The 144,179-nt window shown below is 38.5% G+C and overlaps 4 protein-coding genes across 39 annotated transcripts; 3 read left to right on the forward strand and 1 right to left on the reverse strand.

Annotated features, from left to right (window-relative positions):
• The first annotated feature begins 966 nt into the window (after positions 1-966).
• STN7 (Serine/Threonine kinase domain protein) lies at positions 967-11,957 on the forward strand. 11 transcript variants are annotated; one of them, XR_016045178.1, is made up of 11 exons: positions 967-1,642; positions 1,797-1,883; positions 2,904-2,960; positions 3,755-3,874; positions 4,011-4,112; positions 6,743-6,911; positions 7,015-7,108; positions 9,839-9,995; positions 10,309-10,596; positions 10,702-11,115; positions 11,627-11,957. XR_016045178.1 is itself a non-coding variant. In XM_011624806.3 (11 exons), the coding sequence occupies exons 1-11, from the start codon at positions 1,214-1,216 to the stop codon at positions 11,786-11,788; spliced, it is 1,848 nt and encodes a 615-aa protein (XP_011623108.1). In that variant the 5' UTR covers positions 967-1,213; the 3' UTR covers positions 11,789-11,957. The 11 variants fall into 11 exon arrangements, 6 of the variants coding, with proteins under 6 accessions (XP_011623108.1, XP_011623110.1, XP_011623109.1 ...); XR_016045180.1 differs by having other exon boundaries at positions 9,839-9,932; XM_011624806.3 differs by having other exon boundaries at positions 10,309-10,365.
• A 5,366-nt stretch (positions 11,958-17,323) lies between these two features.
• On the forward strand, positions 17,324-47,300 carry LOC18433675 (uncharacterized). 2 transcript variants are annotated; one of them, XM_006843757.4, is made up of 8 exons: positions 17,324-17,451; positions 17,728-17,847; positions 27,206-27,272; positions 43,559-43,605; positions 45,831-45,918; positions 46,547-46,680; positions 46,844-46,942; positions 47,028-47,300. In XM_006843757.4, the coding sequence occupies exons 1-8, from the start codon at positions 17,350-17,352 to the stop codon at positions 47,109-47,111; spliced, it is 741 nt and encodes a 246-aa protein (XP_006843820.1). In that variant the 5' UTR covers positions 17,324-17,349; the 3' UTR covers positions 47,112-47,300. The 2 variants fall into 2 exon arrangements, with proteins under 2 accessions (XP_006843820.1, XP_088708845.1); XM_088852719.1 differs by having other exon boundaries at positions 27,206-27,268.
• Positions 47,301-49,642: 2,342 nt separating this feature from the next.
• LOC18433674 (PROTEIN TARGETING TO STARCH (PTST)) lies at positions 49,643-73,659 on the reverse strand. 8 transcript variants are annotated; one of them, XM_088852716.1, is made up of 10 exons: positions 73,482-73,659; positions 71,877-71,917; positions 71,419-71,677; positions 70,981-71,293; positions 59,073-59,162; positions 57,811-57,879; positions 51,527-51,632; positions 51,314-51,402; positions 51,007-51,119; positions 49,643-50,876 (listed from the first exon to the last, which is right to left on the reverse strand). In XM_088852716.1, exons 3-10 carry the CDS (start codon positions 71,445-71,447, stop codon positions 50,774-50,776), a joined length of 912 nt encoding a protein of 303 aa, XP_088708842.1. In that variant the 5' UTR covers positions 71,448-71,677; positions 71,877-71,917; positions 73,482-73,659; the 3' UTR covers positions 49,643-50,773. The 8 variants fall into 8 exon arrangements, with proteins under 8 accessions (XP_088708842.1, XP_088708841.1, XP_011623106.1 ...); XM_088852715.1 differs by having other exon boundaries at positions 71,877-71,955; XM_011624804.3 differs by lacking the exon at positions 71,419-71,677.
• A 4,760-nt stretch (positions 73,660-78,419) lies between these two features.
• LOC18433671 (uncharacterized) lies at positions 78,420-117,196 on the forward strand. 18 transcript variants are annotated; one of them, XM_020666926.2, is made up of 10 exons: positions 78,420-78,486; positions 78,811-78,945; positions 81,780-81,870; positions 83,183-84,587; positions 88,112-88,175; positions 89,202-89,311; positions 94,820-94,910; positions 98,722-98,787; positions 99,055-99,123; positions 116,700-117,196. In XM_020666926.2, exons 4-10 carry the CDS (start codon positions 83,206-83,208, stop codon positions 116,742-116,744), a joined length of 1,827 nt encoding a protein of 608 aa, XP_020522585.1. In that variant the 5' UTR covers positions 78,420-78,486; positions 78,811-78,945; positions 81,780-81,870; positions 83,183-83,205; the 3' UTR covers positions 116,745-117,196. The 18 variants fall into 18 exon arrangements, with proteins under 18 accessions (XP_020522585.1, XP_088708855.1, XP_088708847.1 ...); XM_020666928.2 differs by lacking the exon at positions 78,420-78,486 and adding an exon at positions 78,639-78,712; XM_088852723.1 differs by lacking the exon at positions 78,420-78,486 and adding an exon at positions 78,639-78,712 and having other exon boundaries at positions 98,722-98,769.
• The last annotated feature ends 26,983 nt before the right edge of the window (positions 117,197-144,179 follow it).

Genomic DNA, 144,179 nt, shown 5'->3' on the forward strand with positions numbered 1-144,179 from the left:
ATGTATTTGAGGCAAGGAACTAAATTATTAGGTTGCCTTCCTGATGTGCACCCATTGTCCATATAAACAGTAGATACATGATGTGCATTCCTTACTAAGGGTATGACCCTTAATAGAGTAGAATGACTGATCAGCATTCGTGTACCCGATCGTAATTAGTTGGGAAAAGACTTTGATGATGATGATATATGATGTGCATCCTCATCCAAATAAACCATAGATATATTCGGGAAGAGGACGCATCTCAACAATTTGAATAAAAGCCACTTGAAATGAATGGGGCAGGTAACAGGCTAAGCCTGGATCGGGCTAGCCATGGCCCGACCCTACTCCCCTTAGTGCCAGCCTATGCCCGACCATGCTTCTATCATGGCTAGGCTGAGGCACCCTACCTCAATTATAAATGAAAAGAGATGTGAGGTTAGAAAGAGAATGAAAATTAAAGAAAGGGAGAAACATACAATTTGTTTTGAATTCCCCATTTAAGAGGTAAATTACCATAATTTTTTTTTATAAGTGTGGTTTTGCATAAGGTTGTAACTTTAAACAATCAAATTAATGTGTACTTCCAGACTTTATTATGATATGCAAATTGGTGTAAAAAATTCATAAGATGGTGTAAGAATTTATTTTCATCATTATTATAATTTTTTTTTCAACTAATTAAAACTGATGACACGAATTTTGATCCATCATTCTACCCTATCAAGACATATCCCCATTTACGCTTATCTCAACCATATCTAAAGGAATACATCTTCCTTGTGCATTTTTAAGATGTGAACCTCATAATTTTTTTTTTTATATTAAAAACAGACGTTTGTCGCTCGATAAAATCCACGTGGCATCAAGAGAGCCTCACCAATTTCTCACCCCGATGGAAGATAATAAGAACTCGGCGTCAGGCACCCCACACATTCCTATCCACCAGGGGAGTTTAAATTCTCTACCACATATTAACATTTCAAATAATAAATTTAAAATATTAACCAAACTTCAGAGAGTGTGAGGAGAGAGAGAGAGAGACGTTCATTACTCATTCACTGAAATCCAAATTTCTAACTCAAAACCACAACCAGATCACAAAACTGAATGCAAACCGGCACTGGTTGTGCCTCACAGGCTTCTCTCGAAACTCAGAAGGTCTCTCTGTGTAATGAAGAGATGGGATTTCAGTAAGAAGTGGTGAATTTAGAGAGAGAAAATTGGCGTCATGGCCGCAGTTGCAGAGGGTCTTCTGTGCTTACCTAGGTTAAGAGCAGCAGGGGGTTCAAAGAAATATGGACCTTCAGAGAACCCGCGGCTTTTGGGGAGAAAGCCATGGTTAGAGAGAGAAAGAGAAGATTGTCGGGGGAGAAAAGGAAAAAGAAGACTTGGGGTCCGTGCAGGGTGGGGAGAGATGGTGCAAAACCTGGTTTTGGGTGTTGGGGTGGGGCTTCCTTGCACTGTAATGGAGTGTGGAGACATAATATACAGAAGCACTCTTCCTCGATCTAATGGCCTTAACGTTACAGCTCCTGGTGTTGCTCTGGCTCTTGGTGCCATCTCTTATCTTTGGGCGACTCCTGGTGTGGCCCCTGGCTTCTTCGACATGTTTGTTCTTGCATTCGTTGAAAGACTATTTCGCCCAACTTATAGAAAGGTTCTTCATCACTGCAACTGCTCTGCTTCTTCGTCAATTTTATTCCTCGGTGTTTGGTTTTAGTGATTTGAGATTGTCGTTTTTTTTAATTCCAGACGTGTAATGAGTTATTTTTAATTTTTCTATTTTGGTTGAATCTGGTGGTTTTTTGCAGGATGATTTTGTTCTGGGTAAGAAGCTGGGAGAGGGGGCATTTGGGGTGGTTTACAAAGTTTCCCCAGCTAAGAAGGGTCCTGGAATGGTATTCTGAACTCTCTCTCTCTGGATGTATTTTCAAACTCAATTTTTTCTTTTTCTTTTTTAATTTATTACGATATTTTTTTGTTGTCATATGCATTTTGGTTCGTCGATATCATAACGACTGATTTGCCTTTCTTCATTCCTCCGGTTTTGAATTGAAATAAACTCGGGCTACTGAGGTTGCAAAAGTTTTGTAACTTATCCAGATCACTCTGATTTCTCAATCAAGAGCATCCAATTTGGGCCGAGGATTTCATTGGGCTTAGAAAAATTTTATGCTAGTCCTTGCTTTGTGATGATTATTATAAGGGAAATTTATGTATATATCTGTTATAGTTTATGTTATTACCAAAATACCAAATAGTCTCCGTTATTACTTGAAAGTCCATTTATTTCACTTCATAACGAAAATTTAAAAAAAAGACTTTTTTACTCTTCGTTGGTTGTTGAACAACCGAAAATAGGACAGAAGCTTGGAATTTGCATCCTTCTTTTTGGTTGTTGAACAACCGAAAATAGAACATTCAACATTCTAAAATTGGACATTTTCGGTTGTTCAACATCCGAAAATGTCTTATTTTTTATTGTTGAGCAACTGAAATTAGGACTGCATATTCCATAAGCTTGTTGGAATAAGTCTTATTTTCAGTTGTTCAACAATCGAAGACATGACATTTTCGGTTGTTCAACATCCGAAAATGTCGAAAATAGGATTGCTGTTGATATTTATCTTGAATTCTTGATATAGTTAGGAAAGTTGAGATTGGTTTGACGTACTTATCTTTGGGGCTTTATTCTCGCTATAAAAAGATGCTTTTCTAGAGAGAGAAAGCATGTGTGGAAAAGTAAGCCATACATAGGTGCACATTTGGGTTTGTCCTCTCTTGTAGAAAGAGAAAGTGCATAGAAAAAAATAGAAGGAAAAATAAGCCATAGATAGGTGCACTTTTGGGTTTGTCCTCTCTTGTAGAGAGAGAAAGTGCATAAAGAAAAATAGAGATAACTTTGAGGGTTTTTGCAGCGAGAGAAAATTGTAGAGAAGAAGGCTTTGTGGGAGATTACGTCTCTATTCTCTCAAGTAAGTTGTCTTGTAATTTTCTTTCTTTGATTTGGTGAAAACCATCGATCGTTTTCGCCTATAGATGTAGCCACAATCGTGACGAACCACGTAAATCCTGGTGTTTCTGTTTCTGTTATTTATTTCCTGTTTTATTTGTGTTGCCTGTTTCTTTTTTGTCGATTCTTTTTCTCGTACTTTATTTGCCAAAAATCAACCCGTCGGGTTTAGAACTTCCGCACGCAAAAACTGTGTATTCCAAAAGCTTGCTGGAATACGCAGTCCTATTTTCGGTTTTCACCAACCAAAAATAGAACATTTTTTGTTGTTCAACATCCGAAAATGTCTTGTCTTCGGCAGTTGAACAATTAAACATAGGATAGAAGCTTGGAATTTGCATTCTTATTTTCTACGCTGATAAATAAACAAATATTTCAAATGTTTAAATGAGCCCCGCTATTTTCGGTTATTCAAGAACCGAAATGAGCTTATTTCCGGTTTTTGAACAACCGAAAATTTAGCGAATTCGGTTGTTCAAAAACTGAAAAAGGGTAAAAAAGTCTTTTTTTTTAAAAAAAATTTCGTTATGAAGTGAAAAAATGGACATTCTAATAATAACAGGAACTATTTGGTATTTTGGTAATAATGGTAACTAGTTGTTATTTTGGTAATAACGAAAACTATAACGGATATATACCTAATTTTCCCTCGTTATAATGGCCTCTCTAAGGTGGTCGTTTTTTGTGATTTATTCAAAAAAATGGGTTGCCAAGTCATTGTTGAGTATCTTAGTCTTTATCTATCTGTTTTTGAAGGATGGTGATTTGGTGTTAAAGAAGGCTACTGAGTATGGTGCTGTGGAGATCTGGATGAATGAACGTGTGAGGAGAGCTTGTGCGAATAGCTGTGCAGATTTTGTGTATGGTTTTCTTGAGGTGTTCTTCTTTGGGAACCTCACATTTTAACTGTTGTTTTCTTTAGATTGATGGTGCATTCTTGCTAGTATATTGATACCATATTACTGTGATATGAAAAAAGAGAGATAATTCTTTTCTCTCCTCATGATTACAGAGCTCCTCGAAAGGAAAAGGCGGTGCCTATTGGCTTATATGGCGCTATGAAGGGGAGGCTACCCTTGCAGACCTGATGCTGAGTAAAGAGTTTCCATACAATGTTGGTATTTTTTGCCCCTCTAAACTCTTGGTAGCACATAGCTCTAAAAACTAGAGATGTTTCATTTTCCAAATGGGTGAATGGTTTGTCCAAAGTTCACTTTACCCCACAAATTATGTAATATTCTCTATAATGTTTAAAAGAGGTACTTGTATTATCCAAATTCTTCTTTCCTATAACTGGTGGCTTAGTAGCGGGGCTGTGAAGGAAGAAGGGAAATAGTTCACCTGGACTTGTTCTCCGGTCTCAATCAGTGTAGCTCACTAGTCTAAGTCAGAGTCTTGGACTTGCCTGAGCTATTTGAACTAGGCTAGACGCCCAATTCCGAACCGAACCCATGGGAAATGGCAAAGTCTGGCTGGTTACCAATATTTTACTATGTTTTTTGTTGGAACCTAGAGATTTCCAACCTGGGTTCTTTTCTTCCCACACTGAACTCACTATCGAACATTATACCACTACCATGCAAGTGGACAATGGGTTGGATGATCATTATACCACTACCATGCAAGTGGACAATTAGTGAGTGACTAGCCACCATAGTGATCACTGACATAATCCTGCTCATGCTTCTCTAAATCAGGAGCATTATTTCAAATTACTTGTTTGGAAGTTACAAATCCTTATCTACCATTCTTCATGTTTTTGGTAACAACAAAGTCATCATAGTGTGATCCAATTTCTTATAGAATGCATAATCACAATTATGCATGGTTGACATCGGTGGATATGTCCTCACAGTAGTCCTGCATACAATTGCTGGGATTTCTCTTGGTTTATGTTTAGGACTTATTGTCCAGTGGACAACCTTGGACTGTCCGATTTCAATTACCAATGTTGTGCATGTGGTGTCCCTTAGGCTTCAGCTTAGTGGTAGGCATATCTGTTTGAGTAAGGGAGGCCAGGCATTCGAATCCTTGAAATTTGTTTCAAAAGCCCAAACAAGTTAACAAGCTAACCTAGCCCTTTTTCTTCTGTTGCATTGGGGGTAGATCCATATGATCAGTCGCAAACATAAATTCCTAAATGGGTTATGTTATGCAGTCCATCCAAACTTTAGTTCCTTAATGGTAACTTTAAACTTTAAAAAGTTTCGTAACTCACTGGTTGATTTGTACTGGTGTAAGAGATTGCTTGGAGATCATAACTTGTAGAACAAAAGCATGGATTATTCCATGAAAGCTAGTAAGATTCTCCAAATCATCCTCAGAATATTAGAATGTCTTTTGATGGTTGTGTTAATCAACCAATATTTTAAAATCTTCTACACGTCCTTTGGTTTGTGTAATTGTGTTGTCAATCAACTCCCTCTTATCCATGGCATTGATTTGATTGTGATTGACCACCATGAAAATCATGATTCATCAGTGTAAACTTTCTTCCAGAAGATGAGTTCACAGAAGGTTTCACTTGTTCTATTTGGACTTATCCATCACCAGACAGGGCATCCTAATGATTCATGCCACAATTGTTTGTTTGTTTACTCTTTTTGCTCTCTATTTTTGGTTTCTTTTTATGTTTTGATCACTAGAAAGTTAGTTGTTGTTAATTCCGAGTCTTATTTATGTAATGGTTAACATTAAAATACCCTCATTCCTTTGGTATAGTTAGTTACAATTAAAATCATGTCATAGCCGGACTAAGCTAGTTCTATAATATCTTGGAAGCTAAAATTGAGGAACATCTGTTATGCCAAAAAATTAAGGAACATTTCATCTAAATTGTTGTGTTCGATGGGTGTGACTTTTCCTCCGAGCCTTCTGCAGGATTTCGATTATTAAAGAAAAGGGAAAACTTTATATAGAGCCGAGGCTCTAAACAATCAAATTAGAGCCTGCTTCAAAAATTTCAGTAGAAGAGGTTGTTTTGATGCTCAAATATCCTCACATTGATAACATCAAGATGCATGGACATGAGAAAAAATGGATTTCAAGTTTTGAAAATAGTGTATTTTGTAACACATTTTTGGACCGTTAATTTTCAAGATTTTCAAAGCTTAAAAGTTTATAAATAAACATGAAAAAATATTTTTAGGCTATCACAAAGTATTGAAACCGCATTTCTTGACACTATTTGAAGGTAGGCTCTAATTTGATTGTTTAGAGCCTAGGCTCTATACAAACCGCACCCTTAAGAAAATTAGTGTTCTTTGGTAGTTTATAGGGATTTTTTCGTTAGTTTCAACTTGTGTTACACAAATAAAATGATAACCTGAAGTAAGTGGAATTTTGGGGGCACCTACTGTATGTTGTTTGAAAACACATTAGGTTGATTTCTTTTATTAAACGTGAACCAAGTAGGTGGTATTAGCTCCCACATCTAAGTGGATTTCACTCATTGATTAAATTGATCTGGTCATGGAGATGTTATCTTCTACTTCTTAATGTGGTATCATCATATTCATATGCATCTAGGAAGATATTTCACGGTTGCGAGAACAATTAAATGAAATTAATATCATCAAACAAAATTGCCTGTACCATGCCATCGGGTACATGCATTTCTTTTTTGATGCTATTTGATTGACAAATGGAACTATTTGAAGCCTATTTTTTGTCTTGGCAAAAGCAATTTTATGTTGGTTGGTTCTTTCAAGATATCAAGTTTCTAACCTTACCAACTCATCCTAGGTGGAGAGGATGATTCTTGGGGAGGATCAAGGCTTGGAGAAAGGATTGGAGAGGGAAAACAAGATCATTCAAACAATAATAGGACAAGTTTTATTTGCTTTGGATGGTCTCCATTCAACTGGAATTGTCCATAGGGACATTAAACCCCAAAATATTATTTTCTCAGAAGGTAATATCTAATTGATGGTTAAATATTTATGTGATTTAGATTCCTTTTCTTTCAATTCTTATCAATTCCTATAAATTTGACTCGCCATATTGAAATTCACCAGAGGATCGTATTTTCAAAATCATTGATCTTGGGGCTGCGGCTGATTTGCGAGTTGGCATTAATTACATTCCAAAGGAGTTTCTATTGGATCCAAGGTATGGAAAGTATATCACAATTCTTTGGATGGTAGGATCTCTATTAGAATGACATGGAAGGCATATTGATGATTCAGAAAGGGATATTGATATTATCTTTCCAGTTACTTCTTGTTTTGCTATTTATTGACTTAGATGATCCCGATATGATATAAAAGGAAAAATAATTTAGGGAAAATATTTCCTTATCCCTTATTTTAACTTCCATATATTATGAGACCCAAGAACTGAAAATATTACTTGTAAGCAAAAGGTCTCCATTTTTTCTTTCTTACAACCCCCTGGACTCCTTTGACCATAAATTGTTGACCCAAACAAATACTAAAATGACACCATATTCAAACTCCATCTCTCTCTCTCTAAAACTCCATCTCTCTCTCTCTAAAACTCCATCTCTCTCTCTTCGTTTCTCGGTGAGTTTACCAGCCAAGGGGTTTAGCTTGAGCTCAAACACGAGCACACCTTCTTATGTGTGTGAGAGAGATGGAGTTGGGTTTTAGAGAGAGAGAGAGATGGAGTTTGGGTTTTAGGGAGAGATGGAGTTTAGAGAGAGAGAGACGAGAGTGAGAGATGGAGTTTGGGTTTTAGAGAGAGTTTTGAGAGAGATAGACGATGATGTGAGAGAGAGATGGAGTTTTAGAGAGAGAGATAGTCATTTCATAAGTTGTTGAGGTCACCAATAAATGGTCAAAAGGGTTTAGGGGGTTGGAAGATAGAAAAGATGGAGTCCTTTTGCTTACAAGTAATATTTTCAATTCTTGGGTCTAATGAGATATAGAAGTTAAAAATAGGGGATAATAGGATATTTTCCCAATAATTTATTCACTCTTTAAAGTTGTCTACGAATATTACGTCAACTCAACTCATCACCAACGTGTCACTATTTCTCTGAGATGAGCACATCAAGCCCTTGAATTGTTTAATTTGTCCGAGTCAATTAACAATGGTGAGTTAGCAAAGTTTGTCTGCATTTGTGCACACTGTTTTTACCAAATTTTCCCTTTCTCCTGTCTATTTTTTAATTTGTTTAAATATGATATTCTAAATCATCTGACCTGTTAGGAGGTGCGAGTTAATACAGGTGGAAGGATTGAAAAGGCCAAGGGGTAGGTCCAAAAGGATGTGGTTGAAAGTAGTCCGAAAATATATGGGGATTTATGGCCTCATTGTGGGTATGGTCTTTAATAGAGAGCAGAATGACAGACCAGAATTCTTGTAGCTGAACCGAATTAATTGGGAAAAGGCAATGATGATATTCTAAATCATTGTATATATTTCTTGGAAATTGAGCACATTATTAATGTGCTACATAGACTGAGCTAGTCTACTGTGAGTCCAGATTCCTAAGCTGGTAATCTATTGAAAAGGACCATATCTTGCTCCATCCAGGGCTCTTTGCATTTAAATTGGATTGCTTGTTCATTATAGCTGTTCCCTTCTATAATTGCCAGCAATCAGACCTCTTGCCTATGAGGAACATCAATATCTATTAGAAGGCTGCCAAAATAGCTGTTTAATTGATTTGGAAATTTTAACCAAGTTTGGTTATGCTTGGGCTTGATTATTGGACTGTGGAACAATTCAGTTAAGCTTGGACGTTGGTGACATGTTGTAATTTTTCCCTAATTTACATAAATTTTGCAAAATAATCTTATGGGCATTTGTGCATGTAGGTTGCTAATCTTTTGTAGTGATACTTTGAAGAAGAAATCAAGTTGACTGGACTTCTTAACTGAGGCAGTAAAGCCCTTATAAATTTGGTTCCAAGTGCATATTTATATATTATATGCACATTTGCATCATGGATCCCTCAGATTTCTTGGACTTGTTGGAGCACCATAATAAGTTCGATCCACATCACATTTATAACTTGCATTTGTATTTTTTTTCTGGGTCAGTAAGTGGTTTCTCACTCCAACCATCGAGCCAGGAGGTCCATTCCTGACATTCATTTATTCAAATCGATGAATATAATTGTTGACATAGTATTTGAGCTGCCAGGGAGACCTAATGACTATGGATTCTTGGTTGTCATTGTCTTTTATAGAGCTTGTGCATCTTTGCCAGCTGTTACCCCTCGTAATGCTATATCCTCTTAAAAGATGCTTGTTTCTGCCTTTCAATTCTGTAAGTATTCAAATCATATACAGTTCTATATGGTTCTCAAGAAGGTCTGCATCTGAATATATCACCAACCATGATGAATTGGAAGGTAGATCTCCCTTAGAAAGTTCATATATCTGAAAAACATTTTTGTGTGTGATTTAGGTAAGCATAAATTGATACCTAATGCAATGTATCTCTAAGGTTCTCAAGAAGGTCTACATCTAAATATTTCACCAACCATGATGAATTGGAAGGTAGATCTCCCTTAGAAAGTTCATATATCTGAAAAACATGTTTGTGTGTGATTTAGGTAAGCATAATATGATACCTGATGCAATGTATGACTAATACCTGATCTAATGTATAACTAGAGGCTATTAGCAATTTTATAAAATATTTCTGCACAAATTTGTCCCAGATTTCAGATTTTATTTTTATTTCAACTGCATAGGTGATACCTCGGCCTAGTTTCGAAGTCTAGTTTCTGGTTTGGATGTGTTCTCATGTCATGCTATTGTAAGAATTTCCTAAGAATTTACCTTTCAGATTTTCTTTTCTTTTTTTTTTCCCCCAGTGATCACTGAGCTTCATATGGAAAAATTTACATGGTGCTTTTAACTGTAGGTATGCGGCACCAGAGCAGTATATCATGAGCACTCAGACACCGTCTGCACCCTCAGCTCCAGTGGCAACTGCCCTTTCTCCAGTTCTTTGGCAGGTCGACTCCTTAAAAACATTCACAAGCCTTCTGTTTACATGCAATATAAGTGGTAAATTAGAGGTTAGCCCTGCTTAGTCAACTTGCCTAAGTTTCCTCAACTCGCTACCTCATAAGCTATAAACACTAAACTCTAGACGACTCAAAAGTCACAGCATTTACGGCTGACTTACTCAAGTTCGTACTTAGTGGAAAGTAATGTCTAGACACACACACACAGATGGTTTGGGCTGGTCCATGTTTGAGTTTTAAGTTACCAGTGCATGAGAGAGAGAGAGAGAGAAAGAGAGAGAGAGTGAGAGAGGATTTTGGCTAGGTCTAAGTTTGAGCTTTAAATTACCAGTGCATGATCTGATTCTTTTGTTTCTTCTTACAGCTGAACTTACCGGATAGATTCGATATTTACAGCACAGGGCTCATATTCTTACAGATGGTAAGTCATGGGCCAATTATGCCTAGGGAAAGTATATTACAACCATCTGTTACAGTCAATAGGTACTGAAGATGAACCACAGATCTCCTTGATCAAGAATGGCCCATAATCACAAGACCTGCAGTTCATCTCCACTGCCTGCTTATTCAATATGAATGGTGTTTACCCAGCTGTGCATTCTAGAGCATAGACACTCTGTATGCTACATGTGCAAGAGCATAGAAACTCTACGTATGCTACAGCATGCACAACCTATATTCTTTACTTGCTCTTTATACTTATGTTGTGGTTTCTCTTGGGGTGTGTGCCTACGAGTTGGCTGTTTTTCTGAACCAGGCATTCCCATCATTACGAACAGACAGTAGCCTCATACAATTTAACCGTCAGCTTAAGCGGTGTGGATATGACTTGGTTGAGTGGAGAAAAACCATGGAGCCTCGAGCTAGCCCAGAGCTTCGTAGGGGCTTTGAATTGTTGGATTTAGATGGAGGAATAGGGTGGGAGCTCCTTTTATCTATGGTTCGATACAAAGCCCGACGGAGAACAAGTGCCAAAGCTGCTTTGGCCCATCCTTACTTTGATAGAGAGGGCCTTCAGCGTCTCTCCTTCATGCAGAACTTGAGATTGCAACTCTTCCGTGCTACTCAGCAGGATTACAGCGAGGCCGCTACATGGGTGATTGGGCTCATGGCAAAGTCTGGCACCAAGAAGGAAGGCGGCTTCACTGAAGCTCAACTTCTCGAGCTCAGGGTTAGTTCATTGAAACCTTGAAATAATCCATGATAATTACGTTTTCGATGAGCGCCATATTTTTGAGTTGGTAAATTATATTTAATAATGCAATGGATTATGGGAAACTATAATCCATTCGAGCCAATAACATCCAATGAAATGATGTAAGGTGATGAATAGGGGAGGACCTGTCATATTGATCATATCCTGCTGTAGTCGCCTCTCTCTCAGTCGACATCCATTCTGTCATTAGATGGTTTTCCACGGGCCTGTAGATTATGGGGGGATTTTTCTAATGAGCTTAGCAACTGATTTTCCAATGCTCAAGTTTGAGTAATGGTTTTCCATGGTGCATTTTAATTATCCTGTACCTTCCCTAATGAGCTTAGCATTTGATTTTCCAAAGTTCATGTTTGGACTATGTTTTTCCGTTGTCATTCAAGTACAGTGTAATTTCCTTTATGGATTTAAAATTGATTGTCCAAAGTTTCTTTCAGTTTGTTTGTTAACTATGATTTTGGTTGTGCAGGAATTGCAGCCCAAAAAGAAGGCGAACGTTCAACGCAATGTTTTGGCCTCTCTGTTGAAGCTCCAGAGGAAAATCGTGAGGACGATCAACGAGAGCATGGACGAGTTGAATCAAAGGAGAAAGAGCTTCTGGTGGAGCAGGTGGATTCCAAGGGAGGAGTAAGTGGTGGAGAGAATTTTGTTTATTTCTCATGTAGCATATGTCAAGCTATATTTGTAAATATCATCAAATGACCCCACACTATTGCATTTAACAAAGAACTGAAGGATGTAAAATTGTAAATTCTTTAATTTGGGCATCAAAATCATGTTACGTGATGTATTTTACCTGATGGATGTGTATTCTTTTTTGAGTTCATAATTTCAATTCAGGATTGAAACTCTGGCCTAATTGGTCCATTGTCTATTTGCCTATTTCAACCCGGCTTGTGTCGAACCAGTGTTAAGAACCTGCAACTCGAACTGAGTAAACGGTCTTAGCCCAAGCCAGTTACTCAAGCTGAGTCAAAAAATTATACAAAATATAAATAAAATTCAAGAAAATAAGACATATTTGTTTAAAGTAAGATTAAGTAAAATACTTCAAAATGATGTTAAAAAGTAGTAAAAAATAGATTTTAAAAATCAACTTGTGATGGGGTATTTTCAAAATAATCTAAAAATATAGGTAAATGTAAAAATAAATATTTATGGCCAAAACATCTTTCAATCTTTGTCAAAAAATGATAGAAAACAAAAAAAATATATTCTAAATAAATTCTTTATTTTTTAGGATTTTTTATGATTTTCTTTTGAATTTTTTTTTAATATCTTAGAGTTGGACACTCTACTCAACTCGGCGGCCCGAGCCCGAGTAGAAATTACTCGGTGGAGGATTTTTCAATCACTGTTATGAACTTGTATACTGGAGAGGACCATGTTTGTAAAGCTAGGTTGCCCTCCTCATTCGAGTCTTATATAGAGAATGCGCCTAACATGAGATACTAGTACGCTCTGCTTTTAAGGAAATTAATTCCAAATAATATGTGATGCAGTCCAGCCATGCGTTCAAGTCTGGAGGGAATTTTTCGGCCTACTTTGCATCATAAAAATTAACAGTTTCCGGGTATGAATTTGCATCAATATGTATATACACGAAATAAAGTCGTGACCGTCAGATCGGTTTAGATTCAATCTGGATCGTTGCACTCATATGAGCTAGTAAGTTAATCTCAATATTTTTCATATATATATATATATATATATTCGAAGTACGTTTGGGATGACGTTCGCAATGTGTAAGGCATGTTGTCATTTTTTATTGTCCCTTCGTCCTCTTTTTTTCTTTTTTTTGTGAAATGTTAGCCTTTACTATCTTTAAATAAAAGGTGAAAAGCTCTTAAAAGTGTACAATACAAGGAGGGAGAGGAAGAAATAGAGGGATACAAGCATGTCCTCCCCACTTTGAGGGTATCATCATCCATCACTTACAAATATGGTATTAACTTTATCCTTTAAAGGTCCTACACCAACGACTGCTAATGAAGAGACATCCTCCCCAACGATCTCTTTTGTCCTACCCAAGCGTCTCACAAAGACACCCCTATATAGCATCATCTCTTCTGCAATCTCCGCACGGATGGGGTTGAGGCAGCGTCACAACCTACTCAAAAACGGCAGCACCTATATGAAATATAGTAAAAGCTTGGGAGTGCACCAGAGGGTGGCAACACATATCAAGGACCCAGACTTAAAGATTGGGTAAAAGAGAAGTGGCAAACAAGAGCAGAAAATAGAGGGATAGGTGAAAGGGCTATAGTGGAAAGAAAGGGGAATAAAATAAGAGGAGCCGGAGGAAGCGGAGGGGGATCTAAGAACCACATACCAGCCCCCCTGGAAGCACATACCAGCTTTGACAACTCCCCCTATTTGGCCACACACAAGGTGTTCAGGCCCTCACAAGGAAACATGAAAAAGGGTGACCAGGCTTACTTGGCACACTAAAAAGCCAAACCCATCTTGGGCATTAATCTACCAAGAGAGAAGAGAGTTGAGGAAAACGGAATACGGCAAAAACAGAAAGATCCTGGGCAAAAGACGAAGGGATAGAAAACGGGGATGAGAGGTGGAAGGAGTGGAGTGAAGAGATGAAAAGGGGGAGGAGGGAGAGTCAGGGGAACAAGAAACTAAGAGCTAGAAAACGTGAGAGCGTTTGGGAGAGTGCAAAAGTATGACTGGATTATGGAGAGAAGAAGAGAAAAGGAAGGGTCTAAGGATACAAGAGCTAGACCAGATAGGGCTTGATCAGTTTACGATGAGTAGGTCTTGGGCAGTGGTTGGGTCTTATGCAGCTTAGGCGCCGCCGAGCAAGGTTTGGACAACAGCTGGGGCTTGTGCAACTTAGGCAGCAACGAGCAAGGTTTGGACAACAGCTGGGGCTTGTGCAACTTAGGCAGCAACGAGCACAGTTTGGACTGGGCTTGAATAGTGACAAGGCTCAAGCAACTAGAGAGCCAAGAAGTACTTGATTTGGGCTATAGCAGCAACGAACAAGGCCATGAGTAGCGGGCGAGCTAGGAATCAGTGGTTAGGGAGGTGGATGCCTCAACATAACATCCTACCCTCCATTCCCACAATTGACATATCAAAAAGAAAAATAAGAGTAGCAGCAAGCTGGGAACTTAGGGCTTGAGCAACGAACAAAATGATATGAGATGCAATGGTGAGCCGGTCTAAAGAGACGTGGTGAGCAGTGAGCAAATATGATGAGTAAACAACGGGTAGATTTGAGCAGCAGCAAGCAAGAGAAAGCCATATCTGAGCGGCAGTCCCTTCTAATTGTCATAACTAGTATATTCCAAGGTTCTTATCACCCCTAGAGCTTAAGCTTCTCCTATTTTAATGGAGACATGAGAGACCACGACCTGGATATCTCACCCGAAATAAAAGGGCAAATATACCATACTGTGGAAAGCATATTAGAGCAATGTATATTTCATGCAATCAAACACGCCTCATTTCTTTTCAAAGGGAACCGGTGCCCGGCCCATTTTAATATGGTGGGTAGTTGTGTTCACTTGCTGGGGCATGGGGTATGATACATGCAGACACGCCTCCCCTTGAAGGGAAAGTTTTATCCATGACTCCACCCACATATAAAGCATATGTATCCCTGCTTTCAGCTCTCAGATTTAAATAGATGACCAGTATGACTTGAATCTTAATGTCATAAGTTGGTTCTTTAGCGCCATACAGTGGCACATAATCTTTTATTTTTAATCTTTAATCTATAAATCATTTTTATTCTTCATTTTGCAAGGGCACACAAGATAAAAGTAATATCCTTTGATAAAAAATTACCTGAATACCCCTGAAACTTTTGGGGACATTTTGGTCTTTTGTTTTTTAAGAGAAATATTTTTTAAATTCCTTTTGCTAGGTGCTCCCCAATAAGAAGATGTGACAGACTCCCCAAATTTTACTTGAACAAGTTTTGTAAAAAAAAAAAAAAATTAAATTAAATAATATTTTTACATGACATTATGACATAAGTAATCCTAGCTCTTTAATTAAATCAAACGGATGAGAATTGGGGTCACATATAATTTATACGTAGGTGTTGTCACATAGAAGTTTTCCCTCCTTTGATTTGGGTGGGCCTGCAGCGGTAATATTGGACGCCACCAATATGGATCATAGTAACTCTTATAATATACTAAAAAAGAAACAGTTTTTGTTGGGATTAATTTTAAGGGTTTGAACCAAACTTGGGTAGGACCCAGTTGGGTCCTAGTTCTCAACTCACCTAGGCCAATTCGGGCGAGTCCGAGTTAGGATCTCGCCCAAGTTGGGATAGAAAAGTTTTAGTAAAAAATTTTATTGTCATAAAAAAAAAAGAAAAAAAAAAGAGACAATCCATCATTTTTAAGCTTTTCACTTTGGAATCACCTAGCTTTTAATAAGTTTGACACATGAGATTCGGATTCCTGAATCATACCGGGGAATTTTTAGTCTTTGGTTAGAGGCCCTTGTCCTCCACCCGAAAGTACGTCTTTTTGGAAATCAACGGTATAGAACTTTCCCGGACTTCAGCATCAAAAAACCGAAAGAGAAAAATAAAGAATCATGCTATCAAACACCACTTATGTAAAGTCCAAATTTTTATGGGAGCATGTACTATTATCCCTTGGGAGCTTACTATGTATTTACTCCCTAGGGCATATACTTATTTGGAATATTTTGTTTTTGAAATTTTGGAATTCAGCTAATTATGACTAGATGAATATTTCCATAAAAAACAAATTTGGATTTTGAGTTCTTGAACATCTAGATCATTCTCTCAAAAAATTAGAAAGTTCTAGTACGATCTTAAAGAGGTGTGGTTTCCATAAGGTTGCAATCTTAAACAATCCAACTAAGGTGCACCTTCAAATTTTATCATCATATAAAATTTTGATGTAAAATGTTCTTAGGATCATCTCAAAATCTATTTTTATATCTAATTATAAAATTTTAAATTCTAAAAATGGTTAAAATCAAGTAGATCTATAAACATATGAAAATCTTGAAAATTGACGGTGTAGATAATATGTTGTAAGATGCACTATTTTTGAGACTCAAAATCTTTTTATTTTTCATAGTTATAAATCTTGATGTCATGATGATCAATCAAAAGGTTTTTCAACATTAAAATAACCTTTTCCGATGGATTTCTGAGGTGCATCCATAGTTCTACATTTTAAGGTAGCAACCTTATATAAACTTTTTCCATTTTAAAATGACTTTTTTTTTAAAAAAGTGTTTTATATAAGGTTGCAACCTAGAATCAAAGTGCACCTAACCAATCCATCATAAAAAAATTGGTTTGATGTTGGAAAACTCTCTAATTGATCATCTTGACATCGAGATGTATGAATATAAAAAGAAAAAAAGATTTCGAGTCCTAAAAATAATATATCTTGCAAAATATTTTTGGACCATTAATTTTTAAGATTTTCTAATTGTTTATAGATCTACTTGATTTAAACTATTTTTGGAGTTTAACATTTTATAATTAGAGATGAAAATAGATTGTCAAACCATCCTACAAAATTTTTACAACAAAATTATATTTATAATAAAATTTGGAGGTGCACCTTAATTTGATTGTTCAAAATTACAACCTTATACAAACCACACCTTTTTTTAGGCACATAGAGGGAGAATTATTATTATTTTTTTATTTGAAGTTAGTTGTTGGGTTGTGCTCATAGTTAGCAAGTCGTCATTTTAAACTTGACTTTTTAAAAAAAAATCGATATTTTTTTGAAAAATATTTTCATCAACACCAATTTATTTTTAATTTTATGGTGAGCCAATATATTGATATTCCCATACTTACTAACCATGATTCTACTAAAGTTCCACATCTCAAATTTTGGGATCTAAAAGTTAATTCAATTGTATGTTCTAAAGATAATTCAAGTTAATGTTTTGGCCGAGACAGTATATGAATAGCACTCTAGCGGAGTAGAAAATCTTTTGGTAATTTTTATTTCTCGTGGTCATAAATAAAGATGGCAGGTTTTGTGCCATCCATTCAAAATAAAACTTATAAACAAATATAAATATAAACATATGAATTTTTGAGGTGTGCCTTAATTGGATTGTTTTGGGCCTCGACGGCTCAACTTTATATGAGCTTTTTCCAATATAATGTAAACAAATGAACTGAGTGGAAGAAGCAAAGGGAAGGGGAGGAAAAGGATGGCGGTTTCAGCAATGGAGAGCGCCGCTGTGACTGCGCTCCGCTCTGTGATTTCCCGCGTCCAAATTGCCGCCGAAAGGTCTGGCAGAAGCTCCGATCAAGTAAGCTTTAACCCCCCCCCCCTCTCTCTCTCTCTCTCTAACACTTGATCTCTGTCTCTCTTTTTCCTTTCTCCCTATTCTCTTACATCAGATGAATCCGTCAGTCTGAAAAACAAATTTATTCCATGCGAAGATGAACTCTTATCTTTCACAATCTCTCTTTCTCAAAATCTCTGCTGTATTTGTCTCCCACTACTTGTTCTTTGTTCTCTCGTTCTCTCTCTTCTTTCTGTACAAGCATGGATTGATTTGGTTTGTGGTGATTGATTTGGGCAGGTGAGGCTGGTTGCAGTGAGCAAGACGAAGCCAGTTGAGCTCATTCGCCAGGTCTACGATGCAGGGCACTGGTCCTTTGGTGAGAATTATGTTCAAGAGCTCGTTGACAAAGCACCTCAGGTCTCTCTCTCTCTCTCTCTCTCTTGCTATCCTCTGTATTGCTTATAAATTCCTATTCATCTTCTCACATTGGAGATGAGCCTCTCATTCTGGAATATGACTGGTGTTGAATCCATTGGAAACTGCTCCTGCTATTTCATAATGATCTTACTGCATTTACTGGAGCCTTTGTAAACTATCAATATCTCAACAGCAACAACGTAGTAGTAGAAGCTGCAACAGCAACAAAAAAAAACAACAAGAACAGCAACAACTACAACAACATGCCAATAAAAAGAATATTTCTTGTGGAATATAAGGACTTTTTGGATTGATGGTGAAAAATTTGTTAGCTTTGGTGTTTTGGGCTTTTATAATGCGGTGTTGATGCCTGTATGGGATGAATTTGTAAGGTGCAGAATTGGCTGTATTTTTCTTTCATCAGTCGTTTACATTAGCATGACTAATCTATCAAGACTTCTAGAATTTCAGAAGCTAAATCAGTAAATCACTAACATGGGATGAGTTTCGATCCAGATTAGAATCGAGATTCAAAGCAGTTTGGATTTGAATTTGGACCCATATGAAGCGGTATGTGCCTTTGATACTGCAGGTGTCGGCATGGAGTACTCAATTTTTAATCTTGCAAGGGCAAGTTTTCTTGTTTTAATACTCTAAGGCCTTGCAAAAGAAGTTATGCTTGCCATTGATACCAGCAAACGAATGAAACTTTCAAGAAGTTGACCTCAGACTTTGGTATTTGAATGTTGAATGGAACCAAAACTTCGGCAAGGCATTCATCAGATTATTGTTTGGAGCACACATGAACTATGGAAGATGATCGTCTCCAGTTCCAGTTTCCAAATAAATCAAATCAAAATTCATAAATCTTTCAGCCGATTTATAAGTTATATATATATGCATCTAAAATATTAGTATGTATAACTTAGTTGATTAGTTATAACTTAGTTTGATTAGTTCATTGTTTGTTGCATCTACGAAACACGTTGCTTGTTGTTTAAGAATCTAGATTAAAAAATAATCGAATTAACTATCGTTATATGTAGAAACCAGTTTCAACAAGTGTAGAATCGAGATTCACCAATTGCAGTATCAAGAATCAGTAAATCTTGGAAACGAGATTCTATAAGTGTTGGACTCAAGATTTCCTAAATAAGGAATCTATAATCCAGACTTTATAGAAACGGGTTCCATGAAGATTCCTAGCCAAAATCGCCGAGTTGGGGTTCTGAATCAGAATTGTGACCTTTGGTGAGAGATTCAAGTAACTATAGTATGGAGAACTTTAATACTTGCATTATATGGTGTTTTGACCATTTTATGATAAACTTAAAATTGTTGCAACTTCATCCGTATGTTTCATTAAATAAAGCGTGGTTAGTCTGGTACAATCATCCACAAAAGTAACAAAAACGAGCAAAAAAGGATACAATTGGGGAAGGCCTCAATACATCGGAATGTATAATAGAAAATGGAGAATCACTGCACTACTTTTATTACTTATAGGAAAAGATGTTCTACATTGTTTCACTAGTTGACAAACCTCACAATATAATTGAACGTGACCCCACAAAGGAAAACTTTGGGAACACGATATGCAAAACAGATGGAGGAGCATGGCCAAGATGGGTGTGCCGCAAATACACCAGTTCTTTATTGGCAGTGCTTGACACGGCAGTAGTTCGAGTAGCTGTATGAGCCGGTTGTGATGTCACTAGAAGGTAGAACCCTTTATCCTCACGACCACACCCAAATATCTTCCCTGTCACCAAGTCCTGAACGACACAATAACATCAGAAAAAGGTTATCAACAGTTCAATGTTTTTGTAACATCACTAACAGACAGGAGATTATCAGATAACTTGGGAACATGTAAAGTGGACACCAAGTCTATGGAGGAATTACTGGAACAATCCCTTTCCCAATAATGAGTACAAGGGATCCATCAACAATCTTTAAAGACTCATGGTTTTAACAGGTGGTATATGTTGAAAAAGGATTAGACATACCAATCATATATTCAGTAGCTCCTAAATCAATAAGCCAAGGATTCTAAGAAGTTATGGAAACATGGTTAGCAGATGCATATGTACCTGATTGGGCAAGATGGGAATTGGAGGAAGGTGAAAAGGGCTCCAGATCATGAGTGAAGGCATGCTGCTTGAGATCCAGAAGCTCTTGCTTGGACATGGTTACAAAATCTTCCTCGGGTAAAGAAGAAGTTCAGTCACAAGTTGAATAACTAGCACTATCTTGTTGTCGAGGCATTGTAGTTTCCTCGTCAGTCACTTTACCATAAGCATTAGATGTATTCTGTCTAGGCCGAGTAATAAGATTCCAACACGTTTTCTTAGTGTGTTGAGATTTCCCACAATGAATACATTTCAAGTTATCGTTCTCGTCAGCTGTAAAGCCCCTTTGGCCACCACTATGTCCTTCACCTCGACCACCACACTACGGCCACCACCATGATTATTGAAAGAGTTGGAAGTTAAAGCTCATTTTCTGGTTCACCAATAGGTACAACCATAATTTTACATCGAGTTTCTTCATGCTGAAGCAAGGCAAAACGCTTTCCACCCTCTAAAAGATCAAATATCTTATTTTGTTCAACCTTTCTCTATGCTCTTTCCCACCATGGGAGCAGTTTATGAGTTGGTAGTGGTTTAACTGATCCCATAAACTCTGTAATGCATCATAATAATCACCAACTGATAAGTCTTTTTTGTTTAGAATTTCTAATTTGTTGTTCCAAATTATATATTTTTGTATATTCTTTTTTTGAGAGTAGGTCGGTTACTGCATCTCGTAACTCCATTGAAGTGTTACAATTCATAAATGTGCAGCTCAAATTCGATTGTATGGAGTTTAAATGGATATGACCTTTAATAGAACAGAATGGAGAACCAGGATTCATGTAGCCAACCCCAATTAATTGGGAAAAGGCTACAATGATGATGATGAGAGTTCAAAGTCTAGTTCATAATAATCATCTCCTCAGCTTCCCAATCAGCATAAGTGGATTCCTACATCTGGTTTCACTACATGACCATAAATATAACCCAACTTCTTCTTGCCTTCAAGAAATAACCTCACAGTTCTGGCCCCATCCAAATAGTTATTGTCATCAAATTTTATTGTACTGATTTGGAGCCCAAAGTACTCCGGACTTGATGCTTGTTGTGACGTTGTTCCTTTTTAAGGCACAATAAAAACAAATTACGGTGTTGCTGAAATCTGGATGCACCCACAAATTTCTTTCCAAACACTCTTCATAAATACCAAAAGCACTAAACAGTGCATTGGCCAATCAATTATACAATTGTGGCTACCAATTTCAAATGTACCATGGCTGATGCGCTATTTAATTTGCATCAAACGGCTTTGGGTTGTTCCCAAAACATAAAATTTTGATATACACTTCAAGTTTCTCATAAGAAAACCAAAAGAAACATAAAAAAGACCTTAATCAATGGGTCACAAAACACTTAATATTTTCCTTTTAATCAATGGGTCACGAAAACCCTAATTTTCCTATCTTTTTAATGGGTCACGAAAAAACCTAATTTTTCCTTTCCTTGTTTTTCCTTGTGGGAGCAAACCCTAAAAATTTATACCTTTTGCCGGAAAAATCAAGTTCAAGAACGAACCATTAAAAATAACACTTCTTTCATAAAGAAAACTTTTTGTAACTCACAATCTTCAAAAGGTAGCCTTTTTAGGGTTTCTTCATTGCTCAATTTTCTTCCATCGAGTGGCCATACTGCTGAACCTAGTTGCTCTATGGCCAATATTTCACACCATCTGACTCTCAACCTTGCTCTGATACCAAGTTGAAAAATATTCAAGTTATATCTTCTATAATGGTCTAACTAGCAATTGCCTTATGGAGGAATAGAATTAAGGAGGTAGAATGGGTGCAAGAAGAGAGAAAGAGAAGAGAGATTGCATAATGTAGGGAGAGAAAAGAGAGAGTTGCGTGCAAGAGAGAAAGTGACGTGACCCCCTTTTGGGAAATTCATATATTTTATGTTATTATTAAAAGATAGAAAATTACAGCTATGCCCTTGTACAAATTTATAACCTTGTAGACTCCACAATTTCAATTATATCCCTAACTTTACTGCTGTATGCTCAACACACACACTCTCATATTTAGATGGATGACCTCAAATTCAAGAACGACATGTGGTATTCATAACGACGCATTTGCATCTGGCAAAACTTTTAAATTAGCCATGGGTTAGTGGGTACCCTGAATCATGACTTGGTTTCTCACTTAGCTCCATCTCAAGTCTCGTTAAACCTTACTTTTGAAATTCATCTTAAAGTCCTATATCCAATTAAGAAAGTATCACTTCTTTGCATCCTCAACTTTCATTTGCATCATATTCTGCACTTATCATACTTCTCTCTTTGATATTTTGATCATGAGCTCACTTCCTCGCCCGAGAAGGCAAAAGGTCACTTAGGATGTAATTCATGTTCTTGAAATAATCACTAAGGAACCAACCCAAATTGTGTACAAGGAAATGGTAGTTGGATTCAGATAGTATGCAAGATCAGGCAACTAGTTGACGAGTCTATCAGAATCAGAAAATACAGTTTGGTTGGTTGCCAAGCATATGTATAGAAATACACAAATGGCTATTAGGAGAACTTTGTACTCATGGTATAATTGATTCCAATAATTGTTGGGGTTTGTGGGCGTTAAAGGCCATGAGAGCATGTAATTAAAATTTATAGTGGATTATACATTTCAGGTGGGAGTGTGCCTGGGCAGTGTGGCACTACCGAAAAGGGTTTATAGAAGGTCATTCTTTGTTAAGGTCGAAGAGATGCCTAGGGATGGATTGTAGGTTGGGAGAGCTGTGTGGCTTTCTATGTATAAATGTAGGCTTGTGAGAGCGTGGGCTAAATCCTCAATAAACTTCCGCATGGCAGTGTACATATGACAACCACACTAATGAGAAGCAACCCTAAAAAGGGATACGTGTATAGGTAGAGTCGCCCTTACACTATAGCGACATGTGCTTGACTTGCTCTTAAGGCGGGGAATTGTAATCCACATTGGGATTGTGGTTCCACTGGTTATTGGCCTGCTTTGACGAGTCAATCATGAACTCTCTCAATGAGACTGTGGGTTATGGTTTTGTTGGATTGGTTTGAAAAGTTAGTAGTGGATCATGGTCAATGGGTTGGGTAAAGTGCCCTTACAATCACTTATTTTCACCCATTGATATCAGTCGACTTCTAGATATTTTTATTTTCAGCATTAGAAATATTGTTGTCAATTTTAGAAAATTTAAGAATTTTTTTAAAGCTAATTTCTGCTGTAAATTCCTTAATAAGGTATTTCTAAAATATCGTAGCGTGTAGGGCCACATTTGGGGCCCATGGGTCCAACCCCAGATGTGTACCACACCCCATGGGTGGGGTGTGGGGTCCATGGGGCCCACATGTCGCCCATAGGGTTCCACACCCTCTCCTTGCTTGTTTTAGATTTTTGTTTTTAATTAAAATGTGTTTTAAGTTAGTTAGATAATGTTTTAAAAAGAAAATATTATATGTGCTTATCTTGTGGGAGTTGGTTTTGACTTAAAAATATTATTTCGACTTCTTACAATTTTAAAGAGTTAAATAAGTTTTAGAAGGTTCTTTAGGTTGGTCTGGTCCTAATTAGACTTGAATTGGATATGGTCAAATATTGAGGGGATAAAGTTTCTAATATTCATCCTTAAATCATGATGGCTGATCTGATTTATATCATGGATGGCTCAGATTTAATTGTCTCACCTCACAGATTTCCGACATTCCTATTGGTCAAGGTGAGTCACAATTGGATAGGCATATCTTTTTTTTTTTTTTTTTTTGGGGTTGGGGAGGGGGGGGGGGGGTTGTTGAGGCCTATATAACGAAGGGAACCCCTCATTTTCTACACAACAACTTCCTTAGCCTGTCTCTCTTATTTTCTCTCTCTCTCCCCTTCACGCATCTATGCTCGACTCAACTCTTCTATCTATCTCTCTCCTCTCTCTCTTTAGGTGGCACGTCACCCCATAAGATAGAAGGGGTGGCATGCACCACCCTTGTGAGGGTTTGAAGAGAAAGGGTCATGCTCAGCCCTAGAAAAAGGATGTGCTTTTGTGGCATGCCCTAATTGTCCTAAAAGAGGTTCCAATAAACTCCAATCATGTTTTATGCTCTCTAAAATCCTAGTTTGAGAGGTATTGCCTAAGAAGCTTCCTTGCTCTGAAATTCAGCAAGACCAATAATAGGATTGAAGTGTGTCGTCCGTTAGGAAATCGGGTGTGGGATGTACTAAGTCCTATGGGGGTGTCTCTAGCCACACTTGAGTAAGTCTTACCACTTGTTGGCTTTTATTTTACAGTCATATTTGCATATTTATTATGTAATTCTAGGAACATTACTTGTGCTTAAATTTTTAGTGGAAGCTTGAATTTCATTCCTGGCTTGTCTATTCAATTTGGCAATAAATGGCAATAAAAGGAAAGGTCCTAGGTTGTATTTAGGGTTTTGTTTCTTATTCACAACAGTGTCTTTGTGGCACTTGTAAATGGAATTCAGATTGATTAATAAAAGAAAAGAGAAATTTCTTATTTTATTTGCCTTGAATTCCACATAGCCATTTCTTGCAATAATATGTACTATCTTTTGTTGCAATGTATATTTCCCTGTTCGTCATTTCATTGTCAATGGCTTTCTTCTTGGGCACCTAAGAGAAGTAGTTACATTTTCTACCTCCATGAGGGTTGTCAAAATAGTTTGCTAACAGATCCTATATATGATTTGAAACACTCGTGCTGAATTTGCAGTGTTCAACAATGCATATTAATTCTCTGGATCAAAAGACCTTTGTTAGATCACTTTTTTCTTTATGAAAGATCCAATTTAGTTAGTCTCCTCTTTGTTATATTGATGACAATTTTGTGACTCAAGATGGTGCAAAGTTATAGTTGGAATTTGCTAAGTTTCCTCCTACAAGGCCCTCAAACCTGGGCACCATAGCCCCTTGATTACCATCTGTGTTGTCAGTCCCTATACCTCCTAAAGTACAAGCCCGCAACTGGCTTTTGCTTTCCAAATTCCAGTAGAGCCCTTTCGGCTGATCAACTCCAATGGAGAGGTTTCCATCTTCCAAACCAGTTCAAAGAGGTCGAAAAGTCAAACAACCACCTCTTCATTGTGTGGTAGCGACCCATCTTTAGGCAAACTTACTACAAATTTGGCCTGGGAATGGTCAACGCGCACAATCCAACAATTGTTTCAAGCCTTATTTTCCCCTCCATACCCTGCAATGGACCTCTTTCTATATCGAGCCTTAGTGTTGGCCATCATCTGTCATCTAGCTGGGAAGGACTGACCGCATATTTAAAGGGAAAAGATTGAGCCAACTGGCTTTGCAAGACCACATCAAATCTACCACCATTTTTTTGAGCCAAGAGACCACATAGGACGCCAAAATTTCTCCACAAACGATTATGTTTCAAATTGGATGAATATCCTTTCCTTCAGCCTATTTAGACCATTGGAACACGGGTCCAATGGGCTTAACGTCGACGGTGCTCTCAATGCAACTTCCCATCTAGTAGGCATCCTTAGAGACAATCAAGGAAATAATATCTCCTATTATTCAGGGTACATAGGCATTGTCGCCTAATCAATGGCTGAAACCATCAGACGCCTCGAAGGCTTGAAAGAAGTCAGCCAAACCAAGGACGAAAGCAGCCCACTCATTGCTGAAGGAGACTAAAGAATGTCAATGTTTGGGCATCCAAAAGAGCTCAAAGCCCACGGGGATTAGTTCCTTTGTATATAGTATTCGGTGTTTTGAGTCGTGTGATTGAGGGAGTAATGTACCATATGCTCGTGCATGAGCACAATACATGTGCTCAATCGTTGATTACAAACTTAGTCAAAATGGGAAATCTAGCCAATCCTTGAATGTTAATAGTATAGATTTTCGAAGGGTAAATCTTGCCCAGCATCGAGTGCTAGTTTAGAGAAGGGTACTGTATAATTAAGGTATAGTGGTGCACTGTATACCACAATAATGTTGTTTACTGAATTCGGTATGAGATCTTGCTCCAAAGAGATCAAAAATTCAAAGGCTATCTCAATGCCATGAATTTTTATGACATTGATACCTTGGAACTGGATATGGACAGAGTTAAACATGCTATCTAATGGAACTCACTCCCAATTTACAATATAGGGAAATAGTGTTCTTCGGAAATTTTGATCCTAAGAACGGCACATCATGATCCCTTTTGGTAGGGAACTCGCTTCCGTCCAGATAGTAATGCGCTCTGTAGAAGTCATGGAACTCGCTTCCATCCCCAGGCCATGTACGGAGCTCACTCCACCACTAGGTAACTTCGAGCTAGACTCGCTTCGTGCTCCCGTTCCCATTCTCGAAACTACTCACGTTCCGTTCCCGGTAACTAAGATCTTATATATACTTGATAATGAGATTTTGTTTTTGATGTCATACTAATTTGTGGAAATCGAATTGCCAATTCTCTTTCACAAATAAGTGTCAAGCTCTCACACTAGGAGAAAAGCAAGTTGTGTAAGAATCCCTAAATTTTACAATATATTACTTAGTTGGCATGATATCTACGTCGACCCCATGTTGATCGAATCCCTTACGGTGCACCTATGAACCCTGACATTTGATGTTGTTGATTCTGGATTCCAAATAACTCAGATAGATATTCTTAAAATTGGCTAGATTCCATGTTGATCAAATTACTTATGAATCATGGTATTTGATGTAGTGGAAACTGGATCCCAAAAACACTGGATCGAGATGCTATAAAGGTGAAAGTGAGATTCCTAACTTTGCGGAATCAGGATTCCATGAAGAACTATTAATCGAATTGCCGAATCGAGATTCTGAAGCGGAATCACCACCTGGGGTGGAAGATTCTGGTAACTATGCTTCAAATCAGTTTAGCAAGTTAATCCTCATCCTCCATGGATAGAGGTGTCATTGAACTAATCATTGATTTAATCGCATTGATGTGACTTACTCTAGTCAGCAGGTAAGGTGGTGTAAATTGATTAATGAACTCTTCTGTAGTTTATTATGGTAGTAAGACTATTTTATGCTCTGATAACTATTATTCAGTTTTTATTTGTTGGATTTGTTACTTGTCATCGAAAATTTCTGTGCAAATTGTTCTCCTTTATTAGTGGATCATTCATCCGGATGCTTGATGATCCCTCCATGAGTCTCTTTAGCAAAGAACTATTGCATTGATGTGTTAAGAGATTTTTTCTCATGCAAGAATCAAGACAAAGCTACTTGTATAATATATGGTATCTTCTGCAGCTTCCAGGAGATATTGAGTGGCACTTCATTGGGCACTTGCAGAGCAATAAAGCAAAGACTCTTGTCAGTATGTCCTTAATTTCATATGATTATCATGGGCTGATGCGTATCATTCAAAAAGTGCATATAAGCTGATTCTGACTGCTAGTAAACTGTGATGAAAAGAATCCAAATCTATAAAACTGCAGATTATGGGAAAGATAAACTACAGCTATTTGCTTTATTATTATGTAATATTGATTGTTTTCATATTTTTTACTGTTTAACTTGTCTATTTTGTATTATCGCTCTTCTATTTATGTTTTTGGTGCTTATCTTTTGTTTGTTGAATCTATTCCTTGATTGGGGTCTCTGCAAGATAACTGCCCAAGAGAAGGAAAGGGAAAATAGAATGTAGCTTATGGGGGAAAAGATTAAGAAATCACCACTACGTGGTAGCTTGGTGTTGATTGCTCTTTTGTGTTCCAATGTTCTTGCATTAGTTCAATTTGTAAAGATTCTTGAAGAGGACCTCAATTTGTGCTCAAAAGTTCAACTCTGCCTTCTGCTACCCATACAACTCTAGGTGCTGGGAACTTTGATTTTATTGATCAAAAGAAAGATAATTCAAGGGGGTGCTTGCCATTTATTTCAGGGTTGTGCATGTAAAGGTCACAAACCCATCATAGTGCCTGTGGTTTGATTTCAGGAATAAATGCCCTTTACATTAGGAAGAGTGTGGACTGATGGCTTGAAGGTTCAGTGGGTTAAGGATTGAACATCTTTCACTTTAATTCCTAGTTCTCACATGACTGCAGTTGCATGACAGTTAAACAGGACAAACATGGAAACTTTAAAGATCATTTTTTTTATTTTTTTTTGAAGTGTAAAACTTTGAAGATCCTTCACACCCTGTTTCAGTATTTTTAAGACTCCGAAGTGTGACATAATAGTTCCAAGGGTAGAACACTCCAATTATTAATAAAAAGTACTTCGGGTAGGAAAGAAGCTATGCTAGCATGGGATGTGCCAGGAAGTAGGATTGTAGGTTTACTGACCCAGTTTGCTCACTTGATTTAGAAGCAGATGCCATCACAATAATTAAGCTCTATGAGAAATGGTTTCATGATTTTGGAAGTATATGTGTAGAGATTTTGGGATGTATATCATCATTGAATCAAAAGCCTAAACACAAAAATATATGCTCCTTTTTTTCTATGTGCTGATTGCTGAACGAATAACATGTGGCCCAGCCCTTGGGGACTACTGACCAAAATACTTTGGGCTTGTGTGTTTTCAGCAACTAGAAAGTGACTTCTCCGGGGTCATGAATGTCCCCTTTTCTTGTTTTTATTGCTTTTTTTCAACTTGAGATACACATCTCCTAGAGGAACAGAATATAGTAATCTTAGAAATATCCCCTTCTTTTGTTGTTGTTATCACATTTAGTACTGTCTATCTGTGTCTCTAGACCTCTCACTATTGGACAGTTTTGTTCTTCGCCCATGCAAATACTCAAGTTAATGCAGAGCCTAGAATATCTAGAGCAATGACGAACAGAGGCCAGAGGCCAATTCTGGGGAACTTGATGAAGTAGCATCCCTCCTCCAATCTACTTGGTGCTTGGGAGGTGATTTTAATGTCACCTGCTGGTCCTTTGAATGTAATGCTAGTTACAGAATTTCCCGAGGGATGATCGACTCCTCAGCTTTCATATCCAGAAACGATCTCTTTGATGTTCCCCTCCAGGTTGCTAAATACACTTGGTCGAACCAACGATCTCTCCAAACTGGATCGTTTCCTTTTTAGCCCTCAGTGGGATGCCGTTTTCCTTGGCTCCCATGCCTCTGCTCTTCCTAAACCCACCTACCACAGCCCTATCCTGCTGGATACCCAACCAGCAACTAGAGGTCCCAAAGCATTCCAATCTGAAATGGTGTGATTAGAGGAACCTCATCTTCTCTCCCTTATTCCAATCTAGTGGAACTCCTTTTCCCCCCTAGTCCTTGGAAGAGAGGGCTTCAGAATTTCACGCAAACTCCAGCTTCTCTAACTCTCTTTGAAGGAATGGAGTAGACACCTCCCAGAAACTTCCACACCCAAAAAGCCTCTTTGCTTCAGTCTATCCAGGGCATCGACCCCATGAGGAAGTCAGACCCCTGTGGTTCTGCCCCCCAGAGAGATTGCGGAGGTCCTAGCTCAAACATGACTATTAAATTCTCATAAAAAAAGAAATTTTTTGGCATCAAAGGTCTAGGGTGAAGTGGCTCCATCATGGGAATCTCAATTCTGCTTTCTTCCATAAAATTGCTAATTGTAGGAGACATGATAACATCATTACCAGTATCCAAATTGGAAACTCAACTTTTGACCAACCAGCCCAATTTGAGGGTGCCATGATTGATTAATTCAAACAACTATTTTTTGCCCCTTCTTGCCCCAAACCGAGGATGGCGGACGTTTCCTTCCTCACTCTTCCCTCGGACCAGGCTTCTTGGCTGGAACGCCCATTCTCGGAAGAGGAAATCTTCATAGCAATAAACAATCTTGGCTAGAACCGAGTCCTGGGCCCTGATGGATTCCCGGTGGCCCCTTTCAAAACCTTTTAGAACTCATTCAGGAACAACCTCCTCTCCTTCTTTGAGGAAGTCTTTGCCAGGGGCATTGTCCATAGGGCAATGAATGGCCCACTTTTATTGCCCTTGTTCCCAAACTTGAAAGAGCCGAAGAGCTGAAGGATATTTGCCCGATCAGTCTCATCAACACGTCCTACAAGATCCTCTCCAAGGCTCTAGCTACCTGACTCAGGGAGGTCCTTTGTCACCTCATCTACCGTTTCATGTCTTTTGTTAAAGATCGCCAAATTCTTGACGGAGCCTTAGTAGCCCATGAATGTATCCACTCAAGGCACCTTCTTATGGGGTAATTATTAAACTTAATTGGGAGAAGTCCTATGGCCATGTTGACTGGTCAATTCTGGATGAGACCCTCTCGAGAATGGGGTCCGGGGTGCTATGGTAGACCTGGATGAGAGGTTGCATTTCCATTCCTTACTTTTCCAATCTTATCAATGGCTCTTGTAAAGGTTTCTTCCCCTCCTCTAGGGATCTTTGGCAAGGGATCCCTTATCCCACTTCCTAATTACTATCGTTGTTGAGGTATTCAGCCAATCCAATACATTACTCGTATGTTCCATTCTGGTCTATTGAATGGCTTTAAGAGTGGACCTAAGGGCCCAGTCATCACCCACCTATAGTACGTAGATGACACCTTTGTGTTCTGTAGAGCATCCCATCAGGAATTAGATTGTCTTCTCGTTTTCCTCAAATGGTTCGAGTTTGCCACAGGCTTCAAGGTCAATCTTGCCAAGTCAAAGATGATTGGGGTGGCCTTGGATCTCCAAACCCCACAAGACCTTGCCACCAGCTGGGGATGTGATGTAGAGAAATTTAAGGGAACAGTAAAATCAACAAGAAACAAAGCTAAACACAAGCATAAATCGAAAAGACTACAGGTTTCTTTTCCACACCCAAGCTAGGGTTGCAAAAGCCTAAGCTTTTCTCTCTTTCAATTTCTAAAATCACGTGGATTTTTTTTAAAAATCATGTGGAATTTTACCCTCTCAAGGAATCACACATCTCTGATATAATATAATTCAATATTCAAAGACATTACATATTCATATAATGATTAAAATGACTTATATATCCTAACTTAAATTTCATAATGACAGCTTTACCCCTGTGAACAGTACTCATGAATAGTACTTACAAATGTTACTTATGAAGTAAATAAAAAAATAAAAACCCTATAATTCGTAAATACCCTAGAAATAAACCCTAAAACCAAAACTCTAATATACATCATTTGAAGTTGAATAAAAATAAAAAATAAGAACAATTTTTCCCTCCATCATTCTCCCTTGGTTGGAGAAAACTCATCCTCGAGTTTTGAAGTGTGCTAAGATGAAATTAGCATTAATCCGGCAACATTCTTCAACTCGAATATTGTTGATCCTGGGACTTGTGGGTTACATCACTGATCAAAACATAATGATTAGGCATTGGAATTAAGAAACCCTCGAGGAAAGGGTCACTGTATGTAAATCGAATATTTTTAATCACATAAACTTGTTGAAATTGCATCACTTCAGCCGTGTAACCTTGCTGAATTTGCCTTGACTCAGCTCTAGAACACACCACGGGTGCATCTTTGAGGTCAATCACTAAACCAACACCTTCACCTATTGTTAACAACTTCAAAAAAAAAAAGAAGAAGCACATTCACCTATTAATTCTCCTTTGAGTCCATCTTTTTCCTCGTCAAATGCCAATTCAACCACAAAATCTTGATTATCATCGTATATTAGATCTCCTACTAGATTTTGTTCTTCATCTAAGTATGCGTCAAAGATTGGTGGTAAATCCCAATCTACATCCAACTAATTTTTGATATGATATGCGTCAAAATCGTGAATCTCATCCTCCAAATCGAAAACCCTAGTGTGATGTTCCCAACATCTAGGTCTTTTGTCACTATCCTCATCACTCGACTCCCCATGTGGAGCGCGAAAGTTAAAAGGGCTTGTACTCGAGATCCTCTTGGGCTGAAAGATCTCCGTCTTGCCCGTTATTGAGGCTCACAAACTGCTGCGCCAATTGCTTAACTTGCATTTCAAGTTCCTCAATTCTGTTATCTATGGGATCACGGGGCGGATCTATGAAAATCCCCTTGTATGTCCCCTTGTCTCTGCCATGGGCTAACCATAATCGCAAAGCAAATAATCAATAAAACTGCTGAAATCAGCAAATCTAGGTTGTTTTGGTAAAACTTTGGCCAAAATTAGCAAACTCTAGACCCCATTGTGACTTCTCCTTTTTGTAGTTGACTTAGGGCACGAACAAAGTGGTGCGACAGTAACTCCGTGTACTGCTCTAGTAACTCCATACCGTACTACAATGACTTTGTACATTGGGATAATGGTTTCTTTGTAGATCGCGGGCTCTGATACCAATTTAATGCAGGGAAAATTAAGGCAACAGTAAAATCAACAAGAAACAAAGCGAAACACAAGCATAAGTCAAAAAATCCATGGGTTTCTTCTCCACACCCAAGCTAGGGTTGCAAAAGCCTAGGCTTTTCTCACTTTCAATTTCTAAAGGAAAATTGTTTCATGCTGGACCGCATTTCTACATATGCGGTCTAGAAGTATGAAGCATCCATCTTAAAGATGGATGCAAATATGTGGTCCATCTTAAAACAATTGAAACTAACGGTCCAAATGTTTTCTTAATAGAATTATTATTTCTATATATATATATATATATATATATATATATTCATGATCTCCATGTTAGAGATTACATATCCTTAAAAATTAAGTAAAAAAATCCATCTCAAAAATAGATTTATTTAGGGGCTCGCATTTCTGCTTGTGCGGGCTTGGCCCGCATGCTAACCGTGTCCATTTCTAAAAAATTATGTGGATTTGTTTTTGTAAAAATCATGTAGAATTTTACCCTCTCAAGGCCCCACACACCTCTTATATATTATAGTTCAATATTTAAAGACATTACATATCCATACAATGATTAAAATGACCTATATATCCTAACTTAAACTTAAATTCGTAATGACAGTTTTACCCCTTTGAACAGTACCCTTGAACAGTACTCGTGAATAGTACTTATAAAGTAATAAATAAAAAAAACCCTAGAATCCCTAAAAGAGTAAAATACCCTAGAAATAAACCCTAACATCAAAACTATAATATACATCTTTTGAAGTTGAATAAAAATAAAAAATAAAAACAATTTTGACCTCCATCAGGATGCCATACTGATGCCTTGCCATCTAGCTATTTGGGACTGCCCCTTTGCATTGGTAAAGTCGAAGAAAAGACGATGGGCTCATATCATAGACAAGGTCGGCGGAAGACTAACAGACTAGAAGTGCCGCCTCCTCCTGTCGGCCGGAAGGATTGCGCTCATTAAAGCTACCCTCTCTAACATCCAGGTCTACCAAATGTCTCTCTTCCACATTCCTGCAATAGTGTTCAACTGCCTTAAACAACTCATGGCAAACTTCCTATGGTCAGTAAAGGCCAATAGCAAAACGTTTCATCTCATTTCTTGAGACAAGGTATGCTTACCCAGGCGCCTTGGAGGCTTAGGAATCCGCAGCTTGAGAAAGCACAACACAACCGTGCTTGGTAAATGATCGTGGCGCGTGGCCATCACTCAAACTGACCAACTGTGGATGTAGGTTCTTTGCCAGAAATACCGTCTTGACCCCTTCGAATGGATACTTAATTGCAGGGCCAACAATAGGTCCTCTGGGGCCTGGAAATCCGTCCTCTTCTCCCTGAGTCTCTTTAAAAGCTTCATCCACTTCCATCCTAGGGAGGGTCTGAGAGTCATGTACTGGTCTGATCTATGACTTGGGCATCCTCCTCTCAAAGACCTTTCTCCTTCCCTTTTCCTGCTGGTTGACGATCGTCTCACCTCTGTGGCAAATGAAATGGTCACTTCAAGCATTTAGATCTTCGAAACCGACCTTTCGGAGACCCCTAATTGGCCATTACCATCATTTTTTCTTCCCTTCTCCATAACACTTCCCTTACCCCCCAGGGTTTGGACCTCATCATCTGGTGCCCATCTCCCTCAGGGGTTTTTCGGTCTCCTCCATTTATCATAGGGTCCTACAAATGCCCACCCTTTCCCTATCCCCCACCTCCATTGTTGCTAAGGCAGTATCCTCCATCGCATCCCCTAAAATTCATGTCTTCAACTGGATAGCCCTGTCTAAAAGAGCCCTCATGGTGGACCAGCTTCGAAGGAGGAGCTTTACCCATTCCCAAATAGATGTGTGATGTGTACAGCCGATGAAGAATACAATGCTCACCTCTTTATCCATTGCCCCCTGGCTCAGAAGCTTTGGGGTGCCATTCTCCTACTGTTCCGTTGGCAATGGGTAAACCCCAAATCGATCCCCCTCCTTTTCAGGTCCCTTCAACCCTTCCCTTGGTCCAAAGTCGGTATCCTTATGTGGAAGGCTTCGGTAGCGGCAACTCTTTGGGTCATCTGGACAGAGAGAAACAATAGGATCTTCTGTGGTGAAAGATCCACGTCAGCTGCCATGTTCGACAAAATTAGATCCTTGGTCATCTTTTGGGCAACCAACCACAAAAGCTTCAAGGGAGCCCCCACTCTGCTGTTGTTCAAGATTGGCAAGCTTTGCTTTTCTCAAGGCAGTACCTTATTCCTTGGGCCTCTCTGTGGAGACCACCAGAACCAGGCCAGACCAAATTGAACTTTGATGGCTGCTCCCTTGGCAACCCTAGTCCCATAGGCATTGGAGGTTTAATAAGGAATCATGAGGGTTAGATCCTCTTTGCCTTCGCCAAGCACATGGGCCACCCGGATTCCCAATTGGCCTAGGCTTTAGCCCTCCTTCAGGCCCCCAAAAGCTTCAATCCCTAGTGGAGCCCAATTTTAATAATTGAGTGTAACTTGAAGAATGTCATTCACTGGGCCTCGGGTTCCTCTCGCTGCCTCTGGACTCTTGCTCATTTTTTTGACGAGATTGCTCAGATTTGCAGGCTTATGGTTGTCTCATGGAGGCATATTTGGTGCGAGGCCAACACTGAAGGCGACACTCTCACTAAGGAAGGAGCATGTTGCATGCATCACCATAGCATGGGTTTTGTTGAACCCTCCCTTTAATTGTCTTTTTGTAAACTTTGTGGGAGGGCTTACCTTTTAGACCTACTTCTCATCTACTTACCTTCTCGGTGATTTTTGTACAGGGCCATCTCTTAGTGAAGTAGCATTTTCTCTTTTTTTATAGAGCTCCCGCTCTTTGGGAAGCTTATTTTTTGCATAGAGCTCCCCGTTTGTGGGAAGCCCATCTTTTGAAAGCTTGTATTCCATTACTTACTCAATAGAACAGTCAACTCAAAAAAAAAAAAAAAAAACATGACGAGCGGGGGAAGATTTTTTCATGGAAACCATGGGAAATTGCTCTCTAATTGTTTGGGAGGGAACATTGTCGCTGAGGGGTAGTTATTGATGTTATTCTTGGAACCTAACTTAATTGGTGATGGTATAATTTGATTGTGAGTTGGAAGGGATGGTTGAACATGGACTCTTTGTTTTCTTTGGTTTTAGGTTTTAGGTTTTAGGTTTTTGTTTGCATTTGTATTTGTATTTGTATTATAACTGGGGATCCTAGGGATATTTTAAAGAGTGCCAAGGGGTGACAACAAGGTATCCCTACATGGTCTTTCTTTTTGATGATTATGGTGGTGATCGCTTGTGGACAATTGTGCATGACGTATTGATAATAAGTTTTCCCATGGTGATGGTGTGATGAGAAGTCACATTTGTGGTGATCCAATGGAGAAATAGTGCACCGTATGTTGCTGCAGTGCTATTTTCTTGTAACACTTTCGTGCTCATTTATGGATGTTTGGTTAATGATATCATGTGCGAGTAATTATTGCTAGGAGTAGTATTGGTTAGCTTACATGAGATGAAACTTATGATGTTCGCTACCATTGTCATTGTTTAGCATTCTCAAATGTTTGGAAGTATCTTTTTTTGATAGGAAAAATGGATTTGGAAGGAACCATGCGATATCAGCATCATATGTATTATTCCCTGAGTAATTTGTAATGTGAATTTGACAATATTAGAGGTGATGAAATACTGTTAGCTGTGTAGGCCCATTGCAGATGATGTGAAGTGGTTGATTGGGATAGGCAGATGGCCATAGGGGCTTTTACCGCGAAAATTTAGGGGAGTTTTTAATTGAAACCAACCTTGAGTTCTGGATTCCTTTCAAAGGGAACTTGGCCCAGCAGATTCTGGAGGAGTTCTACTTAACTAAAATGGGGACACCAGTAGGTGTTCCACTCATGCTTTGGCAATTCAGGACTAATTGGTATTGGGGTTGATTTCCTTGTCCCATTTGAAATGCCCCTTGAAAGAAGGCTTCATGAGATTTTTTGTAGAAATATGGTTTAGCACAGCCATTTATGATGGTTGGATCGAGTTACGCTGAAATGGTAAAGTTATTAACCTTCGTGGATGTTATTTTTGTTATTCATTTTGGTAAGAATGGTTTATTTGCAAAGGTTCTGTGAATTTGGAATAGCTAGGGAAAGAATAGATAATATGTGGAAGTTTTGGTGTTTTATAAGATCTTTGTTTGTCTTTGCATTCTTTGTTACACTATGAATTTGTCACCTATTGGACCGAGGAACTTGTGCATGTGTCTTCTTGGGTTTACAGAAATGTTTGTACGGATTTCAACTTGGCATTTTGTATTGGTGCAGATTAGTGGTGCTGGTGGATAGGCTTTCTCTTTGTTGTTCTTAACTTTCCAATATTGTCATTTTTGGTCATCATTGTCAGCAATTTAAGATTGAGTTACTGAAAACACAGGTTAAGTTTTGTTAAGCTCGCTCACTTATGTTCTCCTGTTTTCTGTAGGTGCCAGATAGCATGTTCGTATTTATGTTAACCATATACTACTAATTTTTTAGTCTTTTAATACTGGTATGCTAAGTTTATGAGGTTGAAATTGAATGTCAAACCTTCCCCTCCTCTGTGTTCAAAGGTGCTTGCTGCAACCTTAGAGCTTGGTCTCCGTCTGAAGGGTCTTTTAGAAAGCAGAGAATTTGGCTCACTATTAACCACATCCCTCTCCATGCGTGGTCCCCCTCCACCTTCAGAAAAGTGGTGGACGTCTGTGGTGACCTCGTTTCGATCCATTGGAAATCTCTCGAGACCTTTCCCCTCGGTTCTATGCGACTTCTCCTGGAAGTGTTGGACCCTATCCTCATTCCTTCCAGAGTATGGCTAGAAATCGACAAAGGCTTCTTCCAGGCCTCCCTTCATGGTCGTCGGCTTCTCCCCTCTCCCCATTCCCCCTCCTTCTTCAATCAGCCGGTTCCTCTGCAGCCTTCTGCTCCCTCTTCCACCTCCTGAACCATTATTACCTGCAAGCACTGCCACCCATGGACGCGTTGTCGACAACAGCCCATGCGTCAACCTATGGATCGAGCTCAGGCCTCCAAACTCACTAGGCCCGTTGCCAGCTGGCAACCTCGCCCTGGTTTAGTTACCAAGCCCGGTGCCAAGGCGATTGAGCAACCTTCGGTCGCTCTCCCTCTCCTTGACCTAGTTGCTGATGGGCCGGAAGCTCCGTCACGACTTTCCTCAATCGGTGCTTCTTTTTCGAAGCGCAGACTCGGCAAGGAGCCGCGTGAGGACTTCGCCCAAGTCTCGTCGGGTCATCTCGCGCTACTCGCCCCACTCCCAACTGCACGCCAAGTCCTCTCGAGGGACTCTGGCGGCACATTTAATTCCCTTGTCCGCTCCCTCAGGAAGATGGACACGTCGCCACGGACGCCATCCTGTGCCGATGACATGCTGTCCTCGGGTACCTCCCCCGTATAGCTGGCGCCTTCCCCTTTCCCTCTTGAAACTCCCCTGTTGTTGCCTCTACCTACCCTCTCCCACCTGGTGCCCTCGGAGGTTGACCTTTGCCCTTCCTTCCTGCACGAGGAAGACACGTGCCCTGGCTCCCTGCCTCGTGTTTCTCCTTCGTCCCTTCTTTTTTTCTCTCCATTGCCTCTTGTTCTCCCTCCCCCTGTGGCAACCTTGGTCTCCTCTGCTTCTTCCCATTGTGCCTCCTTTCCGCTTCTCCCTCCCCTCCCACCCCAACTCTTCCTTCGGAGGCAAAGGTCGCTACTTTGGCCCTACTGTCTCCTCCTCCTCCCTCGCCCTTGCATATGGATGACTTTCGGCCCCCTTTGGTGTCACTTCCGTGCCTTCCCCTGATCCCAACCTCTCTGACCCTGTTCTTGTCCCCCGTATGCTGCTTTCCCCCCCGAACTGTTCGTTTCCATCCTTCCCCCCACTACCCCTTGCTTACTTGTACTTGGGTTCTCACCGAATCCCACCACTTCCTCTCCTACCTCCCTTCATACCCCTCCTTGGTTCCCTTTCTCTCAACTTATCGGTCTGGGTTTTCTTACCCATCCCCCCCCCTTCCTTTCCTCCCCTCAATCTCTCTCAGCACAAAGTTCACTGCCTCTTTCTCCTTCTCGCTCGGCACAAAGTTCACTGCCTCTTTCTCCTTCCCTCTCGGCACAAAGTTCACTGCCTCTTTCTCCTTCCCTCTCGGTGGAGCTGGATGCTTCTCGCTTAGCTTCCACTTTTATTTTTCCTCCAATAGTGCCCCCTGCCTCTCCCCCTCCCCCCCCCCAACCCTCACACCTCTTGCTTCTCTCTACCCGTCCCCATCCTCCATTCCTCCTTCTGTTGAACCCCTTCCTCCCTTGCCTCTTGATCTCTATCCCTTCGATTTGGTGCAGCTTTCGGATTCGCTTGAGGCTTGTGAAGTGTCCATCTCTCCCCTCTCAGTGGTCAGCGCAGAGAGGGTTGATGGGGATGGAATCTCCCAAGATCATAAGCCTCCTGAATAACAGGTTGCTCTTATCTCTTACCCTTCGGCTGGGGACATTGCTGAGGGGGTCGACGGGGATGGGAAGCTTTCGAAAGACAATGATTCTCCCATCTCTCCCCCCTTGGTCAGGGACAGAGCCAAGGGGGTCGACGGGATGGGAACGACAAGGAGTTAGCTAGAATGAAAGAGATCTATCGTATTATGGGTTTCCAATACGAAGGTCCTGAAGGTCCTGCGCACTGTTTCCTTCAATCGGAGGCTCAGAGTCGACTCAAGGTGAGCACTAAAGGACAAAGAGAACTCCTCAACTTGTTCTCCTCTATCTCTTATGACAACCCCCCCTAGCTCACCTCCCGCCCCCTGCCTCCTCGTCCTCCGTTAGGAGATCGCCTAGACTAGCCCCTCCTCCTCCTCCCTCTCCTAATTAATGAAGCTCACTTCTTAGAACATTAGAGGACTGGGTCACTCTTCAAAGAGGAATGCAGTCAAGGATGAGGCCTCGAAACCTCTCCTAGCTATCATGGCTCTTATTGAAACCAAGCTTCCTAAGCCCTCCCTATCTCAGATTCGTCAAGTCTAGGGTCGTAGGCCCTGTCAATGGGTGGTGTTACCTGTAGATGGGGTTTCAGGGGGTATCTGGGTGATCTGGAATCCCTCTGAACATTCCCTTGTCTCCTCCCATATAGGGGACTTCACTGTGTCTCTTCTTCTTTCTCGTGTTTTCGATGGGCTACTTCGAAAATTCTCAGCTGTCTACAGCCCCTGCTTAGCTGCTCTCCGTCCTCGTCTTTTTTCGGTGAACTGGGATGAAACCTTCCCGGGTTCCCATGCCATAGCCCTGGCCAAACCCAGCTCCGACCACTGCCCTATTCTTCTCAAGACTCATGCCTTTTGTCGAGGCCCAAAACCCTTTCGTTTTGAACTAGCCTGGCTAGAAGATAAGTCTCTTCCCACTCTCATTCTTGCCTGGTGGAACTCCTAGCCAGGTCTCGAGCAGAGCAAGTTTCCGCCTCCAAATCAAAATTCAACGACTTAAAGCTTCTTTGAAGAGTTGGAGTAAATCCATCCCTGGGAATTACAGCCAAACCAAGGCTTCCCTCCTTGACAGTGCAGAGGAGTCACAACCCTTGAAAGATACTGAATTCGATTTGAGGAGCCAATTGAAGTTGGACTACTTCTCCACTCTCAAAAAAGAAGAAATGTACTGGTTTCAGAGATCTAAAGTTAAATGGCTTAAAGCTGGTGACCTGAACACTCAGTTCTTTCACCAGATAGCAAATTGTCGTAGGGGAGAGAATACTATTTCCACCATCAAAGTGAATAATTCCTAACTGGTTCAGCCTAATGAAATTGAACTAGCTATTCTTAATTACTTCCAAGCTCTCTACTTTGCCCCTTTAGGCCCCAGACCTGTTATGGCTAACTTGGATTTCCACTCTCTTATGGATGCCCGTGCTCTATGGCTTGAGAGACCATTCCAAGAAGAGGAAATTCTTAAAGCCTTGGAAGACTTACCCAGTGACGAAGCCCCTGGTCCTGACGGTTTCCCCTTAGCCCCTTTCAAAATATTCTGGAAAACTTTATGCTCAGATTTTCTGAGTTTCTTCGAAGAGTTTTTCCACTGGGGTATCTTACATAAGGCTATCAATGCCACTTTCATAGCCCTAGTACCAAAGGTGGAAGGGGCCGAGGATCTTAAGGGCTTCCGGCTTATAAGCTTGCTAAATTCCTCTTACAAAATTGTGGCCAATTTTCTGGCCTTAAGGCTGCAACAGGTCCTCCCATCCCTCATCTCTCAATCCCAATCTGCTTTCATCAAAGACAGACAAATCCTAGATTGAGCTTTACTAGCCCACGAGAGCATTCATTCCAGGCACCTGTCCAAAACGCCGAGGCTCATCTTTAAAATTGACTGCGAGAAAGCCTATGCCCATGTAGATGGGTCCCTCCTGAATGAGGTTATGAGAAGAATGGGGTTCAACATGCGATGGAGAAATTGGATGAGAGGTTGCCTTTCTAACCCCTACTTCTCGATCCTTATTAATGGCTCCCCTAAAGGCTTTTCCCCCTCCTCGAGGGGATTACGCTAAGGGAACCCTCTGTCCCCATTTCTTTCTACTATTTCGGCAAAAGTCTTCAACGGTTCCATTTCTCACCTTTTCCAAGCAGGTCTCCTATCGGGCTTACAAACCTCTTCTTGAGGCCCTGTTTTGTCCCATCTACAATACGCAAATGACACACTGGTATTCTTAGATGCCTCCCCACAAGAAGTTAAGTATTTGAGATTGTATCTCAAATGCTTCCAAGAGGCCACGGGTTTCAAAGTCAATATGGAAAAATCTAAAATGATGAGGGTTCACATCTCCAATGCTGAAATTAGGAATCTGATTCCGTCATGGGATTGCAAAGTGGAGGATCTCCCCACAAGGTACCTAGGTTTGCCTTTAGGCCTTGGAAAACCTAAAAAGAGGCATTGGTCACACGTTATTGACAAAGTTGACTGGCGCTTGGCGGGTTGGAAAGGAAGATACCTCTCTCAGGCAGGTTGCACTACTCTTATTAAAGCAACTCTAGCCAACGCTCCGGTTTACCTTATGTCACTTTTCCAAATGCCAGTCTTTGTGGCAAACCGGCTGGAACAGCTAATGAGAAACTTTCTGTGGTCGGGCCAAGCAGAGAAATATAAGTTCCACTTGATTTCTTGGGATAAAGTTTGCCTACCAAAGCAACAGGGGGGCCTAGGGATTAGGATCCTTAGAAAACATAACCGAGCCCTCCTAAGTAAATGGTGGTGGCGTCTCGCAACCCAGACTGATTCCCTTTGGGTTTGAGTTCTGCACCATAAATATAAGATGGCCGAACTTGGGAGTCAGATTTGAGAAATCTCAACAAGGCCTCAGGAACGTGGAGATCTTTCACTTCTTCCCTTTCTTTCTTCAGGAATTTCATTCGTTTCTACTCAAGGGAGGGTACAAGAGTACGCTTCTGGTCGAATACTTGGCTCGGTCCTGTACCCTTCTCTACTCCATAGCCCTGAACAAAGAAGCTACAGTCGTAGAAGCAATGGCAGTGGTGGGAAACCGAAGGGTGTGGAACCCGTCTTTCAGAAGGAATCTATCAGATGAGGAAACGTCACACTTTCTTTCTCTATCCGCAACCCTTCATAACTCCTTCTTAGCAACACATGGGTGGGATTAGCTGATTTGGTCTCTCACTCCTCACTCCCTCCGGTACTTTCACTGTTGCATCTTTTTACAGAAGACTGATACAACCACCCACTTTCCCTCTCAACCCCCCTTCGGTGTTATTTAAGGTGTGGTCTACAATCGTACCCCCCAAAAAAAGAGGGATTCCCATTCCCAATAGATGTGCCTTGTGTCTGTGCGAGAAGAATCGAACCCCCATCTCTTCCTTCACTGCAACATGACCCATGGTATCTGGGATCAATTGTTGCAGCGTTGTGGAGTTCAATGGGTTATACTTGCGACAGTCAAGGATTTGCTATCTTTCTACCATGTTTCACACTGGCTGTTGGCTTGTAGAACACTATGGAAGGCTGCTGTGGCAGCAATCGTTTGGACACTATGGAATGAGAGAAATTCTAGGATTTTCCAAGGAAAAGCTACCGAAGGTACAGCCTTGTTGCGCAAAGTTACGTCCTTAGTAACTTTATGGTCTTCCAATCATTGTATCTTCTCAGGGTTCCCTGCCAACTCTTTCCTCTACAACTGGAAGAATATTATGCTCCATCGTCCCCACAAGGCCCAAAGATCTCAGAACTGGCAACCTCTCCCTCTAGGTATTATTAAACTCAACTTTGACGGGTGGAACCTTGGTTCATGCCGGGGCGGGAGGAGTGTTCAGGGACCATCATTGGGCAATTTTGTTTACGTGTTCCAAATACCTTGGCATTCAAGATTCTCAGTATGCTAAGGTGAAGGCCCTTCTATTGGGCTTGAAAACCTTCAATCCGTCTTGGGGACAAAACCTTGTTGTGGAAGGGGATGCTAGTAATATCATTTCATGCGCATCTGGGAGAGGATCTCCCCCATGGTGTCTTGCTCCTATTTTTTATGAGATCACTGATATTTGCAGGGATATGGATGTCTCTTGGACGCATACCTTGAGGACGCCAAACGGCTTAGCTGATCTTCTAGCAAAGGACGGGGCTAGGGCCCACACTGAAGAACTCGCCGGGTCACATGCCATCTTTGACCTTGACCACGGAGGGACCAGGGAGTAGCAGTCCTCGGCCAACTATTTTTTGACTTGCATCACATAGACTCTGTGTAAAGGGGCAATACCATAAGTCCATTTTTGTATACTCATTGTATATCTTGTATCACCTTGGGCAGTCCATCTAACCAATTTTGTATAGGGTTGCTGGACAATTTTTTGGAGAGTCCCACTGCAGAGGGACTCTCGGTTTAAAAACCTCTGTAAATCTCCCTTTATAGCAATATAGTTAACTTTTATCAAAAAACAAAGAAATTGAATGTCAAACCTTGGCCTAACTGGGCCATGTGTCAAACAAAAACTTAACTTTACTGTTATAAGATTGAGCGTCTCTTCTTCTATGTGCTAATCGGCACACTTGGATTATGATTACGTTGGGATTTGTATGTGTTAATCGGCACTCGTGAATTATGATTATATTGGGATTTTCCTAATAGATCACGTCACTTTCACTTTATTAAGTTGTAATTTGGAATGTGAAGGTTTAATATTTTTTTACTTATTTAAATGTAAACATTAACTCAATGTATGCAACAATATGTATTTCTTGTGAGCAGTAGTTCGATTACATTTGTGTTTCGTCATTCTATTTTTCTAATTATCTTTCCAATGAAAGAGCCACTGATGGGCTTTGTTTTAATGCCCTTCCTTTCTGATGTGCAGCTAGCGTGCCAAACCTAGACATGGTTGAAAGTGTAGATAATGTGAAGGTACTGTGTTGGTCCTTTGTTTTCTTCATATTTAAATAATTTTTGGTGGATCATTGTTATGCAGAGGGGAAAGGAAGTGTTTGATTGATGCATGTGATTTTATGTTCCGTGTCTTAAGTGGGTTCCGGTAATTGTTGTTTAAACATATAGACATCTTTTTGAATTGCAATATAAAATATTTATTGGCAATGATCTATGAAATATGCCCCACATTGTGCGTGTTGCATGCCACCCCAATGCCACCCTCAAAAGGACTATCCAAATGAGATTTCTGCATACTTCAATTTTTCTGTATGCCGCCCTCAAGAAGACCATCCAAGATGGATTTGTTGATCCCAAGCTTTTGAATGATCTTAAGAACACCAGATTAACAATTTAGCAAAAGAAAAGAAAAGAAAAGGAAATGATTTTGATCACATCTAACAAACGTGAAAAAAGGGCTAGGCGGTGTTGGCATTTTCTTTTTGATTTTTTTTCCCCTTTTTTCCTTTTTTGTTTTTTTTTTTTTGGGGTGGGATTTGTGCTCCTAGGTGCTTGGTGGGCATTGAGTTCAAGGTGCCTAAACGACAAACTCCAAACACATAAATATGCATATAATTGTTTAATTTATGTTATGGAATGCAAGTTTAATAAGGATAGGAGTAGAGACGAGGAATTAGCTAACATTGACTTCCAAGAAATACCAAAAAGAGTGCATTTTCGATATCTTGGGTTGATAATCCACAAAAATGGAGAGATTGGGGAAGATGACGTACATAGAATTAGAGTTAGGTGGGTGAACTGGGCATGTGCAACCGGAATTTTATGTGATCGCCACTTACCAATGTAAGCTGAAGGGCAAGTTGTATAAAACAGTTGTGAGACCAGCTTTGCTCTATGGAGCAGAATGTTGGGTGGTAAAGAAACAACATACCCATAGATGATGATGTTGAGATGGATGAGAGGCAAGATAAGAAGTGGTAGAATTCGAAATGAGCACATTCGGTAGGTGTGGCACCAATAGGCTATAAGATGAAAGAAAGTCTACTTAGGTGGGCTGGCTATGTGTGGCGTAAAACCAATACAACACCAATACCTGTTAGGAGGTGTAAGCTAGTTCATGTGGATGATTAAAAAAAGGCAAGGGGTAAGCCTAAAAGGATTTGGTTGGAAGTAGTGAGAAGAGATGTAGGGACTATGGCCTCATTTAGGGTATGACCCTTAATAGAGCAGAATGACGGATCAGGATTCGAGTAACTCACCTCAATTAATTGGAAAAAAGCTTTGACGATGATGAGAAACCCTGAAACCTATCCTAGACCTTTCTAAACCTAACCAAAGCCTTCTTCATAACTCTTAACCTTAGTTCTACTTCCATTAGATCTCCTATCCAATTCTATCTCAATGGGGGAACCTTCATAAGACCCAATACCCTCTTGTCCTAACCGTTGAAGGGCCTAAACCCCTTTAGGACTCTTATTCCGAACCAAATTTTTAAGCTCCAAAACAAATTTTTAGATTGATCTCTAAGGTGCATAAAGATCACCAAGTTTTGAGGTCAAACAAATCCTCCTAACTATAAGTCTTGGGGCTCATGGTGATTTTCTATAGTATTGAGCCATGGGGTTACTAAATCTTTTCCCTATACACAAACTCACGCAAGGAATTCTCTCTCAGAAAGTGTTCTAAAATTCTAGTGGCAGGGTATCTAAATTGCAGAGTAAATGTAAAAGCATAAATTGATGCCACGTAATATACTACTGTCAAGTTGTGTCCAATATAGAGATTTTTGTGCAGTTCTTCTGATGAGACCTAATTCTTTACAAGGACTGGGTTTGGTAGTTTTGATCATTTTATCATGGCACATATTTTTGCAAGGATGTTTTATACTCTATAGCAGTTGCAAAACCTACAGTACCTGTTTTCTTTTCATTGTTCTGCTTTATACTGACAAGTCACTTTTGAGTGGCATTTTTGAGACTATGTTTTAAGGAGACTCATGCCTTGAAAGGATGTACAACAGTTTCCATGTGCTTCTTGGTTTATTGTAAAACATCACTCATATACACTGAGAAAAGTGTTAAATATTTGTAGTAGACTTGGTCGGTTTTCTTCTTGGTAGAGATTGGATTTGGTAATTCTCAGCTCTAGGTTACGCATGTTCCTTTTTCTGCTTACCTTCCTTTTATTTGTTGGGGTATTCCAATATATTTACACCAGACTGCTCTATGTGATATGCTTTCCAGTTGGCAAATTATTTGGATCGTGCTGTTGCGGGTGTGGGAAGGAAGCCTTTGAAGATCCTTCTCCAAGTCAATACCAGTGGGGAGGAGTGTGAGTAATATGTTCTCCATCTATTCTTTGAAGAGATCTTTCGATCCAAATTTGTGATGAGGAATGGACCTGCAAATACTGTTTTATGTGAAAATTTCTCGTCATTGACAAAAATGGAGGGAAATTTTCTAGCATCTGGTGCAGCACCTTACTGTCTTTACAATCTGTCGAGAATGTTGTTGGCTGGCCAGTCAAATGGCTGATGATGACAGTGCGTGCGGTACTTGGTAACCAATTTCAGACTCCAGAACTTCCGTCTGATGGTGAAGTTTTATCTTGTCAGTAGTGGGTTGCGGTCTCCATCACCATAGATCATGGATATTCATGTTACATTGGTGTACATTTTATCCGTAGTCCATTGGATCATGTTAGATTTTCTCTTCATTGGAATGGTTGCAAACCAACCTTCTAGGGTTAGTGCTGCCACTGGAAGTTTGTTAAGGTTTTATCTTTTGGGTGAACAGTTTTTTATGTTCTGTTATGAAAGTTTTTTAAAATTTTTTGGTAAGTTTTGTTTGAAAATCTTGTTGTTCCATTATTATATAAGAGATGAAGTGATGGCCTTGCATTGGTGATCTTTTTTTGGGTAAGAGCATCGGTGATCTAACAAGATGATGTTTCTCCACAGCAAAATCTGGTGTTGAACCCTCAGGTTGTGTAGAACTTGCGAAACATGTTAAGCTGGGCTGCCCAAACCTTGAGTTTTCTGGGCTGATGACAATTGGGATGTTGGACTATTCCTCTAAGCCTGAGAACTTTCAGGTGCAATCTTTGAGTAGAGTGCTTGGTTGGTTGCTTGCATTTTATTTATACTGTTCCCTTTGTAGGATATCTTTTATGGGCTCCTTCTTGGGATATATTTACTAGACTTATTCATGGTTTATATGGGTAACATCAATGGTGATTTTACCTGTTGGAGGGACAGGCATTGGTAGAGTGTAGAAATGAGGTTTGCAAGGCTCTTGGAATAGCAGAGGCTCAGTGTGAGTTGTCAATGGGCATGTCAGGCGACTTTGAGCAAGCGGTAAATAAATTCATTTGGCATTTTGTTAAGCCTCATTGTAGTTTCCATAAACTTCACTAATTTATTGATTTGGTGTTCTCTCTAGATTGAAATGGGCAGTACGAATGTGAGGATTGGTTCGACCATATTTGGAGCAAGAGAGTACCCTAAGAAAGAGGAAAGCGAATGAAACAACTTTATTATAAATCTTTACATCATCATGACCAGGGTAAATCAAGCTCATTGTGCATCAAATACTGGCATTGGCATATGTAATTTCATATTGGCATTGGCATCTGTAATTTCATAAGGACATGGAAAATTATTTTCCCACCTGTGCATTTAATTGAGAAAATATTAATGTACCATTTTCTTGTTCTGTACGGTTCTTAGCCCTGCTTCCTCCCTAGATGCTGACGTAGGTTTGAGAGAGGTGTCCAGCTTACTATTCATTGTTCATTGTTCCGAAAGATCTAATTTCTCAGGAAGCACTATCGTAATGTGTTGTAGGATTTCTTCTCATGCAGTAAATCATTTTGTTCTTTTTGAATGTGAATCAGCAGAATAGTGCTTGAATCGATGCATTAACATTTCTATAAAAATACTGGTTTTCGGATCATGGAACATTCTGAAAATGATAAAAGTGAAACATCCTTGAATTGTAATGTGCCTTACAATTGGAACTTAAACAAGATATTGTGGGTAGGCCTTGATTTGGTATAGATTGACAGCTTGTTTGGTTGCAAATTGTAGTCTGATATGAGAAATGCACTGCTTTTTTGTGATGGATAAAAATATGTATTTTGTGTCTTTCCACTCACATAGCAGTGCATCTTTAAGTGCATGCACATGTAAAAGCAGGTAAAAAGCCATCTCAAAGCGGCAATGGACACACGATTTGTCCATTAACACGTCAGTCCAGCCGCCATGGTTTGGGGTGGCATGCAGACAAGCCTGATTTTTGCAAGTTAAATGGCATACCTATTAGGAGCAGCAGGCGCCTCATTGGTGAATGATATTCATATCCACTCTAATACTTATATTTTAGCTTCTGGGGACAGTTTCAGTGGTAGGATTCGAACTTAAATATAACATTGTAATCCTAACAAGTAAGCTATTGAGCCGTGCATTGTACGTGAACTCATAAGAGTATATATGAAAAATATATAGGTCGAGGCTTTTGCTTTTTGAAACACAAGATATATTTTCTGATAATAAGGAGCTTTTTTCTTCTTTTTGTAATTTTTTTCAGTAACCTGTCTTCATTGTTTAAACTCACAACCTCTAAAGTCGCAACATTAAGTACCTTTCCCATAAATCTATGGGCTTGAGCTTATGCGTCCTATTTAGCTTTTGCCTTTGATTTTTTTTTTTCCCTGTAAAGTTTTGAGAGACTCTATGGTGTTCATGAAGATCTGAAAGTTCATTATGGACTCTGAATTTTTGTGATTGGTATGGTTAAAGAGGTGTTAAAAAGACTTTTTAGGTAAGGGATCTTCATAATGCAGATGGAGAAGTTTATGAATACTTTACCTTCTTTCCAGGTTCAATAAATCCTTGTGAGTTCTAACTTAAAAATGACACTGTTGGGGATTTGGTTCATTGTCTCCAAAAGCATCTTTATTTAGTTAGGTTTCATCATATGACATTTGTTCTAAGCATAGTTGGGAAAAGGATTGATGATGATGATAATGGCGATAAAATATGCGTCTAGGAGTGATCTGTGTCTGAGTTACGTATGTTAGAGATGGATGTTCTTATATATTTCTTGCCTACCGTAGCTTCTTAATGAAGCTTCATTGTCAACATTAAATTTTCTTAGTTTTGTCGTGTTGGTACCTACATTCTCCTGGACCCTCATATTGAAGTTTTTAGTATTCTTAATAATGACTTTTAGGCAAGAGCCGATACCTCTACAATAAACACAAGAAAACATGAACTCTTGACTTATTAATGGGATTATTCTCCTTACACGATTGTCTTCTTTTCAATTTTCAAAATATTTTGCAAGAAAGTTCTCTAATAATTGAAATCGAGGATTTAGGGGGTTTCAAGACTGGGGACACCTCGGTGAGCTTGCCCCATCAGATGATCCTCTTGGCCTTTGTGTACTGGAGGAGGATACCGTGAGTCTGAACTACTGCCAAGAGAATTTTCTCCTAGCAATTTAACTACATTAAACATGTGAGTTGTTTTGAAGAATTTTCCGATGTGGAGGAATTTTTTTATCCCCACCTTTCCTTTTCCAAAGATTACACTGACATGGAAAAATTAAGGACATATTGCCTTTTTTTTCTCCTTCATATAAGCTTTACACATTATTCCAAAAATATATTCAGAAAAACAGATGCTTCAGCCAAAAAGTGGGCTTCCAAGGCGATTAGGGTGAATGTTGCAATAATGGCAGAGACTGAAGACCAAGTCCAACGCCGTTGTTATAGTTGGTGTGGCAATGAAAATACATGTATGTTTGCATAGATGAATTATCCTCCGGAATTCTGGCTTCCAAACTGTTTTGCTCTAAAGGAAACACTTGTTTGCATTTCTGATTGCCATATGTTCAAGCTTTACAATATACTTGTTTGCATTCCACTTGGCTTTGTTTTTTTATATATATATTATTATTTATTGTTACTTATATTTTTTTTGGGGAAGCGTCATCCATTCCATCTCATTTCCCTTATGGGAGTTTCATTGTTCATGCTTTTTGGTTCGTTTCTCTTTTCTTTGTGATCATTAACTTGCATGCCTAACATTCATGTTTTTTTGTTCTGTTTTATTCTATCTTTTGTTGAACTCAATATTCTTTCCCCATATACACTTAGCCATCTTCTGTTCCCTTTTCTTTAATTCTTTATTTCAGAATTCAGACGCGTCTTTTCTTTGTTTCCCGAATTTTGTACAAGGCCTCTTCTTTTTAAGTTTTATTTCTTTCTCATTTTTTCTTCAGTCCTCCATCACTCTTGCTTCCTTCTTCCTTAACATCCTTGTTCAAATTATCCATGTGAACATGAAACTGTAAAATCATTAAAAAGTTATGGCTAGTCTTGTGTTATCCCTGTCGAAACACCTGATGAACAGGCAGACCTACCACTCAGTGAATCGGGCCATGTCATGATCTCATGGGTGCCCTCTGTCCATCAATGTCAATCCACCAATTGGATGGTGATAAAGTTTATGGCCGCAATCATTTCTGACCACATATCATCCTAATTATACATTCATACTGATAGTTGTCACAGAAAGTACAGACCAACCATCACAAGGAAATGGAACTGAGTTCATGCAAGATCAAAATGAAGGAGACTAAGGAACATGATGGGGAAGAAATATAAACGAAATCTTGTAACCTAAAAGGAATCATTCGAGAGAAGCATGACAACATATTTAGACCAGAATCCAACTCTATATTTCTGAAGCCCAAGAAATCTCACCCTTTATCAAGGGAAAGTCTCGTCCAGAGGTACTCATGCTATGGGGAGAGGCTTGTCATGATAAGTTAATCAATTGAAAATGTCTTGGATACTTTTATAAATGCTGGGACCCTTACCATAATCTAATATATATAAGTTGAAGATGAATAGGAAGGAAGTTTTTTCTAATGGATGGGAGTTATGCTACCATTTTATTCAACATTTTTCTCTGACCTGCTTACTTAAAACAGGAGATGGTTGCCATGTATGTATGACTAACTTCTTGCTACCAAATCGTACAACCAACAGTGGAATATATGTCCATGAATATGCACAATGAAAATAAAAACTAGTAACCCATTAACAGCATAAAAAAGAAAAAAAGAAAAAAAATTAAAAAATTTTCAGCAACAAATATCCCACCTCGTGATTCCAGAGGCTATTCCATAATCAGCAAATTGTTTTTCAAAAGACCCTCTCCTGTAGTCGGAAACTCAGGAGACAGATGCCATTCTCCATCCACCAAAAACTTGATCTCATACCTTCAGCCCAAACCATCAATGATACGTGTTAGATATACATGAGCACGTGCATGCGTGTTTCTGTGTGCGCGTTTGTGTGTACATGCATGAGAGAGAGAGAGAGAGAGAGAGAGAGAGAGAGAGAGAGTACCTTCCAGGCCTGAGCTTCAGAGTGGTAGAGAATTTGGTGAAACCTCCTGTGTACTCTGCTGACATATGTTCTCCTTGACTCCATCCATCAAAGGAACCCATGACCTGCACATCCTGTGCTCCAAGAGGAAACCAAAACTATAGATAAACGTAGAAGACAATAATGCATGCTTGGAAACGAGACTATTAAGTATCATGAAATGTTCACAAGGACACACCATCCCAATCACAAATTAAGAGTCCAAAAATGTAATTCTGAATCTCGTTCTCAGTTTCACTAACCCATGAAAAAAGTAATCAGAACATACCTCAGCCATCCCATACCAGACCAGCTCGACATCATGGAATTTAACCGCATCAATATCCTTTATCTGTTCCTTTAATTTGTCACGAAGTACTACATAAGAAGAACAAATGCACACATAAATTAGAAACATAAGAAGACACAGATTTCTTTTAAAAGAAATGAATATCCACAAAATCTGGGGATAAATTCATATTGAATTCATGATTAAGAGTACCTTGCAGTTTTGAAAGAACATGAGAATGGATATATTTCCCTCCAATCTTCCTTGTTCCTGGTGGGATGCCGGCCTTGGTCACTTCCTCCGTCAGCCCCACTAATGACTGAAATACCATACGAGCATGGATTAAAAGGTTTATGAAGAAAGATAAAGGTTAGGATATACTTCACCAAAAAAATTCAGAGTTTCAGATAAGACTCAAAACGATCAATATGAAGTCCAGACCATGTATTTTCCAAAAAATTGACTAACAAAATAAGAACTATAATAAGCTTAAAAACATGAAAGAGACCCTGTTACAAAACAACCGTTTCTTTGATTAGTTAATCAAATCATTATCCAACTTGCAAAGTTAACAAGGTAGATCCATCTGCAGTGAAATTAGAAGTAATATCATTTTTCATGGGTTTGAGACCCATGAAGGAGCAAATATCACTACCCACATGGTTCCTGGCTCAAAAATTAGACGATTAAACAGGAAGCTTCAGACAAGAGCTACTACAGAAAGTCCTAAAGGGAATAATTCATCTTTTGCTGAAAGTTGAACATTGATACAAAAAATACCTCCAGAAGCCCAGGATAAAATACGTCCTTTTGAGGTTGTGCTGGCTCTACCATCTCGGTCTGATTGTCACAACTGGAGCAGCAGTCTAATTACAAAAACTAATAACAGATTGATTTCATTTTGGTTGAAATATTAATGGGTGAAAATGGGTGATAAATGTCCGCCAAAGTTATCCTTGTGTAAGCATAAATATCTCCAGTTCCAACAGATAATACATAGCTGGAAGACACTCTTGAACTCAGTTTCTCCTTACTTAAAAATGGTGATTTATTGTTCTAACTAATAATCCTGATATTATTTAATTAAATAGAAGATTAATACAAGTAATTCTGATTCTTCTTTGTAGTTTCATATTCACTCAGTTTTTGGGCAGTATTTGATTCCATCATTCCTAGAATCATGGAAGTCAGATGCAAAGTAGAGTAGATGGATTCTTATGCCTCTCACCAAGGTTTTGGAGGATGCATGGATTCATCTAAGTATCTAATCTGGCCAACAACAGAAAATTTCACAGAATCACAACCAGAATATATATGTTGCTGTGTGTTTTCATTGCAAATATGCTGCTGAGATATATATTCTGATCCTCCACAACATTTTATGATATAGTAACCAATCAACACAGGGAAATATTTAGAAAAATAACTTGTTACAAAGAAAGGTACAAGTAGAGAAAGCAGAACCTACAAACTTTTTTGTGTTTTGCATACTAACTGGGAAAGAATGAATAAAACTTCAAATTTTGCTCATAATGATGCAGGAGTTTGACTATGGCCCTCAAAAACATGAACTGAAGGCTAGAAAAGACAGAAGTCATTCCAACGAATCAGTGAAACCCTTTTCCTCTTTGTGTTTCATCCACTTCAAATTAGAACAAATCGAACACAGCCAAGATCGGACATATGTATTGTCACATTTTTGGGAAATAGACCCCTCCGATTCAGTTATCAGAACACCATATCCTGTATTGGGGGTAGGGGGGGGGGGTGGGAGGGTTGGGTGTTTGGGTGGGGTGGGGTGGGGGAAGCAATAGACCCATGTGATTCCTCATTTGCCCCATAATTATCAATGAGGTGAAGCTCCACTATGTAAGGTAGTTGATGGCTACAAACTTTTCAAGAAAGAAAATTACAGAAGGGCAAATGTGATTCAAACCACCTCCTAATTTGATGCATTACGGTTAATGCTGCAAACGTATGATAATGATCAGCCCATGTTGCACTTATAAATATAAATAAGGTGGCATACCATGATTGAAAATGCACAAGCCCATAAAGCTCTTGACTCAAGAAATAAAGACATTTCTTAAAATATGGTAGTAAAAGGACTTGCTCTGATACCAATGAAAGGTGTGGCTATGGAATTCCAAGGTATGAATTCAAAAAATTTCTTTATTAATAATTAAAATTTTTACTTACAATTGCCACAACATAACATAGAAATTTTTTTAAAATAAAATAAAATAAACCAACTACGATCTGGCATCTTTTACTATCACTGTCACAATAAAACTTTATTCAAAGGCTGAATTCGAACCTTCAAATTGGAATTCCAATATAAATAGGATTTCTGTAAATAAATATAATTCTAGAACTTCTAATCTGAAAAAAATAAGTAAATCAGGCAGGGAACTTATTAAACTTTGCCTAGGATCACCCCTTTAGGATTTAGTACATCCCACACCCAATTACCACACCAATGGCACACTTCTTGAACCTTTGGTCATGCTGAATTTTATATAGTGAGAAGTTCCTTAGGCAATACCCTTCAAGAGCATGAACTGGGTCTAGCGTTTTCCTAAATCTCTTAGGGTATGCCACTATGCACACCACCCTGCTACAACCTAGGTTGAGCATGCTCCCTTCCTTATCTCTAGGGTTGGCGTGCCAGCCTAGGAATCCTTGGGTGGTGCTTGCCACCATCTAAGGAAGAGAGATGAAAGAGAAATTATGGAGAGAGATGAGGCATGGAGAGGAGAGGCAGAGAGGCTAGAAATCTAAATCAATGAAATAAGAGGTGACCCCCTATTTATAGTTTTCTAGAGCTCTTGGTAAGCCTGTCTTAATTATAATTTAATTTGACCAATAGGATTCTTGGTAATCTATGAGGTGAGAGAGAGAATAAATCTGAACCATCCATTCCAAATATCAGCCATAATGATTTTGGGAGAAATTTTTGGAACCTTATCCCCTAAGTCTTTGACTCATATCCACTTCTACTCAGACTTTTATTTTAATTTGAATTTTGATTTAAGTAGGAGTCCTAATCGAAGTAGGAATCCTAATCCAAATAGGATTCTTAATACAATTAAGACTCCTTAAAACAAATAATATTTAATATGAATTCTTATCTATGAAGGAGTCCTAGTTCAGGTAGGAATCCGGATCCAAGTAGAACTCCTAATACAATTAGGACTACTTAAAACGAATAATAGTTTAATAAAAATTATGATCTAAGTAGGAGTCCTAGTCCAAGTAGGAATCTTAATCCAAGTAGTAATCCTAATACAATCAGGACCCCTTAGAACAAATAATATTTCAACAGAAATTTTGATCTAAGTAACAGTCCTTGACCAAATAGGGATCCTAATACAATTAGGACTACTAATACATTAGGAATTCGTAAAATAAATAATATTTTAATTTTAATCAGGGGCATCCCACTTTGTGTGCGGGATGTGTAGCCCATGTGGGCCTCATGTCCCACAACTATGTGGCCTACCCATGTGTGGGAGCTGAGCCCTTGGCCCCACTATACGGACCCCACTTAAAACCATGTAGATTTTTACAACAAAAAATAATTTCTTTTAAAAATAATTTCTTTTAAAAATAAATCCTTTAAATTTTATAAAAAATACGTAATCATAATTAAAGTTGAAAACAATATTTCTGAGGTTCTTAAAAAAAAATTCTAAGAAATACTCAGAAATACATCTAGAAGTGGATCGGTACCAACGGGTCAAGAAACGTGACTGTCAAAGGACTCCACCAAAGCCAATGACCATGATCCATAACTATCTTCTCAAACCAACCCAACGAGGCCTATGCACATGAGCTCATGATCAACCTGTCAAAGCTAGCCGATTAATAGTGGAACCACGATTCCAATATGTGGGTTACAGGTTCTCCCCAATAGCAAATCAGATGCACATATTATTATAGTGCAAGTGAGACACACTCTATACACATGTATATATGTTCGTCTACAGAGTTGCTTCCCAGAATGCGACTGTCATATATACATGACATGCAAAAGTCTATTGAGGATCTATGGCCCTCACTCTCACAGCCCTATAACTGCATACAGGAGACCACAAAGTTCTTCTGGCCTGCAAACCATCCTTAGACATCTCTCCGACCTCAACAAGGAATGACCTTGCAAAATCTCTCAATAACATTGCCTATGCCGAACGGAAATGGTTTTGAACATAACCCGGGCCATAGGCCACCTAAATGTGAGTCTGTCCACCAAGCATATACTCCCACTGAAGTGTACAATTCACTATGTTTATTACATTTGCATGCTCTCATGGGTTTTAAAAGCCACAAAATTCAATAGCTAACCCTAAAACTAATCCTAAACCTTGATCTAACCCAACAAGACCCTTCCTTATAACCCCAACCCTAGTTCTACTTCATTTAGACCTTGGATCATCCAACACTAACCCAATCAGGAAACTTGTGAAAGAAACATGTCGTCCTAATCTATGTAGGAACCTAAAACCTTTTAAGACTCCTAAATACTAGCCTAATTAGAACTCCCATCTAAAACAAGCCCCTTCCTTCATAGCCAACTTGTTACACTCATTACAATTGAGTAGGTGCCAACCCTTTGGTCCTACATTAGCTTGGTATCAAAGCCATAGTTCCCCTATGGTTGGGAGCTTCGTCAATATAACACATATGCTAGGGATTGAGATCCCAAAATGTTAAACATCTCAATCCTAACCTTTTGGAGATCTTGCTCTCTAGCTTAAAGAGTGTATATAATCTAGGACTTTATAAACACTTTAAAATGGGACTTCTTCATTTATAGTTAGAAAGCAATGGCACTATATTAAAAGTATAGTTGCATTATTAGCTGGTTACAAGCAAAGAAAATCATCAGTTTGGTTATTATCTTGGTCTTTAAGGTGGGGATCAAGATACCTAACAATGGAGATTGAGATCCCTTGAAGATCCCTTTCCTGAAGCATCAGAGTGAGTTTCCCGAGAGATCACCGCTTAGGTTGGGAGATCCCAGCAACTATGGTCAAAGCCTATGAATCCTTGGGGTTCCAAACATCTGTGCCTATGGCTTTCATACCAAAAGAGTCTGTCAAGCAAGAAACACTGAAAACCAGAGTGACAAGATACACTTGAAAATGTCCGAAGAGATGAGTTCCATGCGTGAGGTCCTCAATGTGTTTAGCCGAAAAACAATCCATTACAAGGACGAGAAGATAAGCTCCATAGGTCAGAGATCAGCGTGCCATCCAAACTTGGAAATAAATGAAATCTATGAAGAGAGAGTGCTACTAGCTGCATCGACAACATGAAAGGATGTTGTTTCAGAAGTTGCACTCCCTTAAGCAGGGCAACAAGACAACTGATGAGTACGCTGATGAGTTCCACTTGCATAACATTCTCAACAAACTCTTTGAGACTGATGATAGAAAGTTGCAAGGTATAGAGTTGGATTTTCTTTGGAGCTTAGCTATAGATGGTCATGGCGAACGTAGAATAGAAAAATTGAGCTATAAAGGCCTACCACATGACTTCAAGGATCAAGCAACTCAATTAGCCCCTCAACACTTCATGCAAAAAGAGAGCTTTGCAAAATTAGCCACATTCCTGCATGCAGCCAAGTAAAAGGCTCCTCTTACCCTTGAAGATCATGAATGAAGGCAAAGGGTTTTTCAGGAGACAAACAAAAAGGGTCAGCAATCCATGAATGACGGCAAAGGGTTTTTCAGGAGACAAACAAAAAGGGTCAGCAATCCATGAATAAAGGCAAAGGGTTCTTCAGGAGACGAACAAAAAGGGTCAGCAATCCCATCAAGTGTTCCAGATGTACGAGAGTTGGGCATGTCGCCTCTCATTTTCCCCTCATCTCTGTTGGATAAAGACTTCACTGTATCTTTATTTTGAATAAAATATTATGATTTCATTGATGCAAAAGAAAAATAAAATGCTAAATTCCAAAGAACAATGCTAAGCAGAAGAACAAGGGGTTAACGAGAATAGTATTTTAGAAGGAGCTCCTTCCATTTGGTACATCCTTAAAAATATTTTCTTCCATAAGACAATAATATACTCTTTGAATGACTTTGTCAATAATTATTTTTATGTTAACGCATTCAAAAAAAAAATCTTAAAATCCCCTAAACCTGAATGCCCTTTGTACAATGTAAGCCAGTATGCGTGTGTGCTTCCACAGGCTTAAAGTTTCAAGTGTGTAAGTATATGTTCTCTACCTTATGAAACGGCCTCATATGATATTGAATGATAGAAACATCCATCACATAATATTAGTTAACTATATATAACCATAATGAAGTGTGCTGCTCCTATGGTATTACTCCCAAGTTACTGAAGCATCATCATGTATAGACCATGTGAATTAGTCAGTTGAAAATGGCTATCTAGAAATCCATAATTCCACAAATGCACATAAACTAGAAATATACAAACTCGAGATATGAAGAAAATTATTCACAGTTTTGGAGAAATCAAACCTCAAGTTCAAGTTCCATTAGTGCAAGATCACTTTTGAATTTCAGCAGAGCATCTTCCTTTACTTGTAACTGCACAATGAGACACAAGGCAAAGTAAAATTGCTATTGTAACATAGATATCAAAGTATAAATTCCCAAAGCAACTTCATTGCTAGCTTTATTCTCAAGTATCATATAATTATTAAATATCTGGCAAGCCCCATGGCAGGAACGCATATTTAGTAACCAAACAATTAATGTGACTATGATTAAGCATTACAATTCCTCATATGTTGACTCTTTCTAAGTACCACATCAAAGATGCATTCCTCCTAGATTCATCTGAAATAGCAAACCCTCTTTCAGTGATCAAGATGTTCATTGAGCACAATCACATATAAAAAATTTCTATGATCAGATAGGTGTAGCTGAATGCACATGGGCAAGCAGAGGGCAAGAATCAAAAAATTTCATACCTTGTATGTTTCTTAAATCATATGTTTGAATTGAGAGATATTAAATTCTATGTATCTTCCCCAAATAATTACCCATTATTCTAAAAAAATTACCCATTTTATTATGCAAAAGGAATATCACATTAAAAAAAACTACAGCAACATGAATATGAAAAAAAAAATACGGTGACATTAGTTCCAGAAATATAATTGCCAAAGATGCATCGATACAAAACACATAACCTCAATTAATGCATACAAATAAGACTATGTTATCAATTAAGGCATACTTACAGGATTGTTATATATTATACCAAGTAAAATATAACTTTTGGAGAAATTTATCATCTAAGGTCCATCAATGGAAAGAAAAATTGCAAAGATAGGTAAGAGGAAGAAAATATGCTTGAATAGCATACTTGTCAATACATGTAACGTTAGAAAAGGAAAAAAAAATAGTTGTGAATATTTTCCAACAGAGGAAATGGCCATAAAAACACAATAAAGGTCTGATGAACACAAAGAAATAAAGAATGAGGAAGCTAGCTAAGAAATAAAATTGGCGGCATTCAGGATTATCAAATTTGTAGCATCAACATTGCAAAAATATCAAATTCTTGAAATCTACAAAAGGTATGGGCAGTGACTGTACAATTGTTAGTTCCCTACATATCAAAATTTTAGTCTTCAGTCAAATAAGAACATGAAACTGGACCTTTCATAAATGATTAAAAAACATTTAGAAATTTTCTACAAGTTAATAGATAAAGGTCAACTGCAATTACAAAAGAAATCATGTTGAAAGCAATAAAACTAAGGGACATCCACCTGGCGCTTAAGGTATCGATTGTGTTGGTTAGCATCACTGAGCTTCTTGGTAAGATTTGCCCTAACAGTATCGGTCAGCAGCGCATTCAGCTTCAAAAAAGAGCAAACGACAAATCATATTACAATCATAATGTGATCACAAAAACAAAACCATAAAGCCCATGTTAATTGCACAGTAAACCACTTCTAAATTTTGTAATAGTCAGCAAAATACATGATATAAGAATTAAAGAACAAAAAAAAGTAAACACAAAAAAATAACAAATTTAATGTGAGAATTCCAATTGAACAAAGTTGAAGGTTTTTTTTTTTGGAAACTGTTAACGGTGTTATATTAAGGGAAAAAGAGAGTTACAGAGTGGATGAGGGGGGAGGGGGATAGAGACCACCCACTATACAGGGCTTCTATACCAAAACGTATGCTAACCACATAGTGGTAGCCCTATACAAAAAATGGGGATTACTCCATACATATGCACAAGAAGGCCGTAAAGCTGTGGGGGTACAGTCCACAAAGTATAACAAGAAAAAATACAATGCTGCACAGGAAGTAACAGGAGGAATATTAAAAAAACCAGGGCGTGCTTGAAAGAGCTCCTTGTTAGCCAGGGCGTCCGCTTGGGCGTTTGATTCCCACCAGGTATGCCTCCATAAGACGACGATATACCTGCAAAGGTGAGCAATCTAGTCAAAAATAAGGGCAAGGTACCTTGGACAAGGTGAGGACCCTGTGGCCCATGAGATGACATTCTGGGCATTGCCTTCAACGATTAGTGGTAGACCCCAGAGACGGTCAAAGAGTTTGATGCCTGTGAGAAGGGCAAGGGATTCAGCTGACTGGGAGTCGGCGAGGCCTAGGAGAGTCGAGAAGGAGGCCAAGGAGAAGCCGAGGTGATTTTTGAAGAGGTTTCCAACCATTCCGGGGTTGCCTAGGGAGCACCCATCGAAGTTGAGTTTGGTTTGTCCCAAGGGGGTAGGTGACCAAAAGGTGGACCGAGAAGGGCAAGGAGGCCCGGTGTGAAGTTTGGACTTCCAGTTGAAAAAGAAGGTAGAGGAGGGTAAACCTTTGAATCTCTTGTGATTTAAGGTCCAAAAATAACCCAGATGATTTTGTGAAAAATGGCTAGGGTCAAATATTTCTCTCCTCTGAAATGAATTTCGTTCTTTCCAAATTGTCCACACTGTGGCCGCCACCGATGCTTGCAACAAAGTCCTACCTGCTTTGGGCTAAGGGCAAGCAAGGTGCAACTTAAAGAGGGCCGATATGGAAGGGGGGGTGACTCATTGCCATCTGAAGAGATGCAGTAAGGAACCCCACAGGTTTTGGGCCAAATTGCAGTGGAGGAAGAGATGGGGGTTACTCTCTTCGGTAGACAGACACATAGAGCATTTGTTGGGAATGGGGATTCTTCTCCATTGCAAATGGTCAACCGTAAGAGCTTTTTCGGAGAGACAATCCAAATAAAAGCTTGGATTTTAGGGGGAGAGATGGAGGACCAGGCTTGGGAAGGTGGGGGGCGAGAACAGTTGTGTATAGAAAGAAGCAACAGGAAAATGGCCCAAGGGGGAGGGGGTCCAAACAATCTTGTCTGAGCCTGACACGGCCAGGAAAGAGGAGTGGAGGAGAGCGAAGAGGTTGATGAACTCTGAAGACTCGGATTCAGAGAGGTGTCTACTGCAGGAGGGAAATTAGACTCGAGAAGGGCCAACAGGGGCCCAATAGGGGTAAAGTGTCGGCTATTGAGGAGGTTTGGTCGAGAGGGATGGAGAAAAGAGATGGAAAAAGTCTTTGAGAGGGGTGTGGCCCAGCCCATATTTCCAACTAGAAGTGAATCCATCGTCCGTCCCTAGGTTTTGAAAGGAGGTGTTGAAAGGAGGCTTAAGAGGTCAAGAAGGACCTCCAAGCATCTGAGGGCCGACTGGTGGGCCTTGGAGAGGGGAGCCAAGAGTTGGGGTTGGGTCGGTATTTGCACCGAATGACTTGGATCCAAAGGAGGTTGTCTTGAGTAACCAGTCGCCACCACCATTTGCCCAACAGAGTTCAACGATTAATTGATTACATACAGAAATATCTATCAGCTTATTAATTTTACTAGAGCCATACCTATTTCCAGTGTTATTGTGACACCTGGGTTTTGCCATGAGGTTGCATGTTATTATGAATTGAAATTCCCAGACACATCATCTGTATGTGTCTCTTAAGTTAAAGCGCTACATTTCTGGGCACATCTGTCAGACAGGCCATCGAGTCAGACACTCTGTGGTCTTTACATTACCAAAATGAAGTGGTCTTTACATAATCTGTGAGACTCAAACCTTCAGCATTCTATCTCGATAACTAACACTCTACCACTAAGCCACCAAAGAAATTTTTCATATCAAAAATTTATTATTAGTAAGGTTAAAAAAAGAATCACTTTGTAATATAAAAGAATATGAATGCACCTACTTTTATAGTTCCTTGCAAGAAACATTTTTTTTCATATTGTTTTTCTCGAATTTTCCAGTCTTCTAAGAATTTTTGAAATTTTTGTAATTTGCACACTTCAAGAATTATTAAAGCTGCTGATTATTTGTTTTGTTTTAAGCACCCCGGGGGCCAGAAGAAATCTCCAATTTGTTGCTGCGCATCATCATGTTGATCAATCCTTTGTTGGAAAGTTTGTTACTAAGAACCCTTGAACCGAACACGCCCACGTCCTTGGCCACAACCACAGCCTCGAGCACGACCCTGGTTCATATTGCCTTGGTCTTCCATGGAATGTGAACTCGCCTAAAACCTATACAAAACTTCCCAAGACCTAGAGAAGGATAATTCCTACCTCTAGAGAGCCAGTTGAATAGAGTTCCTAACTTGGAACTATAGGACAGCAAACCAAACCCTTACGAACTCTCTATTTACCCTAGGACTATACCTAAAACACTAAGTGTTGGGGTTCATGGTCTTTAAAGGCCTAGAGAGCATGTAAAGAAAATTATTTATAGTGATTTGTTCACTTCAGTGGAGTATACTGTGGCTGACTGACTTAGGGTTAGGCAGTCTATGGCCCGGGTCATGTCCAAAACCCTTACCCTGGGCATGAGGCACTATCGTTGAGGCTTTATTGTGGGTCCTTCCTTGTTGAGGTTGAACAGATGCCTACGGACATTGTTTGCGAGCCAGGAGAGTTGTGTAAAATCTCTGGTGTGCGAAGGAAGGGTTTGTGAGAGCAAGGGCCAAATCTTCAACAAAACTTCTGCACGACATGTACATATGATAGCTGCATTTTGGGAAGCAACCCTATATAGAGAGACACATGTGCATGTGCATGTGCATAGAGAGAGCACCCCCTTGCACTATGTGTGCATTTAACTTGCATTAGGGGGGGAACCTGTAATCCACATACTGGGACTCTATGGTTCCATGGTTTTATTAGCTAACTTTGAAAAGGTCAAACAAGACAGTTGTGGATAATGGACCCTAGCACAGGTGGAGTGCCCTGATATTCAGCCCATTAGGTACCTATTCACTTCAAATTGTATTTTTGTGTGTTTTGGATTTCTTTTTTAACAATAGAAATTTTTTTTTCAATTAAAAATGTGACTTTTGGATATTTTTCTAGAATTTTAAAATGAATTTTAAATGTGTAAAAATCCTAAAAGGGTATTTTTGTAACTTTTAAATAATTAGGTTAATTTAAGAATTACAAATTTTTATTGGCGGGACCCATGTGTGGAGGCCAAAGGGCTCAAGCCCCACACTTGTGGGGCCCACTGGGGACGCACGTCCCATTAAGTGGGACGCCCCAAAATTTTGGCACATGATATTTTAATTATATAGCCAACCCCCCAAATAGTTGGAAAAAGGCTCTGATGATAATGATGATATTTTAATCATATTTTAAAATATTTTCTTAGTGACTATTATTATTTGGTTGAAATATATCTTTAAAGAAAATATTTTGTGAGAGATTTAATGGGATCTAGATATTGATCATTATTTTATTTCCTAATTATCCCTGGGAGAGAGAATAGGAAGTTTGGAATGTTCTAGGTCACTCTAGAATGTTCTAGAAGATAAGTTGGAGCTGGTTGGGGAACCTCAAGGACAAGGGATCTTAAGCAAGTTGGGCATGAAGAATATCTATGCACCAGCTTGAGGGGGACTGTCGTCAATGTTAAAGTTTATACTTCTTTCTATTATATTTAAGTCCCTAAGGGCTTATTTGACCTTTTTCCTCACTTAGAGGTCATCATTGTACAATAGTAAAATATAACTCACACACAGACACACAGACACACACACACACATATATATATATATATATATATATATATATATATATATATATGTAGAATGTAGGGTTATATTAGGGTGCTCACACTACAAAGTATTTTATAATTGTAATCAACAAATCTCGAACACTTATATACCCTTGTAACGGTATTTTTTACAATTAAGAGGGGTGTGACATCATCCACATGGTGTATGACATCACCCATATGCAGCACACTAGCGGCATTTAATGCTCTATGTGGGTGGTCATACCTCATGTCGATGATGTAACACCTCTCCTAATGACCAAAATTACCTTTACTAAAAAAATATTTACAAAACAAAGATATATAAGTGTCCAAAATTTGTTGAGTACAATTATAAAACGCTCTTTAATGTGAGCATCCTAACCTAACTTATATATATATATATATATATATATATATATATATATATATATATATATATATATATATATATATATATATATATATATATATATATATATATATCTTAGAAGAGAGGGGCGTGTGGGTAAATTGAACCCAACATGATTGTCCCCTATCTCTTTTTCCTCTCCCTCTGTGTGTGTATGTGTGTGCGACATTCTTCTCCCTCGTTCTTCTTCCTGCATACTTTAACTAGAAACCTTGTGAATCATGCCCTTGATGGTGCTTCAGTTAATTTTGATTCAAGTTGGTGATTTTACCGATATGGGTGTACCGAGTTGTGGAGGTGACCTCGAGCAAATTTCACGGGCACGTGGTTTTGTTTCATTGGTTCTTCACAAGTGTTGGAGAATGCGGCAACATCCAGCGGCGCTCATGAAACCTCTTCCCATCCATCCCTTCCTCTCCTCTACACCAAATACGTTCACCTCGTCAAGCCCTCTTTTTCTACGCCTCTTCGCCCAACCCCTAGAGTCGTGAGGTCAGTTTTCATTTTTCCTTCTTCTCAGAGCGCTGCAATAGCCTTACAATCTAAGATAGAGAGTTTCAGAGGAGCATCCCTTGAGCTCTCACCCTGGTTGCAAGACATTGGTGCATTCAAACCACAAAAGGTATGGTTAAGGGCTTTCGAAATCCCACTCCATGCCTGGACGCCGGAAACATTAAGAAGCATTGTGAATGCCTACGGCTCCCTCATCTCCATTCACTGGAAATCAATTGAATCCCTTCCATGGGATCCATTCAACTCTTGATTGAAACCATAGACCCGAATTTCATTCCCCCTTCACTCTGGTTACATATTAATGGCTTGTTTTACCAAATCCTCCTTGTGTGGCTCCCTTCTTCCCCTCCCTTTCCTGTCATGTCCAAACTTGAGACCACTAATTCAACCGTGCTTAGGCTCAAGGCAAATGGACTACAGTAAGACAGAGGTACAAATCTCAGCCCCGGAACCGTCCATCCTCTCATTGCAAGGCAGAAATCTTCCCACGTGCCTCTCACCTAGCCCGGCCCATACTACCCTCGCCCTTACCTCTATCACTCCAGCTGGCAACCCTCCCTCTCCTTTTTCCCTTGGGCTTTCCTCATTGCTCTGAACCCCCGCTTTTTCTCTCTTGCATGACGCGTGTCCCCAGTGCCTTGACACACAGCCGCCTCTCCCTCCCCTTGTTGACCATCCCCCCTTCTTTCCCCTTGTCCTTCTCTCCCCGTTTACCACTCTCTCACATGACCCCGAAACCCTCAAGCTACGTACACCCCATCCATTAATCGATTCCACCCCTTTTCAGCCTTCATCATTAGCCCTTCTCCACCTCAGCAAGTCACTGCTAGCTCCTCCCTCCTCACCCACCGCCCCTCTGATCTCTCAGTCCCCTCCAAACCCCCTTTCAGATCTTCTTTTCTCCCCTCGTACGGCTCCTCTCTCTTCAGCTGTGCCTCTTCTTTCCTCTCTGTAAATCCCTTTCTTTCCTCTCCTCTCTCCCCAACCTCACCCTCGGCCCTGTCGTCCTTCCCCATTGTTAACATTGAGATCCCGATCTCTACAGAGGCCTCCATCCCTGCCATTATGGCCACCCCTCAGAACGCAGCTCAAGACACTCAAGCCTCTCTCTTTGGCACCACCTCCTCTTCGGAGCTCACCCCAGTTCTCGCACTTGTGCGCCCCCCCCCCCCCCCCCCCCCCCCCCCAGTCATAGGTCAAGCCTCACAACCCAGCGTCTCCCCACCATCGAAGCTCTCCCAAACGGTTCCCTGCAGTCTTGTGCCATCTCTTATGCTCTCCACCCATTTGCTGACCCCTAAATAGTTTCCCTCGCTAGCACCCTCGTCTTAGCATCCTACTCCCATAAGGAAAGTCGCGGGCCTCTTCCCAGTTAGATCCAGAATTTGCCGCCTGCTCTCCTGGGTTAGCTATCTCCATCCCTGCCTCCCTTGCTAATCTTAGTCAACCCTACCCCCCCCCCCCCGGGGATTATCTTTCCTCTCCTCTCCCCGTACCATCTAACTCTCCTCCATTTCTTCAATCCTCACCCTCTCTTCTCCTCTCCCCCAAGCCCCAACCTCTCGCTTCTTTCCCCATCTACTCCTCTCCCTCCCCCCTCTACTGGTCATCATGGAGCCAACCCATCCCTGCTTTCAACCACCCCTTTCCTCGCCCCCACCCTACAACCCCTATCCCCGCCCGACCTTAGCGAATCCTTAAGTTCCACCCAGGATCTCCCTCTCTCGCCCCATCCTTCAGTTGACTCCCAGTTTGTGGAGGACATCAACTGAGCAAAAGGCAACGTAACTCAAGAGCTCAATGTTATGGGTCTCCATTATAAAGGCCCGAAGAAAGGCCTTCATGACTTTTTGAAACAAGATTCTCGGTCTGACTCCAAGGTCTCAGGCAAAGGCCGAAGGGAGATCGCAATGCTTGCATTCGAAATCAACTATGATCAGCTACCTCATGGCCACTCCCTAGCTCCTCAACCGGAAGCCGAAGCTCCCGTGGACAAAGATACGGGGTCTGGGCCACCAGACTAAGCAGGATGTTGTTTGTGATTTCTGCAGCTGGTTTCGCCCCTCTATTTTATTGCTATCAGAGACCAAACTGCCCTTCCGACCAGCGTTCAACAAGTATGGGGCCAAAGGCCTTGTCAGTAGGTCGCCCTCCTGGTCGAGTGGGACCAGGAGGCATTTGGATCTTATGGAACCCATCTCTCCACTCTCTCTCTTGGTTCCATTTGGCTACCCACTCTGACTTTGGGCCTCACTAGGGTTTCAAATAGCCTCCCCTAGAAATTTTTTGCTGTGAATGGCCCAAATAATGAAAAGCTAAGGGTCCAGTTTTAAAGAGAATTGGATCACGTTGCATCTCTCTCCCCATCAAGGTGGTGCCTTGGGGGTGATTTTAATATCAAGAGGTGATTATTCGAGCACAATTCTCACTCAAGGATTTCCCAAGGCATGCTCCTCTTCTCAGATTTCATCTCAAGACATAGCCTCGTCGACGTCTCATTGGAAGGGGCTCGCTTCACCTAGTCCAACCACTCCCTATTCCCCTCTCTTTTAAACTAGATTGATTCCTCCTTAGCCCCAATCGAGATTCTACCTCTCTGGTCTCCCATGCCTCTACACTCCCCAAACCCATGTCTGACCACTGCCCTATTCTCCTAAATATCCAACCTGTGCCGCAAGGCTCATAACCTTTTAGGTTTGAACTCTCTTGGCTTGACGAGCCAAATTCTCCCTCCTAATTCCCAGTGGTGGTCCTCTTTCGACCGTAGTGTATTGGGAAGGGCAGGCTATTGTCTTCAACGAAAAATTCAGATGCTTAAAGTCTCTCTAACGGATTGGAGCGAGCACCTTCTGTGAATTGGATGAACTAGAGGAATAGAACCCTATTTGATGAAGAATCCCAGCAGCATGTTCAACTGAAAATTGACTACCAATAGCTCCTTAAATGAGAAGAAACCTACTAGTTTCAACATTCTCGAGTTAAGCAGCTTAAAGCTCAGGGACCTAAATACTGCTTTCTTTTACAGGACAGCCAATTGTAGAAGGCACGATAACTCTATCACTCAAATTTGAGTGGCATATTCCCCCTTTAATCAGCCACAAGAAATTGAAAGGGCCATTCTTTTCTTCTTCTCCAACCTCCTCTCTGCCCTTGTGGGCCCCAAACTTTCCATGGAGGACCTTTCTTTCCTCCAACTTCCCCCTGAGAAGGCAGCCTGGCTAGAGAGACCATTCTCCGAGATTGAAATCACCGAGGCCATTAACCACCTGGGCCAAGATCTAGCCCTTGGGCCTGATGGCTTCCCTATAGAGTTTTTCAAAACTTTCTGGTCCTCCTTAAAGAAGGGATTTCCTCACTTTCTTTGAGGAATTCTTAGAAAGAGGTATCATCCACAAGGCCCTCAATGCAACCTTAATTGTTCCAGTCCTAAAAGTGGAGGGGGCTGAAGAATTGAAAGATTTCTGCCCCATCAGTTTGATCGACAGCACTTACAAAACCCTATCCAAGGTTCTTGCCTCCCACCTCAGGTAGGTTTTGGGGTTAGTCATATCCCCACAACAAGGAGCCTTTGTCAAAGATCATCAAATTCTTGAGGGAGCCTTTGTCGCTCATGAGAGTATCCACTCAAGACATCTCTTTAGGACCCCTATGTTGGTGGACAAGTTCGAGTGGGACAATGCCTACGACAACATGGACTGGGCTTTACTCGATAAAACTTAGGCTCGAATGGGTTTCGGTAGCCGCTGGAAAAGGTTGATCCTTGGTGCATTAGTTACCCCCACTTCTTGGTCCTAATAAACGGCTCCCCCAAAGGCTTCTTTCCCTCTTCTAGGGGGCTTCGACAAGGCAACCCCCTTTGTCTCTTCCTCTTTGCCAAAGCAGCTGAGGTCTTCTCTCGTTCAATGCAACAGCTCTTTGACTCTAGTATGCTGAATGGGTTCAATATCCCTAATCATGGCCCTATTATATCCCACCTCTAGGACACAGATGACACACCCTGGTATTCTGCAATGCTGTCTCACAAAAAGTGGATACCCTTCTCTTATTCCTCAAGTGTTTTGAATGGACTACAGGCTTCAAAGTCAAACTTGCTAGCCAATGGGATTGCCTGGCTGAAAGTCTCCCCTCAACCTACCTTAGCCTTCCTCTTTGTTTAGGGAAGCCAGAACATAGTTTGTGGGCCTACTTAATCGACAAGTTCGATCATAAGTTGCATCTTGGATGGGTCGCTATTTCTCCTCATCATGAAGAGCAACCCTTATTAAGGCCACTCCATCCAATGTGCCAATATATCAGATGTCGCTCTTTCAAATGCCGGCCTCAATCAGATCTCGAATTGAGCAACTCATGAGAAATTTCCTTTGGATGGAATTTTCCACTTGATAGCTTGAGCTAGAGTCTGTTCACCCCTTAACTAAGGGGGGCTTGGAATCCGGGGGCTCAAGAATTCCAACACTGCCCTCCTGGGAAAGTGGCGGTGGCATTTTGCCACCCAAGAGAAGAACCTTTAGCAAGAAGGCCAGGTTTATGAGAGATCATCAGGTGTTTGGAGGTCGCTCCTTAGTATCTTACATCGCTTCAAAAGTTACATACGATACTACCCAAGAACTGGAAATCGAGTGAAATTCTGGCTTGATCTTTGGATTGGGCAGAATTCTCTTAAGGATAAGTTTCGCTCCCTCTTCCTTCTGGATCGTGACTGCCAAGCCACGGTCGCAGAACTCTTCTCCATCCACGGACAGTCAAGGACTTGGAGCCCAAATTTCAGATGACCTCCCTCGGACTTGGAGTTACCAGAATTCCTTGAACCCTCCTCTCTCTTACACTCAACTTTCATTCCTCTCACTGGAGCAGACCATCTCATTTGGACTCCAACCCCAACCGGGAGATTTTCAGTTTCTTCCTTCTATAGAAAGCTTATTGAACCCCCCCACTTACTCGTATGCCCCTGCTCCCATAGTTGCTAAGGCGTGGTTCTCTCTCGGCCCCCCAAAAGTAAAGGTCTTTACTTGGATTGCCTTAGCTGAGAGAGTTCTCATGGTGGACCAATTACAAAGAAAGCCTTGCCAATACCAAATCAATGTGTAATGTGTTTAGCTGCAGAAGAAACAAATTCTCATCTCTCCCTTCACTACCCTCTCGTGCAAAACCTGTGGGGTGCTCTACTCCAATTATTCAATTGGCAGTGGGTCATCCCTCCTTCAGTTCCCCACCTATTCCCCTCCCTTCACTCGTTCTCTTGGGCCAAAACAGGCATCTTTCTTTGGAAGACGGCTTTGGCCGCCTCAATCTGGTTACTGTGGATTGAGTGTAACTCAAGGATCTTCTGAGGGGAATTCTCCTCCGCTCCTGCCCTTTTTGAAAAACTCAAAGTGAAGGTTATCTTCTGGGCCTCCAACCTTTCCCTCATCGGCCTTCCATCAAGACCGGTATCCCTTACTACACCTCAATGAGCATCGCACCTCTCGCGCCTCTCTTTGGATTCCCCCAGAGCCCAGCTTAGTCAAACTCAACTTTGACGGCTGTTCTCTCGGTAACCCAGAGCTAGCTGGTATAGGAAGCCTTTTCCATACCCACGAAGGAGCTATCTTAGCAACTTTCTCCAAGCACGTCGGCCACTCTGACTCTCAAACAGCAGAGGCTTTAGCCCTTCTAGAAGGCCTCAAACTCTTCGATAACAACTGGAGCCATAGTTTGATGGTCGAAGGCAACTCTTGCAATGTCATATCCTGGGTATCAGGCTTATCTGAATGCCCCTAGTACTTGCTACAATTTTTTGACAAGATTTGTGGTATATCCAGGGGCCTTCAACTTTCCTAGAATCACGTGCGGAGAGAGAGTAACTCAGATGCTGACTCTCTAACCAAAGAAAGGGCACTCAATGCCACAGTTTGAGTGTATTTTTCTTAGATTCAGATGTATAGTCCCCTACCCTCTCTCCTCCTTGACCACCCCTTCCTGTTTCCTTCTCCTCTAGTTGATTTTGTTCATAGCCCATTATAATTGACGGGCCTTCGTGTTGTACAAAGCTTCCTTCCCAGGAAGTAATATTTGTGTAATTAACACATAGCAATACAATCCCGTAAACTTTCTCAAAAAAAACAAATGTTTTATACTATTGAGATAAAGAGATACAAGTAGAAGTTTAGGGCTTCCCACATACCGGGTATCAAAGAATTGCTTTCTACCATCCCATGACTGTATGACATAAGAATGAATATTAAGCATGCCACATGATAGAATCAGGACAAGGTTATTCATCAAGGAATGTCAGATGGTGGCCCAAATATTGCCTCATATGATATGAGAAGAAATATAAAGGTGGTAATATAACAAGATAAAGGTTTCTTATGGGGACTTTCGCTATTTGCGGGGACCCAATATATGCAATTTCCATAATTGATAAGTTACATGCCGGTAAACTGTATGCTCAAAAATGGAAAAAAGATATACATCTGCTTATCAAGCAATCCATCACTATGTGATCCAATGCAGGCATCCCAGCAGCACCAACAAGAAGCATAATGCAAATCATAGACAACATCCCATCCCATATTGCAAGATATCCAGAAAAGAAACACTAGGAACATGAGTACATGCAAAAATATCTATATTTTATATCAATTAGATCTCAATCTAAAGGAAAACGTTTCTTGGATGGATGCTGCTTAAGTGGTGACAAAAGAATGAATCTTTTTTTACATTATTAGAATCTAAGTGCTCGCCATCTTCGGGCACAGAGTCGTCAACATTACTAGAGGGTCCTTCCTCTGATTCTGAGGTAGTTTCCTTCTCCAAACTAACAGACATTGTGAAGGTTCTGCAAGATGTATTAAGACTTGAAGATCTCAACCTAGGCGGTGGACATTTATGTAAGACAATAAGAGAAGCATGACACAGAGTTGCATGCTTTTGATATCCCATCCGAAAGTTAGAGAGGCGTTTGGTAAGAGGTTTCCATTCCTGCTCTCTTGATTGGCAAGAAACCAAGGGACCAACTTTATGAGAACAGCACCTGTCACAAACATAGTTGTTTAACAAGATCAGAATATTGGAGTTAGGAAGTATTCATCTAAAGATCCATAGTTAATGAGGGATTGCATCTCACAAACAGCTAGAGGATATGACCAAGGTACTGACCTCCAAATATATAACAATGAAGGAAGCATCTCTTAAGAACAAGTTTTTTAAGCAGAAGCATATTATAAGCCGATGAACAAAGAAAAACCAGTGTCATCACCATCCACTGAAATATTGGCCAATGATTCATAGAGTGTGGGAAAATGGTTTTTCATAGTCCATTTGATTATTGCACACTTTCCAATTGTCCAATGCAGCACTGATCAATCTTCCATAAGTTCTATTTGATACTCCCAAATGGCCAGTTTTATTAGACAGACTGCAATGAATGAAATTCAGTAACATGTCTACATGAGGCATTAACACCAAAGGCATGCATACCATCAAGAAATCCCACGTAATGCCAAGCTAGTTTTTCAACAAGATAAGTATTTTTTTTTTCACATGGGCATCCCCATTAACACTCATAATAATAAGCATAGGAATGAAATTAACATTTATGTAGAAATTTTCAATACCCGGCAATGCCTGCCATGGCGTAGCATAGGCCGATGAACTCCTGCCAGTGAGAAAAACAAGAATATCGCCAGTATCAACCTTCAAAGAGAGCATCAAAATAACCATTTCAGAGGAGGTCTATGGATAAGATAAAAAAGATGCAATCTATTGAAAAATGGACTATACGAACTCATTCCATAGCATAAACTTAAGGACATAACTTTGCTAAGAGTGTCAAATGCACATTAAACAATGGCTTCCACATTGAATTCTAGTATGCCAAGAGAGTAGCCAACACATGAAAGTAAGCCCAAAATTTTGATAAAGCATCTCTACATATGATAGAGGGAAATGAATACAAACGAAGAATGCAGTAGCTAAAGTTTAACCACTCAGAACCAGCAGTTAGAATAGGCAGTTTGATTTCTGATGGAAGATAGATTCAAATGAACATTATAGGGGTTCGTTAGAGCCTAATTCCCAACATATAGACATCACTGAACGTGCTAAACTGCTAGTGAGTCTACCAATTATTGCTTGGGCGAGTAATTCCATAAGGTTATTGGACAACATCTTTGAAGAATCTCCTCATACAACATGATTTAGTTTCGGCAAGTATGGTGAGAGTCTAATGAATTAGCAGATCTCTAGACAAAGAGGGTTCATGATAAATTCATTGGTGATCACATTGAGTGAATTTTTATTTTTTTTTTCTTTTTTTTCACGTAGAGTGACCTTGCATTATAGAGCAAAATTTTCTTTTTTTTTTTAGGTAAGTGCATTATACAGTGATGTTCCGTTGGGTGGATACACAATTTTTGAGAATTTTGAATATCCTAGAATCAGGTATTACATCACATGCATCATTCATGAAAGGAATGAGATACATCTAATAACAACAAAAAAACTCAGTGACCCAAACTGTTTAGTTGTTTCAACATATCAATCACTTGCTACAACTAATACAATGAGAGTTTTCTGATATCAGATGAGTTCAAATGAGCATCCTATTGGTCTATAAGAGCTTACTTATCCCACAAATCCAGACATAATTAAAAATTACTATTGACACAAATTGTCCACTTGCTCTCTTGCCCCAACTGACAGCAACAAGAGTAGTTCCGACAGTGAGATAGATTCAAGTGAACATCATATGGTCCACAATAGCCTACTTATCTACTCATAACTGGAAAATGGTAGTGACCCAGTTCAACAATTGCTTTAGCTCCTCGTCCAACTAGTAACAATCCGACTTGTTCTTAACTGAATACCCAGTAAGGGTAAACAATCCTAGCATTAGAGCCCTGAACATTCTCATGGTTGAAAGAAAGAAACCACGATCTAAGTAAAAGTGTCCTTCATGGCACTCAAATGTTGAAAAGAAGGTGAAAAATTGCAGCAATGTCTTGTTGTGCTGAAAGTTCAAATTGCAGTAATCTGTACATTAATTTTTTTTAAAAAAAGACCTTGCAGAAAACCAGTCGAGTAAGTTCGAGAATACAAGAATTTAAAGTTAATGTTCATAGTGGCCCAAAATTGCATTACTGAGATAAAGGTGGAGTAGAGCTGAAAGCAAGAAACTCAGAATGGCATAGAGAGTGAGGTCGCTATAGAGAGGGACTTACAGAGAGAGTTAGTGGAAGCTGAGGAACAAGGACTGGTGTGATGAGGTCATGGAGTAAGAATGAGATTCACTCATTTGCAAATGGTGGAGAGAGAATGAATATAAATGGGAGGGGAAGAGTGTGGCGAGGAGAGAAAAAGGAGAGAGTCTCAACATTCCCAACTGCGTCGCCCAGCCACAAGAAATCCGACCCCCACAAACACCCATCTTTAAGACGTGATCATAAATCGCAAAACCGATGTTAGAAAGCGCGAGTCGACAGAGTCTATATCCTGGCCCTCTGGCCGAGTCCAAGTAACTTGTCCCGATGAGGGCCGACTATAAAAAAACAGTAAAAAAATGTCAAAAAATTATAAGAAATAAGAAATGTATGTATAAAGTAAGATTAAGCAAAAACATTTCAAAATGATGTTAAAAAAATAGTAAAGACCGATTTAAAAAAATGAAAGGGATTGTTTACAAAAAGAGAGTTTATCTTTTCTAAAAAAAGGTCACAACTATTTTTTTTTAGTAAATATCAATTTGGATGGCGTTGGGTCACTCATGAAGTCTGAGAATTTATTTTTTTTGGAAATATATCTATTCAATGACGCTCTTACAACTACCCATTTTGAAATTTAAAGGACAAGATTGATTGTGATATTCTTGTACAGAAGGTAAATAATCTCTTTATAGACAATCTCATTTTCAAAATAATCCAAAAAAACTAGAAAAATGTAAAAATAACTATATATGACCGAAACATTTTTCAATATTTGCCAAATGATAGAAAAAATAAAACAACATATCCCAAATGAATTCCTTATTTTTTAAGATTTTTCATGATTTTTGTTTTTTAAAAATTAATATCCTCGAGTTGGACACCCAACTCATGACAACTCGGGCTTGACAAGGGCCTGCGCCCCGAGTAACTCAGCCGATTTTTCAATCACTGACCAAAACACAAATAAGAGAGAGAGAGAGAAAGGCAGAAAGAGAGAGGAGCCCAGTTTGCCTTGCCCTAAAGTAGGGCCCTACCCCCAAATTGTAGACGGAAAGCGGCTAGGGCTAGTGTCGACCCGATTCGGCATGGCCAAACCAATTTTTTCCTTTTTTTATTTTTATTTTTGCTTCATTTGTTTTTGGCCCGATACAGAACCGGGCTAGGGTCAAGGCTGGTACGGCCCAGGTGCCACCCTTAATTATAGGGACATAATGTGCCCAGCTTACTAAGCCCTTATGCTTTGAGAATTTTTGTCAAAATTTAGGAGTTGAACTTATCTCACTTGTGCACCCGAAACCTAGGACTCATCTTTTCAAATTTTCTTATACCATTTAGGGCAATGCTTTTATGTGCAAGGGACCGCAAAAGTGAAGATACAATAGGGATTGTTTACCATCGGTGCAAGGAGGGGACAAAGTTTCGAGTCTTTGAGCTGAAATCTGACGGTTGGGGGTTGCTATTGAGTGTACTAAAAGTCGCAAATGATTGTTTTCAGTGACACAATACGAGGGACTTAGTTTCATGCATGAAGGTTACAATCACATATAAGGATTACGACTATAATTCTTATATCAAAGGTAAACGAACTTATAGTACACGATCCCCTTACGGGTGTCAATTGGGTTAGTTCAACCTAACCAGGCTCGGGTAAGGAGCCAGGTGCTAGAGCCGATGGGTTACACTTGGGTCCATTAGACATGGACCCGACCCAGGCTGTGTTTGGGTTTGAGTCAATCCCATACACTATTAGGTGTGGCAATGGACCTAGATCCAGACCCGACCCAAGACCCAAGGAGTAGACCCGACCTGGGTCCAAAATATTGGATCTATCGGGTCGTGTACTAGTCCAAATCTTGGACCTGAATACTATTCGGATCTAGATCCGATGGGTCTAAGTCCCAATATATTTAAATATAATTAAATATATAAATATTTTAATTTTCAAGTTTGATCGGGTATGTGTTCCCACACTATATTTTTGAATCCCGATCCAAGTCTGAGTTCCATATCATTTTTCGGGTTGAGGTCCGACAAGACCCATACCCGTTGCCACCCCTAACTTTCTGATTTTTTTAATATCTCTTAGTGAGACATCTAACTCAGAGAAACCCATCTCCCAACCTGTACTTGGGACTCGGACGAGTAGTCAAACCTTAGTTAAGTACACATTTTCTCAAAAGGAGGTGGAGTTCATCCCCCTATTTTCATTTCTCTCTGCCTCCTCTCTCTCTCTCTCTTTCTCCCTCCCTCCCTCTCTCTTTCACTCTTAAAGGGGGTGGATTTGTGCCCCCTTTTCTCATTTCTCTCTCTCTCTAAAGGGGTGGGGAGATCCACCATGTTTCCATTTCTCCCTCTTCTCCAAGAGAGAGATAGGTGCTTGATGGAAAGATTTCAAAATAGGGAGAGAGATCCTAATTAGAGTGAGAAAGAGATGCATGTGGGAGAGAGATGTGTGATGGAGAGAGAGAAGAGAGATGCATGGCCAAAGATCTTTCGCCCTTTGCCAAGTGCCCCAAGCTCTCTCTTCGTAGGGCACGTGGCCAGAGCCCTCTCTCTTTTTTTTCTTTTAAATTTTTGCTAGAGGCCTCTCTTTTTTTTAAAAAAAAAATCTTTTTACTAACACTACTCGAGCGAATCCACTTGAACTTGCTTGACTAACTTAGGCTCAGGCCACGGTTGAGTCCATGGCCTGAGCCGAGTTTTCAACTATTGGCACACCTCGTAGTTTGGAGAGAAAGAGAAAACTGCTAGTCCATTATTTTTAAGGTTAACTTCAAAATTTATGGAATAACATTTTGGGAATGTTAGGATGGGTTCAATTGAATATTGAGATTCAAAAATGTTCTATGAAGTGGTCTTGAACATCAATTGTGATCTCTTCTACTTTAGAAATATGAAAATATGATACTCAATGATGAGCTTAATGAGATATACATCAACCAAGTACTAGAATTATAGCTGAAAAGACATGCAAGTATCTGTTCGGATTAATATGGCAAACAATTGAATCATCAAATATCACATGAAACCAGAGATGCCTTTCATAATGTCATGGAGCATACTGATGAATTTGGGTAGGTTTTCAATTTGACCTTTAAGGCTTTTCAACAATATGATTGCCAATTGGCCTCTGGGATCATAGAACTTAGGTCATGGGGTACTATTCACAGAACTTCCTTCCTGACATCTGATTATACTTGACCTTTTATTAGCTTATTTGGAAGGGTAAAGCCAATTTTAAAACAGAAATTCATTAGGGATTTCTTGCCAATCTATACAGCAGCATCTCAAGGCTTTGAAACTTCACTTTAGATTTGGAGCCTATTGATATGGTTAGATGTTAAAATGACTGCATGGACATCAGGTAATTGTCTTAATGAATCTTTGACACTTGAAGAGGGCACAAACTAGGCGCAACTAATGCAAATCAAATCAAAACATTGAGAGACCAATCTAAGTGCTGCTGTCATCACATAGCAGTTTTCAATGCTTAGGGTGGCTTGTGAGGAAGTTATGATTCCTTAAGGATGGTGTAGAAGCCTAGAGAAAATTCATTTCTAGACACAAGTTGTAGACATTTTCTTGGTTACAAAACAACTAATGCTTCAAAATTGAAGTTCCTTGACTGTGGAAATCTGTATATTCATTGACGCATTCGAGCTTTGATCCTTCTTTCTCGAACCCAATTTAATTTCAAATTCTTACCATTGTGGTACCACTAAGAACTGCACGATTTGTCTCTAATGCTTCTCTCTTGTGGGATCATTATGGGGCTATACTTGATTATGTCAAGAATTATCCATCATCCTTTTCTGATTCCTGCTGTTCGTTTTTTGGAAAACTTACCTTAAAAGATACCAGGAATCCATATGTTACCATCTCATCCCACTTCCCCTTCCCAGAAAAATAAGAAGAGGAGAAAAAGAAAACTCCAAGCTTAGGAGAAGTAACTAACTAGCTTTCAAAATAGACTTGAGAGGAATGATCATGTAGAAATCCAATCTATTACATTATTCCACTTGCTTCTTCTTTATGTATTTGCACCATGGACCAACAATAAAAAGTTGATTTGTTCCCCCATTTCCACCTAGAGATCTGCATATGTTGATTGGTCCATCCAAGGTCATTAGAAATCTCTTATTTTCTGCAATGAAATCTCCTGGTTACTATCTCCTCCTAAACAAAATAACATTCAATTGGGACCATAAGTACTTTCTCCTCCTAGGAAGAACAAATATAAGTCTCTCCACATTCAATGTTCTCTCACTATTTTCCATAACTCATGTTTTCCCCTCTCTAATCTCTATCTTTCACAATCCTCATATGGACTGATCTATCTAAAGAGTGTAGGGTCTTATATTGAGTTACAACATCATATTCTTATCAACATGGCCATAGGATGATGTATTTACCAAAGATAAAAAGTGCCATTTATGATATGAGGAACCACCAGTACTGGCTCTCTCTTCAACACAAAGATAGATATGACCAAATGGTTGTTGGGGTTCAACCTATGTAAAACTCTTTGCAGATTTGATTGATTTCCACATTTAATTTCCTTTGCCCTAAACAAACTCTCATATTCCCAAGTCCACAGGTTGGTTAATAAAGAGCCTTGTATTTAAAAGGGGTGAGGATAGTATAATGTGTCCACCGTATAATGTACAACTAAGGCACACCTTTTGCAAAATGCAGTTTGGGTGTGGAAAATGACTTAAAAATCCATGTTTAACCTTCTTGTAAAATTTAGATTTTCAAAAAAGAAAATGATCGAGCAAATATGCAGATATTTGAAAATCTTGAAAACATAAGGTCCAAATAAATTATTACTAAATTTACTATTTTTAAAATTTTTATTCAAATAAATTATTATTAAATTTATTATTTTTAAAATTTTTTGTTCTTTACCTCCATACATCTCGAAGTAGATATAATCGGTTGGGCATTCAACTTCGTAACACTATTTTGTATTAGATTTTTGAGGCACATGCTGCAACCTTATATAAACTTTTCCTTCGAAAAGGTTCAACAACTCAACATTGTCTCTATAGAAAGTCATTGCATATATCCAAATTCCCAAATCCAATGTTTTTTTTTTTTTCTTTTCAATAATGAACAACCTCATCTTTAAAAAAATTCAAACCCCATTGTCCCTATTAAAAGTCATTGTCCAAGAGGTTTGGTGAAAACAAGAAAGAAGTTACACATGAAGGCTGCTGGAGAACTTTTTAACGTTGGAATTCTTGAATGTGCTTTTCCTCCAAACCGAGAAGAAAATTATCGAGTTTGTAACATATTTCAATGAACGGATGCCGTGTTTCTCTAATTTTATTATTTCTCTCCGCAGATACATAAATTTTAATGACTCTCTCTCTAGAAACTTTTATTTTCCTGACCATTGATGCGTAAAGAAGTGCTTGGATCTGAGAGACACAAAGTTGGATTTTGATCATTAATGCTGGTTTCTTAAGGCGAGGAACAGGTATGTCATCCTTTTCAAAAAGGTTTGTTGATTTCTTTCACATATTTCAAGATATGCTTATTGAAATAAATCCATGAAATTTTAAGTTTTAATGTTTTGAAGGAATGATTTTCTGATATTCTGTGTTTGTTTATTATCTGAAGAAATCAATATTCAGAATTCTCTTTTTTTTTCTTTGATTCTTGTCTTACTTGTGGTGTATCTTTGTGCAAATTTAGGTTATGAGAGGAAAAATATTCTGTATATGGGATAAATTGCTGTTATAAAGTTTGCCAAATCATGCTAGTCAAGGCTGTTGATGGGTATTTCCGTTTTTTTTTTTTAATAAAATTGTTGGGAAAATTTCATTGGGACATAGAATTATCTCAATTTGGATTACCTACACTTACTCGGAACAAAATTAATATTAAAATCTACAAATATCGAAGAGCAATGGGAGCCAAGAGAGAGAAGATGGTTGGAACTTCCAACGTCCATGTCTTCTTCTCTAGACAAATAATCTTGAATTCTGACCATCATCAAATCATCATCATCATCTGAGCCTTATCTCAAATATTTGAGGTCAGCTTTAATATTTAGAGATGTGACAAAAGTTTTATGCTGGCTGCCAACCTAACACCCCTCCTCCTTTCTCATCTGGGCTTTGAACTGAGCATGGCAGAGTTAATCTTGGACTCCAACAATAGAAACCCTAAATTTTCCATACTGCATCATATTCACCTAGTTGAGAATGACTAGAGTATGAGGTTATTGCAATGCATTTACAATGCAGTGGTTATTCTCACATCCCTCGAGAGGTTAGATACAATGGTTATTCTTCACTTCCCTCAAGAGGTTAGATAAGGAGATCCATGACCCTTGGTTTTAATTTTTTATTTTTTTTATTAATTGTGAATTGAGAGATTGACAAATTCTCATAAATTGGACTTCAATATGTGCTAAGTGTTCAAACTATTGTCAAAAGTCTTGAATCTCTTGGTTTGTCTAAACGTTTTCCCCTCTGATACCACTAAAAAGCAAACAATTCGTCTTTTCTTTTAGGATTGCATTCTTCCCTTGAATACTATGAGGAACAAATTTGATTTCTCCTCAGTATCAATCGTGAATCACAACTCATGAATGTACATGCACTTGCTTTGGTACCAACTGATGCAGATGAAAATAAAACTTGGTAACATGACAATCCATGCTAGGTGTTCGGCATTTTATTAAAACTCTTTGAATCTCTTAGGGGCCGTTTGGGTACCAGTAATTCTATTACATGAAAATTGATTACAAAGAAATTTGCTATTTTGAGCATTTGGGTACGCATAACGAATAAGGAAGGCAGGAGATGAAATACATTACCCAAAATTTTCCCCAAAATCATGAAATCTATTTCACACTGGGAGGGTAATGAAACACATTACGGGGTTTTACGGGTAATGGAAGCCTGCCTGGACCTGCCGAAATGATTCAATCCACCTATATCTTTTGAAGCCCGTGTAATATGCCCTGCTCCCTCTCTCACGCACACAAAGCCTCTTCTCTCGACTTGCAGGTCTTGAAAACCCTACTCGCTGGTAAGCCCTCCCCACCTCTCTCTTTCTCTAACCTACTCTCTAGTAAGCCCTCTCTCTCTCTCCTTCCTCCATTCTCTCTGTAACCTAGACCTTGTAATGCACATCACCCCCCTCTCTCTCTAATCTAGAACCTCTCTCTAATTGTGTAAGGTGATGTAAGAGTTCATACATTCTCTCTCTCTCTCTCCAATAACTAGCAACTCTCTCCCTCTCTCTCTCTCTCCAGTAACTAGCAACTCTCTCCCTTTCCCTCTCTCTCTCTCTCTCTCCAATAACTAGCAACTCTCTCCCTCTCTCTCTCTACGGTGTTAATGCTTTGTGGAAATATGGAGGAGTTAATTGCTTTGATACAACAATCTCACAAAAGTCCTCTGGTTTAGCCTCCTTGCTATACACTAAAATACAAAATCGAGTAGAAATTGGAATGTAAAATGGTGTAATAAAGCATATAGAAATACCTGTGAAGTATTCTAATTCTAATTCCAGAAATGGTAGGAAACTAATTGCCTTCACATATTTGAAAATAAAGTAGATTATTGATATTTTATCCTAAAAACGTAGAAAACAAAAGAACTGTGCAAAAAAAAAAATTACATTACTATATATAAAACTCAAGCAATATTTTCAAGCCAAAATAGCAATAATGCATTTTCCAGATTTCTTCCTAACATAGCCAAACAGTAGCAATGTATTTTCCACGCTGTATCAAGATGCTACCCAAACAACAACAATCTATTTTCAGGTAATGTATTACACCAGTAATTTATTACGCTAGTAATGTATTTCATAAACAATATATTTCCAGGTACCCAAACAGCCCCTTAGTTTGTCCCAACACTCTCCCCTGGACTGCCATGATGAACGATAGATGATCCTTCTCATATTAGAACCACTTTCTTGCCTTCGATACCATGAGGAACACAACCATTTTTTCTGCTTATGCAGCCAATGTGAAGTGCAACTCACAAATCTATGTCATAAAATACTTGCTCTAATACCAATTGATGCAGAGAATAAACAAAATGTGAGAACACTAGGTATTTATTTGTTTTTTGGAGAGTGAAAACCAGGTTTATTTTAACTTTTAATTATTTTAGTTACATTGGGGTATTTTTTTCTTTTTGGTGTTGTAGAGAATTTAGGGCAGTGTGCTTATTCTATTATAACCTTTTAGTTAAGGGTATTTTAAGCCATTTTTTGAAGAAATTATGAGATAAAAGGTGAGAGGGACGTCCAGCCCTTAGAATGCTTATTTTTGATAACTTTGTGCAGAAAGAAAACCCTATAAAGGACTTCTTGAAATCTTTGATTGACGTCCATAGAGAAGGCTTGATAGCACCTCCCAATATCCCTCCCTTCCAAGGTACTCTTCAATTTCTTCTTCTCTTCTTTCCCTTCTTACTTCTTTTCTTTCCTTTGTTCATTCCCTTCTTTCCTCTGTTCTTTGCCTTCTTCCCCTTCTTACTTCTTTCCTTTTCATTCTTACTTCTATTCCTTCTTTGAACTCCTCAATATTTTCTTTTTTAGCAATTTTTCTTTTTCTCCCTTATTTTTCTATTTTTCTTTCTTTATTTTTTTTTCTCTTTTTCTAGCCCTCAAAACCTGCAGACATTTCCCATTTGAAATCCACTAAAACGTTAAAATTGGCCGTTAGGTTCTTCCTAGAATTAACCTAATTGAATCCCTTGAAACCTTAATCCTTAATGTTTTTCTAAAGTCAAAACCCAATTTTTTTTTTGCACACAATTAACTTTAAAACCCTAGAACTAATTGTGAAGATCTTCCATAATTTATTTTAAATTATTCTACACCCACTTCTTCTCTCTAGGTTGTGGACTAGTTTTAAATTTAATTGGGATCAACTTTTATTTGGCTGATTTTGTTTGAGGATAGATTTCAGTCCATTACAGATTCTAAATTTCATTTCCCATACATCAAAATAAAGTTCTAAAATTGTGTGCTAGTTTTTGCAAGTTTATTTAATCAGTTTTTTGGGTCAATACGTGCTGAATTTGTAGATATTTAGCCTTAATTTAATCTAAAATGTTTCCCAAGCGTGTTTTATGATCTTGTAATCGAAGATTAGCGAGAGGCTGATCTTAGGTTACATCTATTACTCAAAAAGTGAGTGGACGAATATGCCGCCTTTAATAAAATGTCTGGTAAGTTCAAATACAAGGCTTCTGATGTATGTCTAATTATATGTGCATGTGCACTCTTACGCTTTTGTTGCTCTACATTAATTTTAAGTGCCCATTTTATAAATTTCTAGAGTTAGCAAAGGCTCTACATCCCCTTATATGGATAGCGTTTTGGTTGTTATCTCTTTGAACATGATGTTTTAGCTTCTCATCCCTATGGTTCTTCCCAAAACTTTTAAACAATGGATTCATGTTGTGTAATGAGCCTTTTCACTATAAGTGCTATTTCCATGTAATTATTGATAATCTCTTGCTCTTGGAATGGGATGTGTTGCTTTCTATTTTACATTAGCTCTCTCTGTTTCACATTCACTTTAAATCAGTGCGTAATGCAATGGAAGTTGACATATTTTAGTGAACAATGAGTTAAAGCTGCATTTCCACAATAAATGTTGCTTTTTAATTTGCTATTTTATATTTGGTTCTGCCATTTTTGCCGAACCCTTAACCATTCAGATGTTTTTGTTTTCCCAGTGCATTCTCTTTGGAAGCATCTGATGGTTTGCCCTCGTAATTTACCAGTCCATCAATCAGTGCAAAACAGGCCTCCAGTTTATCAGTTATATACTAGACGTCGTACTGTGCCACCGATCAAAATGGCTGTTCAGGATACGGTACCACATTCCCCCAAGGCAGTGCTATCTTTTGTCTCGGGCCATTTGCAGCAGAAACCATCAGAAATAAAAAACAATTGGCCTCAAGAAGTGGATCTTCAGCACTGCGGTTTGGAGCATCAGGAACGTTTGACGAATAGTCAAGGGATTTCCGTGCTCATTCAAGACAAGAATAACTCATCAAAAGGCATTCAGTTATCAAACTTTTCGTTATGTCCATATGAAGATAAAGGAGATAACCATGTATATAAAAGAAGGAATGGGCGGAATTCCTCTACATGTCAATCAACACAAGTTGAAAAGGGTTCCACAAAGAAAGAGATGCAATGCTATGGTCCAAACTCTGTCCAGCTTAACATGATCGACTACAAAGACGATCCTCAAGTTCTAAGTTCAAGGTGCAGTATTGGTGAAGACGGGGCTCTTTCGACATGTCAGGATGTTACTACTGAAGATTGTGAAAAACCACATGAAGAGAAGTCCTTTGGCAAAACATATGAGAGGAAGCGATATGGGTTTCGTTCCAAATGCTCTTGGTTCGGCAACAAGATCAAGAGCAGGGAAGTTGCTAGTAAATCTGATGCTTTCTATTTAGATGGAGAGAGTGGTGGGATAGTTGAGGCTTCTTGCAACGTGATTTCTATCAGTAGTTCGAATGCAGATAGTTGTCTTAGTGCAAATCATAGTTCCTCATTTCCAAATTTTGAAGAGTGTTCTAAATGCATTAATCCCGAAGTTTCTGAGGCAGGAGAGTGCTCCTCCTCTGGCAACAAGACCAACAAATCATCTGGGAAGTGTGACCCAGAAAAACAACGGATCATATCTATATTGCAGATGCATGGTCTTCTTGGTCAGTTATGGTCTGAGGAGTCGAGTATTTCGCCTGATGATGTTGGTGACAATACTTGTATGCAACAATGCAAGGTCTGTGGAGTCACTGAAAAGTCATCGAAATTGTTGATTTGTGATGAATGTGAGGAAGCATTCCACATGTTGTGCTGTAACCCGAGAGTAAACAGGATCCCTGTTGAGGTTTGGTTTTGCCAACAGTGTAAAAGGCAGAGAAAGAGGTCCTTAGGCAGAAAACTCAGGAGCAGCTCACCGAGTTCTTCAGATGAAATGCTATTTGAAATGAAAGATGTACCAGTACGAAGACCAAATCCGCTCACATTCATGTTTAAAGATACTGAGCCATACACGACACAGGTTCGAATTGGTGAAGAATTTCAGGCAGAAGTTCCTGAGTGGTCTGGTCCCATATCAGCGTAAGTTCCTAGTTCTAGTGGGTCCTCAACGTAATCACTTGCTCATCACTCTTCTCAAGTTCTAATGTGCAAACGTTTTCTTTGAAGTCCTTATTTGTGTGTATATTATAAATGCTTCACAAAATTTTGGATTATTTTCTGAGGAGCAAATGGATGCGAAACTCAAGGTTTAGTGGTAGTGCAAGTTAAGGTTTTATATTAGGCTCTTCGCAAATATATGATTGAGACATTATCCTTGACTGGGGAATTACTAAGAGAAGGTACTGGAAATGTTATCCTTTTTTTCTTGAAAATTTACAACAGCTCATTGACTGAAGTGTTCCGCTGAGCCTGTGATGTTTAGTTTCATTCACTTGGGAGCTGCACAATAAATACACTGCATGATTTTCAGGATAAAAAAGAGTCCACCTGATCTATTTTCCTTTATAAAGATCTCAAAATTGGTAGTCCTCTGTATTGACCTGGTCCCGGGTCCCATTATCTCTAAAGAATGAGAATTGGATAGGAGTCCATGAGCTGTGTTTTTTGCGAGATGTTAGAGCCTTACAAAACCGAAATTTGGTTTGTCAGTTTCTTTTGAGACTTTAAGACTTAATTTTATGGTGTGAGATGTGCCTTTGCTATTTTTCAAACCTCCAACCCCTCAACATCTCCCTCCCACCCCCCACCGCCCCCGTAAGGAAGGTGCGCTCTGGAGTCCGAGTTTAAATATTATTCATATTTCGTTCATATGTTGCTGTTTTCTAGTGCTCTATAACTGGACGAGACTAGCTATTTGGGTCTCTGATTACTGAGTCAACTTGGCTTGAGGCTCAGATGAGTTCTGAGCTATGTCTAGATGTCTCAAGCCAAGATTCTAGACCTTGTTTGGTCTATAATGATTATTCTTTAGTTAGTATTCCAAAGACTAATCTAGCAAATATCTTGAAGAAGTTGCATATATGTCTCCTCATGCAAAGTTTATTAAAGGAATGCATTCTTGATTCTATTTGGGAGTCTACCACTGAAAAATGACAATTGACTACAAAACTTGAATGGTAGTGCACTTGGAGAACAAGTATTGACCTCTCCTCATACTTGAGGTGGGTATTTTTCTCCCATCAATCGAACCCTCTAATGGACTAGAAGGCTATCTCAAACCCACTCATATTGTGCATGGGATAGAGAGTCTACCCCCAAAAAATTGGCTGTGGAATTCTGGAATTCAAGGAGTAGTAACATTGGCAACCTCTACAAACATCTCCTTATAGCCGACTCAATACTCATGATTTAACTTGTAATAAATAGTTACAGCTTATAACGACTGAGAAAATTATGTGCTATTGCTTTGTTGTGGGATTGCATGGGTTTCAATGTCTTATGGCTCCATGTTTGTACTGAAAGTGATAAAACAAAAGGGTGCATAGACCCATTCCATTTAAAGGGGGAAGATAATTAATTAATTCCTCTATGGACTAGGGACCCATAGGAGATGGATATGGTTTTGGAGCCACACTCTTTCAGTTTATGTGAAACCCCGAGTGGGATGATATGGGATGGAAGTCATTCAATGACTCGTCGCATAGGCGTCAGCCCAGTTGAGGTGCCACTGACCGACATTGAAACCTCGGACATTAACAGCACAGTGTACTTGGAGGCATACTTGTGCGATGCAGAAAGGACTTTAGGGATGGGGCCTCAAAATCTCTACCGAAGTCCATTTAGATCGTATGCTCTCATAATGACAAGTCTGGTACTATATGTTCTGTGCTAACTGGTTTAGGCCTCTTAACTCGATATTGAACGTGTTATTTTATGGCCTCAGCTGATTTTTGTGCACCTATTATAGGCCTTTGCAGCTTCATAGTTGATTGTAGGCGTAATGGGTTAATTCAGCTAATAAGTAGTAGTAGAACGGTTATGCAATTATTTATCTTGGTATTTGCCATGTCAAATTAGTTGTCAAGTTTATGTTGTGCCATTGGATGGAACACTGCTATTTTAATTTTACTAAAAAGAGCTTTATGTGAAAATAAACAATCCTTTAAGCCCTGGAGATTTATAAAAGTTTCTGGATGTTTTCTGACCTTATTTAAGTGGTTTGTCCTATAGCTTTGCAAATCCGACTACTTTGGAATTTGCTAATTTGAAATCTTTAAGGGCCAGGCTAAATCTATATGATGTGGAACAGCTGAATGACTTGCATAAAACTTTGTGAAACTTCATAGGAAGATGCATGTGGATCCTAGGGGGTTTTGCCCAAGCTTTTCCACCTTAACAATTGTGAAGCACCCAATGGTTCAACATGCGTAACAAATGTGTGGAATGGCAATAAGTTTTCCAATCAAAGACTGTTTGAACTACTAAAATAAATATGAGTTCAAATTGTTGAAGGGTCTGATCTGGTTCAACCCATCAAAAGACAGAGAAATGAAACTCACTATTTATGTAAAGGTTATTACATACATCTTTTGCAGTCTTTAATACAATATGGTCCATTACATTTTAAAAAAAAAGAAAAAAAAAAGCGAGAAGTACAAAAAAATGAAAGAAAAATTTAAATGATTGATGCTGACACACTTGCTAACGGGGGTGTTGATAAAGAAGGCTTTTTTCATGTCATTGAGATGTTGCCGTGTATCTTCTAGGAACCTTTTAGTGTATCGATATAATTTTAATAGGATTTCAGTATCAATAAAAGCATTAATAATGCAAAAACAATATCAGACCAGTTGGACTAGCTCGTTCAACTGGTCTTTGACCGGTCTCAGTTTTAAGTTGCGACTGGGATAGCAAAGAGTCCGGTCTGTTATGACCTGGTCAACAAGCCTGTCCACACTGGTCTTAATAACTATTGAGAGTGGTACCCCTTCACATTTTTAAGGGATGTCTCCCTTTTGTCACCAAATTGTCTTTGAAGACACAAGAAACTTGGGTGGCCAAACTGAGGTTTCCTTATTTTCAACTAGAAATCTATTAATGGGTGGACTTTCTTTAGAATATCTGCTATTTCATCTTTCCACATTTTCTAATTAATTGAGGACATCATATCATTTGTTCTATCTCTTGAGTCTACGCGGGACACGAAGTTAAAAAGGGAAATCTATGCTTTCTACCAATCCTTACTTCATATATCAATTTGGTCATCACATTACCAAGAAGAGAATGCAAACGGCAGCCCTCCTAATTTGATGTTTGATCATAAGAAACATACTTGACATGCTTCCATCTCCCCTTCAAATTCATCTTTATATGGTTGATGATATTAACTTGACCATCATGAGCCATTTGATACTTGGTCAAATGATGAAATCAATATAACGTGTTTGAGCTTTCGGTTGGTAGCAGTAGTAGGTATGGGAAAGATTATTATTTGAATTGCATTTTTTTTTCTTGTGATCATGATTAATGATTGTCATTTTAATTTTTTTGAAGCTGAAAACATCCTTAAGATCTGAAATCCTTGCACTGCCATTGAAGCAATGTCTTTTTAATTTGATCCTAGATTTAATGATCTTCGCTCACTATCTTGCATTGCATTTCAGTGATCCAGATAATCCATTCATGGGGACGCCCTTGGAGTCGGCACACTTGGACTGCCTCATTGATGTAAGGATTCTACCACTTGGAAAGAACCTCATTGTCTTTGTTGGGGGAAATTTTTCTATTTTGATTGTTCTTTATTTTTTGTTGAGAGATTTACCTGATATCCCATGTAAACATTGTAATTATGAAATTCTGCCCTAATTTATGTGTATTACATGCATATCCCTTTTGGTGCCTTTTTTTTTTTATTCCAATTCTAGATGTCGAAATTAGGTCTTAGAAGGGTGGTGACTTAAACTTTCTCTTAACCTGTCCCATACTCGAGTTAAAGCGCTGGGTTGTGTTAGGTAGGTAGCCAACGTAAAATTTTGCAAAAACTCAACATGGATCCTGAAATTACAGTGCGCAGAATGGCAGACCAAGATTCGTGTAGCCGATCCCAATTAATTGGAAAAAAGCTATAATGATGATGATTTAAATATCGAAATTCCTAAGTCACAAAGCCAAATGATGACTTTAGATTTTCAATATCCATAGTCATCTTTGACATTTTAATGGCAATTTTTTAGGTTAAAAAAGGAAAACCCGAAATGAATTTGGGTTTTGCAAATCCAAAGTTACTCAGACTCAGGATTTTCAAAATCCAAAGTCACTTTGTTTTTTTTCTTTTCCCTAAAAAATTGACTTTTAAAAAAGCCAAAGGTGACTTCGAATATCGAAAATCCGTAGTCAGAGAGACTTTTGATTTTCAAAATCTGAAGTCACTTCGGGTTTGTTTCTCAATCACTTCGGTTTTTTTCTCCCCAAAATGTTGATTGCTTAAAACTCCAAAGATGACTAATGATATTGAAAATTTGAAGTCATCAACTGGCTTTGTGACTTAGGATTTACGCTATCCATAGTGACGGCAAAGCTGGAAAAATAAAAAAGGCACCAAAAGGGGTATTCGCGTAATACACAACAATTAGGAGGAATTTTTGTAATTACAATATTTATATGGGATATACGATTAAATTTCTCTATTTCATCTGTTGAAATATTTTTTAATTTCCTCAATAGAATGAGTACCTTTTGTATTGGATCTTGCAGAAGAGGGGGAAAAATGGACATTCTATCGTGACTGCCTCTGTAGGTAATTGGCTTCAATGCCGAGCTACCTCCTGCGATGGAGATGCAATGTCTTGTGGAAAATGGCGCAGGTAATTATTTATAATAATCATCATGATCATTGTATATTAATAGTATTAGTAGTAGTGGTAGTAGTAGCTAGTAGTAAGTGTTGGTGTTGTTTTTGTTGTGGTTATTGTTTATTATTATTATTATTTCTTATCATTTTTCTTGTTCTTGTTATTATTATTTGATTCATACATAAACAACATGGCTATGTCGACCAAGGAAAACTACCTTGAATCAGACAGATAGGGCAACTCTGAAAAGAGAAATTGGACATAATAGAGAATAATGCCAGGGAAAGAGATCTAGAGGCTACACCCACCCTTTTTCTTAAGAAAGGGCAGTGCCTAGTAGTTCACTTCTCTAAGTACTAGTTAGCTTTTCTGAGTACATTAAAATAGGTGGACAACTTGACACCTCTTGAATATCTCCTCTACAATAATAGCAAATTGTCAGGCATAATCCTTTACTCCTTATGCTCATCTATTAAATTCCATCTAGTCATCTTCCTCATCAGGGGACCTAAGAGAAAATGTGAGAAAAAAAGGTCCAAATTGGGGACTTTTGTTGCTCCTACACCCTTGATCACACACCCACCCTGGATGGGCCTGGATCCCTTGGGGAACTGGTACCATTATGAGTTTAAGGCTTCCCACTGCGCTTAGCCTATTGGGCCCCAGGTTTGTCTTTGAAGATGGTGCTACTTATTCCCAGTTCATGGCTTCTTTTTCATGCCCTTGGAAACATGGGACTATTGCAGTATCCCTTTCCTTCTATTTTATCGTGTGCTAATCTTGTAACCCAATCTGCTAGAGGAAGATTGATGAGGGAAAACTAGACAAAAATTAAGAGAAAGAACAATCGAGAAAGAGAGGAGGAAAAGTACAGAATTTGTGGGAGAATGTTGCTTAACCACAAAAGCCAAATTTGAACTTTTCTGAAATTTTTAAAATGAGTATTACATTCTCTCAAAGCTTGGCATGCCAACCCTTTTATAATCGTGTGCCTTTTTTTCCCCAAAAAGAATAAAAAACCTGATATCATTGGCAATTTGCCTTAACTAGTGTAGAGTTTTCCTTAGCATCCCTACAACTCCCTAGACACCCATACGACTACCTCAACAAATTGTGAGGCTCACCAACTGCTTACACCTAAAAATGTGGGGCCCATGCTGTGCCCAGGTTAGCCTCATCAGGTTCGAAAGAACTCACTCTCGAGTTTGTATTTGATGCCCACAATATTCGGTCAAGTCTTGTTTTCTGAAAGTAGGATGAATGTGGATGTTTGGCGGCAGCTCGATCTTGTAGGAGTTGTCATTAATTTTCTTTAGAATGTCGCAGGGCCCAACTTTTCTCTCCTTGAGCTTGTTGTTAGTGCCTACTGGAAACTTCTCTTTCTTTAGATAGGCTTACACGATGTCTCTTTCTTTGACACAAGCTTTTGATAATTTGCATTGGCCATTTTCTTATACTTCGCATTGCTGGCCTTGAGCTTTCTATGAACTTCTTCATGGTTCGTCACCATAGACACTGCAAGTTCTTATAATGCTTTGTTTGGTTGGACTGTGTTTAGCAAAGGGATAAGGTTGATATGGTGTGTAGGGACTTACCCATATACCACCTCAAAGGGAGTCTTGCTAGTCGAATGGTTCAACATTTAGTTGTAAACAAACTCGGCTTATGACAGGATGTTATCCCACTGTTAGGTGCCTTTCCTGAACGAAGAAGGTTGCCTAGTGTTCAATTCACCACTTCCATTTGACCATTGTTTGATGATGATAAGCACTACTATGGTGCAAATCAGTACCAATATGTTTCCACAAAGCCTCCAAAAGTGGCTAAGAAACTTCGTGTCTTGATTTGAAGTGATAGACTATGGGAATCCATGGTGCCTAAACACATCTTGAAAATATAGATTAGCATTATAAGATGGATCCATAGTCTTTTTACATGAGATGAAATGGGCCATTTTATAAATTCGGTTGATGACCATAAAGATGGCATCTATGCTTTCTTGGATCCTTGGCAAGCCAAGAACAAAGTCCATGCTTATGTCTTCCTACGGAGATTTAGGGACAGATTTACAGACATATATTTTGGGTGTGTCGTTTGTAAATTTGACACATTTGGCACCCCCTCACAAAGTGGTTCACATCTCCATGTATTTTTGACCTATTGTACTTGTCTTCCACCTAGGAAATAGTTTTATTATGGTAGAATGCCCTCCCAAACCTCCGGCATGCAGTTCTTTAATGAGGCCCTCTCGAAGATAGCTTTTAGGAATGCACAAACGAGTCCCTTTGAAGAGGAACCCATCATGGAGTAAGAAACTTTCTGGCCCTCCTGGTATGATCTCTATTGTGACTATGTCTTTCCAATATCTGGATTATCATGATGTAACTCCATCTTCTCAAATCCAAGGACGTGTACACTTTTGGTGTTTAGAAGTACAACATAGGCAAATTGTATCCCCCACTTGATTGAATAATTCGCTTTTGTCTTAAGGCAAAATTGTACTCTTGTAAGAAAGTTTTTGTGTCTTTAATTGGGGCTTCTTTGGTTGTTTATATACTTGAGTGCTTCATGTTTCCAGTTCAAAAATGATCTCCCTTTGGATGAGATAATGCCAAAGGGCTTGCACAGCAACCCAAAACTGGCGGTTGTAGGTTTGGTAGTTTCGCCTCGATTCATTGAACTTTCACTGAAAAAGGTTATCGGGTGTCCTTTATGGCAGAGCACTTCACTCATTCCAATATGCAAAGCATTGAAGTCAAACTCGAACACTTTCTTGAAACCTGGCATTGCGAGCATGAGTGATGTCGAGAGCTTTTCTCGAATAATCCCCTTTTTGAGTAGGTTCATTTTTTTTATAGTAGGTCCATGACTTGCTGATATAGCTCTTGTTCTCTTTTGGGCTCACGTGGTAGTGAGCTTTGTCTTGCTAGCTCACTTCCAGTATCAAGTCTATATGATGTTGAATGTCCCTTAATGGAGGAAGTCCTTTTTGAAAGATCATCCAGAGAGATGGTTTTGAACTCTAGAAGGGGTTTCAACTCACAAGGCACCCTCGTGGCTCCAACACTTTTGTTCAGCAAATTGAACATATCTCCACTCCCATTGCACTCCTCCATAAGCTTAGACAAGGTGAGACAGCTATTGCCCTTCTCTTGGAGAGACTTATGATTTTCTTCCTCCTTGCTAGGCAGGAGCACAACCTCCATTTGGAATATATAGGTATTTTTCCAGCCATTATGGATGACACACCAATTGTACTGCCTTGGCCTTCTGAGAAGTGTGTGATGTACATGCATAGGGAGGACATTGCACCATATTTCATCATTGTATGTTTTACCCATAGAAAAGGTAACTAGGAATAATTTAGTGACTTTTGCCTCATTACCCTTTTTGGATCTTGCTATTCGGCATTGCATCTGGGGTTTTCAAATTGAGATTGTCCACCATCTGTTGTGAGGCAATATTCTCAGAACTGCCACCATCAATAACTATGGTGCATACCATGCCACCAGATTTCTGCCAGGTTTTGAAAATATCAATCATGCCCAAACCTCTCCTAGGTCCTCCTTAGGAGTGGCTAAGGTGAATCACCTCACTCTCTCCAAACCTTGGGCTCAATCTTGTGCTAAACTGGTTCCTCATCATAGACGGGTTCAGAGCTTTCCCCTATGAACTCTTCTTCACTACCATCTTCTGTGAGGTTTACATGGGTTTCAAACTTTCTTTAGGGACACTCACTAGATAGGTGATCGTTTTGGCCACACTTAAAGCAAGTAACTGCCTAACTGGCATGTTAACTTGCATTGTAGGCCTCTCAACTGGGGCTGCCTCTCCTCAACTAATGGTGGTGTTCTTTAAAACATCTTCCACTCATTCGGTATTTGCACTTCTATTTTTGAAGTCCCACCCTTGTAACGCCCACGAGGTTGTATGTACCTCGTAGCTCCTCTTCGGCCAAGTTTAGCTTCGACTTTCAATTAGTAAGCATCATTGATCGTCCATAAGTGATGCATCTCCTCCTTATCCCAAATCAACAAGCACAGTCCACCGACAGACCCCAACACGAGTTGTTCCTCCATTTCTTGGATGCCATTGCGCATCATAAACTTGTAAAATTGTTCGATGTACTCAGCCACACTTCTTGCTTCTTCACGGATAAGTACCTGTATGTCTTTGACAAGCAGGAACTTTTCCTTCATCTTGGACTTCCATCTCTTCCCAAGATGAGACCTCGGGCTTCCTTTCCGAAGGCAAAGTTGCTGGACTTTTTTCCACCATGCCGAAGCATACCTGCGAAGAGAACCATGAGCTTTACATGAAGCTCCTGTAATGTCTCTTGAAGAATTTTTCAATGTAACTTAGTCAATGGAGAAACTTCTCGTGGTGCAACTGGCCATGAAACTCTGGCAAATCAATTGTGATGGAGTCCTGGCTTCTCTGATTTCCTTGTGATGTCACCAGTTGACAAAGGGATTACCATTGGGCTCATCACTCGAAGAGCCATGGCTGGGCATTAGCTTGCTTCGAGTTTCTCAGCGCTCGAGTCATAGTGTCAACTGCCCAACTTGTCTTAGCAGTCCCATCTACTTATAATCTATTGCATTGCTTGCTATACAGTTATCACGTCCCTCTCTGCCTCTGTCTCCTCACTGCCATGGACGTAGACCTCACTAGGAAAAGAGATTTTCTCCAGGCCCAAGCTCAGGATCTGATACCAAATGATGAGACAAAACTAAACAGCAACTAGGAGAAAGAAGAATCATGAAAGAAGGGAGGAGAAGTACAGAACTTGTGGGAGAATGTTGAAATGATGAGACAAAACTAAACAGCAACTAGGAGAAAGAAGAATCATGAAAGGGGGAGGAGAAGTACAGAACTTGTGGAAGAATGTTGCTCAACCAAAAGCCAAATTTGAAGTATTATGAAATTTTTAAATTGTGTGCTAGATCTTCTTAGAGATTGGCATGCCAACGTTTTCATTATTGTGGTTTTCTTTTTTTTCCAAGCAAGAAACATTAAAAGGGCATCTTTCCCCTAACAAATCTTCAGATAACCTAAGAATCCCTACAAACCCATACAACTAACTAGGCAAGTTATGACTCCTATCAACTCCCAACACAATAGTGCTTCCAATTTGTTAATTCTTACAATGTTTCCCACATTTCACACTCATCTATGCATTAACTCTCTTTGGGGTTCTCTTCACAATTAATTTGCATAAAAACCAGCAGTCCATGCTGGAAATTACATGCCTTCATGCTGTGCTGGACTTGTGGGACACACCAACTGCCCATGCCTAAGATTGTGGGGTCCAAACATGTTGAACCATGGACTTGTCATAAAAGATCTACCTCTAGAAAATAGCATGCAACCATATCTTTGCACAACTGCATTTTAGTAATCACTTTTGTTTTTGATGGTAGATAATCCTTTTTATTTCCAAAATTTTTTAACAAATTTCTTTGTGGTCGATGTTGACATAGCATTCTTCTTTGAATGTGCCTTATCTGATATTAATAGGGCCCCTCTCTATGAAACACAAACGGATGATTGGGATTGTTCATGTGCTGTGCGATGGGATCCCACACATGCTGACTGTGCAGTTCCACAGGTGATGAATTGGTTTCCTTTTATATTAATTACTTTGCTAGTTAAGATTCTTATGTCTTCTGCTCTTATTCTCTTGAAAAGGTTCCTTAGTCAATGTTACACCTTATTTTCTTCTCTTTTTATTATTCCATTCCAACAAAAAGTTTTGATTTTGGAATCTAGTTATATGAAATCTTTATTTCCTTTTTTCTCTAACCATTTTTATTAAGCTTCTTACATCTCAAAGATCAAAATTGCGCAAGGGAACACTACTGAATACCTTTGGTGAAGTCACAATGAACATGGCAACTGGGTCACTGGTTAGTGAATATAAATAAACACCCTTAGCAGCACTAGTCCTTGCCATGAATGAGTACTTGCTAAACTTGAAGATAAGCACTTCCTAGATCTTCATTATCATCATCATCGCTTGCGCCTTATCCCAACTAGCTGGGGTCGGCTACACAAGTCTTGTACCTCCATTCCGCTTTATCAAGGGCTATACCCTAAATGGATAAGGATTCATGAAATAGATGTGGCAAAATTTGTAGGCTGGGTGCCAACATAACACAACCCTCCTCCTTTCTCTGGGCTTGGGACTGGCATGTCTGGCTTGGGACTGGCCACGTAGGAGTTAAGCTCTCCCTAGATGAACAAATAAACTCTAGATGTGGTGTCCTAACACCGTAATGCTGTCACTTGGAACTGAGCAATATCAAACTGTTGTAATGTACATACTGTTGAGACTCAGATTTTTTGGTATAATGTTTTACATTGATTAGTACTTCTGTGAGAACATTCACTGTATTCCAAATTCCTCATTGTGTTTTCTAATTGGCATTGGCATACATCATGATGTGGGACCTCTTCTACGAGCATAGAATGCTGGTACCTTTTGTTGAGAAAACTTATAAATAACTATATTTGGCTCTACATTAACGTACTTTTGTCATTCTAAGTAATATACAGGTGCAATCTAATGATGGGTGTCTTGGCATGCACATGTAATAGGTGACTAATCCCTCATTTTTTGTGTATGAGAACTGTCCCTTGATGCACATAACATTGGATTCCCGCCTACTTGGGTTTGTAGCCTAGTTTTGTGGCCACCAGAATCTTTTTTTTTTTTTGGTTAAATGTTAACTTTGTGGCCACCAGAATCTTTGTTGGAAATACTTTTTCTTTTGGTAAATAATGATATTTGTTAACTTGTGCACCCGTAAATGACAGTGATTTTATTTACAGTAATTTACCCCCAAAACAGTTTATCTATGCTTATGTGTATGGGCAATGACATGTATCTGTTGTACATCGTCGAAAGGTCCATAAATATATCCCGTAACCAAATCATCAGTCATGTTTAACATCCTATCCCTCCATCTCAATTTAATGGGTGCTGAAGGATCAGCCTATTGACATATTAAGTATGTATCTTCGGTGTCATAGACTTTGGGAAAATATCAGCAACTTGATATGCCCAAACTAGATAGATCTATTTAACGGGATCCAGCTATCCTGATAGAAATTTTGGAAGGAAACAACTAAACGATTGGTCTCTTTCCCTCTATCCAAGTTTGATGAATGATTTACAAATCAGTATCACTATGTGCTCTCACCTGAGTTTCATTTGGCCTTGCACCCTGCTCTGGCAGAGTTCGCCCATCTTTCAAGATTATGGGTGGCCAAACTTCATTAGGAACGGGTCTATAATGTGTCTGATATTTGGGATTCAATAACTGTACGTTGGTGGTAAAGCTTTGTTTAGTATGGGTTGACAATTTAGTTTTTCTTTTATATTCTTTAGATGTTTATATAGATGTGCTTCATTTTTAGGAGTTCTACGACAGTTACTATATACACATATTGTTCTATGATTAATTTGAATAAATTATATTTAGTATAAAACCTAATCAGTGACTAAGTTTGTTGCATAGTTAGCAAGTCTATGTTTAAAACACGATTTTTTAAAAAAATCTCATATTTTTTGAAATCCGTTAAAAACTCCAAGTTTTTAAAAGATCTTCAAAAAGTCATGTTTTTCTAATGGAACCAATATAAAGCTGTATTTTATCCTTTTTCAAAAAGAACTTCTTCCCTATAACTTTATTTCTTCGTTAACTTAAATATTATTGAATTTTAGTTTAAAGATAAGCACACTAACAGTGGGAGTAAATTAAGAATCTTTATTTAACAAAAAATTCCATTAAAAATTCACTTATAAGTTCCCTTAAAAAAGTGTACAAGAAATACAAGCAATATATTCCCCAAAAATAAGATATCAAAACAATCCTATATCTCAAAATAATAGGTGGAGTTAGAAGAAGAGCAGCCTAATGAAAAATCTTTTTTTTCTCTTTAAACCCAAAGCGTCCTTATAAAGAACAAGAGAGAGATTAATGACATTAAAGATTTAGGCAGCTAAAACTTTAGTGTGAGATTTGAATTTTCTTAATTATTTTGTTTCTTTCCTTATGCATAGAGAAGTTTGATTAATTTTGTACTTTTAGTTTTTATTTTTTTTATTTCATTGATGTATGCAGTAAAACATTTTGGATGGACCATTGTTCTATATATTTGGGCCTTCGTGTTTTTCTTTAGTTGACTGCAATCCTATACTGTGGGTTTTTTTTTGTTTTTCTTTGAACAATAATCCTATACCGTGGTTTACAGTTCTTGTTATTTACTAATGTAATTCATGTGTTTAGTATTTTGTTGTTGTTTCATTTTATGCTCGCAATAAATATGTGAGGTTTTGTGTTGTGACAATAGAGTAAGCTTTGTTGTTGGATTTATTGAAAGTTTAGATAATAAATTGTTAAGTATTGCCCTAATGCCATTAGGTAAGGCCATAAAATTATTGTTCAATGGATTTTAATATATCTACACATTGGCTAACTATGGACGTAATATTGCAAACAGTTTTTGATCTTGGTTTATCTAGCATTCTATGTAGGGTTTTTCCCTGAAACCATCTTGCAAACCCCATTCTCATATTTTTCTTTGCTATAACTATTTTCAATCGGTAGAGGACCAGATCAATCCATCCATTCATCATCATCGTCATCATCATCGAAGCCTTTTCCCAATTATTTGGTGTCCGCTACACGAATCCTGGTCCGCCATTCTGCTCTATCAAGGGCTATATCCTCAGTGAGACCATAAGTGCCCATATATTTTCTCACTACTTTCAGCCATGTCCATTTGGGCATATCCTTTATCTTTTTTTAGTCTTCCACTTGAATCAACTTGTACCTCGTAACAAGTGTCATACTGGGTCTGCGCTGCACATGGCCAGCCCACCTAAGTCTACTTTTTCTCATCTTATAGCCAATTGGAGCCACACCTAAGTTCTCTCGAATGTAATTATATTGAATTCTATCCCTTCTTGTCTTGCCATACATTCATATCAACATCCACATTTCAACTACACTCATCCTATGAGTATGTTGTTTCTTGACTGCCCAACATTCCACCCCATAAAGCAAAGCTGGTCTTACCGCTGTCCTATAGAACTTTACCTCCGATAGATGGAAGAATTTAAGGTAGAGAATCAAAGTTGGTTTTGTGAATGTTAATCAGCTGGACCAACCATTTTACCACAAGTTCTCCTTTCTTCTTCTCATCTATTCTTTTGACAACACATGTTATAGTGGATATAACAATATGGGTGATAATTCTTGCATTCTTTAAAGGTTGCTGATTTGGGTTCCAATGTCTTGTAAGTTGGGATGTGTCTTTGGTGTCCTTTTATCTATCATGTGTGTTATTGATTAGAAATGTTTCATGATTCAAATGAAGTTTTTGTATTAATTAATTGATATTTTGTTCTGTAGGAGCTCAGTACTAATGAAGTTTTGGGGCATTTAAAATATATTGAAGTGGTAAGACTATTTCTTAAGGTATTCTTTTATACATCTTTTATGTTTCTTGGGAACCAAAAATTATTTTGTATTGGTATGTGTTCAGGTCGAGCCTAGATATTGCTTATTTGACATGGAGGATTGGATGTTCTTCAAAGTTGATATTTTAAGATGAATTTTCTACTCTAGTATAAATTTTTATTGTTATCATTTTGTTGTAAATTCTGGCTTATCTTGCCAAAGGGCTATCTCCTTATCATATTTTGGCACATCCCTATACCTAAGTTGTGTACTCTCATTGAAAAGGATTTAGATACTCAGGATAGGACAATTGAAAGGCAAGGACCAAGTCATGTGCGTCAGCTTGAAATTCAGGTTTTAAGCAACATCTACCTATTCCAATTATATTAGTGTCACTGGGTGGGCTTTTTCTTGTATTTGGCAGTGTTCCTTGATTATCAAAGTTTCAAGTATGTCAGCAGGATTAATTGCTCGTGCCATACTTCATTTACCATTACATTGCAAAGCTCTTGACTATATTTTCCCTGGGTTAATCAACATTATATATTTTACATTTTTGCCAAGCAATTCATGAGGAATATTGATAAATTTGACCCAACTCTGTAGCATTTTAGGAAATATGCTCTGACTTGTGCATTTTGCTACCATGATGTGGCCACTAGCTGGGTACTCTTTATAATTCACTGCCACCTGGTATTTCAATCTCTAGTTGAAATCATGGTAATCTAATTTTGAAACGATAAGTTTCTTTCGACAAGAGAAGGAAGGTCAGTTTGTTTGTAAAGATTCCAGGCATTGAACTTGATGACTGGGTATAGAGGACGGTTGAGTCAAATGACTTCTACAAGTCATTTCTAAGGTTAAACTCTGATTGAATGACCCAAATCAAAGCATAAATATAAATAAAATATAAAAAATACACCATCATAAAATAATAAGGGGATAAATTGTGATGATTGTTGAAAGAGGAAACTAATGGACTCTACCCTTACATTATCAAACTCAGAAATATTGCATGGCGGGCATGGGATGGTGGGTAGGGTGTCAAGATGCATAGAGAGGATGTGAATTTATGGAAGTGAGAGGATGTCAACTTGTGGAGTAGGCACATCAGGTTCATGGTAGATGATGGATCTCATGCTTAAGCTTTCGGGATTCGGCTGTGGTAAGAAGATGGTGTCTTGGGGTTGAGATATCTGACCCTGATGAGGATTGTTGCTGATCCATATGCTCTGTGGTCATATTCAGAGCATTCGTGGTAGGTTGGCATGGTATCCCAAGTTCAATATGGATCTCAAGGACGATGGGTGAATTCATGGGGCTTATGAGTGTGTTGCGGGTGATCTATGTTAATTCGAGGAGTATATGGATTAGATCTGTGATAGTTTCTATTGGGCTTGCATGGCATCATCTATAGATACTGGACTAAGACTGGCAGGCCCACCCAATTGGACCGTGAATGGCACCTACAACTGGTTAGTGTGATCATTGAACAAGAAATGCGGTTGGCCAGTCAGAGCAGCTTTGTCCTTCTGAGGGCTTCTACACTGGGTCCACCACCACAGCCTCCACCCCGACTCCCAAAATATCCTCCACCTTGATTTCTGTTGAGAGTAGAGAAAAACTGTTTGTTTCGCTTATAGACATTGCCATTATCTTGTGAGAAGTTTCCTCACACTGAAGAAGAGAGAAAACAATTCCAAGTGATGGTAAAATCTCACCGCCTAGAACATTTTTCCTAATTGATTCATTTTCCCCATTAACTCCTCTTAAAAGATAAAACATCTTCCTTTGTTCTAATCTCACTTTGTTCGTCTGCACAAGATGAGCATTGCATTGGTTGATAATGGCTTATTTTATCTCAAAAACCATGAAGGCAAGCATATTAATCTCCCACTGACAGTCCCCTTGTTTTAAATTGCTTATATGTTCTCCTAGTTCATTAATCTTTGTAATATTTTTCTTTTGGGAGTAAGCCTCAAAAACTGCATTTCACAATTCATAAAAGGTGAACTCAGATTAGGCTGCATAGAATACAATAACCAATTTATAATTCTTATACAATCAGCCTTCCAATATGCATATTTAGGATCCTTGAGATCTGGTTTTTCTATAGGATCTTCAATATATCTCAATTTTTTTGTTCCACCAAGAAATAATGTAACTGACCTGACCGATTCTAAATAATTTTGCCACCAAATTTAACTATGATAATTTGGAGTCGAGAATGCTCTATATTTGATGTTTTTAGAGACATCTTTTATTGTAGTTGAGATCTGGTTACACCCTCAAATCTAATCAATAGTTGAGATTACGTTACACCCTTAGATCTCTTCCAAAAAAAAAAGATTTGCAGATCTGGTTATACCCTCAGATCTAATCACACCTTTTTTCTCTTTTAATGCAGCACTGCCAATGTTTTCTTGACTGGGGTACACAAATCCTAGTCCATCCGTTATCAAGGTTTTTCTATCAAACGCATGATCTACATCAAGAAATGACTAAAAACTTCACCTTGATTAGCACAATTATTGCTGGGAAAAATTAAGGTTTCAGAGCATGATAAGAAGCCCTCACCATCCATGCTGATGTCATCTAATCATGCGGATGATGTCAGCCCTAAATCATACTCCTATACCTTCACACACCTTTTAGAGAGTAGTAAGAGAGAGAAAGAGAAGAAAAGAAGAGAAGAAAAGGGAGAGAGACGTTAGGCAGAGAGAGAGGAAAGAGAAGAGAAAGTAAGTGGTGTGATGATCAAGAAAGACCAGCAACACCCCTATGTTTATATTTATATTTTGACGTAATTACAATACTGCCCATTCTTAATGAAATAGGACACATAAGTCTTAAACGAAATAAAAGACAATAAGTTTTTTATACCCATCATATACAACATACTTTTTTATTTCCAACAATAAGTTTTAAACTTGAAGTTCAATTACTAGAACTTTAGAAAATGGTAAAATGCCCCAAATTGATTAAAAATTGTATCACTTGTTAAGTAGTCACACAAAAATCATTCATAAAAAAGTGTCGTCGTATATACCTTTTCTTTTTTGTAAGAAATTGAAAGGACCAAAATCTTTTCTAATCTTGAAAAATATCAAAAGTTTTGACTTTTCATTTGGCCTTTCTCTATCAAATGCAAGCACAATGTTTTTTTTTTTTTTGGTGGTGGGAGGTGGGTGGTGGTGGTGGGGGCGATGTTGTAGAATGCCACCCCAAAAAAACCTTTTCTCCCTTCAAATGACACAAATTGGCCGCCCACCTCCAGGGCCTCACAAAAAAAACAAAACAAAAAATTAGAAGAAAAAAAGAATCAGAGGCACAGAATGGCAAATCCGACCCTTAGACAAGGGCCATTAAGGCACTCCCCTCTTGCCATAAGGTGGGACTACGCACGAGGTAGGAGCTTTTTATAATGGGCACCACTCACCTGCTTAGGACTAATTGGTGTGGCCAGCGACCTTGATTGCCTAGGCGGTCGAGTGCCCAAAATTTTAAAATATTGTCAGAATCAATAATCTCAATTTCTAAGCCTTGTCTAGGGAGCAAGCTGAGGGGTTAGAGAACCCCTTCTTTGAATGAAAATTCCTAGGGCGGTCGCCAACCTTCTCCAGGACAAGGCCTCAGGCCCAGATGGATTCCTGGGGGCCCTTTTCCATCACTTCTAGGACACCTTGGCCCCTTAGTTCTATCATGGAGGATTTATCTAAAGGGTTATGATTTCATTTTTATTGCCCTAGTACCAAAAGTAGGAGCTTCTGAGTTGATAGAATTCAGGTCTATTAGCATTCTTAACTGTGCCACAAGATTTTGTCTAAAGTGCTCGTCTTCACCAGAGTGCCACAAGATTTTGTCTAAAGTGCTTGTCTTCACCAGAGTGCCACAAGATTTTGTCTAAAGTGCTCGTCTTCACCAGGTTCTGAACTATGTCATACCTCCTACCCACAGAGCTTTTGTCAAGGACTGTCAAATCCTGGCTGCAGCTTTTATAGTACATTAATATATCTGAACCAAGGTTTCCACTTCTCTAGATTTGGACCCTTTATTACCCAACCCCAGTGCACAGATGACACTGGTTTCTGCGAAACTAGCCTCAGCAAGCAGATAAGCTTTTGGTGTTCGTCTGATGCTTCCAAGTGCCCATGTGCTTGAAGATTAATACGGCAGAAACCAAACTCATTGGCACAGGTGTTGGAATCAGCCAAGAGTTTTGGGCTTTTGCAATGAGTAATTGCGCAGCAAGTACCTGGGCCTTACACTGTGCCTTAGGAAACAGAGGGAGGCCCAATTGGATGGTATAGTGGAATTATTCAAGTGTAGACTGGTGGATTCTAAATGTAGATCTCTTTCATTGGGGGCAGAATAATCCTCACTAAAGCTGCTCTTTCGAACATTCTGGTGCAATAAATGTCTCTTTTCAGGATGCTTATGATCATTTTCAAGAGGCTAGAGCATTTGATGAAGGACGTTCTATGGTCGAGTGGAGGGGACCACTAGGCCCCTCTTGTAAGATGGGATATAGTTTGCATGCATCAATGATCAGGGGGTTTAGGCATTCGGATCTAAAGAGTAGTAACATCACCGCTCCTCGGAAAACAGTTTTGGCTTTTGCTATCCAAGAAGGTCACCTCTGGCAGCAGATTATCCACCACAAGCAATGCCTAGATGATTCACTTTGGCTGCCAAAGAGCACAGGCAATTGCTGCGCCTATGGGGCATGGAAAGGATATTTACATTCTACTCACCTTTTTTTTTGTGGAACTGTTAACATTGTATTAAGTAAAAGACAATGAATGAAACATCGGCCTCCCGGACGCCTAGGCGGACTTTTTCAAAACACGCCTAGGCGTGGTCAAGGCGGTCTATATTAGGTGGAAAACGCTAGGCACCTTCCTAGGCGGTGTAAAAGGCGGGCACCTAGGCGTCACCTTGAAAATATCGTAATTAATTCGTAATTTGCATGTAACAATAATTATTAATTTATTGCTAAATCAAAAGAGAGTATTATTAATTTATCGAAAATGCTTTTGCATGTGACATTAATTATTAATTTATTAATAAACAAAAAGATAGTATTAATCCATAATTATTAATTTATTGAAAAAACTTTTTGCATGTAACATTAATTATTTATTTATTGAAAAATCGAAAAAATAATATTAATTCGTAATTACTAATTTATCGAAAATGCCTTTTTGCATGTGATAGTAATTATTTATTGGGAACCCAAAAATGATAATTACTAAAATGCTTGAATGTAACATTAATTATTAATTTATTGGAAAACAAAAAAATAGTATTAATTCATAATTACTAATTTATCGAAAATTCCTTTTGCATGTGATAGTAATTAATTTATTGGGAACCCAAAAATAATAACTCTGAAAATACTTTTTGCATGTAACATTAATTATTAATTATTAATTTATTAGAAAATTAAAAAATGGTTTTAATTCGTAATTACTTATTTATAAAAAATTCCTTTTACATGTGATAGTAAATAATTTATTGGGAGCCCAAAAATAATAACTATGAAAATGTTTTTTGCATGTAACATTAATTATTAATTTATTGAGAAATAAAAAAATAGTATTAATTTGTAATTACTAATTTATTGAAAATGCCTTTTGCATGTGATAGTAATTAATTTATTGGGAACCCAAAAATAATTACGGAAGTGCTTTTTGCATATTGACATTAATTATTAATTTATTGAAAAACCAAAAAATAAGTATTAGTTCATAATTACTAATTTATTGAAAACGCCTTTTGCATGTGATAGTAATTAATTTATTGGAACCCAAAAATAATATCTACGAAAATGCTTTTTACATGTAACATTAATTATTAATTTATTGGGAAATAAAAACAATAGTATTAATTCGTAATTACAATTTTATTGAAAATGCCTTTTGTATGTGATAGTAATTAATTTATTGCTAACCCAAAATAATAACTACAAAAATGCTTTTTGCATGTAACATTAATTCTTAATTTATTGGTAAACCAAAAAAATAGTATTAATGCGTAACTATTATTATATAATATATACAATAAATGAAGGGAGGTGTAGGGGATCCAACTTTAAAAAAAAGAAAAAATAAAAAATCGTAGCCACCTTTGGGTCTAGATGCTCGCCTAGGCGGCCTGCCTTTGCGCTAGGTGGCCCAAACCCCCCACCGACTAGGCGGTTGCCTCTGCCTTCTTGAACATTGGTAAAAGACTATGCATTTTACAAAAATTGCTGACCATAGCATGAGAGCACTATACATCCACCTAGGATGTGGCAGATACAAAAATTGCTACACAAGAACGAACTCGATATTACAAAACATGGATGATGATGTAAAAATCTTCAGTAGATGCTTTAGGACATTGCTTGGGATACACCCTCCCTAACCAGTGCGCCGGCGACATGGTTGGCCTCTCTCTTGGTATGCTTCAATAAGACCTGCGTATGCTTGCAAATGTCAAAAATCTCATCAAACATGGTTGTAGGTCTCCAGGGAGGAGTAGCTTTTTGTGAGGCTCAAGAGATTACATTTCTTAAGTCACCCTCAACAACCAAAACTGTGCTCACAGTGGGATTGAAGTTTTTGAGGCCTTCCAAGAGCACACGGGCTTCCACCGTGGTGGAGTCCACAAGGCCAATGGGAGAGGAAAATGAGATGAGGGAGACTCCTTTGTGGTTCTTGAAGATGCCTCTGATGCCTGTCGGGCCAAGGTTGCCAAGAGAGCACCAATTAAAGTTGAGTTTGGTTTGGCCAATTTCCGGTGGTCTCCAGAAGGAAGTGTGGGTCACAGATCTTGGCCTATGGTGAAGGGTGGTAGTCCAAGTGAGGTCGAGGCTAGATGCAGCGGGGAGCTTGAAATGGTTGTGGTTGGTGGTCCAGAATATCACCATGGATTTGATGGTCTCCTTTAAGGTTTGTCGATGAGACATCTGTCCCTAGAAGATTCTGTTGTTATGATCTCTCCAAATCGTCCACATAGACGCCTTCCAAAGCATAGTACCTGATTTGGGCTAAGGTAAGAAATACATATGGTGAATGAGCGGGGGAACTGATTCAGGAATCATCTAAGACCAACTGAATAATTGGAGCAGGTTTTCTCACAATTGATTTGCAATTCTGCAATGAATCAATTAATGTGAGTTTGCTTCCTCCATCAGACACATTGTGCATCAATTTGGGATTTGCATGTCTCATCTTTGGAGTTATCCACCATTAAGACTCTCCGACAGGGCGACCCAATTGAAGGCCTGAATTTTCGGAGGGATAAAAGGAATCCAAGCTTTGGCAATGATGGATAAGCGTGGTGGAGGTTCAACCAAAGGTGTGGTGAGCTTATAAAAGGAGGGTACAAAGAATATCCTGGAAGGGGCGAGGGACCAAATGATTTTGTCCTCACAAAGGGAGTAAAAACGAAAGGGTGGCGGAGAGAAGTTCCAAGAAGTCAAGAACCTCTTCATCGGGAAGTTGTCTATGAAAGTCAGGGTTCCAGGTCTTGGAGTTCCTTACTGGTACTAGGAGATTTGCAACTAGGGAACTAGGATTCCTAGCTATGCAGTATAAGTCAAGAAAGCGAGGCATCAGGGGAAGGTGGATCAAACCAAAACCTAACTTGGTTCCCAGCCTTGGGGTGGAAGCGCATAAAGGCTTTGAACAGGTGAAGGCTGCGGATTAATTATTTCCAAACCCCCAAGGAAGAGTGAAAGGCCCTATCAGGAAGAGACCAAAGGGAGGAGTTCAGGCGGTATTTATGGCTTAACACCTGATGCCACAGTTGACCCTCCTGGTTAGCTAGACTTCACCACCATTTACCCAACAACGCCAGATTGTTCTTTTGAAGGTTGCAGATCCCCAAGCCCCCAAGGGCTTTGGGTTGCAAATCGAGCTCCATGAAATCAGGAGGTATTTCTTGGATTCCCTGTGGCCCGACCAAAGAAAGTTGCACATCAAGAGTTCAAAGCACTGAACCACCAAGGCAGGCTTGTGAAAGCGACATCTGGAATGTCGGGCCATTTGGAAGGGTGGCCTTGATGAGGGTAACTTTGCCTGCCGAGGAAAGGTATCTCCCCTTCCAAGTGGACATTTGCATTCAAATTTTCAATGATGTGGCTCCCTTGACTTTTTTTAGGTTTCCTATGGCATAGGGGCAGACCTAGGTAAGTAGAGGGAAGAGAATCAGCCTCGCAACCCAACCTGTAGGCAAAGGCCTGGGTAGTTTGGGGATCTAGGGTGATGTCAATCATCTTAGCCATATTAACCTTAAATCCCGTGGCGAAATGGAAGCAATTGAGGAAGAGGAGTAAGGTATCCACTTGTTGTGCCAAAGCGTCGCAAGAGAGTGTAGTATCCTTGGCTTATTGTAGGTGGGAAATGATGGGACCATTCCTGCCAATCTGGAAACCCCCCAATAAACTGTGTTGATACAATCTGGAAATGGATCTACTGAACACCTCGACTACAATGGCGAAGAGGAAGGGTGAGAGGGGGTCTCCCTGTCTGAGACCCCTCGTGGGGGAGAAGAAACCACGAGGTGAGCCATTGATGAGGGAGGAGAAATGAGGTTGTCAAATGCACCAGCCAATCCACTTTCTTCAGCGATTACCGAAACCCATTCTATGTCAATCTCGTCGAGCACTGCCCAATCGACATGATCATAGGCCTTTTTCCATTCCAATTTGATGACCACTCCCGAGCTTTTGGAGGTGGTTCTGGAATGGATGATTCATGTGCCACTAAAGCCCCGTCCAAAATCTGGCGGTCTTTGACAAAGCGCTTTGTTAGGGGTAGACAGTCGGACTAAGATCGACCTTAAGCCCGAAAGCATGAACCTTTGCCAGGATTTTGTATGAATTGTTGATTAGACTAATGGGTCTGAAGTCTTTGAGGTCCTCAGCGCCCTCAACCTTAGGGATAAGTGCTATGAATGTGGCATTCATACCGTTGTGAATTACCCCTCTATCATGGAATACGACAAAGAAGGAAATAATGTCAGGCCGAAGATTCTCCCAAATCACTGAAAGAGGGTGTCGGTGAAATCGTCAGGTCCTAGGGTTTGGTCTTGACCTAGGTCATCAATGGCAGCTAGAATTTCATCCTCAGCGAAAGGGCATTCAAGCCAAAGGGCTTGATCTAGGGAGATGGATAGAAAAGTAAAGTCGGACATCTTAGGGGTGGGACGGGCCAGAGCCCAAAAGAGATTTTGGAAATATTTGATAATTGCCCTCTCACTATGTGGGGCTGATTAAAAGTGGCTCCCCATGGGTTTGGATTTTAGAGATTGTATTGTCATTTATCTTGCATTTGCAATTCTATGGAAGAATGTTGTGTTGAGGTCCCCACTTTTCAGCCATTTGACCCTGGACCATTGAGCCCAAAACATCTCTTTCTTCCTGAGAATGTTGTGATAATCGCATGTAAGCTAGGTTCAAAGGAGGGACTTGTTGGGAGTGAGAGCGAGGACTCTTCTGTGAGGTCCAGGTCATGGATGGAATTAAGGAGGGTTTGTTTTTGTACATGGAAGGTTTTGGGTACGAGCTAGCTCCAATTCTAAAAAGAGGTTTTGAGGAGGTGAAGTTTCTTAAGGAGTCTAAAAACCTGCCCAACCTCGGACAAGGGGTGAGTGAAGCCCACCATGCTGGTAAGAGAGAAGAGAGGTCAGGCTCTTCAAGCCAGGCTGGTAGGGTGTCGAGTAGGAGAGGCTTATGGTCAGAGGTGGCTTTGAGAAGGGCTAAATAGTTGGTCCTAGGAAAGGTAGAGTCATAGTTGTTGGAAACATCTGGGAACCCGAATTGTTTTAGGAATTAGAATCGTCGAATCACAGTCGGCTAGAAGGTTCTGTTTTCGTAATCGACGTCCATACAATAGGGAATTATAGGGATTGAGATTCCTATTTTTTGGTATTGAGAATTGACAAAAATGGAATTGAGATTCTGCCACATGAAATCAAGATTCTAACCTCCTTGAAATTGAGATTCCTTCCTCCTTAGAATCGACCCTCAAGGAATCAAGATTTTGAAACCTTAGGAATCAAGTTTTCAACGTATGTGGAACGGATATTCGCACCAGTTTGGAATTGAGATTTCGACATATTTGGAATCAAGTATGTGGAACCGAAATTCATGCCGGTTTGGAATCGGGAATCATATTAGTTTAGAATCGAGTTTGATCCCAACTAGCAATTGAGATTTGTAACTGTATGGAGTCAATTGAGGAAGAAGTCACACATAGGATTAAAGCTGGGTGGTTGAAGTGAAGATGTGCAATCGAAATTCTATGTGATCGCCACATACCAATGAAGCTAAAGGGCAAGTTCTATAGGAAAACAGTGAGATCAGCTTTGCTCTATAGGGAGAATGTTGGGCAGAGAAAAAACAATACACTCATAGATTGAGTGTAGCAGAGATCAGGATGGTGAGATGGATGAGTGGCGAGATAAGAAGGGATAGAATTCGAAATGAATCCATTCGGGAAAATTTAGGTGTGGCACCAATAGGTGATAAGATGAGAGAGTAGACTTAGGTGGGCTGGTTATGTGTGGCGTAAACCTACTACAATACTTATTAGGAGGTGCGAGTTAATTCAAGTGGAATGCTCGAAAAGGGCAAGGAGTAGGCCCAAAAGGATGTGATTGGAAGTAGTCCGAAAAGATATGGGGACTTATGGACTCATTGAGGGTATAACCTTTAATAGAGCAGAATTGCAGACTAAGATTTGTGTAGCCGACCCCAATCAATTGGGAAAAAGTTATAATGTTGTTGATGATGAATTCTATGGAGTCAAGTATGAAGCCCCATAGAAATAAGTTTCCTATATCAACGTCTCGCGCCTTGTCGACTTAAAACCTATTTAAGCAATCGATATCAAATGTCTCTTATTAGACTTGTGGAAGGGTTTCTCCGATTTGATGTCAATGTATTGATTATTGAACTTAGGGTCAAGTGGTATCCCATGTATTTCTAAATTGTGATCTTGACTTCATCATTATACAGGCAAAATAGGATTTTATGTGCCATGGTATTTTATTTTATGTGTTGTATTTACCAATTATACTTTAAAGAAAAGGGAATTCATCCTAGTATTATTAGAAATGAGATTCGAGCCAGTCCTAGCACTATTAGAAGCAAATTTATGCCATTGTGGTAGGGGAGAAATTTAGTTTGGGCATCAAGCACACACATGGATACATTATTGCATGAATTGAAAAACAACACGTGGGATAAAATAATAAAATAAATTTGAAGAAAGTGGTAACAATTCAGGAAATTGGACATTATGTACTTTATTTTTATCTTATTATTGTATTTGTTTTTTTTTTTTGCTTGCATTCACATTATGTCATTGTGGTAGGGGAGAAATTCAGTTTAGGCATCAAGCACACACATGGATACATTATTGCATGAATTAAAAAACAACACATGGGTAGAGAGAGATTTTGACATCAAACAGGTATCTTATGGAGGTCGAAGCAAAATTCCATGTTGATTGAATCGCAATTCCTTGCTCCTACAAACCGAGGTATTTTATGTTGTAGATTCTAGATTCAAAACCATAATGAATGAAAATTCATCACATGTGGAATAAGGAATCAACATACATGGAATCAAGATTCAATAAATGTTGGAATCAAGATTTGAAAAATTTGGGACCAAGATTCCACGAATAATGGGATGGAGATTCTTAAAAAGGTACGGAACGAGATTCCTAACTTATGAAATCGAGATTCCTAAGTTTCAAGAAACAGTTTCTATGAAGATCCCTTGTCGAAATGCTAAATTGGGATTCCTAAATGGAATCGCGACCTCGGCGGAGAGATTCGGGTGACTATGGGTGGAGTCCTAATCAGGGCTGCATTGGAACTGGTTAGGCTTTGAGAAGGCAGAGAAGGAGGTGGAATAATTGGAACAGGTATACACTGCACCTTGGAGGGGGGTGTCTAGGAGTTAATGGGGGGATATGAAGTCGGAAATCTCAAGCGTGGAGGGAGAGACCTTAGAGCTGGTGCTTCTCTCAAACAACCATCTAGTAATGTTGAAGTCCCTAACCAGGCACCACATGGCTGGGGGATGAGAGGCTATGTCATCGAGTTCTTCCCACAAAAGACTTCTGGCAGAGTAGGAATTTGGGTCATAGCATGTTGAGAACTTCCAAGGGAGACCATTGGAGACTCTGGAGAGCATGACAGTAGTGGAGAAAGCAACTACATGGGAGGAGATGAGGGTGTGGGAGGAAGGGTCCCAGATAACCCATGTACCTCTGGAATCCCCCTCTACCTCCAGAGCCACCCATTGCCAAGGTCTTTGGCCCCAAACTTGACAAATCTAACTAAGAGATGAGGAAGCGTGCTTGGTTTTGATTAGGGAAAGAATGGAAGGGGAGAGTTTGGTGTAGAGCAAGCAAACAAAATTGCTTTTTTGGGTTGTGCCGATCCCGTGGATATTCCAAACCAAAAGTTTCATGGGCTGGGATGGAGAGGAGGGGGACATTTAGCAGAGCATCTAAGAGTGGTGTGAGTAGAGGAGGCCACCGATGAGGATGGGGCACAGAGGGAGGCTGAAACTCCTTAGTCGTAGTTAATTTCGAAAGCAAGTTTGGAGAGTTCTTTGGATCCTTTTTTACTTACTTTAAACCCTGGTTTGGGCATCGAACTAGACGAATGCCTTGACGTCTTCCTTGGAGCCATCAATTTGAAGCCCATAATGTGAAGAACCTAGTTGATGTCGCCTTAGGCCTTGTCCATGTTTGAGACGAAGCTGCAACCCACCAAGGGTGAAGAGGCCTGAGAAGGAGAGACCGTGTCCGGTTGCAGGAGTGGGTGGCAGAGCCGGGGGATCCGGGGATGCCGCTGGGGAGAGCTTGAGAGTGGAATGGGAGGTAGACCTCAGAGCCGCAAGTGGAGAAGAGGTCAGACAGGGGCATACAACAGAATTGGGGGTGACAGTGATGGTAGGCAGAGGCTCAGGGGGAGTAGGAGTTGAGGGTTAACAGGACTATGGCAGTCGAAGGTTCAAAGGCGGAGGAGGGAGGGAAAGAGAGGAGGGACGGGAATGGGGATGAGAGGGGTTGGGTTGAAAAAGCTTAGATTAAAGGACTAAGGAAGGGCCAAGCAGGATGGGTTGAGGGAAAAAAGGGTTGAAGGTCGGATAGTGGGGTTAGGGGTTTAGAGGGCCAGGAAAGAGAGAGAAAGGGTAGGCTGGGAAGTGGATGAGGGTGGAAGGGAAGAAGAATGCAAGGTAGTTTGTGGAAGGATGTGGGGGGCGGTTAGGAAAGAGGGGTGGGGTTGAGAAGGAAGAGTGGGGTGCGAGAGAGGTCTCTTAGACAGGAGGAGAATTAGACAGGAGGAGAAAGGGAGAGAGGAGAGGCGTCGGGGAGTAGGGAGCTAGAAGAGGAGGAAGTGTGGTGGTGCTGGGACGAGAAGTAGACCTGGGCTTGAAGCGATTGTGAGGGACCATATCGGATGAAGAATGGGAGGTTTCCACCAAGGAGGGAGGGCCGATGGTGGTGGTGGCAGAGGAAGGGGCGACATCAAGGAGAAAATGAGAGTCAGATGAGTTATGGGTGAGGGTGGGGATGGGATCAAGAGGATTTCCATGAACAACAGGGGAAAGGGATGAGGTTTGGAGGTGAAGGCCATTGGGTGGAGAGAGTAAAGATGGAGTATCTAGGCGGGTGAGGGGAGCCAGTGAGGGTGGGGCGATGGGAGGGGGAGGCAAGAAGAGGAACCGAAGAGGCGAGGGTGTCAGAGGCTAGCCGAGAGGGCGACTGGGCTTGGGGGAGGGGAGGGGATATCATGTGCTTTGGGGGAGGGAGAAGGACAGGTGGATCAATAAGGGAAGAGTTGTATGGCAAAGGGTGGAGATGGGAAGTTGAGGGGGAAAAGGAGTGGGGAATGTCGACGGGAGTAGGCAAGCTGCAACGGGGTGGGACGGCAAAGAGGGAGGAAGGAAGAGGCCGCATACGAACAAGAAGGGATGGCAGAGTCAAGAAGGGTAGGTGAGAGGAGGAGAGAAGAGGTTATGTGATCATCAAGAGACAATGGGGAGGGTGGCAGGCTAATTAAAGGCGGGAAGAAGGCAACGAACGGTCAGGGACCTAGACGTCAGTTGAGGAGGGTTCCTTGAGGCACGAAGAGGGATCATGATTCGGTGGTCTGTTCATGGTCCGAGGTTGGGGTCCAGAGTACCACAGAGGGTGTGGGGGATGGTCCATAGGATCAAGGATTTGGCGGTTTGGGACGCGACCTCTTCTGCACGTTTTGGGAACCGTAGTCCATCCGTCATGGTTCGCAACATTGGCAGGGTGGCCAACTCTCTGGACATGGAAAGTGGAGGCCGGGGAGGTGGATGACTAGGAAGTGACCACACGGAAATAGGCTCCTTTGATGTTCAGTCAGCACCAAGGCCCCAGGCGGGACGGAGTGAGGATCAAGAACTTCCACAAGCAACATAGGGGAGAAATTCGCAGGATTTCCAATGGATGATGAGAAGTTTCCCACATCTCTCTTCGATGAACTTGAAAGAGGAAGGATGCCAAGCCTGCAGAGGGGTGTCGTCCACCCTGAGCCACATTTTCTGTGATCTGCAAGTGCCTAGAAGAGGTGACCACTCCCCAAGAGAAAGAGACACTCCTTTAAAAGGAGATTGGGATCGAAGGGTATGTTTGGCAGATTGTGCACATGGGAAAGTGCAGAGAGTGTAGCCATTTGGGTGGCGATGACAAGCTAGATCAATCTCCTTCCAAAAGGTTTGTCCCCATTTCTCAATGCCTCGGATGTCGTCTCTCATAGGGTGGAAACTCCCAACAAGCGAGGATCGAAGCTTCATAGCTAGGCTCGAGATGTGTAGGCCGTTCAGCAGGATGAAGAAACTGGGATTGACGCAGACAGGAGGGTTAGGAAAGACAAGAGTAGACGTGGAGGGAGGGAGCGAGGGTTGTGTAGGGGTGGGGGAGGGAGGTCGGTAGGGGTGGAGGGGAGGGTGGATGGTGGGAAGGCAGAGTCAGGGGTGACCGAGGAGGAGGGGGGGGGACACGAGAGGAAGGACCTGGAGGCAGAAAGGAGGAGCAGAGAGAAGAGGAAGGTCTAAGAAGATGGGCATAATTGTGGTACAGGGGAGGAAGAGGCACCGAAGGCGGGGCCATTTCTACTCACCTTTTATTTACTCACCTTTTATTAGTAGAACTCGATTCTTGGCTAAAACAGGGAACCACATCAGGTTGTGAAGGACTTATGGCTGGGAAAGAGTATCTTGGAACATTGTTCCCTAACCTCTTTATGGTGGTAGAAGACCAAGGCGTTTCTATTTATGAGAAATATCCGTGGTACAGAGTTCACAGAGTTGGAGAGTCCTCAAATCCCATTTTGCCAGCTGCTTTGGTTGTGGTAGGGCTAGTAACAGGCTGGGCCAGCCCTCCCCCTGATCCCAATAGGGTCGGCCCAGACTTGGAGCAGCGGGCCAAAGATGCCTTGGCTCAGGCCTAGCCCAAGCTTTATCAGGGCCGTGCTGGGCCAAATGGGAAAAAATAAAAAAAATACAAAGAACAAAAGGCTGGGCTGGGCCAAACTAGGCTGCCCCTATCTCGGCCTTGGCCCAGACCTGGCCAGCCCACGGTCGGTGGTGGTCAGGCCAAATGTGGCACATACCCTAAATTTTTAGTGCCGGGCTCTGGGCCATGTCACTCCGACCATTGCCACTCCTAATGGGGAATAAGATGGTGTTGACTTCGGTCTCAGGCCTTTCTCAATTTCGTCCTTTTATGATAACCTTCAGCTAATTTTTGAGGCACAACCAGCAAAGCCTGATTTACACAAAGGCCCACCTGAAGACCAGGTTTCCAGTTGGTTAGTCATAATAAAAAAGGTTCTCACGGTGGACCAGATTATGCAGCAGAGAAATGCACCCAACTAATAGATGTATCATGTTCATATGCTAAGCTTGCAAGGAAACCATAGATCACCTGTTCCTTCATTGTGCTGTGGTGGACCAAACGTGGTCTTTCCTGCTCAATTTGTTGAGTTGGTTGTGGGTGGCACCTGAAACAGGACAACATTTGTTTGTGGTGTACCTTTCTTCTCTTTATCCTGCCTTGATTTGCTTCTAGGATGTGCTTCTGTGCTAGCTTCAGTATAGGTAGGTTGGAAGCCTACACTTGGGTTTTTGGGGGCCAAAAATCTCAGATAGGGGGCATCAAGGACAAAGAAGTTTAATTTCTGGGTTAGCAACTGTGAGGAGTTTAGGACTTGCGGTGCGCTTAGCACTATATTGGAAAACTGTCTTAAGAACCACCCCAATGACCATCTTGGATCCATCCCTTGGTTACTTCCTCTCCAAACACTGCCAAACTCAATTTTGATGGTTGCTCCTTTTCAGGCTGGTATTGAGGGTTTAGCTGGCATATGCTCTTGTCCTCTCAGAGGCTGGTTGGACATGCAACTCAACTTTGACTTCAGCCAAGGCACATGCCATACTAGAGGGCCTCAATCAGTTCGATAGAAGGTGGGTTATCCTCATTAGTTTAAGTGGCGTCAAGAATGTGATAAATTGGCCAAAAAGGCTATCCCCATGTCCCTGGAGACTGCAGCAAGTGTTTGATCAAATATTCGATGCTAGTAGCTCAGACCAAATGGTGTATAAGCATGCTTGGTGATAGGTGAACAGAGTGTTCACCCTTTGCGAAAGAGGGGGCCACATGAGCAAGTTTTGTAATTACTCATTCCTGTTCTTTTTCGTTACCTTGTCCACAATTTCGATCACCCAACTTTACATGTAGTTTTGTTTTCTTCAAATATAAATAATAAAAAAAAAAATATACATATATATATATATATATATATATATATATATATATGTGTGTGTGTGTGTGTGTGTGTGTGTGTGTGCGTGTGTAGAGGAAGACACTACAAAACGCCTATAGGTGAAGTTCGCCAGTACTTCACCTACACCTCATTACCGTCTAAAGTTCATCACATGGTCACAGTTGGTCGGTAGTATTTGAATTTTTATAATTGTTGTATTAATCAAATTTATCTAAAATTTGGGACATATGTATATATGACTAAGCCACACCAAAATAAAATAAAATAAAATAATAGTCATAAAATAAAATGAAATTACCCTTGAAACTTTATAGGAGTATTTTGCGTAATTTTGATCATTCAAATTATTTGTTTTATATTTTATTCATGTGTATCGCACTAAGGTGCACACACCTACAAAATTTGAGATCATTATAATTTGTAAAAAAAATATATTAAAATTCAAACACTATCAGACATTTGTGACCATGTGATAAACTTTGAATGATAATATAAGTGTAGGTGAAGTACTGTAGAACTTCACCTATAGGTTTTTTGTAGTGTTTTTCATATATATATATAGGGAAATGATTTTGTGAGACCCTCCTACACCCAGGTGTGTAGGACCCCAAAAGATCACCATTAAATTTGGCACAGATATCTAAAAAAGTCAAGTTCCACATCCATGTGATAACTTTTCTAAAGATCTGTGCCAAATTTAATGGTGATCCTTTGGGGTCCTACACACATGGGTGTGGGAGGTCTCATAGGATCATTACTCATATATATATATATATATATATATATATATATATATATATATATATATATATATATATATATAATATTGCAAAGAATTGGTTTTAGCCAGGGCAGCCTTCTTTTGGAGTGCATTTCATGTCCACTCTTTCCACATGTTTACAACTGGCTAACTTTGGTTAATTTATGCTAGATCAGTAAATCGTTTTCCTTTGTTTTGCTGGTTTATTATTTGATGAATATGATTTTACCAAATCCTCTGTTATCTCTGATATATTTGAAGCAGTGAAGTTTAATATGTGCAACTTTGTTCACGAACTGTTGAAATCTGGCTAATACTGTGTTATGACATCACCTTACAGCTTAAATCCCGAATCACCAGTAGAAAGCGGAAATCTGACGGCTGAGAAACTCCTCACTCCTGAAGAATATGATGTCCAATTTCTTTCAAGTCATGGAGCAAAGAGCATAAAAAGTTTCATTCCAAGAAGCCAAATGATATTCAAGTAGAATCACAGCAAGGGAGTAAGCAGAGCAATGAAGTTGCATTCATGACGGCTGGGACAGCAAGTATTTGTTGTATATATCAAGTACGAACACAGAGAGAGAGAGAGAGAGCTTTTTGATCAGCTATTTCCCATATGTAAAATATGATTCTTCTCCGGCAGAAGTCATAGTTCAATTGGATATTGAACAAAAGTATTTCTTTCGCGTATCTTTGTTTATGAATGGATTTTCCATTTCCCCAGTCACCCAATACATTCAAAACTTTACCCATTTGGAACTCCTCCAGCTCAAGCGCATGTGTTTTTATGGGCATTTTGAAATCAAATAAAAAAGTGGGTAAAGCGTTAAACTATTTCTCTCTTATGAGTAATTTGATAAACTTCTTTTTTTTTTTTAATTTCGTTTGAACCACTTAAGTGGGTAGAATTATTACAATGCAATTGTTGTTTAGGATTCCCAATGAACAAGGGCAATTTAAGAGTTATTTGAAAAAAAATTGTTATGGATGTCCTCGTATTGAAAGGAAAATAAAAAAGTAAAAGTAGTGTTTGAAAAATTAGACCGCTTGGGTGAATAACCTTCTGAATATTTGGTTTGGAAGTTTGGATTGGCAAATCACTTTGATTCTACAATGTGAAAAGAGGTTCTTCATCATTATTATCATCCTAGCTTTATCCCAACTATTTGGGATTGGCTGCATAAATCTTGTTCCGTCATTCTACTTGATTAAAGGTTACACCTTTAGGTAGAATATAAATCACTATTTTTTAAACAAATACAAAAAAAAACAAAAAAGCAACATAATAATAAAAAGCGTGTGGTTTGCTAAACAATCAAATTAGAGCCTACCTTCAAATAGTGTTGAGAAATGTGCTTTTAATATTGGAAATCTTTGTGATAGCTTTAAAATATATTTTTATCTTTATTTATGAAGTTTAGAGCTTCAAAAATAATGTTGATCGATAGATCTATGAAAACTTGAAATGCACTATTCTCAAAACTTGAAATCCATTTTTTTCTCATGTCCATGTATCTTGATGTTGAGATGATCAATTTGAAGATATTTGAATATCAAAACAATCTCTTTTAGTGAAAATTTTGATGTAGGCTCAAATTTGATTGTTTAGAGCATGGGTTCTCTAAAATTTTTCCCTAATAAAAATGTTAGGAGTTACTAATTTTTTAGAGTCACCGAGTTTTGAAATTCAAAACTATTTGGACTTCTCAAGTTTGGAATTCAAACTATTAGGAGTTACCGATTTTGAAATTCTAAACTCGAATTATCAAGTTTTGAAATTGAATTTTTTTATTGAATATTGTACAATTGTTAATATTTGGTTTGATATATCCCTACAAATCAAGGGATTGTAACTCCTTGTATATCTACATATACACCCACGACTGTGTAGTAGATTATGAAATTCAAATTCTACAAAACTTAACAAAAGAAATACAATTGGTGGAAGTAGGCAATCGGCTGATGCAAATGTCCTGATAGGCCCACCCAATTTTTTTGTCAGACCTAGATAAAATCATTCGATTCGGACAAATTTTAAGTTTCGAGTAGGGATTAATTCCTAATCCAGTATAAATCATCGCTTGAAAGTAATCCACTTGCAACTTGAGAGGGAATGGCTGGTTTGTTAACTTTATTGTTGGAATTTCACCTCATTGTTGTCAAAGACATTTCCTTTTCAACAGGTACAAAGTTTGACTATCGATAACACTACAATTAACCTCATCACTAAAGCGTTTGGAACACTGTTGTCAGATTTATTTTGCTTCGACCGAAATTCGGAATTTAGGCCGAAGCAAAGTGAAGGCGGCTGCTTCGGTTATATTAGGGCCGCTTCAGTCTATTTCAGGCCGTTCGGCTTTTTTGACTGAGCAAATAAATATCTATGTAATAGCATTTATATTTTTCTGAAATTTTTATTTTTATTTCTTATTAATTTTATATATTTTTGTATATACAATTATAAATATCTAATTTATTTACATTTAATTAAAAAATAAAATAAAATCTTTCCTCAAATCGACTAAAGCTCCGAAGTGTTTCATTTTTCTCACCAAACCGAAAAAACTCTGAAACGAATATGAAAACATTGGTTTGGGTGAAATAAGTCCAATCCAATGTTTTAAAAAACAGATTGGTAATGGGAATCGTCTATCTCGGATCCCCACTTGGATTTGCTAGATCGACGATCTAGATCATTCTCTGATCACTTGGAATGGTGATCCAAAAAAGTTAAAAAAATAAATGCAATAAAATAAAAACTAAAATAGAGATTTATTGGGTGGGGATTTAGGGAGGAACAAATACAGCATTAGATAAACTTAAAAAAAAGAAAAAAGAAAAAAGAAAAAAAAGGATTCTAGGGAGAGCCGGTTTGGGACCCATACCACAAAAAAACCAGTTCCGTCTCGATCAATCCCTCATCCGAATTGGCAATCCATATTGGGAATCATGGAGATTTAAAACACTGGTCCAATCTAATGCTGTCAAAAAAATTAAAAAAAAACGAGAAAAGAAATTAAACTAAAAAAAAAGCATTAATATTTCCAGTCAGAAAACATATTTAAATCTAGTTAAAGTGTAAACAATCATTTATATATCCGATTGTATTTTAAAACAAATGCTTTAAACTTCAAATTTAAGACTATCGAAATTTCTCAATGCCAAACATAGCAGACAAAATTTTTAAAGCGAAGTTCCGTTTGAATCAAATTAAGTAAAATGGTTTGTAGATCAATGAGAGAAACAATTTGGGACAAATTTGACAAACTTTGGTCTAAAAATAAGAAAAATAGATGGTCTTCAATTTTAGTTTAAAAAACTGCCCAAACTCTGGATTCATGATCTCTTCATGGTTTTCAATGAGGAACATGATTGTAAAGATCTGAAAGAGCGCTTAAAAATGAAAACTTTTGCACTAGTTTAGTGATCACAATGAGGATGAAGAATGGAGAGATTTTATGGCCAAAAAAGCCCCCACCTCCCAACCACACACACACAACTGTTATTCCATCTATTGTGAAGCAATGGTTATTTTTGAGAAAATTACATAAATATCTATTATATTTCTCATTATCATAAAAATACCTTAAACTTTCAGTTAATAGTTATTACACAGGTGTTTGTTTTCTCAACTTCATAACACTTTTTTAAGATGAAATTGCCCACTTTTGGTCTTTTAAAAACTGAAATTTTTTTAATTTCCAGTTTTTGAAAATCAAAAACCAAAAATTTAATTTTTTTTTAAATCCAAATTTGTTTTTATTTTTTTGGTTTTTGAAACTCTAGCTGTCTCTACCCTTCTTCTACCAAAGTCTTCTTTTTCACTAACTTTCTCTGCAAATCCGGCTTCTTCTTCTTCTTCTGTATATTCAAGCTCTTCTTTTTGTTGACCTAATCAAAACCACTGTTTTCAATATCATTTTATTTGGGTTTATGAATGTAAATAGAAAAAGTTAAGTTTTGGTGAATGGAAGTTTTTTGGGGAGGTTTGGGAGAGGAGAGAAGTACTCATCTGAAAGAGATTAGAAAACTTCCTATGGTATCCTTTCTCTCTACAACGCCACAAGTATACCCCAAGCTTTGCCTTACTATCAGTATTCAGAAACCGGAAGTACTCTTGCTTAATCATATGCCCTTCCAACAATGGATCAAATGAGCACCTGTAAAAGCTGTAAATAAAAGGAAAAAAACAAAAATAATAATAAAACCATTTGACAAATGACATGAGATTGAAAGCAAGGCCCAACAAAACCATTCAACAATTTACTCTTTCTCCTCTCCCAAACCTCCCCAAAAAAAACTCCACTCACCAAAACTGAACTTTCTCTATTTACATTCATAAACGCAAATAAAATGAGGTTGAGGCAGTGGTTTTGATTGGGTAAGAGCTTGAATCTACAAGAGGATTTGTAGAGAAACTTGCCGAGGAAGAAGACTTCAGTAGAAAAAGGATAGAGAGAGTTTCAAAAACAAAAATAAAAAAACAAAATCGGTTTTTCATAAACCAAAAATTAAAAAAATTTACGTTATTCAAAAACCAAAAATGGGCAGTTTGGTTTGTTAGAAAAATTGTTAAGAAGTTGAAAAAATAGTCTTATGTGTAATAACCGAAAGTTTCAGGTATTTTTGTGAAATATAATAGATATTTATGTAATTTTTCCCTTTTATGTCAAAACCTCTTACTAAATCATTAAAGAAGTGAAAATATCCATTTCAATATTGAAATGTTTATTTTTTAACTTTCATTTCACTCAGGTATGTCCTCAAAATATATATGCGTTAGGGGGCACATTTTTACATTTGTGTCCCCTAAGGCATAAACCATCCATCGTCGTCCCTGCAAAAAAAATTAAAACCAACTAATATTTTCTTTCAAAAAATCATAATTTTTACTTTTAAATTTATTCATTTTTACATACTAATGATATCCATGTTAGAGATTATATATTTCTTAAAAATCAAGGCTAAAATTTACTTTAAAAATGTATTATGAAGAGGGGGCGCACTTCCACAAGTGTGTCCAAGGACTCATAGAAACCACGCCCATAAGATATCCAATTTTTCCTTATTTAGGGTTGGGAATCTAAAAAAGGGGTTTTAATAATTGATCCATTCTAAATAAGAAGGGTAATTGTGTAATTTAGCTGAAGCTGTTCGTTGGGTCAAATTATTCGAATGCCTCCTATGTTCATTGTTCTTAATTTTGAATATGGACAATATGGATATTTTCAAAATGTTGGTACAAATTCAAAGGTAAACTATGGGTAGTTAAGTAGAAATAGAACGCAAGATGTCATGCCGTGACATCCTGTCATACGGACCACCTAGCCTTGAGGCCATTCTTAATTATTTTATAATAATTTTGTAATTAACCTCTTAAATGATATAATTCCCCATTTGAAAAATCTCTAGGGGTTCATTAACTATTCCTAAGGCATTTATAGGTTTTAAGGTGAGAAAAAAAGCCAAATTTAAAATGGGTTGTCTACAGGGTATCTACACTAGTGCACTATTCACATGCCTATTGGGTGTATTTTTAGTCATAATATAAGGCTAAATGTACTTAAAGAAAATTACTTACAAGCTCAAGGCTGTAACGCAGGAAATAAGTAATCAGACACCAAGTCTATATACCTTGGCAGACGACGGCTCACTATATAAACCCAATGGATATCATTATTGAAAAATATTCACAAGGCATGCTCTTTGGTATAATAGTGCAATATAATGTGTTGATGACTCATTTTATAAAGGCCCTATATGCCTTAAGATCACAATCATCGGGCAATACATATACCTTAGCTAACAACAAATAATAGTAAATGATATCAAGCTAATATCAATTTGAGATAAGTTCTGAGACATATATCCATGATGCTACAATACGTCTTTTTACAAAATATTGGAAGAGTTTGGATATGGTATGATATGCCTTCGAACCCGTTGTCGGTCAAATATTCATTTGGCTGACGATCGATAAAAAAAGACCATCCGGTCATCTTAATTTGACACAAATTCACAAATTTCGAGTCATATATCCTTAAGACCACATTATGCCTCTCCACATGATATTGGAAGAATTTGAATATGGTACAGTACATTTCGATTCCGTCATTTGTTAAAGGAGCATTTGACGGTCGGATCATAAGGAAACCTCATCATGTAATACCATATTGAGGTATATCCTTGGATATATACAATGCAGTCTCATATACTTCTAGTCCAAGAATCATACAAATTGGACATTATTTGGCTCATCATGCATAATTCGTTGGCTGTCACAATATACTTTGGCTGTCATATTTTGGAAGATTGGTCCGAAACTCATGGAAAATCATATTTAATGCATTATAACCCTTATCCTGAAGTTTCTGGTCATTTGGAGATGGCTTAACCCTTCTTCTATATTCATTGGTAGCCAAATCCTTATACACCGTCTGCCAAATAGATAGTCACGATAACCTTCATATACTAATTCGATATTTTTTCCGAACTATGAAGAGTTTTTTCATGGGACCTAGACTATTGAATTCCCGACTCAATGCCATATCATTTATTAAGTGTGGCATCATATGGATCTCTTATGTGAGAGTGGCAAGCTCCATCACAGTAGCCACAAAAATTGTGTAGAAGCTTGGTTGCCGTTGCATGATCTCTTCCAAGGCATGAAAAATCTTGAACCCAAATTTTGTGGAGACGTGTGTCACAGTCCCTTTACAAAATTATCATATTCCTAGGGTTTATAATCCCTTGTGGTGAGAGTGATTGTTGCAATCTATAGCAGAAATGAATTCTTTTAATGGTCATATTTCCCTCGTTTGTGATCAATTTGTGGTAGACTTGAACCATTGTGTTCGTCTCTGAATCCTCTATCACCCCACAAAATTTTAAAAAGATTATTCACTAGAAGGCGGCAATTAAAATACTTGGATATGTCAGAATTGTTTTGCAGGTTGGCATATGATGGCTAAGAATAACCACTTTCCTTGATTTTGTCATGGAATATCACAATGAATCTTGACAATTACATGCTCAAGTACAAATGTCAGGATAAGATCAAGATCAAACAAGGAGAAGCTTATCATTAAAGCCACATGAGGTGCTTTCACATTCGAACATAATATGTGCTCATCACTTGAAACCAAATCATGAGAGATGATTGGATATGGTCAATGATTTGAATATACTCCATCGACCTATATCTTTATCATATCAGAGAACCTATTCAAACACACTTATATGGGATTGATGAGATAGATCTCGGCATCCATACACGCCCCTTAACATTTCTAATTTTTGTGTGATGCATAGAGAAAAGGAGAGACGAGAGTGATTATACACAGTTCTTGCACTAGCAGTCAAGGGATAGGCCCCCAATAGTAGTGTCTTGTGTTATGTGAGTGTGAAAATTATCAAAGAGAGCGAAAGCTATTGATAACTTGACTCACTTGAAGCCTCAGTTCACGGAGCAGATCCGTGGACAATATGCCTGTGTATTGTTAGGTATATAGGTCCCCATATGCCCCTTGGTATTAATGTTCTCCATTTGTCTATATTTTTTTTAGATATATGAATGTATAAGTTTCAAGACCAAAGTCAAAGGTGTTTGACCCTGTATAGAGGTTAATATGAATTGCAACAAGAATTTGAAGTTCCTGGACTCCTCACATGACTAGTATTTATGTAAAAACCCTCTTTGTTTCCATAATATGAAACTTAATGGCGACTTTGGCCCCGATTGTGTAGGATCTCTAATTTATTTATCTACTATAGAGTCATAATATTATAAATATATTTTCTAATTTCTTGGCAACCAATGGCCAAATAGGTAATTTATATGGTGACACTCGGTCTTTTTCAAGGTAACATCTCCCAAACTCCACATAGAAACAAGCCAAAATTTGGAGGGATTATTCCCTACTTGATGCTATTTTCATTCATCCATGTGTGATCCCCCGCGTGCTATGAATCTCCTTCCTAAAATCTCTCTTTCTTCCAACACGCCATTTCTCTTTTTGTCTATCCCTTCCCTCTTTTTCCTCTCTATTCCCTCATCTCTCAAAAAGGTGCCATAAATCTCCTCGGCAACCGTTGGAAAACCATCTCTTCCCAACAATTATGAAACACTTTTATTAACCGTTACAAACTATATTCCAAAAACATAGATATGGTAGACTCTCGACTCTTCCTTAATTACTATACTCTCTCTGCCCTCACTCTTTTTCTCTCTTTACCTACTCTCTTGTATTCTCTTTCTACCTTATTTTCCTACATTCTCTACCCTCACTCTTTTTTGAGAGAAACTCCAAAATATTATTAGAACATCAAAAGAACAGCAAATTAAAAGATTACATCAACAGAGACCACCATCTCTGGTAAAGGAATTCCATTCTTCGCAAGACCATCTGCCAAACTATTTGCCTCTCAAAAGACATGAACCGAAGGAAATAGTAAAGGAATACCTTCCATCTCTATACTTTATTCATCCCACCATAATCTCTCTCAAAGCAATACCTTATATTCATTTTGTTGGTTCTTGGAGTTCCAATCGTAATATTAGTTTTAAGACCGGCATGCTCTAGTCGATTTTTGTGTTTTCCTTTATATTATTCCATTGTGTTATTAGCTTTCTATATTTTGTTTTTCTTAGATTAAAAAATTATACAAAATGAAACAACAAATTATAAATATAAAAGATTATTTATTTCCTTCTATTTTATTTTCCTATTTTTTTCGTATTTCTTGTTTTTTGTATTTTTTATTATATATTTTTAGCATTTTGCAGTAATAACAGTTAGATATGGCAACGATATATAAATTTATAAAGAGCGCTTGGAGAGATAGATATCTTAGTTGTTCATGAAGAGATGCATTAGTCATCATTTCAAAAGAGATATGTATGTTTTAGTTATCATAGAGGGAGGAGTAACCATTACAAGAGAGAGAGATAATGCGTATTTTAGTATAGAGAGAAAGAAGAGAGCGAGAGAGAGGCATGTGTTAGACATAATCAGACAATATTTAGAAGAGATATATATATATGAGTGGGAGATAGAATGAGGCAATATTTATATACTTAATTTTATGTTATGTATAGTCTGTCTATCTCTATGAAGCATGACAAAAGGATCTGTAAAAAAATACAATGAGCTATACTCGAGAATTCAAACACACCAAAAATCAATTAATCATAGCAATCTTGACACCGAAATTCTTTGAAGAGCATCAAAATAATAGGTACTACATTTATTTATGTCATTTGCCATTTAACTTAATAGTATTTTTATTGATTGAATTAAAAAATTAATTTTTTATGTGATTGATTCAAAATAGAGAATATTATTGTTAAGCTTGAATAATTTGTGGCATTGACCGTTAATTTAGAGAAAGGGGCTCACTGTTTTCTTTTTTCTTCTGGATAGCATGAATAATTAGGTAAATAGGGCTAATATTCAATAGATAAGTCAGTTTTTATTTTTTGCAATGTAAATTTTTTTTAGCAATTTTAGATCAGTATATACTAAGGTATTAGATTTAGAATAAAAATTCAAGATTTTGCTTTGAATTAAGTCCCATTTTGGAAATTCATACACCAGTATTTGTTATTTATTTACTTTATTTAATTTCACCCATCAAACTATGAATTTGATACTTATTTTGGCTTTCATTTGTTTATGGTGGAATTTATATATAACTTAATCTTCATTATGTATATTAATGACAAAATTATAATCATCTATAATGTGTATATTTCATTTTTTTGGGACAGATTTTTTGTCGCTATCATAGATGTGCAGAATATGTATTCCTACATATAATTCACTATACAACAAAGTTATAATGTAAACCAATATTATAAAATATTATTAATAAATATTAGATAATCTATTTAGTATCATAATTTTACTTTGTTTATGATAACGATTAAAATGACATCGGATTCTAATTTATTATAGTTTTTCGGGTAATTAATTATTATAGGTATATAATGATAATTATATAAATTAATTGAGTTGTATCACTCATCAATAATAACTAATTATACAGTTATTATATATAATTTATTGTGTATTTAATAATTTATTGATTAAATAATTACATAGTGTTATTAATTAATTATTAATATTTCAATTAAATATTGCTTATTTTATTATAATCATATGGTGATAAATATATAAATTTATTAATAAATAATGAAACTTTTATATTTTTACATTTTATATCAATTAATGGTATTTGTCAAAAAATAGTTAAGATGAATATAATTAATCCATCCGATTCTATTAAAAACCATGATGTGTTTATGGAAATATCATTTCAAGAATGAAAATTAATTGCATTAGTTAAAAATTTATTAAAAGCAGTAAATGCAAAAAGAAAACTCTTCATCCATTTTCTTTATTCATTTCTTTTTTTTACATTTTCTTTTTGTACTTTTTTTTAATATCTAAAAGCAAAACCTAAATTAGAAAAACAAAAAATCTTTGCTAGCATGAAGGAAAGAAAAGTAAATAATACCAATATTATTATCAAGTTTCATTGCAAATAGATATCATGATCTTATGGGTATTTATCAATGGTTTAAAAAACGGATCGGTGATCCGGATCGGGCTTCCAAAAAACAGATCCGGATCGGTGAATCGGCGATCCGGATCGGGAATCGGGTGAATCGGTCATAATAAAGCTTAAAAAAAATTCGAAAAAATTATTAAAATTCATTATAAATATTGGTTTTTAAGAATTCAATAAAAAATGAGGGTACTCCATTAAGAATTTTCATGTTTTTGAATGAATATGCGAATATTGATATGTTCTTTCCCTGCATGAACCGCCATTCAGCATTTAATTTACAGTATTTCGTGCTCGTCCCTACACTGTTGCTGTTGGGACTCGATATGTGAATAATATGGCTGGGATAGGGTGGCTCAGAATCATCATCTCTCTCGTTTTCTCTTTGAATAATATGGATTAAAAAAAAAAAAAAACAAATTTTCAAAAAAATCGATCATGGATTAAAAAAAAAATCACAAATTTTCAAAAAATTCTATCATGGATTACAAAAAAAAATTCGATCATGGATTAAACAAAAAAAATCACAAATTTTTAAAAAATTCAATCATGGATTACATAAAATTCGATCATGGATTACAAAAAAAAACAAACAAAAAAAACAAAAAATTCAATCGTGGATTACAAAAAAAGAAAAAAATAGTTCGATCATGGATTACAAAAAATTCAATCATGGATTACAAAAAACTCTATCATGGGTTACAAAAAAAGCAAAAAACAAAAAATTCAATCATGGATTAAAAAAAAACAAACAAACATTTCGATCATGGATTACAAAAAAAAACAAACAAAAAAAACAAAAAATTCAATCGTGGATTACAAAAAAAGAAAAAAATAGTTCGATCATGGATTACAAAAAATTCAATCATGGATTACAAAAAACTCTATCATGGGTTACAAAAAAGCAAAAAACAAAAAATTCAATCATGGATTAAAAAAAAACAAACAAACATTTCGATCATGGATTACAAAAAAAAAACAAACATTTCGATCATGTATTACAAAACATTCGATCATGGATTACAAAAAATTCTATCATGGGTTACAAAAAAAAAAAAAAAACAAAAAAATCGATCATGGATTACAAGAAAAGAAAACAAACATTTCGATCATGGATTACAAAAAATTCTATTATGGGTTACAAAAAACCAAAAAATTCGATCATGGATTACAAAAAAACAAAAACAATTCGATCATGGATTACAAAAAAATCGATCAAGTATTACAAAAAAATCTATCATGGATTACCAAAAAAAAAAAAAAAAAAAAAAAAAAAAAAAAAAAAAAAAAAAATTCCGTACGGAATCGCCGATTCTGTACAGTGAATCGGCGATTCACTGTACAGAATCGTCCGGTTCTCTCTAGAACCGGACGATTTCCGATTTTTGGGCGATCCGGTTCCTTTTTCACTATTTCCTAGTCGAACAGGGCAAGTCCTGTTTGACTCGGCGTTTTTTAAAACGTTGGTATTTATAATGTTTATCATGCGATAATTTAATCTGTTTTAAATGGAAAAAATAAAAAATAGTTCTTTCTCCATTTTTTTTTGAATGTTTACATATTTTTCGGTTTTTTGTATTTAATACTTACTTAAAAGTGAGTGATAAAATTTAAAAAAAAGAGAAAAATAATAATTAACCTCAATACAAATTATCATGATAAATAATAGAATTAAAATAACTTAAAAAACAATACCGCAAAAAGAGGGATGTAAATAGAATTATAACCATATTTTGAAGTTGATTTGACATATCTTTATATTTTAAGCTTTTTAAATTTTCTAAAAACCGTTTACTTATAAGTAAATGATATATTTACTAATATATTTAATAATAATTTTAGAATAGTTTAGAAGATAATGTAATTGAAAATCTAAACATATCATCTAATGGAAGCTCATATGTAAAGATGGATCCTTCAAATTCTCCATATTCTATAGACTCTCTCGATTGTCACGCATATATATATGTATGAGAGAGAAAAAGTTTATATAGAGCCGATGCTCTAAACAATCAAATTAGAGCCCACCTCAAAAATTCCGCCAGAAGAGGTTCTTTTAATGCTCAAATATTCTCAAATCGATCATCTTGACATCAATGTGCACGAACATGAGAAAAAATTGGATTTCAAGATTTGGAAATAGTAGCTCTTGTAATGCATTTTTGGACCATCAATTTTCAAGATTTTCAAATTTTCAAAGATCTGCCCGATGTACATTATTTTTGAAAATTTAAATTATATAATTTAATACGAAAATATAATTTAAGGCTCATTGATCCTCTTTCTTTCTCACTTTCTTTTTTTCATACCAAGACAACCCTAACATCTCTCAACCAATCTCCACAATTCTTTATTTCTCCTTACCCCAACAAGACTCTTCCCATCCCTCACACTTTACATATTCTAGCAACGATGAGCAATATTTTGGTAACCATACTCAAGATTTAGAAGATGTTTTTGAGCATAGCCAAATAATTCAGGATTTCGGCAATGGTGATAGTCAAAATTATTAAGATTCCAGCAGTCATATTCAAGATTGTAATAATGGCCACATATGTGTTTTTTGCAACAAGAGTTTTGCTTTTGGTCAGGTCCTTGGGGCCACATGACTGCCCACAGAGAAGTTCTTTTGAAGATGAATTCAGAAGAAAAGAAGAGAGAACAATAAAGGCAAGGTGTGATTGGTTTAAATTCCAGGGTAGCTTGCCCGGGTATTTTGATCTTCCATAGCTTCATCGATCGGGATTGGGGTGTTTATAAGACTCGATGGTCTTGTTTCCTTGCCCCTCTTCTCCGTGCTCACACAGTTTCGCCTACCTTTTTGATCTTAATACCAACCAACCTAATGAACCACTCTGCCTAACTCTCTCTCTTTCTCCAATGAACCCAACCCCACTCCTTTTGTCTTAATAGCTTCTCTCTTCATAATAAAACAATCCTACCACATCTCATTCCATCTCCACAAATCTCTCTCTTTAGCTCAACAAGACCTTTTCTCTTCATCTCTTTCCACATAATCTAGCAGCCACGGGCAAGATTCTGATGATTATATTCAAGATTTTGAGGATGCTGGTGAGCACAACCAAATAACTCAGGAGTTTGACACCGACGATAACCAAGATTCTTTAAGATTCCAATAATTGTGCTCTGTGTGTGCACGGACTCAATGGACTTGTTTCCATGCCCCTCCTCTCGGTGCTCATACAATTTCAACTATTTTTTTAAAATCAATACCTACCAACCTAATGAACCACTCTCCCTAACACTCTCTTTCTCCATATGAACCCAACCCCACAACCCTTACCCCTTTTTCTTATTACATTATCTCTCTTCACATCAAGACAATCCTTCCACCTCTCATTCTATTTTCGCAAATCTTTCTCCCTTTACCTCAACAAGACCCTTTTTCTCCCTCTTTTTCTACATATTCTAGCAGCCACAAGCAATACTCTAGTGATCATATTCAAGATTTCGAAGATGCTGGTGAACACAACCAAACAACTCAGGATTTTGACAACATCAATAACTCATATTCTAGTAAATGTGTTCTCTCTCTCTCTGTACGAACTCAATGGACTTGTTTCCGTGCCCATCCTGTCAGTGCTCACACAGTTTTATCTATCTTTTTGATCTCAATACCTACCAACCTAATGAACCACTCTCCCTAGCTCTCTCTCTTTCTCCGTATAAACGTAACCCCACCATACCAAGACAATCCTACTGCCTCTCATTCCATTTCCACATATATTTCTATTTCATTACCTCAACAAGACCCTTTCTCTCCCTCTCTTTTCACATATTCTAACAGTCACGAGCAAGATTCTAGCAATCATATTTAAGATTTCAAGGATGCAAATAACTCAAGATTAACAATGGCGATAGCCAAGATTCTCAATATTCTACTAACCGTTTTCATGATAAAAAATATTGGCCACCAATGCATGCTTTTCAGCTTGAGTGTCGATTTCAGCTAGTCCATTGGGGCCATATGTCTACCTACAAAGAAGTTCTTTCAAAGATTAATCAAAAGAGAAAGCAAAGAGTGAGGAATGAATATAGATTTTATGAATGCAAGGTTTCCCAAGCCTTAGGTGGTCGTATGGTAGCTCATAGATCGCCATTCAGTAGTGAAGCTTCCTCATCTAAGAGATTTCTTGCCTTGCTGTAGATAATGAAGAAGCTCTGTCATGTTTTTTTTTTTTAATATCATGAGCATTGTTTTTTCTTAGTTTGGTTCAAGCTTATTTCTTTGGCAATTAGGAATTAAAACATAATCATCACAACAAAAAATCTTTAAATGAAAGTCATCATAAGGAGTTCCGGACCACATCTCTTGGCTTGTTTTCTCCCCCAAAGCTGTCGAAGGTGATCGATTAATGAGATAACAAGTTGTCATCATGGCTTCAGCCCATAACTCTTACTCTAATCCGGCATTGCTCAAGATGCTTCTAGCTCGCTCCATTAAAGTGTGATTCATCATTTCTGCAACATAATTTTGTTGGGGGGTGTAAACCATGATGAAATGGCTCTTGATTCCTTCATCTTTATAAAATTTTGTAAACACATTAGAATTGTACTTCTTCCCATTGTCGGTGTGAAGTGTCTTGATGTGGCACCGTATTCTTCTCAGCATCGGTCTTAAAATGCTTAAAGACCAAAAATACATCACTATCTGATTTACGAGTGAGCACCAATACATTCATTGAATAATCATCTATAAAAAGAAATAAAATACAATACACCACCATATGATATTATGGGTGAGGGCCCCTATAAATCCGATTGAACATAATCAAGTATTCCTTTGCTTATATAGCTTTCGGCTTTTTAAAATTCGTCTATGTTGTTTCTCATAGACACAATGCTCACAAAATTCGGATTCCCCAAATTTTATGGTGGGAATTAACTTCTTGTTCATCAAAATCTCCATACCCTTTTCACTCAAGTGATCCAACTTCTTATCCCATAAGTATAGTGGAAAATCATTACTTTCTACTATCGAATTTGTTGCATTATCAACAATGGAGCTTCCCAATAACTTATACAAGTTCCCAACTTTAATACCTTGATCACCATAAGAGCACCTTTGGATACTTTGAGAACTCCCAATTGTCCGGTGAATTTATACCCATGGGAATCCAACAAAGAAAGAGAAATTAAACTTTTCTTCAAGTCCGGTACATGTCGAACATGCTTAAGTATGCGGATACTTCCATCATACATCCTTAATTTCACCGTACCAATCCCAACCATTCTATTACTTGAATTGTTTCCCATAAACACGGTACCACCTCATGGGTCATATGAACTAAACCATAACTTGTGTGGGCACATATGATATGTAACACTACAATCCAAATTCCAATTTTGATGGAATTCAGGATTGCAACATACGACATAAACCTCTTCTTCAATAAAGATGGATGTAGATTCATCTACTTGATTCATCTCATTTTTAGACTCATTGGTTTCCCTTGCTTTTCTAAACTTTTGTCGTTTTTTTTTTGTACAATTTTTCTTCATATGTTCAGCTTCACCACATCCCCAACAAACAAACTTGTTTTCTCGACCTTTAAACTTTGATCGACCTTTCGACTTAAATATTGAAGAATTTCGAGAAGAATTACCTTTCTCACTTGAACGACCCCTTGAAAATATTTCGAAAAGAGTTACCTTTCTCACTTGAACGACTCCTTGAAAAATTAACTTCCGATTCCGGTTCTCCAATAGATGCCTTTTTTCGAGGTTCATGGCAAGCAAAGTACTACTCACCGTACTTACGTCAAGTGAATATTCTTTAGTACAAGTTAATGTTGTCATTAAATTATCATATGATTTCGGTAAAGTACATAACAACATTACCACTTTGTTCTCATCTTTCATTTTTTCACCAACACTATCAAGTTAAAAAATAATGTTATTGAAAGTATTCAAATGATTGAAAATTTTTGTCTCCTTTTTCATCCTTAAACTAAACACTTTTCTCTTTAATAGAATACAATTTGCAAGAGATTTGTTTTGATAAATACTTTCCATTTTCTCCTATAAACCTTTTTTCATCTTCTAACCCACTATATTGAATAAAACGTTATTTGATAGGCACAATCGAATTATAGCCATAACGTCAATTTCCTCCCAATCCTCATTACTCATAGATTCTGGTTTATTTTCCTTTCCGAGTAATGCTTTGTATAGTCCTCGTTAGACCAAAAGATCACGAATTTAAATTTTCCATATCTCAAAATCATTTTATCCATTAAATTTTTCCACCTCAAACCAATTAATCGTTATTCTCTGAAATATATTGCACAAAACCTAATGCTATTCTCCCAAATATATTACACAAAGCCTAATGATTTCATGCCACTGATTGGAGATCCCAATACCTGAAACCTCAATTTAATCGATTGCCAAATATCACGTACTCAATGTTGAATATGTAAAATCGATAATCTAATACAAGGATCATGTGCAATATTTAAGGATGAAAACATAGTCAAACCACAACACGAATTTAAAAGTAGTTCACCTGTAGGTTACATTCACAGGCAAACAGGCTAATATTCCACTATCAAAAGAGAAATTTATAAAGGAGGGATACAATGTTAACTCAGTCAAAAAAATTGATAAAAAACATTACCAAAATACCTTTATTATAATCACCTAAAACCAAAATTGATAAAAACCATCTCCAAAATACCTTTTTTATAATCGCCCAAAACCACGATCTATCTCATGTTTCACCTCAAATAATTCAAGGATATGAGCATCACAAGTTTATACAATTTTTGACATCGTTCCCTTTCTCATCATAACCCAACTTTTATAGAGAGCGAAGAGTTCAAACAAAAAAAGAATGTCCCAAAAAAAAACCCATTTTTTTGTTTTTATACCAGCCACCGAATTGTAACCGACAAAATAAACCCAAGCAAATTGTTAAAAAACAAAACATTCGACACCAAATTTATTTGCCCTGACCCTCAATCAACTCACCATTTGTATCACCCCCTCTCTCTCCCCTCCCCAGTTTTTTTTTCCTCTTAATGTTCGTTTCTCACCAGTTTGTTCTTTGTTTCTCTCTCTCTTTGTTCCCCTGGTTCTGTCTCTCTCTCCCCTCCCCTTTTTTTTCTCTCTCCATGTTTGTTTGTCACCAGTCTCTCTCCTCCCCTTATACTCTGTCTTCGTGCCTCTCTCCAATGTCTTATGTTCGCGTTTCTCTTTCTTCTCTCTTCTCAATATTTAGTCTTTTATATGTTCCTTGTTCCAATCTCTCTCTCTGTTAGTGTTCTCTGTTCCTCGTTCTCATTCCTATCTATCTGTGTGTTAATGTCAACGTTGTGAGACTCGGTCGAGGCCACTCGGAGTCACCGGCGTGGCGAGTTACTTGAAGTGGACCGAGTAAATCGTCTCAGCGAGGGCCCGAGTACCTCGGCCGGGTTGATTTGGTGAACACTGGTTAATGTTGTTTGTGTCAGTGTTCAGAAAATTGAGGCCGAGTTCATACCCATCGCACGTAGACTTTTAATAAAAATGTGTGCGCATTTCTTTAATAAAAACAACCAGAAACAGTGGTTTGTGTTATTTCTCCTTTCTTGTCTCTCTAGGAAAGATTGTTTGCGTCTCTCTGAATTCCTCTATCTTTCAGGTTACTAAGAGTGAAGCATCATTCTTCAGGGCAGCACAGACTCGCTGCGTTTTCTTGCGAGGATGGACGAGATTGTTGGCTCCCTTATTCAGACTCCAACAACTTCTACGTTTTATCAATTCGAGTTGTATGTTGCCTCCTTTATCTGACCAATGGCTGATAGCTCTCTCTCTATCTATCAGATTACTTTGTTTTTTCTTTATCATTCCCCATCATATCCTATATTGACTGTTTTTTGTGAATGCTATTTCCCTTCATTCATTTTCATTTTGATCTTCTGAGCTCAGTGGAGCCGATCGGGATACATGGAGCCAGAAACTTTGTGCTCTGCAAAATAAAGGAAGTTTTTTGTGAAGAGAGGAATTAAAGGGTCATGGCCCAACTCGCTCATCAAATCTCACTAGATAAACTCGCTCATTATATCTCACTAGATAAACGAATAAATGAAATGATGAACAATTTTGTTTCTCATGAATGTGCCTCCAAAAGCCTCTACAAACTTGTTCATAAATCGAGAGGAAAATAGGATGGGTGTCCCTGCCTGCCCTCACTCTCTCTCAAGGCCCAACTCAAATGGGGCTTTCATCTCTGATTCCTGATAACAATGGTTCCCAACTCAAATGGAGCTTTCATCTCTGACTTCCTGATAACAATGGGTCCCTGTCTGAAGGCCATTACAACTCTGCTGATTCTTTTGTTCCTGGAGCGGAGTTATTTGTGATACCCAAAAGGGATTTTTCCTCCAATATCCGGGGTTTAGGTGGTACCTTCTCGAATCTTAACCTCTCTTCAAATCAACATAGAGAACTTGTGATCTTTCCTTTTAACAAATTTTCGAAAGAGAATTTTTTAGCTCTCTCTTATCATAGTAAGTAGCAGTTCCTTTTGAGGGGAGCATTCCTGTACAAATATTGAGCTTGAAATCTCTGGTTTTGATTGATCTTTCTTTAAATATATTACTTGAGGAAATCCCGGAAAATTGCTCTGCCTCTTTTGCAGAGCTCAAAGCTCTGAATCTTGAAGGAAATATAGTTCAGGGAAGGATTTCTGATTTCTCAGGCCCAAAATCATTTTGGTCGATCGATATTTTTTTATAAGCAATTTTTTTTGGTTTCTCAAATTTTCTGGTAATTTTTCAAGATCCTGTATTGGGTCTGTTTTTCAACAATTGTGGAAGATCTTTGACATCAGTAAAACTCTCACGGCCATATTTGACAGATAAGCTTCATTTCTGATTGGGCTAATTTGGTTTTCCTCGATATGTCATCGAACCAACTTAGTGGAGAGATTTTCACCGAGTTAAAACAAAGCCCACTCTCTAACACACCTCAATCTCGTTCTTAGTCATTTCTTTCTACAAATTTTCCCTCTCATAAACGAGCCTTGATTCTTTCAAACTACAAAAAGTTCCTCTCATGAATGAGCCTTGAGTTTGTCAAATGTCTAAACCTGTCAAATACTGGACTCACAGGCCCAATCCCTCGAGAAATATGAGAACTCAAGTTCATATCTCCTTGAAATCTCTCTTAAATTTTCCACTGCTCCAATTCGTCGTCTAACCACTCTTGACCATCTCAATCTCTCTATTTACATTCTCAGTGGAGAAACCTCCTCACCATTTTTGAAATATCTAACCTCAATACAGAAATTTAACTTTTCCTAAATATCTAACTTCAGTAGAGAAATTTAACTTTTCCTAGAAGAATTTGACAATTCGTTATTGGAGTTCACTTCTTCAAACTTTCCTATTATCCTTCATGGCTCCACTCAGTGTTTTAAAAAGGGCTAGGCGGTCTGGGGTCCAAGCCACCCAATGCCTAGGCAGTCCCCTAGCACCTAGGTGGGTGGCTTCAAATGAATCTATAACCCACAATTTTACCTAGTATTAAAAAAATGAAAAATAACCTTGTGAGACCCTCTCACACCTATGTGTGTAGGACCCTTAAATATCACCATTAAATTTGGCACAGATTTCTAGAAAAGTCAAGTCACACCCATGTGATAACTTTTCTAGAGAGCAGTGCCAAATTTAATAGTGATCTTTTGGGGTTCTACACATTTCTAGAGATTTGTACCAAATTTAATAGTGATCTTTTGGAGTTCTACATATTTCTAGAGATCTGTGCCAAATTTAATGGTGATCCTTTAAGGTCCTACACATATGGGTGTGGGAGAGTCTCATAGGATTATTACTCTAAAAAAATTACCTAAAAATACCTCAAGGAGCCGCAATTCTGCCCCTGAGTGGGTGCAGGCCTGGGAGGCCGCCTAGGCAGGTACCTAAAGATATGTGCGCTTTTTGAAACACTGGCTCTACTAATGGCCGCCTTTTAGCAGTTGATCCAAACGTTGTTTAAAGAATCCCGACAAGAAAATGACTCTTGAAGCTCAAGCTCGCGATAACTGTGGCCACTGTTTGTTCTTAGCTGGTTTGATGTCTTTAGCCTTTGGTTGTTGAGGCAGTGAAACAAGTCTCTTACAAAGAAGAACAAAAACATCTCAAGACCATTTTCATTTCAAACTGATTCAACAACTTGGGCTGCTGACATAAAGCTTGCTACTCAATACCACTAACCATGTTTGAGACGCCAATAATGAACATCACATTTGATAATCCTTTAGCCACTACTACTCAATTCGATAGGAAGATATGGCCCTGTTCGTAGAGGAGTTTTACCGGGAGGAATCCATGCAGTTGTGGAAGTTTTGATCAATTCTTTCTCCATTCAAGAAGCCACTTCAGCGCTGGTACGCCTGGGTAAAATAAAGCACCCCAACCTTGTTCCATTAACTGGCTATTGGTTAGCTGGGGATCAAAGAATAGCCAGCCATGACTAGGTGGAACATGAAAACTTGTAAGTCACTCCATGATTTGCCCATTGGTGGTCAAATTTCAGAGGATTGGAGCACTGAATACATGGGAAGAATAATATGGTGGTGAAAACCAACAAAACCAAGGTGTAATTTCATGGAGATTTCTTTGTAGAATTGCCTTACGAATTGCAAGAGCTTTAGCATTTTGCACCATGGTTATAATCATAGAGACTATCAGGCAAGTAGTACATATTTGGACTCTAAAACACAATTCTCAGATTTCGGACTTGCAAAAATATGAGGAACTAGGCCTGAAAATGTGAGGCTTTTGAGCTTTCTTGGATATAAATGACAAAATTTGATCAAAATCCAATGAGTTTGATGATGCTTATGGATTTTGGGTTTGTGTTATTTGAGTTGATTAGTGGGAAAAACCATTAGGTGATGAATATGGAGAAAGATAAGATTGGTTAGGATGGGGACGCAGGGGAAAGGGTCAAAAGATTATAAGGATTGATTCTCAAAGGCATTGAGTAATGGTTATCTTTGCACTGTTAGAGTCTCCATTGAGGATGCTTGATCTGCAATAGATTGTTGGGCTCCTAAACGGATGTTGGCGATTAGTGCGAGCTGGATGAGAGAGATGGTTTTTCCTGTTGGGTATGTGTGGCTATTAAAGGCTTTATTAGTACCTATACATGAATTTATTAATATAATGGAACATGAACTCAGTGGGAGTGTGATCCTGTGTAGATCATACTAAGAAAACGATATTTGTTGATACCGAACTGAGCTTTATAAGCTGGGCCAATCTGGTTGGGAAAAACCCATGGTACCTGGGCATAAAAAATTAACCGATAATGATTATGATGGGTCATCCGTTGATGAGGTTAGAGTATGCTCGAAAGAGTGAGCTGACGGATTGTGTGACTCTTGTGTGTGATGGAGGTGCATACCGTCATACCGCATGCACAATGATAGTCGTTTTCGAGAAAGCAAACCACCTTTCAGGGTGAAGCTTATGCATGTGTGAGGGATAACCCATATGCACCATTAAGCAATGGATTGCATCAGGTCTAGATAATTTTGGTTTTGTCACTAGGGAAGAACCTTAAATCTATCAACTGAGACTACGACTTCTTGCCCATTTGCTAGACTTTAGTGACCTTCTAATGATCCCCTGCATAGATTGTGGGTCATGGGCAGCACTGGATCGATTTGAGAAAGCAAGCGTGGTCCACAGTAGAAGGTGGAGTGCTCAGTGTATATTTATTCATAGACCGTGTAGATCTTTTTTCCATCAAAGTATTTAATTATGTTTGTTTTAATGATATATATTTTTTAGAATTGTTATTTGAATTTTTCTAAATATCTGGATATTTTATTTATTAGATTTGGATATGTAAAAACAGAGATATTGATTTTACATTGATTTAATTATTCAAATATGTTTTTATGAAATTTTAAAAATCATAATATTTATTTCAATAATTTTAATATTGCATAGGATGCCCAATAATAGAAATGGGCCCACCATGACAATTGGGTGGGGCCCACTGTGTGCCACCTAGCATGGCACACCCCATCTTGAGGAGTTTCTAATTTGAAGAGCTCAAGCTCTTGGCTTGAGGGATAAGTAAGTTATGTTTTAAAAGCTTGTGCCTTGAGGAAATTTTGGATCAATTTTTTATGTGTGAGAAGGCTGAGCATAAAATAAAAAAGCGTAATATTATCATATATTATTTTCTTATTTGAATTAATTGATGGAAAAATGATTTAAGAAGTGGGGGATAAAGGTTTATCTTGATGGCCTATCTATGGATTGAAGGGCTCATATTTCTCATCCCACAAGTCAAACAAGATCAATTGTGCATGTTCAATCTCACAAGAAGAAGCAGCTTAGAGAAAACCCTAAGAAACCCTAAAACCCCTTGAAGCACTATAGAAAAGGGATGGACCCTGTCTAATAGTCTCTACAGGATATCTCTTCTCTCTTATGAAAATCTCTCTCATAAGCCCACATAGGGGGCACACCCTCTTTTAGAAACTCTTTCTCTCTCTCTCTCTTGAAAACTTTCTCTCTCCCATCTTGTTGAGTTTTCACTCATGGTGTCTTGATCTCTCTCTCTCTCATCTTGTTGAGTTATCATTAAAGGGTGTAGGGTGTAGGGTGTAGAAAGGAGATGCTATTTCTCTTAACTAGGTTATCAAGGGGTTCTACCTAAGTTTGAGATTAATGATGGAAAGGAGTTATTGCTTTATTAGACGATTTGGCCTAAACTTACTTTCTCAAGATTGAGATTAAAGGTTGACCATTGATCCCACACCATCATAAGGTGGTGACTAGGTGTGGGGTATAATAAATCTGGTTGAGGTAATCTCTAGCACTCTCTTTATTATTTCATGTTATATTTACTTCTTGTGTCTTTTATTATTTCCATAATCTGTGTCTTGCTTTGATTATTAAAGAAATGTTTTGAGGAGTATCAAGTTTTGAGATCTTAGATTTATTTCTTTTATTTTATTTCTTTATTTTATTTGAAATTGATTTATTATAACATTACAAAAAAAAAAGAATATATACTCGGGCTAGAACACACAAGTCCTCTCTCTCTCTTTTTAGCCTCGGCAAAGCACTCTATCCATTTCGATCTTTCTCTAATTTTTTATTATCTCTCTCTCTGCTTGTAACCTCGGCAAAGCACTTTATCCATTACGATCTTTCTCTAATTTTGATTAAGATATTAAAGTTGGTGAATGTTTTTGGAGGGGGACTATAAAAATTATGGGTTTTAATATGAGTGAGTTCTTGGATAGTATGTTCTTTAAAAGTTCTCTTGTCATGAATGAAATGAATAAAATTGAATTTTATTATTTGGACATGCACTTTAATCTATTTGGCTTGCTTATTATTAGGACATGCACCGTATTTCTTGCCATATTCGTTCAGTCCGACACATTTTTGCTGAACTGTGGCAACAAAAAAAAGAAAAAGCGGTAGTTAGGCTTCTGGAATTCAAAGCATGAAGCGGAAAGACGATCTAGTGGTTCGACACAAAAGTGTACCAGACTGGATTCTGGCTTCAAATTCCAGAAGCCTCACTACCGGTCTAACACTTTCTCAGTTTGGGCGGAGAGAGAGAGGATTTAAAGGGTAATTTAGTCATTAACATATTAAGTTTTTTTATTAAGGAATAAAAGCAAAAAAAAAAAAACACTTTTTTTTTATTAAAGAATAAAAGTAAAAAAAAAAAAAAGTAAAATAATTGAGTTAAGGATGTGATATGAAAATTATGGGGATGTTGAATATCTACATGTACATTTCAAAGATGTATCCATAAATAGACATGTAGAAAAAGTGTTTTGTAAAGCTACAATTTTATACCCTACCTCAAATCTCCCTCGAAAAGGCAATTTCGTTGTTAGCATACCTGCAAATCAATTCTCACTCCCTGGATGACTATGGATTTTAAAAATAGAAGAGCTTTGAAATTTTAAAGTAGGGTGCGGTTTGTATAGAACCGAGGGAGCACACCGTCAAATAGTATTGGGAAAGATGGTTTCAATACTGAAAATCTTTGTGATAGCTTTAAAATATATTTTTATCTTTAATTATAAAATTTAAAGCTTCAAAAATAGTGTAGATCAAGTAGATCTATAAAAATTTGAAAATCTTGAAAATTGACGGTCCAAAAATGTGTTACAAGATGTACTATTTCCAAAACTTGAAATCTATTTTTTTTTCTCATGTCTATGCATCTTAATGTCGAGATAATCAATTGGAAGACATCTAGGCATCAAAGCAACCTCTTCTAATGAAATTTTTAAGATGGGCTCCAATTTGATTGTTTAGAGCCTCAGCTCTATATAAACTTTTTCCATTTGGGACCATCAATTGTTTACAAACCTGCCAAAACTCCATTATTTTTAGAGTTTAAAATTTCAAAAATGAATTTGCAATTTTGTATTTGATAATTTATAAGTTGCCACCTTTCCAAATTTCCGATTAAAACCTCATCCAATACAGAAAGGACATGGTTTCTGTGAGTCTCTAGACTCATATGTAGAAATGAGCCCTCATTTTTAAAATGGATTTTGGCCTTAATTTTTAAGAAATCTCTAATATAAGGGTCCTAAATAGGTAAGAAAATGAATTTTAAGAACTAAGAGTAATAAATTATTGAAAAAAATATTTAACTATTAAATTTAAATTTTTTTGGAAGGACCATCATTTACATCCATCTTTGAGATGGACAGTTATGCTTGGGAGGATGCGTACGTAGACATACATTCCCCGATGCATATAAGGCTCTTGGATACATAAAGATTCCATAACTTGGCGTTTTCAAGGGGACGAAGGGTATGATATAGCATTTTGTCACATCAATAATTACATTTATAAATCCGGAATATAAGTGAGACCATGACTTAAGTCCATGCAATCAAGGGATGACTTCACCATTCAAGAGAAGAGATAAAAATCTGATCAAGAGAGAGAGCTCAGCCATTGAAGAGATAAAAGAGAGAACAAAACAGCAAACATGCAACTGGAATTGATAAAAACGAATTCATGGAGAAAGAGCTCAGCGCTGGAATTGATAAAAACGAATTAACTGGAATTGATAAAAATGAATTCATGGAGACAGAGCTCAGCGCTGGAATTGATAAAAACGAATTCATGGAGAGAGAGCTCAGCCATTAGAGAGAAAAGAGAGAACAAAAACGAATTCATGGAGAGATATGGAGAGGTTTCTCCATCCTGGTATCAAACCTTTGAATTCAGAATTGACACAATAGAGGAAGAAGTTGTAAGTTGTTGGAGTTCTGGCCAAGGACACAGAGTCTATCCAAGCGAGCGTACTTTCGAAGTATGAATAACATACTCAACCATATCGTCCCTCCTTCCTCACCAGAAAGCGATTGTTGGAGTTCTTGCCAAGGAGTTGGAGTTCTTGCCAAGGACAGGGAGAAAGCAATTGTTGGAGTTCTTGGCAAAGGACAGGGAGTCTATCCAAGCGAGCCTACTTTTGAAGTGCAGTCTGAAACAATGACGACGATCATCAGATAGTCTCTCCCCTTTTAGTAACCTGAAATTGAGAAGACATAGGAGAAAGAAAGAAAAACTGACATAGGAGAAAGAAACGAAGAAAACCTCCTCTTAGTAAATTGAGAAAACCTTAGATAAAGACACGAAAAAAGAGCGAAGCGGGTGAGAGAGAGAAATTGGTAACAAACAAACATGGAGAGAGAGAAATGGTTATCAAAATAGAAGAGGCAATTTCACAATCGTATAAATAAGATGCTGATCCCCTGCATTCTAGCATTATAAGAATTATAAGAATTCAATAAGATTCAAACTTCAAAACCCTAATAAAAATCTTTATATTCTAGATTATCACAAAATAATGCTAGAATTCAATGCGATTCAAACTTCAAGGCCCTAATAAAAATCTTTATATTCTAGATTATCACAACATATAGTTTTCGCTGATACTAGGCATTGAGAAATTAGAGAGGTTTTTTTATTTCTGCCAAAACAAGGTAACACAAAAACACCAAGCATTGACAAATTAGGAAACATATAACTTCAGAATGGTCACATCAAGCACGAGGTTGCCTGAAACAGTGAATATCTCATAAACAGGACTCTCTTCTTATCGTTATATAACCAATCAATCATCAAAAGAAGGCCTGGATCTGGTCCCCTGTAACTTAATAGGGATATCAAAACCTTCCAAGAATTTCGAAAGCCTTTCATGGAGATCTTACCAGTAGAATAGATATAAAAGCTTTCCAGAACTTAGATCTCAAATTACTACTTAAAAGTCTTTCATGAAGGCATTACAGCTGGGCAGAGAGAGATTTTAGCTTCTTTTTTTTTTTTTCTAAGGCGTGCAGTGGAATAGATATAAAAGCTTTCCAGAACTTAGATATCAAATTACTACTTAAAAGTCTTTCATGACGGTATTATTGTTGAATATTAATTTGTCTTTTAGTGACTATGCTCGTTCCTTCTCTCTAGAAGATTCATAAGTGGCGATTTAACTAAACCGATGGGGTGCTTGGTGAAAAGAGGTGTACAATGTGAAGGGGTGCTTGGTGAAAAGAGGTGTACAATGTGATGGGCCATGTGGCCCTTCGTAGACCATATGTATAGGCAGTTAATTGAGTCTACAAATAGTAAGACATTATTGTGATGTAATGTGTTTGTTGAGATAGTAAGGGTGAGTTAGGCGTAAGTGAAAGATTGTGGTTGCTCTATTGTACTACAGCCTTGTGTTCTATTCTAAAGCAATAGTGAAAGTGTCGATTGATTCAATCCAAGCTTCTTATATAATTTTTGAGTCGAAAGTCTTTTATTTTATATTTTGAATTCTTTTTTGTTGCAACAATTTTCTATCAAACTGGTATCAGAGCAAGGTTCGAAAAGAATGACATCCTCAAGTATGATGTTCCAACCACAAGTTCCTAGTCTTACAAAAGAAAATTATGAAAATTGGTGCATTCAGATGAAAGCACTACTCGGATCACATGATGCGTGGGAAATTGTTGTAAAAGGATACAATGAACCCCGAACCCCAAAAGAGGAAGCATAAATGACAAACAATCAGAACGCTGCCCTAAAAGAATCAAGGAGACTAGACAAGAGAGCTCTATTTTTAATCTATCAGGGCATTGACGAAAGCACCTTTGAAAAGGTTGCTTCTGCCATCTTTGCAAAACGAGCATGGGAGATCTTACAAAATGTTTTCAAAGGAGAAGAAAAAGTGAAGAAAGTTCGTTTGCAGA

Source organism: Amborella trichopoda, chromosome 12, assembly GCF_054954075.1.
Source record: "Amborella trichopoda isolate Santa Cruz 75 chromosome 12, AtrichopodaSantaCruz75HAP2 v2.0, whole genome shotgun sequence".
In the NCBI taxonomy this organism is placed as follows: Eukaryota; Viridiplantae; Streptophyta; class Magnoliopsida; order Amborellales; family Amborellaceae; genus Amborella; species Amborella trichopoda.

What these genes read in the sequence shown, in the direction of transcription:
- STN7 (XM_011624806.3), top strand. Translation starts at nt 1,214, where the DNA reads ATGGCCGCAGTTGCAGAGGGTCTTCTGTGCTTACCTAGGTTAAGAGCA. An exon ending in TTCGCCCAACTTATAGAAAG is followed by an intron (nt 1,643 to 1,796) that starts GTTCTTCATCAC and finishes GGTTTTTTGCAG; the next exon opens with GATGATTTTGTTCTGGGTAA. An exon ending in GGCTCATATTCTTACAGATG is followed by an intron (nt 10,366 to 10,701) that starts GTAAGTCATGGG and finishes TTTCTGAACCAG; the next exon opens with GCATTCCCATCATTACGAAC.
- LOC18433675 (XM_006843757.4), top strand. Translation starts at nt 17,350, where the DNA reads ATGGCGGTTTCAGCAATGGAGAGCGCCGCTGTGACTGCGCTCCGCTCT. An exon ending in CTGGCAGAAGCTCCGATCAA is followed by an intron (nt 17,452 to 17,727) that starts GTAAGCTTTAAC and finishes TGATTTGGGCAG; the next exon opens with GTGAGGCTGGTTGCAGTGAG. An exon ending in CTAAGCCTGAGAACTTTCAG is followed by an intron (nt 46,681 to 46,843) that starts GTGCAATCTTTG and finishes TTGGAGGGACAG; the next exon opens with GCATTGGTAGAGTGTAGAAA.
- LOC18433674 (XM_088852716.1), bottom strand. Translation starts at nt 71,447, where the DNA reads ATGCTTCCTTCATTGTTATATATTTGGAG. An exon ending in AGCACTTAGATTCTAATAAT is followed by an intron (nt 59,163 to 70,980) that starts GTAAAAAAAGAT and finishes TCTTTTTTGAAG; the next exon opens with CTGAATGCGCTGCTGACCGA. An exon ending in TCTGGTATGGGATGGCTGAG is followed by an intron (nt 51,120 to 51,313) that starts GTATGTTCTGAT and finishes CTTGGAGCACAG; the next exon opens with GATGTGCAGGTCATGGGTTC.
- LOC18433671 (XM_020666926.2), top strand. Translation starts at nt 83,206, where the DNA reads ATGGTTTGCCCTCGTAATTTACCAGTCCATCAATCAGTGCAAAACAGG. An exon ending in TCTTGTGGAAAATGGCGCAG is followed by an intron (nt 89,312 to 94,819) that starts GTAATTATTTAT and finishes TGATATTAATAG; the next exon opens with GGCCCCTCTCTATGAAACAC. An exon ending in TGGTAAGACTATTTCTTAAG is followed by an intron (nt 98,788 to 99,054) that starts GTATTCTTTTAT and finishes CTCATTGAAAAG; the next exon opens with GATTTAGATACTCAGGATAG.